At 42.2% G+C, this 144,179-nt stretch overlaps 7 protein-coding genes, 1 long non-coding RNA gene and 1 pseudogene across 12 annotated transcripts in view; 4 read left to right on the top strand and 5 right to left on the bottom strand.

The window, feature by feature from the left end:
- Nucleotides 1–1,549: 1,549 nt before the first annotated feature.
- On the bottom strand, nucleotides 1,550–2,872 carry LOC132888875 (zinc finger BED domain-containing protein 5-like). The gene has a single exon (XM_060924970.1). It carries the CDS (start codon nucleotides 2,870–2,872, stop codon nucleotides 1,550–1,552), a length of 1,323 nt encoding a protein of 440 aa, XP_060780953.1.
- A 27,690-nt stretch (nucleotides 2,873–30,562) lies between these two features.
- On the bottom strand, nucleotides 30,563–33,506 carry LOC132888704 (uncharacterized; annotated as a pseudogene).
- Nucleotides 33,507–47,486: 13,980 nt separating this feature from the next.
- plaua (plasminogen activator, urokinase a) lies at nucleotides 47,487–59,734 on the bottom strand. Of its 2 annotated transcripts, XM_060926110.1 has the most exons (12): nucleotides 59,680–59,734; nucleotides 51,873–52,044; nucleotides 51,220–51,310; nucleotides 51,032–51,101; nucleotides 50,757–50,910; nucleotides 50,366–50,463; nucleotides 50,213–50,233; nucleotides 49,932–50,109; nucleotides 49,687–49,835; nucleotides 49,368–49,508; nucleotides 48,370–48,530; nucleotides 47,487–48,223 (listed from the first exon to the last, which is right to left on the bottom strand). In XM_060926110.1, exons 3-12 carry the CDS (start codon nucleotides 51,271–51,273, stop codon nucleotides 48,026–48,028), a joined length of 1,224 nt encoding a protein of 407 aa, XP_060782093.1. In that variant the 5' UTR covers nucleotides 51,274–51,310; nucleotides 51,873–52,044; nucleotides 59,680–59,734; the 3' UTR covers nucleotides 47,487–48,025. The 2 variants fall into 2 exon arrangements, with proteins under 2 accessions (XP_060782093.1, XP_060782092.1); XM_060926109.1 differs by lacking the exon at nucleotides 59,680–59,734 and having other exon boundaries at nucleotides 49,687–49,838.
- An 81-nt stretch (nucleotides 59,735–59,815) lies between these two features.
- Nucleotides 59,816–90,534, top strand: chuk (component of inhibitor of nuclear factor kappa B kinase complex). Of its 2 annotated transcripts, none has more exons than XM_060926107.1 (22): nucleotides 59,816–60,255; nucleotides 60,544–60,648; nucleotides 61,688–61,782; nucleotides 64,016–64,133; nucleotides 64,255–64,324; nucleotides 64,427–64,515; nucleotides 64,608–64,697; nucleotides 68,991–69,115; nucleotides 74,458–74,565; nucleotides 74,684–74,819; nucleotides 76,425–76,619; nucleotides 76,708–76,810; nucleotides 77,088–77,211; nucleotides 77,329–77,480; nucleotides 77,654–77,715; nucleotides 78,546–78,655; nucleotides 78,734–78,783; nucleotides 80,440–80,548; nucleotides 82,980–83,127; nucleotides 83,257–83,366; nucleotides 84,784–84,883; nucleotides 89,458–90,534. In XM_060926107.1, exons 2-22 carry the CDS (start codon nucleotides 60,544–60,546, stop codon nucleotides 89,515–89,517), a joined length of 2,259 nt encoding a protein of 752 aa, XP_060782090.1. In that variant the 5' UTR covers nucleotides 59,816–60,255; the 3' UTR covers nucleotides 89,518–90,534. The 2 variants fall into 2 exon arrangements, with proteins under 2 accessions (XP_060782090.1, XP_060782091.1); XM_060926108.1 differs by lacking the exon at nucleotides 59,816–60,255 and adding an exon at nucleotides 60,278–60,383.
- A 10,446-nt stretch (nucleotides 90,535–100,980) lies between these two features.
- On the top strand, nucleotides 100,981–107,583 carry LOC132889515 (glutathione S-transferase omega-1-like). 2 transcript variants are annotated; one of them, XM_060926106.1, is made up of 7 exons: nucleotides 100,981–101,136; nucleotides 101,251–101,296; nucleotides 106,017–106,125; nucleotides 106,267–106,489; nucleotides 106,678–106,779; nucleotides 106,969–107,075; nucleotides 107,302–107,583. In XM_060926106.1, exons 2-7 carry the CDS (start codon nucleotides 101,266–101,268, stop codon nucleotides 107,450–107,452), a joined length of 723 nt encoding a protein of 240 aa, XP_060782089.1. In that variant the 5' UTR covers nucleotides 100,981–101,136; nucleotides 101,251–101,265; the 3' UTR covers nucleotides 107,453–107,583. The 2 variants fall into 2 exon arrangements, with proteins under 2 accessions (XP_060782089.1, XP_060782088.1); XM_060926105.1 differs by having other exon boundaries at nucleotides 101,248–101,296.
- LOC132889516 (uncharacterized) lies at nucleotides 106,551–112,409 on the bottom strand. Its single transcript, XR_009655070.1, has 2 exons — nucleotides 112,007–112,409; nucleotides 106,551–109,326 (listed from the first exon to the last, which is right to left on the bottom strand). It is a non-coding gene; the product is annotated as an uncharacterized LOC132889516 (long non-coding RNA).
- Nucleotides 112,329–118,905, top strand: LOC132889514 (glutathione S-transferase omega-1-like). 2 transcript variants are annotated; one of them, XM_060926103.1, is made up of 7 exons: nucleotides 112,329–112,472; nucleotides 112,587–112,632; nucleotides 117,349–117,457; nucleotides 117,599–117,821; nucleotides 118,010–118,111; nucleotides 118,301–118,407; nucleotides 118,635–118,905. In XM_060926103.1, exons 2-7 carry the CDS (start codon nucleotides 112,602–112,604, stop codon nucleotides 118,783–118,785), a joined length of 723 nt encoding a protein of 240 aa, XP_060782086.1. In that variant the 5' UTR covers nucleotides 112,329–112,472; nucleotides 112,587–112,601; the 3' UTR covers nucleotides 118,786–118,905. The 2 variants fall into 2 exon arrangements, with proteins under 2 accessions (XP_060782086.1, XP_060782087.1); XM_060926104.1 differs by having other exon boundaries at nucleotides 112,584–112,632.
- Nucleotides 117,883–128,011, bottom strand: itprip (inositol 1,4,5-trisphosphate receptor interacting protein). The gene is made up of 2 exons (XM_060926102.1): nucleotides 127,716–128,011; nucleotides 117,883–121,729 (listed from the first exon to the last, which is right to left on the bottom strand). The coding sequence occupies exon 2, from the start codon at nucleotides 121,717–121,719 to the stop codon at nucleotides 120,109–120,111; it is 1,611 nt and encodes a 536-aa protein (XP_060782085.1). The 5' UTR covers nucleotides 121,720–121,729; nucleotides 127,716–128,011; the 3' UTR covers nucleotides 117,883–120,108.
- A 14,054-nt stretch (nucleotides 128,012–142,065) lies between these two features.
- Nucleotides 142,066–144,179, top strand: part of calhm3 (calcium homeostasis modulator 3) — a 6,247-nt gene continuing 4,133 nt past the window's right edge. Inside the window, exon 1 of the mRNA XM_060924774.1 lies at nucleotides 142,066–142,352. Within this exon, the coding sequence (XP_060780757.1) occupies nucleotides 142,066–142,352 (287 nt within the window). The remainder of the gene's footprint in view (nucleotides 142,353–144,179) is intronic.

Below are 144,179 nucleotides of genomic sequence, written 5' to 3'. Positions count from 1 at the left end.
GAGAAGTAGGAGGAAAGAGATTTGGTAACGAACTGTTGATGTTTTGCAGAGAATTCTGACCAACCATCCATGAACTTCGCCGCCTACTCATGATCAAGATGGATATAGATTGGAACAAAGTTTCCAAAGAGTGGCCGGAAGCTGACCAGCGAATGACTACACCAGACTGGAGCGCGGCTGGCAATGGTGAGTATAGAGATACCATCACTGCTCTCTGTGCTCGTCTGGACAGTGCTTTTCCCTTGAACATAGACATGACTAAGATCAGTATGTGTAAGCAAGAAGATGGAGAAGGTGTGTCAGCGTTTCTCGCCCGTCTCACTGCCGCGCATGAGAAAAAAACACAGTGGCCTGACTAGGCCCGTGACCCTGGCTGCAGTGGAGGGCACTCCTGAGCCTCACCAAGATCGAGCAGTACACTGTGCATGCAGAAAAGCTGCTGAAAGAGAAGGAGAAGACAAAGTCAACACAAAGAGACCAAGACCTACACGCCGCCACTCTCACTCTTCTCCAGACTGCTCAGCCTGGACCTAGAGGAAGAAGTTGAGGTAGGGGCAGAGACAGGACGACCTGGGGTGGCTCGTCCTGGATAAAAGGCGCAACCTGCTACAACTGCAATCAGAAGGGACACATTGCTCGAAATTGTCTCCACAGTAGCAGCCAGAGGCCCCGTGAGGAGTACAGCAAAGCAGACTGACGGGCGGACTCTGGGAACGGGCCCCACACAGAGAACAGGGGAGGTAACACACACACACACCTGATGATACACATACACATAGGAGCATTCACATAACATTAAACACATTAGTAGCAGCACCTGCATGCAACAGCAAGACTACACAGAAACACCCAATACACCAGTCCAAATAGATACACCTGAAGTTGCATTAAGTTTGTTAAAACACACAACTACTCCCTTCTCTAAACTCCCTTGTATGCCCCTCACTGTATGTGGGCATGTGTTAACCTTTTTAGTAGATTCTGGAGCAGCACACTCAGTGATACAACATGGGGTACTTCCAGTAGACCAGGGGTTTTCAAATTCATTGAATGCGAGCCTCCCCTTGGAGTAGGTCAAGACAACCGAGCCCCCCTAACCCCCCCCGCCCCCCCCAAACCCAAACCTAAATATTCCCCATACAGGTGTGTTTCAATAATAACTGATAGGCCAATACATGTTTTTTCTTCTTTTGTTTAATGTATCAAATTGTTTTTCTTGTAACAAAGTAGGCCTACATCCATTTAAAAAAAACATTCCTAAAATTCATTCATAAAATATGATAATAAAATAATGTGATATAATAAAATATATTAATACATGAATTAAACAGACACCAATGTAAAATTGAACTCACGTCAACAACAGGAAAAAAACATGAAAACCTGAATTTAACAGACGTCAACTTAATAATGTCATCGGAAAGAACATATTCCGAGATTTAGGCTACTTGTGCACATTGAAAACCTCTTATTATTTTAACAACTAGGCATAGCTTATGTGTTGTTGATAGCCTATTTCTGTTTCTCGCCTATGCGTGTAAGAACATTGTCAATGCGAGCAATGAGGGCGCACCTTCGATGCGCACAGATGTTCGATGCGGGGTTGTGCAGAAGACAGAAAAAGTCGCAAGTCATCCTGCACTTGTAGCCTTGAGCGGTATTTGTTTTTGATCAGGGTGAGCGCGGAAAACCCACATTCACATAGGTAAGTGGAGGTGAAGGGGATCAGGACTCTCATGGCTTTGGCGGACACATGGGGAAACTCACTCTCGACACTCAACCAGAAACGCGTAATCGGCATTTCCACCAGTCTCTGCTTTAAGTCCAAGTTTGAGCTCAGCTCGGCAAGAGCCTCCTCCTCTTGAAGGCTCAGTGCATCGCGGGCTGTGGCTGGGAAAGAAAAAGGATTTCTGATCCACTGGTTTCCCAGTGGCTCCTCTCCAAAGTACTCGGCAAACTGATCACGCAGCCCGTTCAGATGTGCGGTGATGACCAGTTGGACAGAGCTAGGCGGCAGCGCTGTCTTCTCCAGCACATCCTCCAAGGTTGGGAACATTTCCATTGAGCCCCTTCCAACACGAGCACACCACGCATCCAGCTTCCTCCTGAATCCAGTCACTTGATCATGTGCAGTGAAGACATGACCCTCTTTGCCCTGGAGAGAGGTATTGAGGGAGTTGATCTTATCAAAAATGTCGGCCAGATAGGCCAACATAGCGAGCCAGTTCATATCTGCCAGGTGTTTAGCGAGAGGAGAGTTTATCTCAGTGAGAAAGAGGAGGACTTCATCTTGCAACTCACAGAGCCTGGTGAGGACTTTGCCCCGAGAGAGCCACCTCACCTCGGAATGCAGGAGCAGCTGCTTGAAGCGAGCGCCCATTTCGTCGCACAAGATGGAAAACAGGCGCGTGTTTAAGGCACGCGATTTAATTGTGTTTACAACTTTCACTGCCTCATCCAGAACGACACACAATTCTTTAGGCATCGTTTTTGCTGCTAATGCCTGGCGATGGATGATGCAGTGATTCCAGACAGCGGCAGGGGCAATGGTCTGCACTTGTTTCACAAGACCGCTGTGACGGCCGGTCATGGCTCTTGCCCCATCCGTGCATATGCCATAACATCGGCTCCACTCAAGTCCCTCGTTCTGGTAAAACTCGTTCAAGGCCTTGAAAATTTCATCTGCTGTTGTGCGGGCAGGGAGGGGAACGCAAAACAAAAAATCCTCGTGCACCCTTTGCTCATTGATAAACCGGACATAAACCATCAATTGAGCGCAGTGTGCGACGTCAGTGGACTCGTCCAGTTGAATGGCGTGGATGGGGCTTTGACGAACACAGTTTACGACTTGCTCTTTGACATCGTAAGCCATGTCGGATATTTGTCGCTGAATGGTGTTGTCAGACATGGGTATGGTGTCGAGTTTAGCGGCAGCTGCTTCTCCCAGCATCACTGAACACATTTCTCTTGCTGCAGGGAGCAAAAATGTCTCTCCATCACTATGAGGCTTGCCTGCCTTCGCTATTCGGAGAGCTGCACGATAAGATGCTTCCGTTGCCTTGATGTTCATGGTGCCAAACGAGCGCATAACTGCTTTTTGCGACCGCAATTCATCAAGTTTCCTCTCAAAAAACTCGAGTGGCTTGTTGACTAAATTTGTGTGTTTTGTTTCCATAGGATGCCGCAGTTTGCATGGGCGCATACTGTCATTTGCTAGCATCTCTTTGCACACCACACATTGTGGCAGAGGTGTGCTCTCAGAACCTGCACATGTAAAACCTAATTTTAAGTAATCAGGATCATATTTCCTACGTTTTTTAGCTCCGGACTCCTCTGCCTCTGCTGATTTCTGTTGTGGTGGAAGAAGAAAACGCATTTTTCATACACACACGAAGAACTAGCCCACTGGAGATGCTTACAGAATGTGATCGTTATACCGTAAGTCCTCCAATAGTAGTCACGGCGACTATTAACAAAAATCGTTTGGACCAGGCTACAAATAGGGGCAGGCTATAATATGAAGGAGTATAAGTTTAAATACAATAACAAATACAATAGGTTTTTATTTGCTGAAAATTGTTTTAGACCAGGCTACTAAAAGAGGCAGGCTACTATTAGGGGCCAGGCTATAAATTTGAGGGATTGCAGTATTTCTGCTAGTGTTTCTCCGCGCCTCCCCAGTGACTCTTTGGCGCCCCCCAGGGGAGGCGCGCCTCACCTTTTGAAAACCACTGCAGTAGACCCACCGCTCAGCTCAAATTCTATTCAGACAATGGGCATCTCAGGACGACCTGTAACCGAAACTTTCTCAGTCAACCTCCCGTGTGAAAGCGAGGGAGGAATAGTTACGTCCCACTCATTTCTCATCTCACATACATGTCCAGTAAATTTGTTAGCATATGATTTAATGTGCAAATTAGGAGTAAATCTCATGTCCACTCCAGATGGAATAACTATTGAAGTAAGTGAAATGTGCGGTGTGCAGTATGGGTTTGGAAGCCCCCTGTATGTGTATGTCTGGTGGCTCTGCTCAGATCAACTCACACAAACTCCTAAACACCTTGTACAGCTCGTACACTTGAACACCTCATCAGTTGACACAGATTATATGAAAGAGGAAGGTTTGCATTGCACAGCACATGTTCACCAAGGGTAAGATGTGGAGTTTGAAAAGACTTGGTTTGCAGACCTCCACGCACGTGAAAGATTGACCTTCAAAACTACATATTGGTCTAAACATTATTGTGCTGTGCAGGTCCATTTTACTCATTGTCCGAACAGCTGCATCAATGTTCATCGCAGTGTTCTCAAACATGTTATACGCGACCTCGTGTCAGAGGACTCTGAGGTCGACTGCTGCCAGGATGATTTCTTTGACATCGTTAATTCTATACCCCATGTCTCATTAGCAAAGCCACGAGCCGCCCATTGGAAAGACGTGGGGGAGTGGGTCAAGAAGTGCGCAGCCAATGGCAATGAATGGTCCCAAACAGAGGACCCTAGTGTGTTGTTTTACCAAAAGCTTGGGGTCTACAAACAAAGTCATGCTATGTGTGTGCATGTTAAGCGCAGCGTAATATTAGCCACTGATGACCGGGATCCTGGGGACCCCGGCCATAGTGGCCTGTTTGTCTCTGTTTCCACAGGCATAACTCCAGCAGAGGTGCACCCCAAATTGGCGGGAGTTCCAAATTCCGTTTGGGCGAAGGGTAAACATGATGTAGGCCTAATAAAGAATGCTGAACCAGTGGTGATCACCCCCAAATCAGATTTCAGGCCTAGACAGACCCAGTACCCACTCAAATCAGAAGCAATTGCAGGTATAAAACCGATCTTTGATTCGTTGCTGAAGGCAGATGTAATTGTCCCTTGCCAGGACTCTCCAGTGCGCACTCCTATTTTTCCAGTTAAGAAGGCAAGAAAACCGTCCCAGCCGGATGAGTGGAGGTTTGTCCAAGATCTGCAAGCAGTCAATGCTGCGGCTGTCCCGCGTGCGCCTGACGTCCCTAAAGAGCGCTCTGCAGACCACACCCACTCTGGGACTGCCTGACCCCAATAAACCATTTTGTTCAAAGTGTAGATGAAAGGAATGGTTTTTATGACCTCTGTTCTTTTGCAGAAACACAGGGATAGATTGAGAACTGTAGCCTACTTCTCCAGCAGGGTGGATCCAGTGGCGGCTGGACTTCCTGTTTGCCTGCGTGCAGTTGCTGCAGCTGAAAAGGTGGTAACTGCCTCCAGAAATATTGTGGGGTATTCTAACCTCACCCTTTTGGTCCCATATGCTGTCTCCCTGCTTCTGTTGGAGAAAAAAGACGTCACATTTGTCAGCACAGAGATGGTTGAAGTATAACACTGTCATACTTGATATTCCTAACATCATTGTGAAATGTTGTACTGTTCTGAATCCTGCCTCTCTTCTCCCTACAGAGGACGATGGAGAGCCACATGACTGTGTTGCTCTCACTAACGATTTTTGTTCCCCCAGGGCAGACTTAAAGAGTGACCCTTTGGAAAGTCCAGACATGATCCTCTATGTGGATGGTTCAGCCTCCAGAGACCCAGAGACGGGAAAGAACAAAGTAGGTTTTGCCGTAGTCTCAGATCATGAGGTCCTCAAGGCGTCATGTCTACCCTCAAACCTGTCGGCGCAGGCCGCAGAGCTCTGTGCCCTTATTGAGGCATGCAAATTGGCTGCAGGGCAATCTGTCAATATTTTTATGGACAGTAGGTACACGTTTGGCGTTGTGCACGATTTTGGCACCATTTGGAAACACAGAAATTTTCTCACTAGCACAGGATCTCCCATTGCACATCATAAACTGGTCTCCGAGTTGTTGGATGCTATTCTACTCCCTAGAGCCATTGCTGTGTGCAAGTGTGCTGCCCATACTAACAATACTGAATCTTGTGTCTCAAGGAAATGCCAAGGCAGACACGGCAGCTAAGTGTGCAGCCTCAACTTCCAGTTCAACCTCTAACCTTGCCTTTCCTCAGGTTTCTACCCCCTGTTTACAGCTAGCGGACCTTCAGAGCACTGCCACCCAGGACAAGAGACGAGTCTGGAAACAGGCAGGCTGTATCTTTGCAAACTTGGTCTGGGTTTGTCCCTCGGGCCATCCCTGTCTACCAAAATACATGTTCCCTTTCTATGCAAAATTGGCACATGGGCTCACCCATGTGTCAAAAGGGGGGATGGTAGCAGAAATAACAAAGAGATGGTTCACAGAGGGGTTTTCAAATTATGCTGCGAAATTTTGCAAGCAATGCTTGATATGTGCACAACATAATGCAGGTCAAGGTATCAAACTAACTCAAGCAGCACACCCAGTACCAGACAAACCATTTGATCATCTCCAAATGGACTTCATTGAACTGACACCTAGTGAAGGGAAAAGGTATTGCCTGGTAATAGTTGACATGTTTTCAAAATGGGTTGAAGTATTTCCCACAGCTAAACAAGACTCAGAGGCAGTAGTCAAAGCACTCCTGAGAGATATAATTCCTAAGTGGGGTATACTTAGCAAAATCTCAAGTGACAATGGAACACCCTTTGTTAATGCAGCCCTAAAGAAAATAGGAGCATTCCTAGGGATAGACCTGAAACAACATTGTGCCTACCATCCTGCCAGTGCGGGAGCAGTAGAGAGGGAAAAGGGGTCCCTTAAAAATAAACTAAGTAAAGCTTGTGTAGAAGCAGGGCTAGGATGGACAAAGGTCCTCCCTATAGTACTCACACAAATGAGGATGCAAACTAGGCCTAAACATGGGTTAAGCCCATTTGAAATTCTGTTTGGATGAGTACCCAACACGGGGATAGGGCCAGCTCAAGGAACACTGCCGGACACCACACTGTGTGATGATGCAATTTTGAATTACTGTGCAACGTTGTCCTCTGCTTTGAAATCTATCCACAAATAAGTAAAAGAAGCACTTCCCAAACCCACTGAGGGACCTCTGCACAATCTACAACCAGGGGATTGGATAGTGGTGAAGGATTTCCGACGAACCAAGTGGAACAGGCCACGGTGGAATGGCCCATTCCAGGTCCTGCTCACGACCCCAATGGCAGTGAAGGTCACAGGCAGAGTGACGTGGATCCACGCTAGCCACTGCAGGAGGGTTCCTGAACCGGCTGAGCAGGAGGAAGAGGAAGGCCTAAGTGACCAGACTGACTAAAGCTTGTGAGGAAGAAAGGCATCACTACATGGAATAGTGCGAATATCACATCAATCACGCACGCACGCACCCTCAATAGGGAAGAGTATTTCAGTGTCTAGCCGATAGACAAGTCTTAGGGTTTCGAGTTTCCTCCAAGTCCCGGTGAGGTGGGACGAGGGCTGATAGGACATGCCCGCCCTCTGAGCACCAATTCACGTCAAGAAGAGCAAGGGTTAACTCGGTAACATCACTGAGGCACTGAACAAGATGCGCAAGGTTGCTGAACAATTACGAGCAGACGAACATGGAGGAGACAAAGACAGCTGGTGGCATTGGTTCAGTGGATGGAAGACTCTGATTCTATCCACCATACTGGTCCTGGGCTTAGTGATTGTGATGCTATGTTTGCTCCCTGTTTTCTGTCAATGTTGTATGTCTGTGTTTCAGAGGCAGTTGACAAATATCGGTTACCAGATGGTGAAAATAGACCCAGACGACTTGCCTGACTGGCCTCCAAAACCCACACGAAGACCACAACTCACCGTTCGATGACATCAGCACAGTTGACATGAAACTAGTCCTGACTTAAAACACATTCATTATGATTGTTTCCTGTTCTATTATTCCTGATCTATGTATATGGCTTGCTAGCATTTATTTAAGACATCTATGTCTTATAAAAAACAGCCTTAGCATTATCCCTGTACACTCAATGACGTGTTAAGTCGAATCTCTCTGAGAACTCTTGTCACTGAAACTGTGTACAGTTCTTTTAGCAATTATTATCCTGTAGGATAAAAAGGGGGGAAATGTGAGGGAAATTTAATGGACGAACATTATTATTCTCTGTGTTTCTATATGTTGAGCTCAAGTGACTTAGTGAACTGAGAAAGATGTTTTTCCCATGTTGTAATCGCCTTTCTTTGGCCTTGGTGATAAGCAGGGTGCCTGAGTTCTCCATAACTACGCATCCGCCTGCACATACCAGAGCACGCCAGGTGCACGCTTTAACAAAGCTTCATAGAAAATCTTGAGCCAATCACGTGAAGATGTAAGCAGTAAGTGAATGCCTTTAGAGTAAAATAGATAACAGCCACTAAAACACAACTCAGAGTGCGCGTACTCTCGGCATCATCAGAAGTGGTGTCTTCTTCTATTCTTCTCTTTCCCTTCCTATTTTATATATCTGTTTTATATGATCTACTATAATAAATAACTGAAAAGACGACTGCTAAGCGTTCTGAAGTGTTTATTAGAAATTTCCATTACAGCTCTTAACAACATGCTCAACAATTAAGCTCTGAATTTCAGGTGGGTTTAGGTGATCAGGTGGGGGTTTGACAGTTGTCAGTGAATCACCTAGGCCTGTGTCTGGTGTGGAAATTCTAGTAGTCCTAACATCTGGGCTATGTTCAGCTAAGTCTGACTCCGCTACAGCAGGGTCTTTCAGGCTTTCAGTCTTGGAGGTAGTCTCTACAGCTGGTTCACTAGGTAAGTCAGTTGGAGCTGTTTCTTGTACTATTTCAGCTGCTGGCTTTGGCTTGCCAATGAGATCAGTAATTCTAGCTAGTTCGTCCCGTAAAACCCTCTCAAATGACTTCTCACTAAGTTTGGCCATGCCTTTTAGCTCAGACAGAAAAGAATGTGTGATACCTGTGCCTTTCTCAGAAGAGTACACATTGGCTAGGGCAGGGGTTTTCAAATTCATTGAATGCGAGCCTCCCCTTGGAGTAGGTCAAGACAACCGAGCCCCCCTAACCCCCCCCCCCAAACCCAAACCTAAATATTCCCCACACAGGTGTGTTTCAATAATAACTGATAGGCCAATACATGTTTTTTCTTCTTTTGTTTAATGTATCAAATTGTTTTTCTTGTAACAAAGTAGGCCTACATCCATTTAAAAAAAACATTCCTAAAATTCATTCATAAAATATGATAATAAAATAATGTGATATAATAAAATATATTAATACATGAATTAAACAGACACCAATGTAAAATTGAACTCACGTCAACAACAGGAAAAAAAACATGAAAACCTGAATTTAACAGACGTCAACTTAATAATGTCATCGGAAAGAACATATTCCGAGATTTAGGCTACTTGTGCACATTGAAAACCTCTTATTATTTTAACAACTAGGCATAGCTTATGTGTTGTTGATAGCCTATTTCTGTTTCTCGCCTATGCGTGTAAGAACATTGTCAATGCGAGCAATGAGGGCGCACCTTCGATGCGCACAGATGTTCGATGCGGGGTTGTGCAGAAGACAGAAAAAGTCGCAAGTCATCCTGCACTTGTAGCCTTGAGCGGTATTTGTTTTTGATCAGGGTGAGCGCGGAAAACCCACATTCACATAGGTAAGTGGAGGTGAAGGGGATCAGGACTCTCATGGCTTTGGCGGACACATGGGGAAACTCACTCTCGACACTCAACCAGAAACGCGTAATCGGCATTTCCACCAGTCTCTGCTTTAAGTCCAAGTTTGAGCTCAGCTCGACAAGAGCCTCCTCCTCTTGAAGGCTCAGTGCATCGCGGGCTGTGGCTGGGAAAGAAAAAGGATTTCTGATCCACTGGTTTCCCAGTGGCTCCTCTCCAAAGTACTCGGCAAACTGATCACGCAGCCCGTTCAGATGTGCGGTGATGACCAGTTGGACAGAGCTAGGCGGCAGCGCTGTCTTCTCCAGCACATCCTCCAAGGTTGGGAACATTTCCATTGAGCCCCTTCCAACACGAGCACACCACGCATCCAGCTTCCTCCTGAATCCAGTCACTTGATCGTGTGCAGTGAAGACATGACCCTCTTTGCCCTGGAGAGAGGTATTGAGGGAGTTGATCTTATCAAAAATGTCGGCCAGATAGGCCAACATAGCGAGCCAGTTCATATCTGCCAGGTGTTTAGCGAGAGGAGAGTTTATCTCAGTGAGAAAGAGGAGGACTTCATCTTGCAACTCACAGAGCCTGGTGAGGACTTTGCCCCGAGAGAGCCACCTCACCTCAGAATGCAGGAGCAGCTGCTTGAAGCGAGCGCCCATTTCGTCGCACAAGATGGAAAACAGGCGCGTGTTTAAGGCACGCAATTTAATTGTGTTTACAACTTTCACTGCCTCATCCAGAACGACACACAATTCTTTAGGCATCGTTTTTGCTGCTAATGCCTGGCGATGGATGATGCAGTGATTCCAGACAGCGGCAGGGGCAATGGTCTGCACTTGTTTCACAAGACCGCTGTGACGGCCGGTCATGGCTCTTGCCCCATCCGTGCATATGCCATAACATCGGCTCCACTCAAGTCCCTCGTTCTGGTAAAACTCATTCAAGGCCTTGAAAATTTCATCTGCTGTTGTGCGGGCAGGGAGGGGAACGCAAAACAAAAAATCCTCGTGCACCCTTTGCTCATTGATAAACCGGACATAAACCATCAATTGAGCGCAGTGTGCGACGTCAGTGGACTCGTCCAGTTGAATGGCGTGGATGGGGCTTTGACGAACACAGTTTACGACTTGCTCTTTGACATCGTAAGCCATGTCGGATATTCGTCGCTGAATGGTGTTGTCAGACATGGGTATGGTGTCGAGTTTAGCGGCAGCTGCTTCTCCCAGCATCACTGAACACATTTCTCTTGCTGCAGGGAGCAAAAATGTCTCTCCATCACTATGAGGCTTGCCTGCCTTCGCTATTCGGAGAGCTGCACGATAAGATGCTTCCGTTGCCTTGATGTTCATGGTGCCAAACGAGCGCATAACTGCTTTTTGCGACCGCAATTCATCAAGTTTCCTCTCAAAAAACTCGAGTGGCTTGTTGACTAAATTTGTGTGTTTTGTTTCCATAGGACGCCGCAGTTTGCATGGGCGCATACTGTCATTTGCTAGCATCTCTTTGCACACCACACATTGTGGCAGAGGTGTGCTCTCAGAACCTGCCCATGTAAAACCTAATTTTAAGTAATCAGGATCATATTTCCTACGTTTTTTAGCTCCGGACTCCTCCGCCTCTGCTGATTTCTGTTGTGGTGGAAGAAGAAAACGATGCATTTTTCATACACACACGAAGAACTAGCCCACTGGAGATGCTTACAGAATGTGATCGTTATACCGTAAGTCCTCCAATAGTAGTCACGGCGACTATTAACAAAAATCGTTTGGACCAGGCTACAAATAGGGGCAGGCTATAATATGAAGGAGTATAAGTTTAAATACAATAACAAATACAATAGGTTTTTATTTGCTGAAAATTGTTTTAGACCAGGCTACTAAAAGAGGCAGGCTACTATTAGGGGCCAGGCTATAAATTTGAGGGATTGCAGTATTTCTGCTAGTGTTTCTCCGCGCCTCCCCAGTGACTCTTTGGCGCCCCCCAGGGGAGGCGCGCCTCACCTTTTGAAAACCACTGGGCTAGGGCATCAACATGATGGACAATGTCAGGGTCAGCATCGCTAACTCTGTCAAAAGGCAAACTTTCTTCAAGTGTCTCAATAGCTGTGCCAGACTCAAACTCTACAATGACCTGGTCACCAGCTTCAGTAACCTTAATTATTCTCGAAATGCGACCATATTGCTTCAAATAGTCAAAAAGCTCTTCATCTACCTTTGTTTGAGATACTCCCGTGACAATGAGGGAGTTTGGAACTTTAACGTTCTCTGCTTCAATAACTTCCATTTCAATCAATGTTAATTCAAAAACTTACAATTCAATGTTCAAAATAAATCTCATCTCATTATCTCATCTCATCTCATCTCATTATCTCTAGCCGCTTTATCCTGTTCTACAGGGTCGCAGGCAAACTGGAGCCTATCCCAGCTGACTACAGGCAAAAGGCGGGGTACACCCTGGACAAGTTGCCAGGTCATCACAGGGCTGACACATAGACACAGACAACCATTCACACTCACACCTACGGTCAATTTAGAGTCATCAGTTAACCTAACCTGCATGTCTTTGGACTGTGGGGGAAACCGGAGCACCCGGAGGAAACCCACGCGGACATGGGGAGAACATGCAAACTCCGCACAGAAAGGCCCTCGCTGGCCACGGGACTCAAACCCGGACCTTCTTGCTATGAGGTGACAGCGCTAACCACTACACCACCGTGCCGCCCTTCAAAATAAATCAAAACGATAAATTTCAAAGTTCTGTTGTAACGAACTCGATACGAGCCGTTAACAAATCTTATAACTTAATGCATGAAACACGCTTACAACATATTTCCAATGTGAATATTTTATTGTATGATGGTGCATAGTGAGAAAGAGTGAGAGAATAGCCTTCAGGGCAGAGTCTTTAGTCAAACCACTGCGTAAGCAGTATAACAAAAACCGCGCACCGCCCGTGCGCTTTCCAAAAACAAAACAATCCTCACCAGCAAAAAAGATAGGAAACAAAAAAGGAGCAATTTCACCTCTTCAGATGTGGGTTTAAGTCCGTCCGTACCTTCCTCAAAAAGGGCGAAGAAGAAAAAAAAATTAAAGCCGCAAGCGGCCTCGACGGGCCCTCGCGCCAGCGGCCAAGGGGGGCAGGGGCATGCGTCCCTGCGAAATACCTTCCACAGCTTCTTTGGCAAGAGACATTACTCCCACAATGGTGACAAAGCACAGAATTGGACACAGAGTACACGGTGCGCTGAGATGTTGTCATGGACAGAACATTTTATGCCATGGCTTCCCAACCAAATTAATGTATTTACCTCATCAGTCACCAAGCTATAGCTACATAGGATTGTCTTCTGTTAGACATCTATTAGTCTGTATGTAACGCTACAACACTTGCTCCCAACTGCCTACCCATTCCCCACAAGTCATGTGTGTTTAAGGCAACCAAAACAACATACTCCTGGTGCCTCATGATTGTAAACACCTCTCCTGCAACTGCTACAGTGCAATGAGCGCCCCCAGTGGTCCACAAGTCATGTGTGTTTAAGGCAACCAAAACAACATACTCCTGGTGCCTCATGATTGTAAACACCTCTCCTGCAACTGCTACAGCGCAATGAGCGCCCCCAGTGGTGAAAGTTCACCAAATTTGGTATACATGTCAAGGGACCTATGAAGAGTTGTTTTGTAAAGTTTGATCAAGTTTGACCAATCAGAAGCCGAGATATAAATTGTTGCCTGAAAACAGCGCCCCCAGTGGCAAAAGTTCACAAAATTTGGCACATATGTCAGGTGACCTGTTATGAGTGTGCGAATCAAGTTTGATCAAGATTGAGAAAATAGAAGATGAGATATTGATTTTTGAAGAATAATTTTTTTGGTTTCTCCCATGTCAGTAGGTGGCGCTATGCTACAACACTTGCTCCCGACTGCCTACCCATTCCCCACAAGTCATGTGTGTTTAAGGCAACCAAAACAACATACTCCTGGTGCCTCATGATTGTAAACACCTCTCCTGCAACTGCTACAGTGCAATGAGCGCCCCCAGTGGTCCCCAAGTCATGTGTGTTTAAGGCAACCAAAACAACATACTCCTGGTGCCTCATGATTGTAAACACCTCTCCTGCAACTGCTACAGCGCAATGAGCGCCCCCAGTGGTGAAAGTTCACCAAATTTGGTATACATGTCAAGGGACCTATGAAGAGTTGTTTTGTAAAGTTTGATCAAGTTTGACCAATCAGAAGCCGAGATATAAATTGTTGCCTGAAAACAGCGCCCCCAGTGGCAAAAGTTCACAAAATTTGGCACATATGTCAGGTGACCTGTTAAGAGTGTGCGTATCAAGTTTGATCAAGAGTGAGAAAATAGAAGATGAGATATTGATTTTTGAAGAATAAATTTTTTGGTTTCTCCCATGTCAGTAGGTGGTGCTATGCTGCACATGAGCGATTATGAGTTGGAAAAATAAGTGTCTACAACAGCAACGTACTATCACAAGGTAGTGGTGTGAAGGAGAAGCATTATGGAATTATTTACCAAAAACCTGTTTTGGAGCAATTGCGTTGGCCAAAAACAGCGCCCCCCATGGACGGAAATTCCCAAAATGAGGTGTACATGACATGGGAGGTAGTAAGAGGGTGGCCGTGAAGTTTGACCAAATTTGAGGAAAGATTGGATTTTTTGCCCAAAAATAGCGGCCCCAGTGGCGAAATATCACAGAAATTGGGTAACATGTCAGATGCCCAATGAGTGATTTGCGTGTGAAGTATGAGCAGTTTTGAGCAATTTGAAGATATGTTATGAATTTTTAAGCATGTAAAATTTTGCATTGAAAATTGATTGACGTATAACTTCTGAACGGTTTATTCTACGTGAAACGTATTTAGGAACTTTTGTCAGCCATGTCTGTAGATGATGTGTATCAATTTTGGTGACATTCCTATGAACGGTCTAGGAGGAGTTGCGCCGTTTTCGTGGCCATGCATTTCGCACAAAAGTGAAATTACCTTACTTCCTGTTGGGCGTGGCTAATGCATTGGCATTACATTTTTGTCTGGCTTAGTGAGATACATATGCGTACCAAATGGCATGCCACTACTACAAACTACATGGCAACCAGGCACCTTAATGCGGGAGGCCAAAATCACAATGAGTTAGGGGGCGCTATAGAGGCCCTGAGGCCCGCCTGGATCTGGGCTTCTGGTTCTCAGTAGCGGTGGGAGTCTAAGAAAAAGGAGCCAAATTTCTTGCGATGTCGACCATGGCAAGCGCCCCAAAAAGGGTCTTGTAAAGAGTTTGCTTGCCAAGTTTGACAAATCAGAAGCTGCAATATCATTTCTGCCATAACCCGCACCCCCAGGGGCGAAAGTGCACAAAATTTGGCGTACATGTCAGGTGAGCTATGAAGAGTTTGCATATGAAGTTTGATGAAAATTGAGTAAACAGAAGATGAGATATAGATTTTTGAAGAATAAATTTTTTGTTTTTTCCCATGTCAGTAGGTGGCGCTATGCTGTACATGAGTGATTATGAGATGGAAAAATAAGTGTCCACAACAGCAACGCACTATCACAAGGTAGTGGTGTAAAGGAAAAGCATTATGGAATAATTTACCAAAAACCCGTTTTGGAGAAATTGCGTCGGCCAAAAACAGCGCCCCCCCATGGACGAAAATTCCCAAAATGTGGTATACATGACATGGGAGGTAGTAAGAGGGTGGCCGTGAAGTTTGACCAAATTTGAGGAAAGATTGGATTTTTTGCCCAAAAATAGCGCCCCCAGTGGCGAAATATCACAGAAATTGGGTAACATGTCAGAAGCCCAATGAGTGATTAGCGTGTGAAGTATGAGCAGTGTTGAGCAATTAGAAGATTTGTTATGAATTTTTTAGCATGTAAAATTTTGAAGTGAAAATTGATTGACGTATAACTTCTGAACGGTTTATCCTACGTGAAACGTATTTAGTAACTTTTGTCAGCCATGTCTCTAGATGATGTTTATCAATTTTGGTGACATTCCTATGAACGGTCTAGGAGGAGTTGCGCCGTCTTCGTGGCCATGCATTTCACACAAAAGTGAAATTACCTCACTTCCTGTTGGGCGTGGCTAATGCATTGGCATTACATTTTTGTCCGGCTTAGTGAGATACATATGCATACCAAATGGCATGCCACTACTACAAACTATATGGCAACCAGGCACCTTAATGCGGGAGGCCAAAATCACAACAACTTAGGGGGCGCTATAGAGGCCCTGAGCCCCGGCCAAGTGTGGGCTTTTGGTTCTGAGTAGCGGTGGCAATTCTCGGAAGTGGCGCCAAATTTCGCGCGTTTTCACCCATGGCAAGCGCCCCGAAAATGGCCCAACAGCGGAGAAAAATAAAGAAGAATAATAATAGTGAACTCTTACAAGAACAATAGGGCCTTCGCCCTATAGGGCTCGGGCCCTAATAATCCTTAAGCGTGTAGCAGTCAATCTATTTCGGAGCATTGAAGAGTACTGAAGGATGTCAGAATGTACCTGCGCCGGCTTCCATCTACCTTCATTCATTCCTCTTTCCGCTTTCCCATTCAAAAAACGAGCACGTGATTTAAAGGGTCTAAGGCCATAGGACAGGGAGCGAGGAGGTGTGTGCGTGTGTCAGTGACAGGGTGAGTGACAGAGAAGAACCCTATAGACTTCCTAGGCTCACGCTCGCCCTGAATTTCTCTTAAAGTGAGGCTTTCTATGTCTTACTTTACATAGACGTTTTAATACGAAATATAAAGTGTCTTAGACATAGATACTATTTTACACTACTGATAAATAAAACTTTATGTGGCTGATGCTACATAGTCCCCCCCCCCCCCACCAGACTGGATATGTCGAGAGAAGGACCAAAGTAGGGTTTAAGATTCACCACGTTCACATTGTCAGTGGACTTGTCAGGGAACTGAACCTTGTAATTTAGGGCTCCCAATTTCTTCTTTACAATGCATGGTCCCGTCCACTTTGGTGCCAGTTTGGCTGAGAATCCTTTTACAGCATCAGATAGTGGATGGGCTTTGACCCACACCATGTCCCCTTCAAAAAGTTCCATGTTTCTCCTTTTTAAGTTGTAATATTTAGCTTGTTTGTCCTGTGCTCTTTTTACATTGGCAGCCACTTGTTTCAACAGTTCCAGCTGTCTTTCCAGGAGAGAGTGTTGCGAGGAGGTTGGAGGCAGAGCCTTTGACAAAAGTTGGTCAAGAGGACCTTTGAGACTACGTCCCAGATGCAGCATGGCTGGTGCAAAACCAGTGGACTCTTGCCATGAAGAGTTGATGGCGAACCGGAACTCATGTACCCACTGGTCCCAGTTGTTATGTTTTTCCCCCACATAGGAGGCTATCATGGTTTTGAGTGTTTGGTTGACCCGCTCAGTCTGGTTCGTTTGTGGATGATAGCTTGTGGTGAACTTATTTATCACTCCCCATGATTTACAGGCAGCTTTCAAGAGGTGACTGGTAAACTGGCTCCCCCTGTCGGATAGAAGATATTTTGGTGTACCCCACCTGGTGAATATCTCTTCTGTGAGAATCCTCACTAGCTTTGGGGTCCGGCTATCATGCACAGGGAACAGCTCTGTCCATTTGGAGTAATAATCCACAAGGACCACCAAGTAGCAGTTACCCTTGCGGCTGCGAGGAAATGGGCCCATGATGTCAATACCCATCATTTCACCAACCTCAAACACTTGGGTCGATTGCAGCAGACCACTGGGTTTAGAATTGGAAGGCTTATGTTGCTGGCAGACAGTGCACTCTCTGATGTGGGCCCAGGTGTCTTTGCGGATATCGGGCCACCAAGCAACCTCTAGGATGTGCCGGAGGGTCTTCAGGCGCCCAAAGTGTCCGCCTAAAGGATTGTCATGGTAATACTGCAAGAAAGTGGACTGCAGCTCCTTTGGGACAACTAGCTGGAATTTGTGCCCATCCCGTGCAATTGGCACTCGCCTGTAAAGCAGCCCCTGCTGGTCAACAAAGGTGATGCGGCTAGGAGAAACAGAGTCAGAGGAAGACATCTGTCCACGGACCCCTGCGATGTAAGTGTCTCTTCCTTGAGCAGCAGAAATTTCATCCAGGGAGTTGGGCAGATCAACAACCACTTTTGTGGAGGCAGCACATATAGCAAGGCGTGGTGTCGTCATGGTGGTATTATCAGCGGACATTGGACTCCGTGACAAGGCATCGGGAACAACATTTAATGTACCCTTTCTGTAACGCACAGTAAAGGTGAAGGGCTGGAGTCTCAGTGCCCAGCGTATGAGGCGTGAAGAAGTTTTGGGGGTGTTAAAGACCCAAGACAGGGCTGCATGGTCTGTCACCACTTCAAATTGGACTCCTTCAAGGAAGTGTTGCCATTTCTCCACAGCCCATACAACAGCCAAACACTCTTTTTCAGATGTAGAGTAGTTTCTCTCAGCCCCATTCAGTAGGCGGGAAGCAAAGGCAATAGCGTGTTCGCCGTCATCATCGTCCTGTGTCAATACTGCACCTAGCCCAATATCACTAGCATCCGTGGCAACCTTAAAGGACTTCGACAGGTCTGGATGAGCAAGCACCGGGGGAGATTGTAGTGCCTCTTTCAGTCTTTCCCAGCTCCTCTCACAGTCCTTCATCCACTTCCATTCAACATCCTTCTTTTTGAGATTGTGAAGAGGGGCGGCCAGATCTGCAAAGTTTTTAATGAATTTATGATACCAGCCGGCAAGACCCAGAAACCTCTGGAGCTCTTTGATGTTTTGAGGCCTAGGATAGTCACTGATGGCCTTGAGCTTCTCAGAGTCAGCTGCAATACCCTGGCTGGACACTTGATGGCCTAAGAACGTCAAGGAGGTCTTGAAGAAATGACATTTCTTCAGGTTGAGGGTCAGTGAGGCTAGATGGAGCTTCTCAAACACCTTCCTCAGATCAGCCAGGTGGGCAGCTTCAGACTTTGAAAAGACAATAATGTCGTCTATGTAAACAAAACAGCATACCCCCTTCAATTCGGCCAGGACTGTCTCCATAAGCCTCTGAAATGTGGCTCCCAAGTTCTTGAGACCGAAAGGCATTGAAAGGAAATGGAAGAGACCATAAGGCGTGATGAATGCTGTTTTTTCAACACTGGCCTTGTCCATTGGGATTTGCCAGTATCCTGAGCGTAGATCTAGAGAGCTAAATACAGATGCACCAGAAAAGGACTCAAGGATGTCATGGATCTTCGGCATTGGATAGGCATCAAACAGAGTCTTTTTATTCAGGCACCTGTAATCGACACAAAATCGCCATTTCCCTTCAGGCTTGGGCACTGGAACAACTGGAGAGGCCCATGGGGAGGAGGAAGGCTCAATAATCCCATCAGCTTCCATCTCCTTCAGTTGCTGCTGGATAATCTCCGTCTTTAGTGGAGACACTCGATAAGATGGACAGCGCAAAGGGACGTCATCGGTCAGCCGGATGGTGTGTTCTACAGCGGTCGTCCTCCCAAGTCTTCCAGAGCAGATGGACGGCCACTTATTCAGCAGCTGTAGCAGCTCAGGCCTAGGCTGCTGGGGTAAGTCAGACAAGATGCTAAGATGAACAGATGTGTTAGGTGCTGGCTTTCTATGAGGCAGAGCATAACAGATGTGAACTCTTGCTGGTTCCACTGTAGACCATTCATTTCCCCACTCGTTCTGGTCAGGGTGCAGATAGTATGTTATTTTCCCTCCATTTTTTACTCCATAGGTTCCCGGCCTAAAATCCAGGTGCATGCCACTCTTTTGTAAGAAGTCTAGGCCTAAGATAAGAGGGAAAGCCAGATCTTCATCAGATAAGACATACATGGAGTGTGTCCAGTACGTGTTATGGAGGTCAAGGGTACAGTTAACTATCCCTAAGGCCTTTTTTTGTTGTCCCATTGGCCAGGGCAAACTCCTGATCACCACAAGGTGACAGGTTTTCCTGTGGCTTCTTAACCTGCTGCCACAGTTTGTCGTGCATCAGAGAGAAAGTACTCCCTGTGTCCAGCAGGGCGGCTCCTTGGAAACCTCTGATAGAGAGATTGACGGCCAGGAGAGACGGTAGATGTTTGGGAGGAGCGTGGGAGTGTGTTTCAGATTTCACAACAATTACTTCAGCTTTTTTTGTCTTTGGTTGCTGTTTAGCTGCTTTCTCATTATTAACTCGTGCCCAATAATTTTTCATTGATGCTAGATCATTCTCGATCATGCTGCCTACTTTCACTAATTCAGCCACTGGGTTCACTGTTCCACGTAGGCCTGAAGCGATTTTCGGATTGGCATTACTGAGAATGCGGCGGACCAATGTAGCCTCATCAATGTCGGGCTTCCATTTCAGACAGAGAGCTCTATAATCGTAAGCAAAGTCCCTAATGGGCTCATTTAGACTCTGGATACAAGTACGCAACCGTTCTTCAATTTCCTGAACAAAATCAGTGGACAAGAATGCTGATAGGAATGCAGTTTTAAATTCCTCCCATGTATGGATGTTCTTCCGCTCTGCTATCCACCAGCTTTTGGCTGGACCTTTCAGCACAGAAGACAGTGTGGCTAATATTTCATTGTCTGGTGTGGGTCTTAAATCCAGAAATTCCTTACATAGCTCTATGTAAGTCATGGGGTCTTTTATTTCACTGTCACCACCAAATTCGGGAAAATTCAATTTAATGGGGAGCTTAGATGTTCTTACACCAGTAAAGCTAGGGGGGCTCTGAGTGTCATATTGAAACCTCACAGGTGATTGTCCTTCTGTCTGATTCACAGGAGACAGTTTGGGCGTGCTGGTGAGTTTTAAGTGCCTCAGCTGAGCTTCCCACTGATGGTCACGTCTTTGTAAGCAGCGCACAACTGCATCCTCCAGTTTCACGACAATATTAACAGCAAAAGTTTTCACTGTCTCAATTTTATTGTCAACCATTTGTCTCATTAAACCTTCTCTGTTAATGATACTGGTGTTTGATTCAGACACTTGCGTTTCTAGATCAGTCAAACGAATTTTCATTTCATCAAGTGCTCTTCTGAGTTCGTGTATTTCCACTTGGTGGACAGACGCATGAGACACGGTAACATTCGTTTCATCTTCACCGTCATCGTTAATCTCTTCCTCCTCATTATAATCATCACCCTCCCCACCTTCAACATTAGAGCTTGTAGTTCTGCTCTCGTCCTCACCAAGATACAGGCTACCAAGGGATTCAGTGAGATGATCTACCCGTTCTCTAAAGGTAATGTGAGGGTGCGCTAGATGTGCCATTTCAGCATCAATGGATATTGACGGCCTGTCTAACCCTCTCTGTTCAGATGACTCACGTAAAGGCTCTAAAGCCACCTCAGCAAGCTGCTCTGCCATATATGATGAAGGACAGAAAAGGAAGACTATTAGTAGGCGAAAGGTGAAAAATTAAAGTTAGAAAGAAAGCGCGTTCAAGTCCTCGCTGGGGCCTCCACTGTAATGAACTCGATACGAGCCGTTAACAAATCTTATAACTTAATGCATGAAACGCGCTTACAACATATTTCCAATGTGAATATTTTATTGTATGATGGTGCATAGTGAGAAAGAGTGAGAGAATAGCCTTCAGGGCAGAGTCTTTAGTCCAACCACTGCGTAAGCAGTATAACAAAAACCGCGCGCCGCCCGTGCGCTTTCCAAAAACAAAACAATCCTCGCCAGCAAAAAAGATAGGAAACAAAAAAGGAGCGATCTCACCTCTTTAGATGTGGGTTTAAGTCCGTCTGTACCTTCCTCAAAAAGGGCGAAGAAGAAAAAAAAATAATCCTTAAGCGTGTAGCAGTCAATCTATTTCGGAGCATTGAAGAGTACTGAAGGATGTCAGAATGTACCTGCGCCGGCTTCCATCTACCTTCATTCATTCCTCTTTCCGCTTTCCCATTCAAAAAACGAGCACGTGATTTAAAGGGTCTAAGGGCATAGGACAGGGAGCGAGGAGGTGTGTGCGTGTGTCAGTGACAGGGTGAGTGACAGAGAAGAACGCTATAGACTTCCTAGGCTCACGCTCGCCCTGAATTTCTCTTAAAGTGAGGCTTTCTATGTCTTACTTTACATAGACGTTTTAATATGAAATATAAAGTGTCTTAGATATAGATACTATTTTACGCTACTGATAAATAAAACTTTATGTGGCTGATGCTACACTGTAGGCTATTGCACTGACTCAATACTCCTCCTGGCTGGCTCGCCAAGCTTTACCATGTAACCCACTCCTGGGTAAGTACACCTTCGCTCTAGGTTCGTGAGGAGGGGAGTTCCAGTGCAATAAGCAGACACACACCAGGGTTAAAGTCACTTGGACTTTAGTAGCTAATGTATGATTGAACAAGTTGTAAATACATTTACACATGGAGAAAAGAAAATGGGCCCTTTGAAAATAAAATAAAAATAAATTGTCCTTTAAGTTGAGTTGTTGTGTTTCCTTGAATTTAAATGAAAGTTCCTTTTTCCAATCCTTGCTCTAAGCGTAAAGTCAAGTTAGTCAAGTCAAATAGTCAGTGTCACACTCCTAGTGTGTAGATATCCGAAGAGTGATGACCAGTGGTGTGACTGGTACAATCCTACCACAAAGCAGATAGGGCATCCGGCTCCTTCAGTGGCCAGATTTCAATGAACAGAAATCAAACTGGGTTGGCTCGCCATCTATTGAGATCGATGAATCTTCTTCCAGGACTTTCAATTCCAACAAAAAACTTGACCGAGACAGATCTGCATGAAAGAAACTCGAATCCGGTACCTGTCTTCATCAAAAAACGTTCAAATGTTCACAATTCTTCTAGCACATGTTCCCAAAATGAAACGTAAGTGTTCTTATCAACTTTTTCATCACTTTACATAAAGTTTAGCTCCTCTGGAAAACAGCTAATATGGCGCTTGCAAAATGGCTGTCTTCCTTCTCTCTTGTCTGTTTCCAACTATGGATTCAGCTAGAGTGCATCGTGAAGTTACAGGGTTTCGAAATAAAAGTACCCAAATCGTAACTTAGACAGTAAAAGTATCTCTCTTTATCAAACGGATGTTTTTAATAATGACAACTAAATTCTTATGGACTTCCTTAACAGAATGTTGATTTTAACTATTTATTACTTCTGTTCTTAGCCTATTTATCAGCTGGGTTACAACCTGTTTATTAAATACATCTGTCACTTGTTTCCTGGTTCATCAGCCCCTGATATATAAACACCTCTCCCACTCTCACTCGATGTGAAGTATCATTCAGTGTTCATTCCTGTCATACCGAGCCTTTATTCTACTGCCTGCTTTATTGTGTTCTCGACCCTTGCTCTCGTATCTTTCTTGTTATTCTCTAGCCCTGTCTGCATTGCCCTGTCTACCGATCTATCGACCCTCACCTGTCCCATGACCTTGATTCTAGTCTCACGTTTTGGCTTTGTTTCCAGTTTGCGCTCTCCCTTGCACATACATCCGTAAATGCCTGCACCCTGACAACATGTGTATTAATAAAGTGCTCAAGAAATGTAAACAATTGAATGTTCATTAAAATGGCTTGAGATGAGGAGTGTGTGCGCATATAAAATCAGGGTTTCCTCTAGAAAAACTGGAAAGAGTAGTGGGCACCCGAGCACAGCGAGGTGCAAAGAGCATGCTGGTGTAGGTGACGTGTAAGCTGGGGGGGGGCATGCTCCCCTGGAAAATTTTATTTTGAAATATAAGGGCTCATTTTGTGGCTTCTGGTGAGATCTAGAGCTGATTTTTACCAGTTCAACATCTCATTATCTCTAGCCGCTTTATCCTGTTCTACAGGGTCGCAGGTAAGCTGGAGCCTATCCCAGCTGACTACAGGCGAAAGGTGGGGTACACCCTGGACAAGTCGCCAGGTCATCACAGGGCTGACACATAGACACAGACAACAATTCACACTCACATTCACACCTACGGTCAATTTAGAGTCACCAGTTAACCTAACCTGCATGTCTTTGGACTGTGGGGAAAACCGGAGCACCCGGAGGAAACCCACGCGGACACGGGGAGAACATGCAAACTCCGCACAGAAAGGCCCTCGCTGGCCACGGGGCTCGAACCTGGACCTTCTTGCTGTGAGGTGACAGCGCTAACCACTACACCACCGTGCCGCCCCCAGTTCAACATGTTGGGGAAAAAGCTATGTTTTACTTATAATTTTACTGAATTCTCACCCTAAAAACAAAAAAACAAAGTCAATACAATACTCACTTGCATCTCACAAGCCATGTACTGTTCCAAAGGAGACTGCAGTTTATTTCACATCAAACAAAGTGAATGGTGAGAAATACTTTCACTGTCAGACCTGAGCTGGTCAGCAACATGCAGCGAACTGGCCATCGCGGTCTCACAGCTATGGTCTGCCACTGTTGCCGAGTTGTTTTCCTCAGTTTTCTTTGTGAAAATCTCCATAATTAAGCTGCAACCCGTCTGTGTTTTGCTCACTCATACCCGGCTTGAAGGCTCCGCCATTTTTGCATAAGTTACCTATGAATATTACTTTTGAAGTTCTTCATACTCATATAATGTATGTAGCCTCGAAAAATAAGTCTACCCAGTTAATTCCATTGCTTATTATTTACAGGCCCCCGGGGCCATATTCTGAGTTTCTTTCTGAATTTGCAGATTTTATCTCAGATCTGGTTATTTCCTTAGACAAAGCTTTAGTTGTCGGAGATTTTAATATTCACTTCGATAACCCAGAAGACCCTTTAAAAACAGCGTTTGTGTCCATCTTAGATTCAGTCGGGATTAAGCAGAATGTCATAGGACCGACCCATAATGGTGGTCACACCCTTGATCTAATACTAACATTCAGATTAAACGTAGACAATATAGTCATACTTCCACAGTCTGAAGTTATCTCAGATCATTGTCTCATCTCATTCAAAATATGTCTGAGTAATAATATATGCACCTCACCACGCTACTGTATTAAACGTACTTTCACATCAACTACTGCACAGAGCTTTATAAATGATCTCCCAGAGCTGTCAACTTTGATTGGGTCACTGTCAGCCCCTGCAGAACTTGATCAGGCAACTGAATGCTTAGAGTCAACATTCCGCCATACTTTAGATAATGTAGCTCCTCTAAAAAGGAAAATGGTCAGAGACAAAAAATTAGCACCCTGGTATAATTATGACACTCGCACATTAAAACAGACCACTCGAAAATTGGAACGTAAATGGCGTCAAACAAAATTGGTAGTGTTCAAATTAGCTTGGAAGGAGAGCTTCCTGAAGTATAGAAAAGCTCTTAGTGCTGCGAGATCAACATATTTCTCCTCCCTAATAGAAGATAACAAAAATAATCCTAGATTCCTATTTAATACTGTAGCAAAATTAACCAGGAATAAGTCCACTATCAACACATGCACACCTGCAGTATGTAGTAGCAACGACTTCATGAATTTTTTAATGACAAAATTGAGAATATCCGACAAAAAATTCAAACTACTAATTTAAGGTCAGACAATGAAAGTGACCTTGTAGTTAACAATATAACTGTATCAGATCATCAGTTAGAATGTTTTACTCCCCTAAAAGAAACTGAATTACTTTCATTAATCTCTACATCAAAAGCCTCAACTTGTGTACTAGATCCCTTACCGACACATCTATTCAAACAGATAATGCCTGGAGTAATTGAACCGCTTCTAAAAATAATAAATTCTTCTCTTATGATTGGCTATGTACCCAAATCCTTTAAACTAGCAGTTATCAAACCCCTGATTAAAAAACCTGACCTTGATCCCTGTCAGCTGTCCAATTATCGGCCAATATCAAACCTCCCCTTTATCTCCAAGATCCTTGAAAAAGCTGTGGCACAGCAGTTATGCTCATATTTACATAGGAATAACATCCATGAAATGTATCAGTCAGGATTTAGACCTCATCATAGCACAGAGACAGCACTGGTTAAAGTAGTAAACGACCTACTGTTGGCGTCTGATCAGGGCTGTGTCTCGCTACTTGTGTTGCTTGACCTTAGTGCAGCATTTGATACCATTGATCATTCCATTCTTCTGGATAGACTAAAAAATGTTGTGGGAGTTAAGGGAATGGCCCTCTCCTGGCTCAGGTCTTATCTAACTGATCGTTATCAGTATGTTGATATAAATGGTGATATTTCTAGACGTACCGAGGTAAAGTTTGGTGTTCCACAAGGTTCTGTCTTGGGTCCACTGCTTTTTTTCTCTATATATGTTACCTCTGGGCGATATTATTCGTAAACATTGTATTAGTTTCCACTGTTATGCTGATGACACACAGTTGTATGTCTCTGCAAAACCTGATGAGAGACACCAGCTTAATAGAATTGAGGAATGTGTTAAGGACATTAGACACTGGATGCTTATTAATTTCCTTCTGCTTAATTCTGACAAGACTGAAGTACTTGTACTAGGACCACATATAGCTAGAAGTAAGTTTTCTGATTACACAGTAACTCTGGATGGCCTTTCTGTTTCTTCACGTGCAGCAGTAAAAGACCTCGGAGTGATTATTGACCCCAGTCTTTCATTTGAAACTCACATTGATAATATCACCCAGATAGCTTTCTTTCATCTCAGAAATATTGCAAAGATAGGAAATTTAATGTCATTGCATGATGCAGAAAAACTAGTCCATGCTTTCGTTACCTCCAGGTTGGATTATTGTAATGCCTTACTGTCTGGATGTTCCAATAAGTGCATAAACAAGCTCCAGTTAGTTCAAAATGCAGCAGCAAGAGTCCTTACTAGAACTAGAAAATATGACCACATCACGCCTGTCTTATCCACACTGCATTGGCTCCCAATCAAATTTCGTATTGATTATAAAATACTACTATTGACCTTTAAAGCACTAAATGGTCTCGCACCACAGTACCTGAGTGAACTTCTGCTCCTCTATGACCCACCACGCCTACTTAGATCAAAAGGTGCAGGCTATCTGCTGGTACCTTGTATAGTGAAGGCTACATCAGGGGGCAGAGCCTTTTCTTACAAGGCCCCACTGTTATGGAACAGCCTTCCAAGTAATGTTCGGGAATCAGACACAGTCTCAGCATTTAAGTCTAGGCTGAAAACATATCTGTTTAGTCAAGCCTTTTGTTAATGGTGTTTATGAGGTAAAGGAGTAGATCTGGAGGGTCCTCAGACATAGAGTGTTTTGGTAAACTGGGATGTATGGATGCTGTCAGTCCCCACTCACTTGCTCACTCGAGTTTGTTGACGGTGTAGTGGCTGGCTGCTTTATGTCCCGGGGCTCCCTCATGCCTGTGTCACCTTCTGGCTCTCTCCTTTTAGTTATGCTGTCATAGTTAGTTGCCGCAGTCCCTGCTTGTACTCGGTGCAATATGTATACTGTTCCTACTTATTCAGGTGACATTGGGCATACCTAACCACCTGTGTTTTCTTTCCCTCCCCCCCACCCCAAATCTGTCCCTCTGAGTTACATGGAGTCAACAGGAAATCTTTTGGTGGAGAGGGTGGAGACCTCGACTGGCTATCGTAGCCTGCAGGGAATCGGCCGTCAGACATTCTGTCGCATGTCCCAGTCCCGGTGAAATGTAACTGAATTGTCTTGGCCAGCCCTAAGGGTCCCATCTGCATCTCATCATTGCTGAGGAGTGTGCTCCCATCACCCAATCAAGCATCCAGCCAGAGCAGGTCATGATATATTTTACCATATTAACATGCCATTGTTGTGTGTTATGCCTGATGTAAAGACTCTCGTCTCTGCGAGCCTACCACACAGATTTAATACTTGTCATTTTTAGGGCATACCTAACAACGTGTTTTCTTTCTCTCTCTCTTCCCCCCCCCCCAATCTGTCCCTCTGAGTTACATGTTGATCCTGGGATTGAGATGCTGGCCTCTTCTGCCCCTCGGACCTGCTTGATCCATCCTGGTGCCCTATGTCTGGTCGGAGTTTTATCGCACCGCTCCTGTGAAGGACGGCCCCATGAGGACAGTTGAGGGTTATACCTGTTAAAACTGTTAATATTATAGTCAGGCTGTCTGTTGTTGCCCAAATGAGGATGGGTTCCCTTTTGAGTCTGGTTCCTCTCGAGGTTTCTTCCTCATGTCGTCTGAGGGAGTTTTTCCTTGCCACCGTCGCCACAGGCTTGCTCATTGGGGATAGATTAGGGATAAAATTAGCTCATGTTTTAAGTCTTTCAAATTCTGTAAAGCTGCTTTGCGTCAATGTTTATTGTTAAAAGCGCTATACAAATAAACTTGATTTGATTTGATGAATATTAATTGTGTATCGCTCATCCAGTCAACGTGGGATACTGCACAGACTCAACCAATCAGTGCAGAATACCCTTCTCTGACATCAGCTGTGAACTTAGTCAAGTTCAGGGCCATGGGCTTGCATGGACTGCACTGATTACCTGCTCAAAGGCTATAAAACACATGCATGTTGATTCAAGCTTTATATTGTACGCAGGGATGGTGTTAGGATTTTCTGCTATGGTTCCCAGGACCCACATGACTGGCCAAATTGGGGTCCCTGGCATTTTTTGTGGGTCATAAATAAATAAATAAATAAATAAACAAACAAACAAATAGAGAGAGAGAAAGACAGAGAGAGAGATACAGTTGCAGTGTGTGGCCACGATCTTGCCATTTTTTCCACTGACAATCCATGGAGTTAAAGGGTTTTTTTTAATCATTCTTTGCGAGTGGTTAACCTGGAATAGAATATGGAGGACTTTCAGTGATGTTGCAGATTTTTGTTTATCATGCAGCGTCCACCATACTGCTGGGTAAACAAAGAAACAGCCGTGACAGTTAATAATGAAAATCGAGACGACTGTAGTCAGTACATTTTCTCTGAAACGATGAAAAATTAATTTTTTACCAGCAGGTTGCATTATGCTCAAAAGCTGAAACATGCAGGCATCACAGATCTATATAATTTTCCCACAAATCCATCCATTATCTGTAGCTGCTTATCCTGTGCAGGTTCATGGGCAAGCTGGAGCCTATCCCAGCTGACTATGGGTGAGAGGCAGGGCACACCCTGGACAAGTTGCTAGATCATCACAGGGCTGACACACAGACAACCATTCACACTCACATCTATGGTCAATTTAGAGTCACCAATTAGCCTAAGGCCCCGGTCACACCGCCCGAACTTTGCTGGAGCGTTCCTTGAACGGTAGGGAGGGGGGGCCAAATTTCGACAACGCTCGTCACCGCGCACAAAATGGGAAAAAAATTGAAAACACGGGCGTTGGCTTAGCAGTGCACCGCTGAAGCCGGCGTTGCTTTAGCGTTGGTTTAGCGGTAGCGAGCGTTGGTATAGCGGCGTTCTGCGCATGCAGGCTTTGGCTCGGCGGGGGTATAAAGTTGGTTTAGCACCAATTATAGCAAGTCTCTCAGCATCCATGGTGATACAGTTTTACTGTAACTTTGAGCAAATTCGATATAGATGAGGTCTGAACTCAACGGCAGCTCGATTCCAAATGAGCTCCTGGTCCATTTCTCCCCGTATTTATAGCCAAATTCTGGTCCCGCTCCGACACCTCTATACCAACGCTAAACCAAAGTTCATCGCCGCCATGGATAGCTGCTTCAATGCCCGACACCGTTCCAGCAACCCCGTGTCCGCTCGTAAAACGCTTACAACCGCTCCACTGAAGTTTGTGCAACGTTTAATCGCCGCCCGGGCAACGCTGGCAAAGCAGCGGTGGTCCAGCGTTCAAGATTTCTGCGTTGGCCTAGCGGACCCAAGCGTCCACGAACTTGCGTCTAGCGGTGCCAAACTTTGACTGGGCGTTGGTGGAGCGGGGGTGAACTTTGCCGGGGCTGAAAATTACCCCCTCCTCACCGCTCGCAATATTTTGTGCAGCTCAAAACTTTCGGAGCGGTAGGAGGGCCCCTCGAGAAACATCAGCGGTGGCCGAGCGTATACGGCGTTGCTTTCACGGGGGCCAACTTTTGTTAAACTGTGGTGAACGGTTACGAGCGGTGATGAAATTTTTTCACCGCTCCAGGAACGCTCCAGCAAAGTTCGGGCGGTGTGACCGGGGCCTAACCTGCATGTCTTTGGACTGTGGGGGAAACCAAAGCACCCAAAGGAAACCCACGCAGATATGGGGAGAACATGCAAACTCCACACAGAAAGGTCCCCATCAGCCACTGGGATCAAACCCAGAACCTTCTTGCTGTGAGGTGACAGCGCTAACCACTACACCACCTTACCAGAGCATTTTTTAACATAGTTACTGGGAGACCAAATGGTCTCCCAGTAACTATGTTAAAAAATGCTCTGGAGACTAGGTCTCCCAGTGGCCAGATTTGGTCTCCTAGTCAATGCCAAACCAGCTTCACTGGGAGACCAAATTTTAAACCAAGTTATGTCTTATCATTTGGTTCAATCAGTTGCAATTAATTAACCAAGTACCATGTAAGTATACATTTAACAAGGAAAATGAAGATCTATGTTATAAGATATACACACAAGATCATGTTGGTTAAGAAAAACAAAACTAAAATTTGGTTACTGAGATGATGTCAGAATCCGATGTCATTACTGTGTAACTTTGAGTGTCTTTGACATAACATTTGTGCTTGGTAATTGCTCTTGATAGCTGTGTAGTCACTGTAGTGTGTTTGTCTGTATGGTGATTGGTGAACCACTTTGCATCACAGAATATGCCGCAGCAGTGCAGCCGCATGGACTCTGGGGCCTGTGATTGTATTGCCCAGATCAGTTGGTCTCCTAGTGGAAAATCCTTAAAAAATGCTCTGCACCTTACCCACAAATGTATTTATTAATTCTGCACCCTGCTCTCTCTCTCTCTCTTTCTCTCTTTCTCTCTGTGCATGCGCTTTTGTGTGCGCGCGCGCGCGTGCGTGTTCACCGCTTCAGATGGGGTAAATGCAGAGGAGGAATTTCACTGTGCTTGAGTTTACATTCGACAAAAAAAGGCTTGTTCTTCTTTATTTATGCACAGTCCTATGCATACACCTCGTGGTGCAACCTGGACACATCGTCAGTGATGAACCCGGGGTCATCGGATGTTTTGGGTCTTATCATCATACACCCTCTCCTGGGCGACCCAGCCGGGGGTGATCAGGCCCCGACTTGTGTCCAGGTAGCTGAGTTCACCGCACTTCACCCCTCTTAATCCAGAGCCATCGTGAAGCCTTCTCCGTGGCTTCCAAGATGTTTTTGATGGCTCTCTGTCGCTGCTGTCTGCCTATTCCCAAGAGTCTCAGGACCTTGTGCAGGGACCGCCCTGCGAAACCCCTGCAGCCCACTTTGATAGGCTCGCATCTGGCCTTCCACCCTGTCTTCAGCTCTCTGCCATCAGGGATGCGTACTTAGCTCTTTTCTTCTCCTGGGCCTCCTCCATTCTGTCTTCCCAGGGGACTGTGAGTTCCAGCATCACCACTTGCTTAGTAGTCTCCGACACCAGAACTATGTCGGGCCTGAGAGTGGTGGCTGTGATCATGTCTGGGAACTTCAACTGTCTTCCTAGGTCGACCAGAATGTTCCAATCCCTCGCCGTCGAGAGCAGCCCACCCTGGGACTTTGGTTGGGGTTGTGGCTTCTCTCCAGCCTGCACAAAAGAGATGGGGCGCTTGGTTGGGTGCTGCTGCTTGCTGGAGCTGACGCCAGTGTAAATGGCATCTGCTACTGCCCGCAGGACATGGTCGTGGCGCCACCTGTACCGCCCTTCTCCCAAGGCCTTTGAGCAGCAGCTGAGTATGTGCTCCAGTGACCCCCTCTTCTGGCACAACTGGCAAGCAGGTGAGTCTACCAAGCCCCAGGTGAACAGATTTGTTGGACTTGGGAGGACGTCATACACTGACCGGACTAGGAACCTGAACTGTTGAGGCTCTGCTCTCCACAGTTCGGTCCATGTGATTTTCCGGCCTGCGGTATGGTCCCACTTTGTCCACGCCCCCTGCTTGCCCATGCCCACCATTCTGCTGAGATGAACTTCCTCCACTTCTGCCCGCACCACTTCCTGGATAAACTTATGCCTCTCCTTTCCCTTAGCTTTGCTGTAGCAGGGTGATGGGATGTACCCAAACCCAGCACGCCCGGTCACCACAGCGCCCAACAGGATGTTGTGCTGTAGTCTTGCCTCAGCTTGGTTAACTGCCTCCTTGGCGCACCACTTCCTTCCAGTCCTGACCTCTATGCCTGCAGACGTGACCTTGGTGTCAGCAGAGTCTTGGTAGAGCAGGACTTCTCTGGCTCTGGAGACCTGGAACTCCTCCACCACATTGCTGAATGGAAGCTGCAGCTTGGTGTCACGCCCATAAAGGGCTATGCTGTGGAGACTCCGTGGCAGGCCCAGCCACCTGCGCAGGAAGTGGTTTATCTTCCTTTCGAAGCTCTCCACAGTGGTAATAGGGACTTCATAGATTAGCAGTGGCCAAAGGAGTCAGGGCAGGATTCCATGTTGGTATATCCAGGCCTTGAATTTACCTGGGAGTCCTGACCTGTCCATGGTGGAAAGCCATGAGCTGAGGTCATCGCTGGCTGCCTGGCATGCTGCTATGTCCTTCAGGTTGCTGGTAAAGAGCTTACCTAAGCTCTTAACTGGTTTCTCTGACACAGATGTAATTCTGGTGTCTCCCAGACAGAAGCGAAACTGTTCAGTTATCTTGCCTTTCCTAAGGACCAGTGACCTGGATTTTGCCAGCTTGAAACTCATTCTTGCCCACGTAATGAGCCTTTCAAGACCTTATAGGCTCCACCTACAACCGGGCACTGATGCTGCGGTGACTGTCAGGTCATCCATGTATACTCTGATTGGTGGTTGTCTGGTGCCTGATCTAGACAAGGGGCCTCTGCACTCCACTTCCACAGACTTTACAAGCTTCGTCATGCCTAGTACAAACAGGGACACTGAGATGGTGCAGCCCGTAATGATGCCCTTCTCCAGATGATGCCATGCTGATGTCTGTGACCCAGAGGACACCCTCAGTTTTATAAGTTGTTATAATAGTCAAGGATGAGGTTCTGAATTTTCTCTGGGACATGGTACTTTGTCAGGGACAGTTGCATTAGCTTGTGTGGGATGGAACCATATGCATTAGCAAGGTCCAGCCAAAGCACAGCCAGGTCACCCTTGTTCTCCTGGGCTTCTCTGATGAGTTGGGTTACCACACCAGTGTGCTCAATGCATCCAGGAATGCCAGGGACACCTCCCTTCTGAACTGAGGTGTCTAGGTAGTTGTTCTTCAGGAGGTACTCAGTGAGATGATTGGAAACAATCTTAAAAAAGATCTTGCATTCCACTCTGAGGAGTGAGATTGACCTGAATTGCTCGAGGTTACTTGCATTCTCCTCTTTAGGAATCCACACGCCCTCTGCGTACTTACACTGATGTGGCACCTTCTCCTTCCTCCAGATCGCCTTAAGGATCTTCCAGAGATGCTTCCGTAGCCTTGGGCACTGTTTGAAGACCTTATACGGGACTCCGCTTGGACCTGGGGCTGAGGATGCTCCGGCTTACTTGATGACTTCCTCCAGCTCTTTCAGTGTGGGCTCCTTGATGTTGAATGGGGAGCTGGGCTAGGGAGGGGAAATCAGGGTGTCACAGTGGCCGAGATCTTGCGCCCTCATCCTGTTGCTGTAGTTGTTACTCAGAAAGAGGTTGATCTCCTCCAGACAGGAAAGGTGACCACTGCTCTTCTGCCCCAGCAACTTCTTGCTGAATCCAAATGAATTCGAAATGAAGGCACCACGCTTGCGGGCTTTCTCTCTGCCTCTCCTCTGGTGCCACTCTGCGCACCAAAGGGTGATTACTCTCCCTCTGACTACACCTCTGAGCTCTGCTAGGGCAGCCCTGTTTTCCTCATTTGACTTCCTGTACTGGCTCCTCAGCTTCCACAACTCTTGTCTGAGTTGGGTGAGCTTCTGTTCCCGACGGTTTGGATTGGGTCTTGCAGTTATTTCTATTTTCCACTGTTCCTTGACACCAAACCTCTCTGCTGCGAAGCTTACTATAAAGGTGCTCATCGTCTGGAGCCTCTGGTTCACATCGCCCTTCAATGTTGCTTCCAGGGCTGCATCCACATCTCCATCGAACTGGCTCCATTCTGACTCTCGGTTGACAGCAGGCCACAAAACCTGATGATGTTCCGATGGACTGCTGTGTGGTGGCACTTGTGATGCTTGGCATTTGGGGCACTGTGGGGTAACTCCGGGCCCTGCTCCTCCTCCATCTCACCAGGTGCTGTAACTCGTACAGACACTGTGCGTTGCATCACTTGCTCCCTCAAGCAACCCATCCTGGTTTAGTGGATCTTGAGACCTCTCTGGTTTTTGCAAACCTTGCCGCATCTGCAGACTGCACTCATAGTCGTTTGTCCGTTAGCCTGGGTTGTTTCCTGGGTATCCGTCTGTATGGGGTGCTCATTCTCCCCCCCTCTCGGGCACCTCTGGGGGTATTTCTCCACAGGGTTCTTTGTAGTAAACTGTGGGTGCTCCCTCTCAAGAGCTGCAGATTGGGCTGGTAACCCTCCTTGCCCCGGTTGCCGTCTTTCCGAGCTGTCAACTGTCTCTCCGGTCGTCACTGCACTATTCACAGTTGTCATCCAGCCTTTCCTGGAAGTCAATGGGATTGCCATACAGGGATAGTCCTATGCATACACCTCGTGGTGCAGCCTGGACCCATTGTCAGTAATGAACTCAGGGTCATCGGATGTTTTGGGTCTTATCTGTCTTATGCAGGGGTCACGTGATCCCTGTCAAAACCCGTCTGGCTGCCACTACTCTCCGGTGTTTTTTGCAACTGTTTTTTGTTTTAGGACAGCCTAAAAAACTGCTTTTTTCATTTCTGCTTCTAAAGCACAGTCCTGGGACCGCAGTTTTTCTTGGAGAGGATTCAGGACACAGCAGTGTGGAAAAATCAGATGTTACTGTGAGAGTAATAAAGTAGCCTGCGGTTCCTCTCACTCCTGATTACTTTCACCGGGAAATGTGGTCTCCACTTCCTCACTGTTGTACGCTCTTTGTAGCATTTAGCCAGAATTGGTAGCTTCCCCTGCCTTTTCTGATAAGTGCTGGTGTCTGGTATCTGGTAGTTGGCTTATCGGGGTTGTCAATCTAGCTGTGAGTTTCTGCTGGCTCTCACGGTGTTCTCTGGGGAGTTAGAATGTGTCCCATTGTCTCAGAACTGGTTTTTTATCTCCTCGTCGTTTTGTCGACACTGTGGATTATTTACAGCTTCTGCAGCCTTTCCAGCACATCGCATTTGGCTATAGATCTGTGCTATTCTCTGGCGGACTTGTTAAAAATGAACTTGTCGTCACTTCATCTGTCCCCTGGAGTTTACAAATTTTGCACCAGCATTGGGATTGCTCGTCAGCCCCGGTACCTGCACCGAGGCTGTCGCCATCAATTCCAAATTCAGCCTGCACTCGATGGCGCTATCCCCACTATGGTGTTGACATTCCCCACTCGATTGTCAGCTTGCAATCGCAGGGTTGGGGGCATAGACTCACGAAATCTTCGGCGCCTGGCTCCTCCACCACTATGCATGGATCTTATCCTGGTGCGCTGGACTCCTCCCTCCCTCCTCAAAACCACACGCACTGGCAGAGTAAATGCAGTGAATCTTCGTTCACTACCAGCCCATATGAACTTAACATTATCCCCGGCACCAGCGGCTCAGCCATCACTGATCAGCGTCGCCCTAATAAATGTCCGATCCCTGACAAATAAGACTTTTATTTTAAATGACATTATAACATCTCGTCAACTGGATTTTCTATTTGTAACCGAGACTTGGCTTACTGTTGGTGATCACCTTTCACTTGGCGAACTCTGTCCCCCTCATTTTCGTTTTTTAAGCTCACCAAGGTCTTCTGGTCATGGAGGTGGTTTAGTCACCATTTTCAACAACTCATTTAAATGCAGATTTCTTCCCACCAGCGCTTATTCCACTTTTGAGGTGCAACTCTTATCGATTAATGGCCCTACCCCTGTCCTATGTGCTCTGGTGTACAGGCCTCCCAAAGCCTCCAACACTTTCATTCAAGAGTTTTCTGACCTTTTGTCTGTCATGGTCTCTCGTTCTGATAAGTTGTTAATTTTAGTTGACTTTAACGTTCATGTGTGTTGTCCAAATAAGCCCATGGTGAGCGAATTTTTAAACCTGGTTGACTCTTTTAATTTAACCCAATTAGTATCTGGCCCTACACATCAGAAAGGCCACACACTTGATCTTGTCCTGTCATCTGGTTTTCCTGTCTCACACGTCGTCATTTCTGACATTACTGTGTCAGATCACTTCATGATAGTTTAAATCTCTCTGGTCCTCCTCCTATCCCTCCTCCCCCATCATCCCCTGCTCTTTTACCCAATCTATAAACTCAACCACTCCACAGCTTTTCTCCAATTCATTTTCTGACCGCCACCTACTCCGAATCACTGAAGCCCTAGCCACCTGCAGCGACACCTCCGAGCTTGTCAATCTTTTTAACTCTATTTGCGCCAGCATTTTAAATGATGTGTCCCCTCTCAAGTCTCGAAAAGTTAGGTCCAATACTACACCCTGGCTTAATGATTCCACCCGCGCTGCACGACATGCCTGTAGATGGGCTGAACGTAAATGGAAAAAAGACAAACTACAAGTATCATATGAAATCTTGCAAGACCACCTAAAACGCTACCAACTCTCTGTACAGATGGCACGAAAGGACTATTTTAGTAACCTCATAAACAAAGACGCAAATAGACACAGAGTGCTGTTCAAGACAATCAACTCTCTTTTAAACCCAGCTGCTCCAGTTACCTCTGCTTCCAATAATGAAACGTGAGGAATTTTTAAAATTCTTTACTGAAAAAATTGACACCATAAGGGCAAAAATTCCACAGTCAGTTTGATTTCACAGATAGCCCCCATCCTGTTAATGTTTTCCAGTATCTTACACCAGTGACATCCTCCCAACTGTCTGAGGTGATCTCACAGATGAAGCCCACTGTCTGTCCCTCAGACATCATTCCTTCATGCCTTTTTAAAGACGTTTTCTCTTCCATTTGCCCCCTGGTTTTAGCCATAGTTAACAGCTCGCTAAATAATGGTGTTGTCCCTTCTTGTTTTAAACATGCTACTGTACAACCACTTTTAAAAAAGCCAAGCTTAGATCCTTGTATCCTAAAGAATTACCGGCTCATATCCAAGCTACCTTTTTTGTCTAAGATCTTGGAAAAGGTGGTTGCTTCTCAGCTTTTATCCTATTTGAACACGTTTGATATCTTTGACAAATTTCAATCTGGTTTTAGAGCTCTACACAGCACCGAGTCTGCCTTGCTGAAGGTACTCAATGATATCTTGCTGTGTACTGACTCTGGGTCCAGTGCTGTTTTAGTCTTACTTGACCTTAGTGCCGCTTTTGATACAATTGATCATGACATCCTTTTAACTCGTCTGAAGAACTCTATTGGTCTACAGGGCCCAGTTTTAAATTGGTTTACCTCATACCTGAAGGATCAAACTTTTTCTGTTCAATTGGGAAACTGCACATCATCCTCCACCCCCATCAAATGTGGTGTCCCCCAAGGTTCAATTCTAGGCCCTCTTCTCTTCTCACTGTACATGCTACCACTTGGCTCAATTCTACAAAAACACAACATTCAATACCATTGCTATGCAGATGACACACAGTTGTACCTGCTTGTGACAACAGACAACACCTCACTAACCAATCTGTTCAACTGCCTGGATGATATTAAAATCTGGATGCTACTAATTTTCTTCAATTAAATTACAATAAAACTGAAGTAATGGTATTTGGATCCCCCTGTTCTATAGCCAGCCTGACAATTGCACTTGGCCCTCTATCTGCGAATGTTCACAGTACAGTGAGAAATCTTGGCATTTCAATGGACAGTTCACTGAGTTTTAACAGTCAAATCAGCACTGTGGTGAAGGGAAGCTTTTATCAGCTCTGAGCCATAGTCAAACTAAAGCCACTTTTATCTTCTACTGATCTTGAAACTCTCATTCATGCTTTTATTTCATCCCGTTTGGACTATTGCAACTCTTTGTACACAGTTTTAACACAGTCTAACATCAATAGGCTACAAATGGTCCAAAATGCAGCAGCTAGGCTTTTAACTGGTACTAAAAAGAGAGAACATATCTCACCTGTCTTGGCTCATCTCCACTGGCTACCACTTAAATATAGAATCGACTTTAAAATTTAACTTTTTGTTTTTAAAGCTCTCAATGGTCTTGCTCCATCTTGTATAACAGAGCTTTTAACCCCCTACTCTCCCCTAAGGTCACTCAGGTCATCCTCCCAGCAACTCCTCACAGTCCCCCACTCACGCCTCAAAAGCAGAGGTGACCGGGCCTTTTCTGTTTTTGCCCCAAAGCTTTGGAATAGTCTCCCACCCCACATTAAATCCTGCCTAACCATTGCCAGTTTTAAATCTAATTTGAAAACCTATATTTTTACCCTTGCTTTTACTTCAGTCTGACACAGTTTTTCTTTTTCTTTTTTATCCTGTTCTTATTTTAATCTTATTGTTTCTATTTATTCAAGTCATATTTGTTGTTTTGATTTCTATTTATTTACTTATTTTAATTTGTGTATTTATTGATCATCTTTATCCTTGACTCTTAATATCTTTTTTTAACTTGTCTTATATTCCTTGCCCTTCTGATGCTGTAGCCTGTGTCCTGCTCTGATTTCTAAATGTCTTTTTACTGCCTTTATCTGTGAAGCACTTTGAGTCAACTGCTGTTGTTTTTAATTGTGTTATATAAATAAACTGACTTGACTTGACTTATCATCATACACCCTCTCCCGGGCAACCCAGCCGGGGGTGATCAGGCCCCAACTTGTGTCCAGGTAGCTGAGTTTGCCACACTTCACCCCTCTTAATCCAGAGCCATCATGAAGCCTTCTCTGCGGCTTCCAAGATGTTTTTGATGGCTCTCTGTCGCTGCTGTCCGTATTTATTCCACTTGAAAAGTGTTTGGCAAACCAGCTACTGGATTTGAGACACTACGACATCCTAAACTATTTAGTATTTGGGATTTCTAAATACACTGAAAATGCTAAAGGCAGGCAAAAGTACAGATGCCTATCAATATTTTGAGGCAGGTTTCGTACCAGAATGTTATGTGAAATTCCCGATTAAAAAATATCTAATTATGACAAAGATAGGCTCAAACATGGATTTATGACAGTAATAAACAAGTTGGAGCCTAGAGCTCGTATATTTGATGGCGTTTGCCGAGTCTACATTATCAGTACGTAACAAACATACTTATTAGTCTCATCAAGCATTAGGTATAATAAAATATATCACATCCAGATAGCCATAGTTTCCATGATGTCACATAAAAGCGACCACGACGCTGTGACCTTTTTGTTCTGTTCACTTTTGCTTTGTTTGTTAAACAACATAATCTAACAGATTTGCCAAGGCAATTGGGAAAAATTCAAGTAGAAGCCCTGCGTCCTGGAACGCATTAAATTCTGAACATGCATTTTTTGGCATTTTTTCATGATTTCTGTGTTAATGTGATCCCTGGTGGGCCTAAATTGTCAGCGTCATGGTGGCGGTTTAATGGGTAACGGCATGTCACCAAGTGTCTCATCTCATTATCTATAGCTGCTTTATCCTGTTCTATAGGGTCACAGGCAAGCTGGAGCCTATTCCACCTGACTATGGGCGAAAGGCGGGGTACACCCTGGACAAGTCGCCAGGTCATCACAGGGCTGACACATAGACACAGACAACCATTCACACTCACATTCACACCTACGGTCAATTTAGAGTCACCAGTTAACCTAACCTGCATGTCTTTGCACTATGGGGGAAACCGGAGCACCCGGAGGAAACCCACGCGGACACGGGGAGAACATGCAAACTCCGCACAGAAAGGCCCTTGCCGGCCATGGGGCTCGAACCTGGACCTTCTTGCTGTGAGGCAACAGCACTGTCACCAAGTGTATTGGTCAATAAATTAAGCGTAGCAGCCCTATGACGCTTTAGGGAAACCATGTATGTATAATTTTGACCCTGTGTTGATTTCAGAAAACCCAAAGAAAATTAAAACTTGTGCACCAAATTCTAGTGGTTTTTTTAATAAAAAATAATGCTTTACAATGCTGTACAATCATTCTGCCACAGAAAAAGAACAGTTCAAAGAAAAGGCCCTCGTCGGCCACGGGGCTCAAACCTGGACCTTCTTGCTGTGAGGCGACAGTACTACCCACTATACCACCGTGTGTGTGTGTGTATATATATATATATATATATATATATATATATATATATATATATATATATATATATAATATGTATGTATGTATGTATGTTTTATTTAAAAAATTTTAAAGCAATTGAGGAGTCTGGTGGCCTGTGGGGAATGAAGCTCCTGCATCCTGCATAGCCTAGCAGTCTTACACCTCATGCTATAGTACTATTTGCCAGAGGGCAGAAGGGTACACAGCCCCTCTTGATGAGGGAAGTGGTGTTGGTCATTAATAGACCAGGCAACAAGTTGGTTCACTTCCTCTCTGTAGGCTGAGTCTTTGTCATTGCTGATAATGCCTACCCCTGTTGTGTCATCCACAGACTTAATGATGTAGTTTGAGTTATATTGGGCACAATAGTCATGAGTCACCAGGGTGAATAGCAGAGGACTCAGAACACAGCCCTGGGGAACCCCAGTGTTAAAGATGATGGTTTCTGAAGTTTTTTTTTCCCCCCAATTCATACTGTCTGGGGTCTGTATGTGAGGAAGTCTAATATCCAGATAGAGTGTGAGGTGTTGAGACCCAGTGGGCCAAGTTTCCTAACCAAGTGTTGGGGCATAACTGTATTGAAGGTGGAACTGAAGTCAGTGAAGAGCATCCATCCATACTGTAACTGTTTTTATTCTTCAGATGTGTCAGGCTCAGGTGCAATGCTTCCGATATGGCGTCATCAGTGGAGTGGATAGGATGGTCTGCAAATTGGAGTGGATTGAGTATTGCGAGGAGACTAGATGTTATCTGGTCCTTGACCAGCCTCTCGAAGCACTTCATCATTGAGGGTTGATGCTGATGTCTTCTTCGACAATGGTATGATGGTAGTGGCCTTGAAGCACTAAAACTAATGAAAGTAGTCAGAAAGAAAAAAAACCATTTAAACAATTAACAAAATCCATAAAATCTAAAGTATTCTTTTAAACATATAGGAAAAGAGCATTATAAAAGTTAATGTTGTTACTAAAATACTCATCTAAGTAAATATAGTTGTAGCAATTTTAAAAAATATTAGAGGTACATGCCTGCTGAATATTAAGGACTAAAGTGTCCCATCTATGGTGTATTGTGGCAGACATTAATAAAATTGTGTGTAGCTGATCAGGTTACTGTTACCATTCCTGCTTCCACATTTTCACCCATAATTTTTCCCTTAAAGATCATTGTATGACCAAGACACTTAGGATTGTATGATAGACAGTTAACTTTCCCACAAAATTAGTCTCATAATTTGTTAAGCAAAACATCTGCAGCTGCCACTGTATCAGTCTTGGTCATTGCACAGTTTACAGTAATATATAATCTATTATAGGAAACTATTTTCACTTGGCCTTACAGCTGAGAAATCCCTTTCCCAACAGTATCTATCCATGACTGCCACATGCAGCTGTCTGAGTCCTGAGAGTGTGTCAGAATGCTGGATTGATTCAGAGAAGGGCACAGTGTCATTCTGGTCCGTCTGAAAAGACAATTATGGCACATTCATGACAACAATAATGATAATGATTATAATAATTAAATGACCAAGGTCACTTAGATAGTCAGTGAAGAACACTGAAGAACATAGAACATGGTGGAACAGGGGTATCAGTGGCTATTAAGATAACAATAGTAAGCAAGCATACTGACATAATACAGAAGACAAGAAAAAAATAGAATAAAAGCTACAGAGCACAGGGAGTACAGAGATATGTGGGGTGATATGGTAAAACATGACATAATGAAAGGTACACAAGGAAATTAGCATAATTATGGTAAACAACAGCTTGCAGAGAGGATGGAGTAGTCCAGCCAGATATTAAGGGGCGGCCCAGGCGGGTGTTTCATTAATTTATATTCAGCAACCAGTGTATTTATTATTTGGAACATATGTTTGTCTTTATCAAAATGAGGTATGAGAAACTTCAAGAGCATCCAGTGATTTGTGTTACAGATACAAGCTCTTTCAGAGGATAGTGAAGGAGCTGTCGCAGAGCATGTTTTACATTACATTACATTAATGGCATTTAGCAGACACTCTTATCCAGAGTGACAGACAATAGACCCAGAGCATTAGGTGCCTTACTCAAGGACACTTCAGCCATTCCTGCAGGTCCAGGGACTCAAACCAGCCACCTTTTGGTCCCAAAGCTGCTTCTCTAACCATTAGGCTATGGCTTCCCATCATAGCTGTACCAAAAGGTGTCTCAATAAAATGTGCATCATCTCTGTAGTGTTCCTCTCTCTCTCATCTCCTCTCATTATCTGTAGCCACTTTATCCTGTTCTACAGGGTCGCAGGCAAGCTGGAGCCTATCCCAGCTGACTACAGGCGAAAGGCAGGGTACACCCTGGACAAGTCGCCAGGTCATCACAGGGCTGACACATAGACACAGACAACCATTCACACTCACATTCACACCTACGGTCAATTTAGAGTCACCAGTTAACCTAACCTGCATGTCTTTGGACTGTGGGGGAAACCGGAGCACCCGGAGGAAACCCACGCGGACACGGGGAGAACATGCAAACTCCACACAGAAAGGCCCTCGCCGGCCACGGGACTCGAACCCGGACCTTCTTACTGTGGGGCAACAGCGCTAACCACTACACCACCGTGCCGCCCCTCTGTAGTGTTGAAAATTAGAACAAAGAAATCACACAATTTGACCAACTGGAAGTATGGAAATTATGAAAAGACAGGAGTAAAAAAAAAAAACAGATCCCTGGGGGATACATTGCACTCTAAAATGGCTGGGTTAAAATAAACCCAAGTTCATTTGTTTTTAACCACACAATTGGATAACTACTGGACAAAACACATGCTGAGTTAATCTAACTTACCATCATACTTGCCAACCCTCCCAATTTCGGCAAGAGGCTCCCGATTTTAGCCTCTGTCTCCCGCCTCCCGATCATATTTGTTAAAAGCTGGATAATCTCCCAGTTTGGGGAAATCCCTACCGCCAAGTTAAAAATACTCCTGATTCTGTCCAATCAGAATCGTATGAAAAACACTGCTGACGTCAACTGATTTTTAACCAATCAACGACCAGAACGGCAGTCACTTCCGTAATGTAGGATTCACCCAGGCTGTCCGACATTTTTTACAAGCATTCATTCATCATGGCCACTAAACCCAATACCAAACACCAAAAATATGAATGCAAACACCAGGTTGCATGGGAGAATGAATTTCCATGGATAAGCAAATGTTCGACCAGCCAGTTACACATTTTAAAGTAAAGATACTTTAAATCAGAATATAATGGACATTTGAGTGTGAAAATAAACTAGTCTTCCATACCATTTCAGAAACAAACTGTACAACTTCCAAAGTGTTTAGTGAAATTTTGCATGACAGAGAATTTGTTTGATGAGTGTATTTGAATAGTGTGGTCGTGTCTCATCTCATTATCTGTAGCCACTTTATCCTGTTCTACAGGGTCGCAGGCAAGCTGGAGCCTATCCCAGCTGACTACGGGCGAAAGGCGGGGTACACCCTGGACAAGTCGCCAGGTCATCACAGGGCTGACACATAGACACAGACAACCATTCACACTCACATTCACACCTACGGTCAATTTAGAGTCACCAGTTAACCTAACCTGCATGTCTTTGGACTGTGGGGGAAACCGGAGCACCCGGAGGAAACCCACGCGGACACGGGGAGAACATGCAAACTCCGCACAGAAAGACCCTCGCCAGCCACGGGGCTCGAACCCGGACCTTCTTGCTGTGAGGCGACAGCGCCAACCACTACACCACCGTGCCGCCCGTCGTGTCTTAGTGCTATTTTGAATTTATGTTTGAAAGTTTTAAGTGAAAGTTTACAAGTGAATTATCTGGAAAGTGATTGATTTTGATAGAGTTTTGAGGTTTTAAGTGAAAGATTACTAGTGAGTGTATTTTGGTCATACTAAAATTTTGCATTCGAATGAATTTCTTTGTGGAGTATATTTTGATAGTATGGTAGTATTTCTCATCTCATTATCTCTAGCCGCTTTATCCTGTTCTACAGGGTTGCAGGCAAGCTGGAGCCTATTCCAGCTGACTACGGGCGAAAGGCGGGGTACACCCTGGACAAGTCGCCAGGTCATCACAGGATGGTAGTATTTATAGTGCCATTTTTAAATTTTGTTTGAAAACTTTCAAAGTAGGCGGCACGGTGGTGTAGTGGTTAGCGCTGTCGCCTCACAGCAAGAAGGTCCGGGTTCGAGCCCCGTGGCCGGCGAGGGCCTTTCTGTGTGGAGTTTGCATGTTCTCCCCGTGTCCGCGTGGGTTTCCTCCGGGTGCTCCGGTTTCCCCCACAGTCCAAAGACATGCAGGTTAGGTTAACTGGTGACTCTAAATTGACTGTAGGTGTGAATGTGAGTGTGAATGGTTGTCTGTGTCTATGTGTCAGCCCTGTGATGACCTGGCGACTTGTCCAGGGTGTACCCCGCCTTTCGCCTGTAGTCAGCTGGGATAGGCTCCAGCTTGCCTGCGACCCTGTAGAACAGGATAAAGCGGCTAGAGATAATGAGATGAGATGAGAACTTTCAAAGTTTGCAAATGAGCAAATTCCTTTGATGCATTCCGATAGGATTTTGTGGGTCTCTGTATGTATACAATATTCAGGCATGAGATTTTTCAGCTAAAAATTTAAGACTTCCCTTTCATTGTTATTATATTAAAATTCAAGACGTGTATTATTTCAGATTTTTCAGCTCTCTCATGCCTGATACATGAATCCCATAACCTATAGTAATTGATAGAACAAGATCAACAATTCAAAAACTCTTTAATTGTATAAATTTCAAATGGTTTGCAATTAATTGGGATCCACTGTTTTTATTGTTTCAACCGTGCATCATACCCTCATCCAATTGAAAATGTCATTCACGCACTTTTCTCCCCCATGAGAATTTTGAAAAGTTGGCAAGGATGTACCATAAATGCATGATAAGGTTAATATGTAAATCAGTAACTCTTATCTAAATCTTCACCTCAGTGCAGTACAAATCATACATGCAATAAATATGATTTAAACATAGACCATAGTCCTTGGAGGCTTCCAATGAAGTAAAATAATAATAATAATAATAATAATAATAGCGGTGGCACGGTGGTGTAGTGGTTAGTGCTGTCACCTCACAGCAAGAAGGTTCTGGGTTCGAGCCCCGTGGCCGGCAAGGGCCTTTCTGTGCAGAGTTTGCATGTTTTCCCCGTGTCCGTGTGGGTTTCCTCCGGGTGCTCGGGTTTCCCCCAAAGACATGCAGGTTAGGTTAACTGGTGACTCTAAATTGACCGTAGGTGTGAATGTGAGTGTGAATGGTTGTCTGTGTCTATGTGTCAGCCCTGTGATGACCTGGCGACTTGTCCAGGGTGTACCCCGCCTTTCGCCCGTAGTCAGCTGGGATAGGCTCCAGCTTGCCTGTGACCCTGTAGAACAGGATAAAGCGGCTAGAGATAATGAGATGAGATAATAATAGATTATAAATTAGCTTTCAGGGCTACTTTCAAGACACAGAGAGCTCTATTTTCTTGATGACACAAAAGCAATTTGCTGGTCAATGTCGGATTGCTTACAACCCTATTTGTGAATGTTTACTCTCCATATACCATTTGCAATAAAAAGGATTTTCTGGTGTGATAAGACATTTAGCAGAAACCCAACACTACATATCATCCTGAGACCGCCATCTCCACAGTGAAGCATCTTAGAAGAAAATCTGCTGATGAAAAGCAGTCCACCTTCAAGATACAACCACCGCCATGCTTCAGTGTGGGGATAGTGTTCTTAGGGTGATATGCCATGTTTCTTAGATCTTCGCTCTTCAGAATAGATATTAGAAGAACACCTGTTCCAAACTGTAAGGTGGTTCAACTTCCAACACTACAACAACCCTGCCAAAGCTACTCTGGAGTCTTTCAAACCAAGAATGTTAGATCTCAGTCAAATCCCAGACCAGATCAGACCTGTGGTAAAACATGAAAAGTACTGAATACTTATACAACCCCGATTCCAAAAAAGTTGGGACAAAGTACAAATTGTAAATAAAAATGGAATGCAATGATGTGGAAGTTTCAAAATTCCTTATTTTATTCAGAATAGAACATAGATGACATATCAAATGTTTAAACTGAGAAAATGTATCATTTAAAGAGAAAAATTAGGTGATTTTAAATTTCATGACAACACCACATCTCAAAAAAGTTGGGACAAGGCCATGTTTACCACTGTGAGACATCCCCTTTTCTCTTTACAACAGTCTGTAAACGTCTGGGGACTGAGGAGACAAGTTGCTCAAGTTTAGGAATAGGAATGTTAACCCATTCTTGTCTAATGTAGGATTCTAGTTGTTCAACTGTCTTGGGTCTTTTTTTGTCGTATCTTCAGTTTTATGATACGCCAAATGTTTTCTATGGGTGAAAGATCTGGACTGCAGGCTGGCCAGTTCAGTACCCGGACCCTTCTTCTACGCAGCCATGATGCTGTAATTGATGCAGTATGTGGTTTGGCATTGTCATGTTGGAAAATGCAAGGTCTTCCCTGAAAGAGACGTTGTCTGGATGGGAGCATATGTTGCTCTAGAACCTGGATATACCTTTCAGCATTGATGGTGTCTTTCCAGATGTGTAAGCTGCCCATGCCACACGCACTAATGCAACCCTATACCATCAGAGATGCAGGCTTCTGAACTAAGTGCTGATAACAACTTGGGTCGTCCTTCTCCTCTTTAGTCCGAATGACACGGCGTCCCTGATTTCCATAAAGAACTTCAAATTTTGATTCATCTGACCAAAGAACAGTTTTCCACTTTGCCACAGTCCATTTTAAATGAGCCTTGGCCCAGAGAAGACGTCTGCACTTCTGGATCATGTTTAGATATGGCTTCTTCTTTGAACTATAGAGTTTTAGCTGGCAACGGCGGATGGCACGGTGAATTGTGTTCACAGATAATGTTCTCTGGAAATATTCCTGAGCCCATTTTGTGATTTCCAATACAGAAGCATGCCTGTATGTGATGCAGTGCCGTCTAAGGGCCCGAAGATCACGGGCACCCAGTATGGTTTTCCGGCCTTGACCCTTACGCACAGAGATTCTTCCAGATTCTCTGAATCTTTTGATGATATTATGCACTGTAGATGATGATATGTTCAAACTCTTTGCAATTTTACACTGTCAAACTCCTTTCTGATATTGCTCCACTATTTGTCGGTGCAGAATTAGGGGGATTGGTGATCCTCTTCCCATCTTTACTTCTGAGAGCCGCTGCTACTCCAAGATGCTCTTTTTATACCCAGTCATGTTAATGACCTATCGCCAATTGACCTAATGAGTTGCAATTTGGTCCTCTAGCTGTTCCTTTTTTGTACTTTTAACTTTTCCAGCCTCTTATTGCCCCTGCCCCAACTTTTTTGAGATGTGTTGCTGTCATGAAATTTCAAATGAGCCAATATTTGGCATGAAATTTCAAAATGTCTCACTTTCAACATTTGATATGTTGTCTATGTTCTATTGTGAATACAATAGCAGTTTTTGAGATTTGTAAATTATTGCATTCCGTTTTTATTTACAATTTGTACTTTGTCCCAACTTTTTTTGGAATCAGGGTTGTTTAGACACTGTACAAATAGCAAATGACTAGGTATCTTATTGCTTAAAAAGGTCATCAAACCTTGAAACAAAAATGTAAAGAAAGAACCCGCACACCTTTTATAAAAAATATATATTTTTAATTCAGAAATATAATATAAGCACAATATAAATATTTTAAAAAAAGCATACATTTTTGAAGCTCAGTATGCAACTAAAATGGAAAAAAACAAGAACTGGCATTTCTTCACTGGATTATACTGCATTCTATCCTTCATTTGAGATTCTGAAACCTATATAGGCCTACACACACAACACATATTCATTAAAACATTAATTGTTACTTAAAAATTATCCAAAGGGCAATTGCTTCCTATGATCTTTGGCACCACATGCAGCAATGCTGCTTGGGCATTAATTTGATTAAGATTATATTAAATAAATTAGATTATAAATAACTATAAATACTGTATATATTATGGAATCATATCATGTCACAAATGGTTCAGTCAGTGACATACTTTTTTTGTCAAAGGTCAAAATGCTACGTCATTGTTCCTGCAGGTCACTGTGTAAGGGCAACAACAGATGATATCTAGACAGTGCGATCACAGATTGGCATGTTTTCTCTAGAGGCTGGAGTCAAACCCTGAGTTAAAAAGCATTAAATGTGTAGCTTCACAGTGCTTACATTGTGTAACACAGTTAATTTTTCTTTGGGTACATGATGCCTTCAGTGAAGGGGTACAGGCCTGGTTGTTTTGCAATCCATTTGTTGTAGTTGGTGACTTTTGTGTAGACACCTGGTTTAAATCGTTTGGCACAACCATCTCCCCAGCTGATGATTCCAAAGAGAAACATTCGGCCATTCACTTCACACACCAGAGGACCTCCTGAGTCTCCCTATCATAAGTGAAAAGAGAAGTAATACAGTGAGAAGAGTAACATTACAATAAGTAGAAGTATTTTACACAGTATTTTATAATAGCATTTTTAATATAATCTTTTTTTTTTTAAATAATCAGATGTAGTAGTAATTGATATCATACATGACAAGCATCCTCTGTCCATTTGGGACTGGCTGCACAGAACTGGTTTTCCGTGACCATGGTTCCATAGTAGGTCTCCGTTTTGCAAATACTTCGGGAGAGAATCTGAACCTGAGCCTCCTTCATGAAGCCGGAATATGTGTAGTTACTCAAAGAATAATCTTGAACAAAGAAAGAAAAAAAAAGTGATTATAGTGCAATTTCATACAATTTGGCTGTAGATTCATTATTCATCAAATTATGTACGTATCTAACATCAAATGTACAGAAAGAAATTCCAGACATTAAAATTATATCTCTGCAAATCAAACCTGCATAACACTGAAAGAATTTGTATTTGTCTTTACAGCACTGGCATGTTGGCCAAATTATAACAGCTGTATGCTTAGGCCATTCACATCATGGCTTCCCACAGATTACACAGAGCAGGTGCCAAAACCCACAGTGTAAACATGCCCAAATATAATTTCTGAAGATACTTGGGGAGTAGGGCGGCACGGTGGTGTAGTGATTAGCACTGTTGCCTCACAGCAAGGAGGTCCGGGTTCGAGCCCCGTGGCCGGCGAGGGCCTTTCTGTGTGGAGTTTGCATGTTCTCCCCGTGTCCGCGTGGGTTTCCTCCGGGTGCTCCGGTTTCCCCCACAGTCCAAAGACATGCAGGTTAGGTTAACTGGTGACTCTAAATTGACCGTAGGTGTGAATGTGAGTGTGAATGGTTGTCTGTGTCTATGTGTCAGCCCTGTGATGACCTGGCGACTTGTCCAGTGTGTACCCCGCCTTTCGCCCGTAGTCAGCTGGGATAGGCTCCAGCTTGCCTGCGACCCTGTAGAACAGGATAAAGCGGCTACAGATAATGAGATGAGATGAGACTTGGGGAGTAATTCATTGTTCATTAGGTGTCATGTCATTAAGAATCCTCACATGCTTAGAAAAAGGGTTTTGTATATATGAATATTTAAAATAATACAGTATAATTAAATAATAAATAATCTGACTCACAATTCCTCTCTAGGCCATAGCCTGCAATTTTGCAGAAGGTTCCAGAAGGCATCATGATGTGAGCTGGGGGAAGACATGCTGTCCTCACTGAGTCTGTCTTCTGTGCACACTGTCCATCGCAGTTCTCAATCTGCAACAGAGCTGAACACACAAATAGCATAACATCATTAACACAAAGTGGACTCACATACGCTGTGGAGTCAGATCAGAACTATAAGCTGATAAAAAAAAGTCATGGATAAAGAAAGGAAATTGTATTCAATATGTGTGTATGTGTGTGTGTTTTGTCTGAACCTTTGTTAATTGGTTAAATGCGTACCAATATCATTGTTATAATTCTCTTCTGTACTGTCAAAGTCCTCATGAAGCACAAGTTTGGTTACTTTAAACTTTTGCTCTTTTTTCAGATCAGTTTGATTGGTGGCATCCTTTCCCAAGTAGACAGTATACTGGTCCTTGCTTGTTCTTCTGCTGTTTGAATCAAGTAAGCAATGCAACATTAATGCATTTCATACTGTTGAACATCAAATAAATATTATATTTAATCTGAGACACGTGACATACCTAAGACGGAAGCAGTGGGCTGCGGTGAGGACCCAGCAGGGTGCGATGAGTGTGCCTCCACAGATAAACGTGCCACGTTCAAAGATGGATGCCAGCCAAGGCTGAGACTCTACTGGAGTCTTGGATCCACCTATAATCTTAAAATTCTCATTTGGCCTTCGTTCACCACATGACGTTTCTGAAAGTTTAAAACATAGCTCTTACAAGAAGAACAGTGAAGATGTACAGTTTGAAATGTTACTTGAGTATTTGAAAAACTAGATTTGTTTAGGATGTCTTACCAGTGTCCTGAATTAGGGGATCTGGGTGGGACAAAATTCATACAGAAAAACATAGGAAGTAATAGTTAATCAGTTATTCTGTATATCCTGTATTAGTTCCATTATTTATACAAATATTAAAATAAAAATAATGGCACTTTTTTAAAAACTCACTTGTCTTTTCTTCACATTGTTGAATATCACAAAATTTGGGAAATTTCCGGATACCTTTCCTAACCCAGCACCATGGCCCAGGTTTGTTATTTGGATTTCTGCAAAAATGCCACAGATGAGTCACAATCACCACTAAGTGCAAATCTAGGAACTTGTTCTAATGCAAAACATGACTCACAGACTGATAGAGCAATCTTATGATTATTTTAGGGAAGAAGGATTTCTCACGTCTAGTTCCCACGCACAGTAACCATAATAGCTTAACTAATATATTCATTTTATTACCCAATTTTTCCCCCAATTTATTTATTTTTATTTTCAGAATACACATTTAAATGAAGGCAAAGGTACTTTATGGCACTTTACTTTTATAAATGATCTTGAGCACTACCTGCAGTAATTATGTGATCCAAGTCCTTTGGAAACAGCTTTCGGTCCTATCTTATAAATCTGATCCCAGTAGAGACATTTGTATCCTCCGACTGCTACAGAGGTAGTACCTCTGTATTCATTCCCATTACTGCCTTCAGCAAGGCATTCAACATCTGACAGAGAAGACAATGAGAATACCATTCAGGATGGTGAACATACCTAATTCAATCTAATTCAATTTGTTTTAAGGGGAGATGAGTTTATGACAGTGAGTTTAAAAAATTATAGACTTACCATGCTGTTTAACCTTTTTTACTGGTTCAATGGCATTCATTATCCATGGCCAATATTTTTGGTTAGATGGCTTAAAGAGGAAGGAAGGAAGGAAACCAGACAGAAAAAAGTCAATGACACAAAGTCTGATAAAATTAGTTCCTTAATTTTGGAAACAAAAATTAATAGTTCTGCTTTTTATTCCCCACCTCAGCAACATCATAAAGTGAACATGTCAGTAATAATGAAATCACCAGCCACATTTTGACCACAAACTGTTGTTTGACTTATATGGAGATTCTGAAACACACACACACACACACACACACGAAAACAACTGCAACTTTAATATTGTACACTGGAAACATCAGAAGAATGTTTTACAGAAGTATATTCGATAGATAGATAGATTAGATAGATAGATAGATAGATAGATAGATAGATAGATAGATAGATAGATAGATAGAATAAATAAAATATAAATTTGTGCACTTATTAATTTAGGTTATGCAACCAAGTTTAGTAAAAACAACTCAAAGAACAAAGGCAAACTTTCCGTTAAAATGTGTTGAATAAACTGCAGTTTAGCTTTGAAACTATTTGTCTTTTTCATCATGTTAAACATTGCAAATGAGATGGATATTCAAGACATTCATGAGCATTGCAGCAATATACTATTTCACAGTAGATATTTAAGGAATTTCAGTGCTGCTCTTTGCTGTAAGTTTGTACAATAGGTAAACATTTGCAGGAAAAAAAAACAAAGAAAAAAATTATTTTGTGCTCTTATACAAAATATAACAGTATATTTTTGAATGTCATATGTTTGAATGTGAAATAAAATATAAAAGCATATGCTTACCGTTCAGAAATCAGTTTTAGAGATTTTCCTCACAGTTGGTCCCTGGGGCTGTTTTTGCTCTTTGACTCGTCACTGGAAACTGGATGTTCCCTTTGATGCGACTGGTTTCTAGATTGCTGGTTGCAGACTTTATATTGTACTAAGAGCTTGTGGTTGGCTGTGAGAGGCGGGACTATAGGAGACAGTTTTTTTTAATAATAGGAGGCATGTGTATAGGATATACTGAAGATGGTAAGTGATGATTCATGAGATGTGAGTCAAGACACTTCCTACTTTCAATATTCTAAATATGTGTAGGAAGAAATGTTCCTAGTATTGATCTCTTCACTAATATTGACACCTTTTTTTGGCTAGTTCCTCATCTCATACAACATAATTTTTAATTATACATAAAGACAACGAAACAAATACTTGCCACAACATGCTTTACATTAAACACACACACACACACACACACACACACACACACACACACACACACACACACAGAGTTGTGGTCAGAAGTTTACATACAGTGACATGAATGTCATGGCAATATTTGGGCTTTCAGTAATTTCTTTTAACTGTTCTTTTTCTGTGGCAGAATGTACAGCATACATCTTTAATAAAAAAAAAACCACTAGAATGTAAAAAGTTTTAATTTTCTTTGAGTTTTCTGAAATCAACATAGGGTCAAAAATATACATACAGCACACCTAATATTTGGGTAAAATGTCTCTTCGCAAGATTCACCTTGACCAAACATTTTTGTTTACCGTGGACAAGTTTCTGGCAGAATTCTGGTTGGATATTTCATGATTCTTCATGGTAGAATTGGTAGAGTTCAATAAATTTTTTTTTCTTGACATGGACTTGACTTATAAGCACGGTCCATATATTTTCAATAGGACTGAAGTCAGGACTTGTTTTAAGCTTAATGTTAGCCTGCTTTATTCTCCACAACCAGCTCTGATGCGTGTTTGGGTTCATTGTCCTGTTGCAACTCCCAAGTCCCAAGTTGTGTTCAAGTTTCTGATGGTTTATGCTGAAGAATTCTGAGGTAGTCCTCCTTCTTCATTATTCCATCCACTTTGTGCAATGAACCAGTTCCACTGGCAGCAAAACAGCCCCAGAGCAGTTCAAAGAAATTACTGAAAACCCAAAAATTCCAATGACATTCATATCCAAGATGACATTGATGTCACTGTATGTAAACTCCTGACCACAACTGTGTGTGTCATATATATATATATATATATATATATATATATATATATATATATATATATATATATATATCCTGTGTAGTGATATTGGGTACAGCAAAAAATAGAACTGAGCCTTTTGCACAAATAGATTATAAGTCATGCAATACACAATATGCTTAGGAACGCACGTTTGTATATATTTATTTTGACCTTGTTTGTAAACTATCAGTGACTCAGCTGTTCGGGACAACCTAGGTGCCAGAACAGAGAAGAGCCTTGATGCATGCCTTCCGTGTACCCTGAGAAATGGTAGGACCAGTCCAATAGTGCTAGATGATCAGAAGGAACATGGTGCAGTGCAGGGTGTGATAAGTGCTTTGAGGTAAGTGGGTATTGCTCTGGTTTTTTTGCTTTGTTGGCAAGCATCAGTGTTTTAAACCTGATGTGGCAAGCTACAGGAAACCTGTGGTCAGCGGTTTCTGAAATACTCAAACCAGCCCATCTGACACCAATAACTACCCCATGGTTAAAGTCTCAGAGATCACACATTTTACCTATTCTGATGTTTGATGAGAACATTAACTGAAGTCCTTGACCTGTATCTGAATGAATGCATGCACTATGCTGCGGCCGCATGAGTAGCTGATTAAATGACTACATGAATGAACTACTTGAGTTAATCTGGACTTATATAAACAGCATTAAGTATTCATTCTTTCCTGCTGTGCTGTTGTTTATGGTAATATGGGATAGAGATACGGGGATTTTCAGGACTGAGTGATCATGAAGCCAAATGACATCATTGTGTCCTCACTGGAGACGTGTAGGTGCTTGCATGTATTTCCTGTTCAGCATATCATAAAAGTTCCAGGGTTGCATTTAAAGATTGAACTTTTTGTTTTGTTTTTAATTTACTGTATGCCGTTTGTTAATTAAAATTTTAACAATAATCAGTTTAATGTATATAGTGTCTTTCTGAAACCCAAAGTCACTTTACAGTTACAAAAACAAACAGGAAGAAAAAAAAAATCAATAAACACACAAAAGTGTAACACAATAAAAAAGAAGGAATTTAATATCTAAAATATAATACCAAACTTTGTTTAGAAGAATTAGCTCAAATGCATTAATTTTCAAGTAAAAAGCATTGTGATTTGTGAAACTTCTGCTTTCTATTGATATGTCACAAAACGTAGTGACAAAAGCCTTCAATGTATTAGTTATTATATGATATAGCGAGGGAGCAATTTTATATTTTAAATTCCTTCTTTTTTATTGTGTTAGGATTTTGTGTGTTCATTGTAAGCAGACAAATAGCTTGTAGGTGTGAAATCCTTATCATAGAGTTTCTATTAATTTTGTCTTTAGTCATTGTTAGTTGGTAACTATATTTGGTATACATAAAACATTTTATAATACCCATGCCTTTTCATATTAGCAGTGTATTCTTTATCATAAGGAAACATCTTGAATGTTCAGTGAACCAATCTGTCATCATCCTGTCAAAACAGACTCCCTGTGAAGCTAATAAATCTATATGTGAAGATAAATGAAAACTGAACAAAACACATGGGTAGATTAAGGCTGCAGAACTGTACCACCTTTTTTTTTAAACATATTTTGAAATCTGTCTGTGGTATTTTTGAGAAGGGGCGGCATGGTGGGTTCTAGCCCAGCGGCCGACGAGGGCCTTTCTGTGTGGAGTTTGCATGTTGTCTCCGTGGGTTTCCTCTGGGTGCTCCGGTTTCCCCCACAGTCCAAAGACATGCAGGTTAGGCTAATTGGTGGCTCTAAATTGACCGTAGGTGTGAATGTGAGTGTGAATGGTTGTCTGTGTCTATGTGTCAGCCCTGTGATGACCTGACGACTTGTCCAGGGTGTACCCCACCTCTCGCCCATAGTCAGCTGGGATAGGCTCCAGCTTGCCTGCGACCCTGTAGGACAGGATAAGCGGCTGCAGATAATGGATGGGTGGTATTTTTGAGAAGAACAATCTTCTTGAGTAAAGATGCAACTTCTTAAGACAAATGTATTATAATTAAACAGGAAGTCTGGTTATACAGTATATAATTGCTAGAATGATATCCCTATGAAACATTGCGATAGAAAAGTAATTTAAAACAGATTTTAAAATGAGTTTTAAGTCGTAATTCTCCCTTGTAGTCCTATCAAAATAACTGCTGTGTGATCTGTACCTCACATGCAGTCTTGATTGACCCCTTTGTTATTTTGTTTATTGTTTAGTGCCTCTGCCCAGACTCCCTTTATAATCCACTATCTACTATTCCCCCACGTAGACTCTTGAGCCTATACACATTTTAATCCAAACATATACTAAAGGATAACCAACATCCTGCTATACACTATACAGGAAGGAGGATTAGATGGGTTAGGCCTACTGTATGGTGCCTTTCATTCAGGCTTAGGCCTTTCGATATGAACATGGATTGAGTAAACATGTAATATACTTAACATTTTAAATAGACAGACAGACAGACAGACAGACAGACTGACTAACTGACTGACTAGTTGATTGATTGATGATTTGAACCCTCAGTGGAAACTTTTACAACAGTTCCAAACACTTTGTAGCTGGTTAACAAAACATGCATACAATGCACGTGATTATAGCATTATTTTTGCACAGGGATTGTACTATTAAGGATGTTCAGGACGTCATCGGTTCACTCAAATTCGACTAAGGAGTCATTTCCTTCCTCAATTGGAGAATCACTATTTACATGAAATCGGAAAAGGGTGCCACTTCCGATTCCTAGTCTTGGGCCGGTATCTTGTTTATCCGTGGCACAATTATCTGTCATGACATGGCACAAAGACCTCATTTCCTTTAGACTACTTTGTAAAGTGTAATTTTAGTGGAAGTGTCTCAGGTTGGGCGGAGGATATAGAAACCAGCAAACAATTGTTCTTATGCAAAACATGACTCACAGACTGATAGAACAATCTTATGATTATTTTACAAAGTTTGGGTGGGGAACTTTACAAAGTTATGTCCGTCCATCCGTGTTTTTGTTTCCGGGCCATATCTTTAAAACTACTGAAGATATCTTCAGGGGCGGCACGGTGGTGTAGTGGTTAGCGCTGTCGCCTCACAGCAAGAAGGTCCAGGTTCGAGCCCCGTGGCTGGCGAGGGCCTTTCTGTGTGGAGTTTGCATGTTCTCCCTGCGTCCGCGTGGGTTTCCTCCGGGTGCTCCGGTTTCCCCCACAGTCCAAAGACATGCAGGTTAGGTTAACTGGTGACTCTAAATTGACCGTAGGTGTGAATGTGAGTGTGAATGGTTGTCTGTGTCTATGTGTCAGCCCTGTGATGACCTGGTGACTTGTCCAGGGTGTACCCCGCCTTTGGCCCGTAGTCAGCTGGGATAGGCTCCAGCTTGCCTGCGACCCTGTAGAACAGGATAAAGCGGCTAGAGATAATGAGAAGATATCTTCATGACACTTTGTATACATATCAAGCAACATGTGAACTTGTGCCTTTTGCCATTTTGGATTTTTGAAAAAAAGTATTTTTCAAATTTTTACATAAAAAATAGATTTTGACTTGGTTTCTAAGAGCAGTGTTTGTTTCCGGAGCATATATCCAAAACTATTCATGATACAGATTTAAAACTTGGTAAACATGTTAACAAGGTGATGTAGATGTACCTTTTCATACTAAGAAATTTGAGAAATTTTAATTTTTCATGTTTCCATGGAAACAATTTCAGACTTAGTCTTTCAGGTTAGTCTTAGGGGTAGGTTTTGTTTCCGGAGCAGAACTTGAAAACTATGAGTGGTATGGTCTTGAAAGTTGGTATATGTGTTGATTAAGTAATATACATGTGCCTTTTGACACTAAGATGTGAGAAATTTTAATTTTTAGCTCATCTGGACCAAAGGTCCGGTGGGTTTATGCCATGGGCTGCTGAGGTCAGTGTAAAGAGGTAGGGTTGGCTTCCTGCAGCAGAACTTGAAAAATGTGACAAATAATATCTTGAAACTTGATATATAGTTGGTATATAGGGTGGGGGATATAGAGGACTCTGTCTTCTTGTTTCAGTTTCCTATGCCTATTAGTGTTATTAATTTGGTAAGATTGGTTGACTGGGGAATTGTGTAACAGAGTGAACAAGAGAATGTGAAATTAATTTCATAATTTTACATAAAAAAGTGCAACATTTATTTCCAACTAAAGATGAGTGAACTTCAGAAGTACATGCCAAATATAGCTACAGTACTGACATGGTGTTGTGGGAATGACTCAGATTCTAAGGTACTCTGTAACGTATATTCCTGCTTATACAGTACCTTGAAAAATATTCATACCCCTTGAACTTTTCACATTTTTCCACCTTACAACCACGAACTTAAAAGTTTTTTATTGAGATTTTATGTGATAGACCAACACAGAGTAGCACATAATTGTGAAGTGAAACGAAAATGATAAATGGTCTTCAAAATTTTAAACAAATAAAAATCTGAAAAATGTGGTGTGCATTAGTATTCAGCCCCCCTGCGTCAATACTTTGTAGAGCCACCTTTTGCTGCAATTACAGCTGCAAGTCTTTTGTGGTATGTCTCTACCAGCTTTGCACATCTAGACACTGAAATTTTTGCCCATTCTTCTTTGCAAAATAGCTCAAGCTCAGCCAGATTGGATGGAGAGCGTCTGTGAACAGCAATCTTCAAGTCTTGCCACAGATGCTCAATGGGATTTAGGTCTGGACTTTGACTGGGCCATTCTAACACATGAATATTCTTTGATCTAAACCATTCCATTGTAGCTCTGGCTGTATGTTTAGGGTCATTGTCTGGCTGGAAGGTGAATCTCCTTCCCAGTCTCAAGTCTTTTGCAGCCTCCAACAGGTTTTCTTCCAGGATTGCCCTGCATTTAGCTCCATCCATCTTCCCATCAACTCTGACCAGCTTCCCTGTCCCTGCTGAAGAAAAGCATCCCCATAGCATGATGCTGCCACCACCATGTTTCACAGTGGGGATGGTGTGTGCAGGGTGATGAGCAGTGTTAGTTTTCCGTCACACATAGCGCTTTGCATTTAGGCCAAAAAGTTCAACTTTGGTCTCATCTGACCAAAGCACCTTCTTCCACATGTTTGCTGTGTCCCCTACATGGCTTCTGGCAAACGGGACTTCTTATGCCTGTCTTTCAACAATGGCTTTCTTCTTGCCACTCTTCCAAAAAGGCCAGATTTGTGGAGTGTACGACTTATAGTTGTCCTGTGCACAGATTCTCCCACCTGAGCTGTGGATTTCTGCAGCTCCTCCAGAGTGATCATGGGCCTCTTGGCTGCTTCTCTGACCAGTGCTCTCCTTGCTCGCTCTGTCAGTTTAGGTGGACGGCCATGTCTTGGTAGGTTTGCAGTTGTGCCATACTTTTTCCATTTTTGAATGGTAGATTGAACAGTGTGGAACGGCACGGTGGTGTAGTGGTTAGCGCTGTCGCCTCACAGCAAGAAGGTCCGGGTTCAAGCCCCGTGGCCGGCGAGGGCCTTTCTGTGCGGCGTTTGCATGTTCTCCCCGTGTCCGCGTGGGTTTCCTCCGGGTGCTCCGGTTTCCCCCACAGTCCAAAGACATGCAGGTTAGGTTAACTGGTGACTCTAAATTGACCGTAGGTGTGAGTGTGAGTGTGAATGGTTGTCTGTGTCAGCCCTGTGATGACCTGGCGACTTGTCCAGGGTGTACCCCGCCTTTCGCCCGTAGTCAGCTGGGATAGGCTCCAGCTTGCCTGCGACCCTGTAGAACAGGATAAAGCGGCTAGAGATAATGAGATGAGATGAGATGAGATTGAACAGTGCTTCTTGAGATGTTCAGAGCTTGGGATATTTTTTTATAACCTAACCCTGCTTTAAACTTCTCCAGAACTTTATCCCTGACCTGTCTGCTGAGTTCTTTGGTCTTCATGATGCTGTTAGTTCTTCAGTGTTCTTTAACAAACCACTGAGGCCTTCACAGAACAAGTGTATTTATGCTGAGAGTAAATTACACACAGTAGGACTCTATTAACTAATTAGATGACTTCTGAAGGCAATTGATTGCACTGGATTGTATTTAGAGGTATCAGAGTACAGGGGGCTGAATACTAATGCACACCACATTTTTCAGATTTTTATTTGTTTGAAATTTTGAAGACCATTTATCATTTTCGTTTCACTTCACAATTATGTGCTACTCTGTGTTGGTCTATCACATAAAATCTCAATAAGAAACTTTTAAGTTCGTGGTTGTAAGGTGGAAAAATGTGAAAAAGTTCAAGGGGTATGAATACTTTTGCAAGGCACTGTAGTTCAGTGTTTATTGTCATGTGCACAGTAAGGACATGTTCTCTTGCACTATGAAATTCTTAGTTTGCTGTCCACCATGAATGCCAATTACAAATAAATAAATTGGCGGAAGAAATAATACAAAGTAAAGGCAACGTAGTGCAAAATAAAAGCAAACAAACAGTATAGTACAAAATAAAGGTAAATGTAGTGCAAAATAGGCAGTATAATACAAGAATAAGGCAATGACCGGACATATAGCAGCGAAAAAGGGCAGTAATGTGCAAATAAATGTAAACGGTTAGGAATGCACACGTCAAACAAGCACAGTACATTATTTACCTGCGACGATGATCTGATCTGGCATCAGTTTAGCTTCTTCTACGGTGGTTCATAAAGACGTTATTTTGTGTCGGGAAACTGGTCCCAAATCAGTTACAAATGTAACTAAAGCCTACATTTACACTACGCATGCGCACTACACTTGTTTCGATTTCGACTCGGGTACTAACGTTAGCTAGGTAGCTTGTCTGTCTTGTTGTTGTCGTCAACAGCGTATAATAGAGAATTCTTTGTTTTCCGTATTAATTTATACCTAGTTTGTGACTAATCTTCATTTTAAAGGGCTTTTCTTTTACAAATGGTGTCATGGGAAGCTGACCTCGCTAGCTAGGTCGCTAGTTGTAGTTAGCATCATTGCTAATTGACTGGCTGCGGGGCGTAACATCAAGTTGTTTACGTTTAGCTATCGAAGTCAGCTAGCTGTTTCTCAAGTTGTCCTTCAAAGGTCTCCTTTCAAAATGAAATGGATATCGTAGTTATTTTCTATGAAACAACACATTCAATTATTAAGTTCTTCAAATTTCGGCTGGTTCCATCAAGCTAGCAATACAGACTGGTAACTCAAGCTTAGCAAGGGTAAGATCATGGAAGCTAACGTTGGCTAGCTAGCATTGACATTAAGCCTAAAACACTGAAAGGATAACGTGTGCTGTGAGCTAACTTGTGATTAATGAAGTTCTTGTTGGTAATATGTTAATAAACAGGTAATTAAAATGAGCTAGCTGCAATGTTTTACCTTAAAATCCTTCTGTATAGAGCATCTGATATATGCAGCTTTTGCGATAAAGGTTGTCAGAAACAAGCTTGTGGCAGAAATGTCAATTCTCAAATGAGTAACAGATAATTTATTTGTGCTATGAACAGATGGAGAAACCACCTTTCAAACAGACTCAAGTCTGTGGAGCCTGGGCTATGAAAGAGAGATTGGGAACTGGTGGCTTTGGGCATGTCTATCTGTATCAGCATCAGGTGTGTAATTTAGATTTGATTTATTTACTTGTCTTAACTGTTCCTTTCTCTTCAACATTCAACTAAACTGTCTAATTCTACTGCTGTATTGCTTTCAGTTTTTCTGTGCTTGATATGATATTGATCTGATACTGATCTGAGATCCTCTTAGTAACCAACTGTGTTCCAGCTTCTGTTGTATTTTATGAGAAATATCAGTGGCAGATGTTCTTTAATACATTTTGTGTCTTGGATACAAAATCTGTGTTGTGTCTGTCAACAGCATACCTAATCACATTATAAAACGTGTCGGTGGATGGGATCAGAAAATTTCTAATCAGACCTGAGCTAATGTTTCGGGACAGCACCAGCCCCAATACCAGTATTAGATCAGATTAGATTAGATAAGATAAAACTTTGTTGGTCCCTTTGGGAGGGTTCCCTCAGGGAAATTAAGATTCCAGCAGCATCATTACAGATAAACAGAGAAAAGAAATAGAGAAAGCTTTTAGATAAATTAAAATAAATTAAGTATTTACATATACAAATATAAAAGAATAAGATATGGGGAAGAGAGGAAGGGGGGCGCAGCAGGAAGGATATTGCACATTGTCCGGTATTGCTTATTGTTAGGCTAGGCTACTGCTCCTCCCCGTTCTCTGTCCTCCTGTTACCCCTCCTCCCCCCAGAGAGGAGTTGTACAGTCTGATGGCGTGAGGGACAAAGGAGTTTTTGAGTCTGTTCATCCTGCACTTGGGAAGGAGCATTCTGTCACTGAACAGGCTCCTGTGGTTGCTGATGACGGTGTGCAGAGGGTGACTGGCATCGTCCATGATGTTCAATAGTTTGTCCATAGACCTCTTCTCTGCCACCGTCACCAGAGAGTCCAGCTTCATGCTGACCACAGATCATGTATTGGATCTGTAATTAATTTCTTAAGCATTCATGGTGCAGTTGTGGTCTGCTGGGTTACAAAACAGAATCTTTTGTATTTGTTTTGTATAAAAATCTAATCAAAGCCATTAAAATAAGTGATAATTTTTTCCCCCATTTTATACAGGAAACAGCTGAGAAAATTGCTGTGAAACTTTGTCGGCTTGAACTCAATGCAAGGAACAAAGACAGATGGAGTCGAGAGATCCAGATAATGAAAAAGTATGTGTGAATGTGTGTGTGTGTGTGTGAGATCAGCCATAACATGAAAACCACTGACAGACGAAGTGAATAACATTTATTATCTCATTACAATGGCACCTGTCAAGGAGTGGGATGTGTTAGGCAGCAAGAGAACAGTCAGTTCTTGAAGTTGATGTGTTGGAAGCAGGAAAAATGGGCAAACGTAAGGATCTGAGTGATTTTGACGAGGGCCAATTTGTGATGGCATAGCACAGACTGCTGAGAAATTTAATGCTGGCTAAAACAGAAAGGTGTCAGCATTAAGTTTTTCAGCAGTTTGTGCTACAGTAGCTCTTCTGTGGGACCGGACCATATGGACTAGCCTTAGTGCCCCATGTGAATCAGTGAGCCTTCGACACCCATGACCCTGTCCCCGGTTGTCCTTCCTTGGACCACTTTTGGTAGGTACTAACCACTGCATACCGGGAACACCCCACAAGATGTGCCATTTTAGAGATGCTCAGACCCAGTCATCGAGCCATCACAATTTGGCCCTTGCCAAAGTCGCTCAGATCCTTACGTTTGCCCATTTTTCCTGCTTCCAACACTTCAAGAACTGGCTGTTCTCTTGCTGTATAATATATCCCATCCCTTGCCAGGTGCCTTTGTAATGAGAGAATCAATGTTATTCACTTCACCTGTCAGTGTTTTTAATTTTATGGCTGATTTGGTGTGTCTGTTTGTCATGTTATGTGGACACGAGTGTTTTACTGGGAAATACACCACTCGTATTCTTCATGTGAGCTACATCTGGGACATGCAGAACCAAAACCATGATCTAAATCTCTATATGTCATTTGTGAGGAAATCGATTAATTTTGATAAACTTGGGTACTTTTTGTTTGTGAATGTGTCTATATAATTGACAGATTCGCAAGCAAAATATATTCACTCTGATGTTTCACTCCGATGATCTCAGTCATCGGAGCAAAATATCAGAAGTTATTATACATACAGGACACTTTTTGATGGAATAAAAACATGTTCTATTCCCTTCTAGCGGCTTTCATTCATTTGGTTTGATATCATGCAGTATTGTTAGCATATCGCTTATTCTACATGTATTATGTCACTCAACCTAACGGAGAATGAGCACTGAATATGGTTTACGATATTACATGGTTGTCGAGACAACATGATGTCACATGTCGGAGCTGATGCGGATATTCAATGAGAGTTTTCTGCTGTGCATGCTGACGGTGCCCGCAATAAACTGTTGCAGTGAATTGAAAATGCCATAAGATACGTATTACACACACAACTTCTGCACTAGTGAGCGACTGACAATTTGTAAACAAACATGGCTGCCAGGTTTGCTTCGTTAAATGCAGAAGATTTTGAGAGAATTTAGAACTTTGATTTTTTTACATGTACATTGGATTGACCCCCTGTTCTTAACTTTTTGTAAAATCTATAATTGTTCCGTTGAATGTGTATGTATTATAATAATATTGGCTGCCTTTTTTCGTGGTATATCAGATTTATTCCATTCAGCTAGCATGATCTTGAACTCGTCTTCAACTTGTTCAATATCATGCTAGCTGAATGGGCGGCATGGTGGTGTAGTGGTTAGCGCTGTCGCTTCACAGCAAGAAGGTCCTGGGTTCCAGCCCAGTGGCTGACGGGGGCCTTTCTGTGTGGGGTTTGCATGTTCTCCCCATATCTGTGTGGGTTTCCTCCGGGTGTTCCGGTTTCCCCCACAGTCCAAAGACATGCAGTTAGGTTAACATGGGATGGCCTTGGGCTGAAATGCCCAAGAGTGGCAGTGCGAACATATGCAGCAGCTAAGCTCTCCTATGATGATGAACAAAATTTCATTCTACATTTGTGCTGTGACAGTAAAGGCATTCTATTCTATTTCACAAAAAAAAGCCAGCCAATATTATTTAAATATGTCACTCAGATCCGCAATGTATGTCATATGAAAAATGAGTTTTTACACAAGAGAAGATAAACTTCATATCTTCAGGTCAACATATCCTCACGCCAACGTGTGAGGATATGAAGTTTATCTTCTCATGTTGAAAAGATAACACACACCACAAACAATTTTAGACCTGGATGATAAAACAATAGTGATATGTGCCGCTGATAGATGCTTCATCAATAGCAGTAATAAAATTGTTCAATGGAATGTCTGATATTCACTTAAATGCATAAAAGGCAAACCACCAGTTTTTACTACTGAATAGTACTGAATTTCTCTTGGTAGGTTGAACCACTTGAACGTGGTGACAGCAAGGGATGTACCTGAAGAGATGAAACACATTGCCTTGAATGACTTGCCTCTTTTAGCCATGGAGTACTGTTCCAGGGGAGACCTTCGTAAGGTGCCCTGATACATACTTTTATTTTGTTTATCTTATCTGCAGTGCTTCAGATTATTATAATCGGGCTTGGAAAAGGTGGCCTTTTTTAATGCTGTTATATCATCACTTTTTTTTATTGTAGTTATTAAGCAAACCTGAGAATTGCTGTGGTCTAAAAGAAAGTGAGGTGCTCAGTTTACTCAATGATGTCGGTAATGTATTACGTTTGAGTCAACACCTTCCAGGTTTTGCAGTATTTTCATAGTTTATTATATAAATTTGTGTGGAGCTAAAGCCATTATTGGTATTAACAGGTTCAGGAATTCAGTATCTTCATGCAAACAAAATCATTCACAGAGACTTGAAACCAGAGAATATTGTACTTCAGGAAATCAACGGAAAGGTATCTGTTTGTTCGTTTGTGTATATATATATATATATATATATATATAAACATCTGTAAAATGTTCTTACTCTGGGTACTTGTGTTTTTAGCTGGTCCACAAGATAATAGACCTGGGCTATGCAAAAGATCTGGATCAAGGGAGCCTTTGCACATCGTTTGTGGGCACTCTGCAGTATCTGGTGAGTCTTTCATAGTATCAGTATCACGTCTTGAGATGTGCCTGAAACCTGGTTCTGATCTGAAATGAGTTACATATTTTAAAATATGGTGTACTGATAAAGACTGATGTGCATGGTTCTGCTGCTGGCTCTGCAGAATTAGTTTTTTTCCCCCTTGTCCGGGTCACTTAGATTTACGCTTACCGTTACAGTATTTAGCAGATGCCCTTATCCATAGCAACTTATCCAGATTAGTTGAATAGAATACCAATAAGTTAAAATATTGTTTGCTTTCATTATTAGGTTAATAAATCTTGGAGCAAATGTGTTAATAAAATAATGCTAATAATACTGTACTAATATCAAGTTGTTACATGTAGCTAGCTAATTTGTGACCGCAGGAACAGGTGTGAAATATGTGAAGGCATTTTTCCTTATGTACAGTAAACAAAGCCATGCTGATTCTGTTCCTTATAAATTATGTTTTGTTTTCTTACACAATAATGAGTAAAGTACTAAACCAATCTGCAGTATTAAAGTGCATATTCTGGACCAATTTCGTTTTTTTTTTAATATGAAAGTATGTCCCTTTACACACTCATCCAGAAGGGTAATTTTGCACAAGGCCATCTGTCTACAGCAGAAAAAAAATGCGTCAATGTTTGCCGGAAAATTCAAATACAAAGTTTTTTCAGAGGCGGACCAATTCGCCTCAAATGGCTTGATTTCAACTGAATTTTTCTGGTATTACACAAGGTAAAAACATTCCAGAGAATGCAGAATGTTACAGATATTTGACCAAAGTTTAATATAAAATGGGAGAATTACATTGATCTACCCAACCACGCCCCTCCAGGTGTCACTGCCGTCACCCACGTGAGCATTGAAGTCCTCCAGTAGAACAATGGAGTCCCCAGTCTGAGCACCTCTCAGTACCTCTCCCAGGGACTCCAAGAAGGCCGGATACTCTATACTGCTGTTTGTGCCTACGGGCCGAATAACAGCAAGAGCCCCCTCCCCAATCCGATGGCTCAGAGAGGCGACCCTCTCGTTCACTGGGGTAAACTCCGAGACATGGCGGCTGAGCTGGGGAGCTATAAGCAAGCCCACACCAGCCCGCCGCCACTCACCATGGGTGACTCCAGAGAAGTGGAGAGTCCAGCCCCTCTCGAGGAGCTGGGTTCCAGAGCCCGAGCTGGGTTCCAGAGCCCAAGCTGTGCATGGAGGTGAGCCCGACTATCTCTAGCTGGTACCTCTCAACCTCCTGCACAAGCTCAGGCTCTTTCCCCCCCAGTGAAGTGACATTCCATGTCCCAACAGCTAGCCGCTGTGTCCGGGGATCAGGTCGTCGAGGCCCCTGCCTTGGACTGCCGCCTAATCCACACTGCACCGGCCCCCTACGGCTACCTCTGTGGGTGGTGAACCCACAGGAGGTCGGGCCCACGTCACCACTTCGGGCTGAGCCCGGCTGGGCCCCATGGGCAAAGGCCCGGCCACCAAGCGCTCGCATACGAGCCTCAACCCTGGGCCTGGCTCCAGGGTGGGGCCCCGGCTGTGCCATACCGGGCGACGTCATGGTCCTTGATTGATTCTCCATAAGGGTTTTGGTGAACTGCTCTTGGTCTGGCTTGTCACCTAGGACCTGTCTGCCTTGGGAGACCCTGACAGGGGTGTAATGCCCCCGACAACATAGCTCCTAGGATCATTCAAGCACACAAACCCCTCCACCACAATAAAGTGGCAGTTCTAGGACCCGAGTGGTGTTTTGTTATTGGACTTCTGTGCTAGTCACGGTTTGTCCATAATGAACACCATGTTCGAGCATAGGGGTGTCCATAAGTGCATGTGGCACCAGGACACCTTAGGTCGGAGGTTGATGATCGACTTTGTTGTTGTTTCATCTGATCTCCGGTCCGATGTCCTGGACACTCGGGTGAAGAGAGGGGCTGAGCTGTCAACTGATCACCACCTGGTGGTGAGTTGGATCTGCTGGCGGAGAAGGAAGCTGGACAGACCTGGCAGGCCCAAATGTATGGTGAGGGTCTGCTGGGAACGTCTGGCCGAGCACTCTGTCAGGGGGGTCTTTAACTCCCACCTCTGGGAGAGCTTTTCCCAGCTTCCGAGGGAGGCGGGGGACATTGAGTCTGAGTGGACCATGTTCTCTACCTCCATTGTAGACGCAGCTGTTCGGAGCTGTGGCCGCAAGGTCTCCGGTGCCTGTCGTGGCGGCAATCCCCGAACCCTGTGGTGGACACCAGAAGTAAGGGATGCCGTCAAGCTGAAGGAGTCCTATTGGGCCATGTTGACCTCCGGGACTCCTGAGGCAGCTGATGGGTATCGGCAGGCCAGGCGTGCCGCAGATCGGGCAGTTGCGGAGGCAAAAACTCGGAACTGGGAGGAGTTCGGGGAGGCCATGGAGAAGGACTATCGGTCGGCCTCAAAGAAATTCTGGCAAACCGTCCGGCGCCTCAGGAGGGGGAAGCAGTACTCTGCCAACACTGTTTACAGTGCGGGTGGGGAGCTGTTGACCTCGACTGGGGACATTGTCGGGCGGTGGAAGGAATACTTTGAGGATCTCCTCAATCCCACCGTCATGTCTTCCATTGAGGAGACTGAGGCTGATAACTCGGAGGTGGACTCGTCCATTACCCAAGCTGAAGTCACTGAGGTGGTTTGCAAGCTCCTCAGTGGCAAGGCACCAGGGGTGGATGAGATCTGCCTTGAGTATCTCAAGTCTCTGGATGTTGTGGGGCTGTCTTGGTTGACACGCCTCTGCAACATCGCGTGCCGGTCGGGGACAGTGCCTCTGGAGTGGCAGACTGGGGTGGTGGTCCCTCTTTTTAAGAAAGGGGACCGGAGAGTGTGCTCCAATTATAGGGGAATCGCACTTCTCAGCCTCCCAGGGAAGGTTTACTCCAGGGTACTGGAGAGGAGAATTCAACCAATAGTCGAACCTCGGATCCAGGAGGAACAATGCGGTTTTCGTCCTGGTCGCGGAACACTGGACCAGCTCTATACCCTTCATAGGGTGCTCAAGGGTTCGTGGGAGTTTGCCCAACCAGTCCACATGTGCTTTGTGGATCTGGAGAAGGCATTCGACCGTGTCCCTCGTGGTATTCTGTGCGGGGTGCTTCGGGAGTATGGGGTTCGGGGCTCTTTGCTAAGGGCTGTCCGGTCCTTGTATGAACGGAGCAGGAGTCTAGTTCACATTGCCGGCAGTAAGTCAGACGTGTTCCCAGTGCATGTTGGACTCCGGCAGGGCTGCCCTTTGTCACCGGTTCTGTTCATGATTTTTATGGACAGAATTTCTAGGCGCAGTCAGGGGCCGGAAGGAATCCTGTTTGGGAACCACAGGATTTCATCTCTGCTTTTTGTGGATGATGATGTCCTGTTGGCTTCTTCAAACCAGGACCTTCAGCATGCACTGGGGCAGTTTACAGCCGAGTGTGAAGCGGCTGGGATGAGAATCAGCACCTCCAAGTCTGAGGCCATGGTTCTCGACCGGAAAAGGGTGGCTTGCCCTCTCCAGGTTGGTGGAGAGGTCCTGCCTCAAGTGGAGGATTTTAAGTATCTCGGGATCTTGTTCACGAGTGAGGGAAGGATAGAGCATGAGGTCGACAGGCGGATCGGTGCAGCCTCCGCAGTGATGCGGTCGCTTTACCGGTCCATCATGGTGAACAAGGAGCTGAGCCAAAAGGCGAAGCTCTCGATTTACCGGTCGATCTACGTTCCGGCTCTCACCTACGGTCATGAGCTTTGGGTAATGACCGAAAGAACAAGATTGCAAATACAAGTGGCCGAAATGAGTTTCCTTCGCAGGGTGGCTGGGCGCTCCCTTAGAGATAGGGTGAGAAGCACAGTCACTCGGGAGGAGCTCGGAGTAGAGCCGTTGCTCCTCCACATCGAGAGGAATCAGCTGAGGTGGCTCGGGCATCTCTTTCAGATGCCTCCTGGACGCCTCCCTGGGGAGGTGTTTCAGGCATGTCCCCCCGGGAGGAGGCCCCGGGGAAGACCCAGGACACGCTGGAGGGACTATGTCTCTCCGCTGGCCTGGGAACGCCTCGGTGTTCTTCCCGAGGAGCTGGCCGAGGTGTCTGGGGAAAGGGAAGTTTGGGCTTCCATGCTCAGACTGCTGCCTCCGCGACCCGGCCCCGGATAAGCGGATGAAGATGAGACGAGACATTGATCTTGTTCCTGAATTTACCCGTGATATGCACTTTAAACTGAGCAATTGTTTCAGCACAGTTCTTTGTAAAAGCAGTGGCATTCTAGAGAACTGCTGGTTTAACATGTAAACATGTGATTTTGTTTCAGGCCCCAGAGTTATTTGAGAGCAAACCCTACACAGTAACTGTGGACTACTGGAGCTTTGGTACGATGATTTTCGAGTGTATTTGCGGTTTTCGTCCATTTCTACATAACTTGCAACCTGTGCAATGGTATGTGGCAACTTCACACCATGACTGTTAGATGATTAAGCATGTGAAAATTTAAGACTCTTAAACATTCCTCTTTTCTGCAATGTAGTTATGTCACTTAGCTGTGCTGTGTCTGGGATGCTGATATTGCTCAAATTGCCAGGATGTTATGTAAGGCATAAAACAGGACACTTATTCTCGTCACACTGTCGCATCAGACTGTCCCGTTGTTGGATATTTCCACATAGGGCTGTGCGATATATCGAATATACTCGATATATCGCCGAAAATTCTGTGTGAGATACATAAAATTATTATATCGTAACTATCGAGTATTTTATGGTCATCTTCCGACTTGCGTTTGTTTAAAACCTTTTCCGGTAGTTTTCTCCCTGTCCCTCAGGCAGTAACGTGAGAGGCTGCCTAAGGGTAAAAAAAAACAATAACGTCACGCACTCGCCAACCAATCCCAGGTGACATCTCAGTGCTGAAAGGAACTTCCGGGAAGATTTTCTAGTTTCGGTTGTGTTGCCAGATTGGGCGGTTTTAAATGCATTTTGGCGGGTTTTGAACATATTTTGGGCTGGAAAACGTCAGCAGTATCTGGCAACACTGCCGGCGGGAAGATTTCCTAGTTTCGGTTTACAGCGCTGACTCAGTTCGTGCAATCGCTGGTGTTGCATAGGCTACCGTGTAAACTCTGTCAATTTCAGCCACAAATTAAAAATGGAAGCAGACAAATTGGTTCCTAAAAGAACTAGTAAGGGGTCAGTCATCTGGCATTTTTTGGATATCGCGAGGACGACGTGGAACAGCAAATGCCAATTTGTAAAGTGTGCAAAAAAACCTGTCATCACGAAAGGCAGCAGCACTACAAATATGTTCCATCACCTGAAAACTCACCCGGTACAGTATGCAGAGTCTCTTAAACTCCGAACTACTTGCCCACGAGCTAAACCCCACCCCACACACACACACACACACACACACAAGCTAAACAAATGACTATAGCGGCCTCGTTCTCCAAAGCCACCCATATGAGAAAACGAGTCAGAGATGGAAAGCTATAACGGATGCAATCACTAACTTCATTGCCGAAGATATGATCCCAATTAGTATAGTGGAAAAACCAGGCTTCCAAAAATTACTAAACACACTCGATCCCAAATATGAGTTGCCTGGTCGCAGACATTTTACAGAGAAGGCAATACCGGAATTCTACACATCTGAGAGGCAGAGCCAGAAAACATTCAGTTCAAAAGTGTGCAAAAAGAGAAATTATGTTTTGCAGATCTCTCTCTTCTCTCCCTCAATCTCTCTCTCTATTGTGAATGTTCCAGTGGTTCTCAGTAGTCAGGTTAATAGCTTGGAGATCTATTTTTTAAAATAATTTAATGAAAGAGCGCTTTTCTTATTTAGGCTAAATGTTTTTCTCAGTGTTGAGCTTGCACTTTATTGATTTGAGCTCTGAGCAGCTCTGTATTGTATTGCCCCTTTGTTGCAATTTTCAAGATTGTTTTTGCAGTTTGTGCCACATCTTTGTTGAATAAAAATAGTCTTATTTCAATTCAATTGTGATTAATCACTAACACATCACACATCATCACATTATCTCTAGCCGCTTTATCCTTCTGCAGGGTCGCAGGCAAGCTGGAGCCTATCCCAGCTGACTATGGGCGAAAGGCAGGGTACACCCCGGACAAGTCGCCAGGTCATCACAGGGCTGACACATAGACACAGACAACCATTCACACTCACATTCACACCTACGGTCAATTTAGAGTCACCAGTTAACCTAACCTGCATGTCTTTGGACTGTGGGGGAAACCGGAGCACCCGGAGGAAACCCACGCGGACACGGGGAGAACATGCAAACTCCGCACAGAAAGGCCCTCGCCGGCCCCGGGGCTCGAACCCAGGACCTTCTTGCTGTGAGGCGACAGCGCTAACCACTACACCACCGTGCCGCCCTAATCACTAACATGAAAATTTAAAATTTGTTGTTGAAAACCACCTGTAAAATTAACCAAGAATGTTATTTAATCTGCAGGGATTGTAGTGAAAACAGTAAAGAGTAAAAGTTAGATTTCATGGGGTCCTTTAGAGGAGATTTAAATATATCGAGATACAGGTATATATCGTATATCGTGAAATGGAGAAAATGTATCGGGATATTCATTTTTTCCCATATTGCACAGCCCTATTTCCACACGTTTGAAAGTGTCTCATACTACAGGAATTTGCCAATGATTGATTATGCAGTTTTATTAACAAATGATGCTAATTTTTAATCAGTTTATAATTTACTGCTGTGGAAGTCTGTGAAATAAGTTAGTCTCATCTATCACTTACCTTACAGCAGCTATAAACAGCTGGTCACTCACCATTATTGTATTATTACAGGTTTGTGTAGACTTTTTATATCCACTGTATGCTGTACCACTTTTCTAGTATTTAATGCATTCCTAAACCCATATTGACCATATGACCCCGAATTGACATTCTGAATTTTCTGCAACCCCTAGCCTTGACCATCCTACTTTATTATTTTTTTTTTATTCCAGATTTAATATAGGACTGCTGTACCATTTTTACATTGTATTATGCCAGTAACATACATATGTGTAACATAAATTATGAAAAATCAAAGGAATATCCCTTGCACAGAGTTACCAGTCTAGTGAAGAGTGTTGTGGTGTTATAGGAAAAGCCACACTGGGGTGGTGCATTATGGGCCGGGCTGAAGCAGCTTGTTTTTTACCTGAAGCATGATTCTGCATGCATGTACAGAAGCAGCAGAAAAGCCAGCATCATTATCATTCACACATTCGCTGCTTATCTTATGTACCGAAAGACCTAATCACACTGGAGCTACATCCTCATTTTTCTAATGTTACAAATTTAAATGCACTCCTTCAGTACAGATTTTAGGAACATCTTCTATACAACTGCGAATATAGCTGCAAAATTGTACACAAATAAGTGATTTAAAGATTTAATGTATGAAAGATATGTTATGATTTAGAAATGTTTCTGTGTAACTTGTATGTTGAGTACAATATGATTCAGTATTGTACAAATAGTTAAAGTGTACGCCTGGAGGAACGTGAGGACATTCAATTGATTTAATATTTCATAAAAAGTGGTATAACTGATAAAAAGGAGTTATGTATTTAGTATTACACTTTGCTGATCCAGAGGCACCCATATCAATTCAGTCTTAATTTGCTTCTCAGTTAGTTTGACACACACCATTCTACAGTGGTGCTTGAAAGTTTGTGAACCCTTTAGAATTTTCTTTATTTCTGCATAAATATGACCTAAAACATCATCAGGTTTTCACACAAATCCTAAAAGTAGATAAAGAGAACCCAGGTAAACAAATGAGACAAAAATATTATACTTGGTAATTTATTTATTGAGGAAAATGATCCAATATTACATATCTGTGAGTGGCAAAAGTATGTGAACCTCTAGGATTAGCAGTTAATTTGAAGGTGAAATTAGAGTCAGGTCTTTTCAATCAATGAGATGGCAGTCAGGCGTGAGTGGGAACCCTGTTTTATTTAAAGAACAGGGATCTATCAAAGTCTGATCTTCACAACACGTTTGTGGAAGTGTATCATGGCACGAACAAAGGAGATTTCTGGGGACCTCAGAAAAAGCGTTGTTGATGCTCATCAGGCTGGAAAAGGTTAAAAAACCATCTCTAAAGAGTTTGGACTCCACCAATCCACAGTCAGATTGTGTACAAATGGAGGAAATTCAAGACCATTGTTACCCTTCCCAGGAGTGGTCGATCAACAAAGATCACTCCAAGAGCAAGGCGTGTAATAGTCGGCAAGGTCACAAAGGACCCCAGGGTAACTTCTAAACAACTGAAGGCCTCTCTCAGATTGGCTAATGTTCATGAGTCCACCATCAGGAGAACACTGAACAACAATGGTGTGCATGGCAGGGTTGCAAGCAGAAAGCCACTGCTCTCCAAAAAGAACATTGCTGCTCGTCTGCAGTTTGCTCAAGATCATGTGGACAAGCCAGAAGGCTGTTGGAAAAATGTTTTGTGGCTGGATGAGACCAAAATAGAACTTTTTTGGTTTCAATGAGAAGCGTTATGTTTGGAGAAAGGAAAATGCTGCATTCCAGCATAAGAACCTTATCCCATCTGTGAAACATGGTGGTGGTGGTAGTATCATGGTTTGGGCCTGTTTTGCTGCATCTGGGCCAGGACAGCTTGCCATCACTGATGGAGCAATGAATTCTGAATTATACCAGCGAATTCTAAAGGAAAATGTCAGGACATCTGTCCATGAACTGAATCTCAAGTGAAGGTGGGTCATGCAGCAAGACAGCGACCCTAAGCACACAAGTCATTCTACCAAAGAATGGTTAAAGAAGAATAAACTTAATGTTTTGGAATGGCCAAATCAAAGTCCTGACCTTAATCCAATCGAAATGTTGTGGAAGGACCTGAAGCGAGCAGTTCATGTGAGGAAACCCACGAACATCCCAGAGTTGACGCTGTTCTGTATGGAGGAATGGGCTAAAATTCCTCCAAGTCGGTGTGCAGGACTGATCAACAGTTACCGGAAATGTTTAGTTGCAGTTATTGCTGCACAAGGGGGTCACACCAGATACTGAAAGCAAAGGTTCACATACTTTTGCCACTCACAGATATGTAATATTGGATCATTTTCCTCAATAAATAAATGACCAAGTATAATATACTAAGTAACTTTAAAAACGCACAATGGAATTCAACATGATATCACTTTAGATCCATGCATATATTTGAAATTTATGATATTGTATGTAATGCACACACATCTTGAAACATCGATAAAGGACATTTATTGTCAAACTCAAGAATTAATTCACAATAAAAAAATTCAAAGTGACAGTTGGTCCATGTTCACGAAATTACAGGTTCAGTATCGTGTATGACCTCCGTTTGCTTGCAACAAGGCGTTCACTCTTCGTGGCATAGACCTTATCAGACCATTGATCTGCCTCTGTGGGATCGCCTGCCATGCTTCCTGAAGTGCTGTTTTATCAATGTGCGTTTTTAAAGCTACTTAGTGTATTTTTGTCTGGTTTGCTTAACTGGGTTCTCTTTATCTACTTTTAGGACTTTTGTGAAAATCTGACGATGTTTTAGGTCATATTTATGCAGAAATATAGAAAATTCTAAAGGACCCACAAACTTTCAAGCATCACTGTAAATTAGTGCAACCGTTGTATTTTAAAGGGACCTGGTTTAGTGAAAGTATACACGAGTAACACTTTTTTGTGCATCTGGTCTTTGTAGTCACTTTTATTTTTTTATTATTATTATTATTATTATTATTATTATTGTGCTCTAGGACAAGCAAAGTACGTAACAAAGGCCCAAAAGACATCATGGCTGTAGAGGATATGAATGGAGAAGTGAGGTTTTCAACTCACCTTCCTTATCCAAATAATCTCAGCAGGTGACAATATGCCAGACCTTCTGTTTGAAATTTGTACAAAGTGCTAAACATCTTTTAAGCTGGGTGTTTGTGATCCTAAGCGTGAAAGTGAGTGATGTTTAATGTTCTGTACAATTAGTACACTGTTGGAGCCTTTGGAGTGTTTGCTGCAGTTGATGCTGAAGTGGGATCCGGTTCAGAGGGGAGGAGTACAACAACCTGATACTAAACAGCCGCAGTGCTTCTCACAACTTGATCAAATACTGAACCTGAAGGTCGGTTGTTCAGATTCCAGTAACTACACAAAACTCCTACATGTGTACTGTGTTGTATATTTAGTGAGTGCTGCCAGCAAATGTTGACATTTTATTTATATAAAATTCCAAAAAAGTTGGGACAAAGTACAAATTGTAAATAAAAATGGAATGCAATAATTTACAAATCTCAAAAACTGATATTGTATTCACAATAGAACATAGACAACATATCAAATGTCGAAAGTGAGACATTTTGAAATTTCATGCCAAATATTGGCTCATTTGAAATTTCATGACAGCAACACATCTTAAAGTTGGGACGGGGCAATAAGAGGCTGGAAAAGTTAAAGGTACAAAAAAGGAACAGCTGGAAGACCAAATTGCAACTCATTAGGTCAATTGGCAATAGGTCATTAACATGACTGGGTATAAAAAGAGCATCTTGGAGTGGCAGCGGCTCTCTGAAGTAAAGATGGGAAGAGGATCACCAATCCCCCTAATTCTGCGCCGACAAATAGTGGAGCAATATCAGAAAGGAGTTCGACAGTGTAAAATTTCAAAGAGCTTGAACATATCATCATCTACAGTGCATAATATCATCAAAAGATTCAGAGAATCTGGAAGAATCTCTGTGCGTAAGGGTCAAGGCCGGAAAACCATACTGGGTGCCCGTGATCTTCGGGCCTTTAGACGGCACTGCATCACATACAGGCATGCTTCTGTATTGGAAATCACAAAATGGGCTCAGGAATATTTCCAGAGAACATTATCTGTGAACACAATTCACCGTGCCATCCTCCGTGTCATTCGGACTAAAGAGGAGAAGGATGACCCAAGTTGTTATCAGCGCTCAGTTCAGAAGCCTGCATCTCTGATGGTATGGGGTTGCATTAGTGCGTGTGGCATGGGCAGCTTACACATCTGGAAAGACACCATCAATGCTGAAAGGTATATCCAGGTTCTAGAGCAACATATGCTCCCATCCAGACGAAGTCTCTTTCAGGGAAGACCTTGCATTTTCCAACATGACAATGCCAAACCACATACTGCATCAATTCCAGCATCATGGCTGCGTAGAAGAAGGGTCCGGGTACTGAACTGGCCAGCCTGCAGTCCAGATCTTTCACCCATAGAAAACATTTGGCGCATCATAAAACGGAAGATACGACAAAAAAGACCTAAGACAGTTGAGCAACTAGAATCCTACATTAGACAAGAATGGGTTAACATTCCTATCCCTAAACTTGAGCAACTTGTCTCCTCAGTCCCCAGACGTTTACAGACTGTTGTAAAGAGAAAAGGGGATGTCTCACAGTGGTAAACATGGCCTTGTCCCAACTTTTTTGAGATGTGTTGTTGTCATGAAATTTAAAATCACCTAATTTTTCTCTTTAAATGATACGTTTTCTCAGTTTAAACATTTGATATATCTATGTTCTATTCTGAATAAAATATGGAATTTTGAAACTTGTACATCATTGCATTCCATTTTCATTTACAATTTGTAGTTTGTCCCAACTTTTTTGGAATCGGGGTTGTGTGTGTGTGTGTGTGTGTGTGTGTGTGTGTGTGTGTGTGTGTGTGTGTGTGTGTGTGTGTGTAAAAAATATATGTTTGTTGTAGGTCGTACACATCTTGAACATGACCACAACCGGGCTTCATTCTTTCCGTCTGAGCCCTGAGGAGACCCTTCATTCCCTGCAGCAGGGCATCGAGGATGTGACAAAAATTGAACAAGGGAATCAAGAGCTTCTGCAAGAGACAGGAGTCATGCTGGATCCGAGAAAGCCTGCAGCACAATGTGTTCTGGATGGAGTCGTAAGAGGGTTCTAGGTTTTCTATTTTGTCTTTCTCTTTGGTTTGAATCTCTCATCTGATTCCTTGCTTTTTCACCTTTGGGTAACAGAGAGGATGGGACAGCTACATCGTGTATCTGTTTGATAAGAGCTTAACCAAGTACACTGGACCATTTACTGCCAGGCCTCTTCCAGAGAGTGTGAACTTCATCGGTGGGTATATACAGAAAGATTGATATTTGCCATTTTGCATTATGTGAAACTAATGATTCCTTTTCCTCTCAGAGTGGTTTGCTCTAGCTTTAACATAATTCAAATCAAAATGCTTTGGGAAAAGTAAACTACAGTATTACAAGGGCAAAAATGGCAAACTGTTTTTTCGCCTTTATTGTAATGTCTCTCTTTAACATGGTTTTTATGTTTGAGCTTTTGTCAACATATCTTAAGACCCGTGTTTTATCTTGTTGTTTCTATATTTATCAATTTTTAGTACGTGAAACCAAAACCCAGCTTCCCTTGAATGCCCTTAAGAAAGTCTGGGGTGAGGCAGTGAGCTACATCTGTGGCCTCAGGGAAGACTACAGCCGCCTTTTCCAGGGCCAAAGAGCTGCCATGTATGTCAAGTATATGAAGTATATGATGATGTTCCATAACTGGTTAATTAAGGGTTATGCTTCCTTCTCAGGCTTGATCATCTTTGGTCTGTTCATGTTATGTGTACATTTCTATAGGTTGAGCCTTCTTCGGTACAACACCAACCTCACTAGATACAAGAATCTGATGTTTTCATGTTCACAGCAGTTAAAAGCCAAGCTTGATTTCTTTAAGAGTAGTATCCAGTATGACCTGGAGAAGTACAGTGATCAGATGCAGTATGGAATATGTAAGTCCTGGAATTATTTCTTTTTGATTTCCCTTGAAAAGCCACATTTAATCATTTTACTTGTTTGTTTTTAATCGGATATGTTTGTTTGCAGTTAAACTCAGGTGCCAATGTATTGTCCAGTAAATATGGTAATTAAAGCTTGACCGAAAAGTTTTATTTATTCTGTGTAGCTTCTGAAAAGATGCTAAAGGCCTGGCAGGACAATGAAGGGAAAGCTGCTGCGTTTGGACAGGTATGTTTATAAATTAGATCTAAATAATTATTTCTTTCGCAGTCCAAATCCTGCGCTCTGGTTGGCTGGCGAGTGGGTCTGCATCCTACGGTACGGACCCCAGTTACAGACCTCTGGCGACTCGCTCGTTCACAACAACAACAAACATAGTAGCAATTTTTGTCAACATTTATTTTAGCATTTCTCAGGAGAATAGCATTAATTTTACAGCATGGATAGCGATAACGACAGTGTTCACAGCGAAAGCGAGTTTTACTACCCTGAGGAAGAAGAAATAAAATAAAACATTTCAGGAGAAAGCTAAAAACCTGTAACTTGCTAATGCCGAGCAAAAACATGGCTGAATCCTGAATGACTTCCTATTTGTATAAATAGGGGACTACATAGGCAGCAAAATGTAGGGTTTTTTTGTTTTGTTTTTTTTCCTGCCATGGAAGTGCACTTGTTTACTGAGGAGGAAGCAATCTGCATTACAGCCGTGAATGAGGAGTCAAAATGGCGGCTCGGCTCGATTTTCCCTTTCGGGCGCTCTCGTTTTCTGTTAGAATTTGGTAAAGAAAAAAAAATTATTTACCAGCTTAAGGTCGGTCCGTATGGTGAAATACCGTGACCTCGGCCTTGAATACTGACCTCGGCCCAGAGGGCCTCGCTCAGTACTTTCAAGACCTCGGTCACAGTATTTCACGATACGGACCTCCCAGCTGGTAAATAACATATGTATGTTTCCTTTAGCCTTCAGTTTAAACATGATCAGAAAAGTTGTGCAATGACATTTTCTGTAGTTCAGTGGTAATGACAGATTTATGCTTTTTTTAAAAAATTTTTTTAAGGTTGCAGAGATTGGCCATCTAGATGAAGAAATTATGGCTTTGCACTCTGAGATTGTGGAGCTTCAGAGAAGTCCTTATGCCCGGCGCCAGGGAGATGTCATGGAGCAACTGTAAATATTCTTTTGCACTTGTCCTGTTATAAACTTGTCTAGATATTTTTTCTTAATATTGCATTAATTTATTTTTAGTGAGGAGAAAGCCATTGAACTCTACAAACAACTGAAAGCAAAATGCAAAAGTAAGTAGTTTTACGAGAACCTTGAAAATAATCTGTCTATTGACAAACCACAGATTAAAAAACATGATATGATTAAGCACTAATCTTGATGGAAGAGGAGTAGAGTTCCTCCGGGTGCCCACAAACTTCTGATGCTGTTAGATAACTTCTTTTCCACATGAACACTCAACCACAGACGTAAGCAAATGGTGAAATTCTTCTGCATTTAATCCATCTGAAGCAGTGAATACACACGCGCACACCACAAATGAGCAGTGAGTGCGCGCGCACACATACCCAGAGCAGTGGGCAGCTATGCAGGGAGTGGGGAGCAGTTGAGGGTTAGGTACCTTGCTCAAGGGCACTTCAGCCCAACTTTCAGGCCATGGCTGCCCTATGTTAACCTAACCTAACTGGGAGCACCCGGAGGAACCCCACATGCAAACTTCACACAGAAAGACCCCCCATTGGCCACTGGGCTTGAACCCAGAACCACCTTGCTGTGAGGCAACAGTGCTAACCACTACACCACCGTATAGGCTGATGATGATGGGTGCCCATGAAGGCATGTTGATTCCCTTTTGAATGGAAATCAGGAAGGGAGCATTTTAAAAGGCTTGACAGATTTTCACAACAGCCAGTAGCTGGTATCCATCATGCCAGTTTTTTTTTTTTTTAACAACTGTAACTAAGCTGCCTAGGGCCTGTTCACACCTGGAATTTTTCATGGATCCTGAGTGATCAGGTCACAAGTGATCAGCTCTAAGTAGAGGTGTGAGCAGGGTCAAATGTGTCCCCAAGATGTGTTGGGATCCAGTCACTCGGACCATATTCTGATGTGCTCTGGGCTCCATCTGGCCACAACAACAGGCAAAATAGATTCTCATGGATGGAGTACACATGTAACATGCTGTCCGATTTCCATTTGGAAAAAAATTGAAAAGCCCAAAGAGAGATTACGAGTGCATCAAACAGCTTGTGTGATTTGTTTGCCTGCAACACGCCAAGTAACAGACCCAATCTGAATTGTACTGCATTCTGTATTTCTTCTTTCCATTTCCTGCAGACTAGGCACAGGAAGTGTGTTGCTGCTTTCTGCTGGTTAAAAACAACAGTGCATTTGGTCTTTGCAAATAGACATGATGTACATGTTTATTTGCATATAGAGCAGGGAAGCGAGATCCGATCACAAGTGGTCACTTGAAACGCGTGTGGAGATGCGTTCTAATGCCAGGTGTAAACTGACATACTGAGAACGGTCCACTTTTGATTGGATCAGCCAAGACACATGTTAATGCAAGGTGTGAACAGGGCCTAAATAATGCCACCATCTTTCAACACACACGGAATAGTTTGTAAAGGGAATAACTTTGGGGAAGCTGCCTCAAAACTACACAAATGATTCATGTTTGTTGCTAACTAGCTACTACTGTAAAGTGATACCCACCTTAAGTTTATAGATGGTGGGACATAAGCCTTCCAGGTAGCATTTAATTGTATGAATACAGGATTAATAATTAAAATGATTTCCTATTTCTCAGTAAAATATGAATATCTGCAAAAGACATTTTACTGGCAAACTGGAATTCACAATGCCAAGAGACTTGTACAAGAAGCTGTAAAATGCCTGTTTTAATTTCATGGTCATGTTAACTCTTGTATTTTTGTTCTCCACAGTGAATGACTCTCAGCATGGCTACAGTGACAGTTCTGAGATGGTGAAAGTAATTGTTCAGACTGTACAGAATCAAGACAAAGTACTGAAGGATCTTTATGCACATCTCGGGTAAATAATTAAAGCCATTCATAACCTGAAACAGAAACAACATGACCTTTACCTTGTTGCTTTTGCTCAGCTTTCACGTCAGTGTAAAGGTTTCCTGTCATCCAGGTTGTGTTGAATAATTTGGTGAAATGTTGTGGTGTCTAGACTAAATTACTCAAACTGCAGATGTTCCATCATTCATCCTCCAAGCAGCAGCAGCAGCTCTACTGAAAAGCAAGCATTTCCCACTGTTTAAACACTGTGTGACTCACACCTGTAAGGGGAATACCAATTCTGCATTCAGTTTTATTATGAATCTCATCCTGTTCTCATTATTTTTATGTTCTGGTTGCATCTGATGTCTTAGGACACCAAGGTCCCATACATTTCCAGCTTTAAAGGTGGAGTATGAGATTTTTTTCAGGAGTATTTTTTTTTACCATATTGCTTGAAAAGCTCCTCACACCCATGTTGCAAGCAGTACAATAGAAGGTTTGACCCAAAAACGAAATATTTTAATCCAGTCTACAGTGTAAAATAAAGGAAAAACGCCATCCAATCATATCGAGGTACCACCTCAAAATGATTGGATACTGACACGTCAATCAGACTGAAGCCCGCGAGCAGCCCGGCCCTTCTGTGTGTGTGTGTGTGTGTGTGTGTGAGAGAGAGAGAGAGAGAGAGAGAGAGAGAGAGCAGCCCCTCCCCCAACCCGCACGCTGCGAGCAGAGTGTCACAGGATTTTCTCAGTGCGCTCCCTCCAAACAACGGGGATTTACACGAAAACAGAAGGAGATATTCACAAAATTCTTTGACAGTGAGTGCCACAAGGCTCTCCTGAACACACTGATGTAATTATTTTGTCTATAGTGTAAAAAATGAGGTCACTAGAGCGAGTTAAAAATGAGTGACTTTTCTGCCAAGTTTATAATGGGAGTCTATGGGGCTGCGCGCCTGTGCTCTCCTCACTTTCAGGCTTCTCATTCAAAAACTGTAAATCCTATCGTGTAGGTAGACACATTGTGTGAATCAGGACAAGTGTGGCTGCTACTTTTGAGAAAAGTGTGTGTGTGTGGAGTGAAAATTGGGGCTGAAAACACAGTTTAAATGAGAAAGTTTGAGCTATTTTTCTAAGCTCTCTACACTCTAACTTAACGAGCTCCACTGGTGTGTAACGCAATAGACACCCATTATAAAGCCGGAATTTCTCAGGCTTTATAAGGGGGAGGGGGGGTGGAGACGCGGGGGGTGGGAGCATGGCGAGGGTGGGCGTGTTTCTTTTCAAAATATGGCTTGCGGGAACCGTTATTCCAAAATCTCATACCCCACCTTTAATCCACAAACTTATTCACAACACTAAGTTGCCTTATCAGTGTTTACCTGGATGCCAACTTCAGTGGAAATCAAAACTGAAAGGAAAAGATTAGATCAACAGAGAAAAACTAAAAAAAAAATCTCCTTTTCTTATTGGAGCTATGTCTGAAGTAATTGTGGTTAATTGCTTTTCCCACATGGAAGAACACCTTCAAGGGAGCAGGATTGCGCCAGGGTTTAAAAAGAATTTTTGGTGGTAGAAGCTGAATATGTGAATGATGAATGAACCCTTTATTATCACCGGTCACAAGTACCAGCGAAATTGACCATCAGCCTGTCCTTACATACACACAATTGACAGAGGGGAAGTAACAGGACAGGAAGACAGGGATGAAAAGAAAAATACAGAGTAACATGAGGAGAGGGGAGGAAAAAAAGCAACCCCCACACTATGCTCCTGTGAGGAGTACAGTGTGGGAACATTAAAAAAAAGCCTCAGCACATAAGCACAAAATAACACAAGTACACTTTACAACATGAAAACTCGGGACTTGAGAGGGGGAAGGGGGGGTAAAAAAAAAAACTTTTTGCCATGGACTATACAAGAAGTCAAAAAAGAAACTTTTTTTTTTTTTTTTGATTGTTTTGACATTTACCCAGAAACCAATGCAGGTGGATGGCTATGTTCTACATGAATTACATGATCTGTGATTAGAGCACTAAGCTCTGAGTCCATGGACAAGAATTGTAAAAAATTGAGGAAAAGCTTGTGCTTATTCAAACTGAACCTTTCGCCAAAAGAGCAAGCAGATTCAACTGGAACACCAGACTCTCAATCTGAGGAAGGCAGCGTGTGCAAAACACTCTGATAGTGACCTAAAGTCCAAAGGATCAGACACCAAAGCATTCGAACATTTCTAGGAAGAGAAGACAACTGATACATTCTGACAAAGTTTCTCAGAAGTGTAAGATAACATCTTTATAGCTGAATAAATAATTATGCGCTCACAGCTTTGTAGTAACAGTTTGGGGAAGGCCCGAATATGGGTGTTATGGTCAAGTGTCGTCAAACGTTTGGTGATGTAGCATGTTAACAACTTGTAACTAATTTGTAAAGACGCTGCTTCTTTTTTGCCAGTAAAATTTTGCAGAGCAAACAGAAGATTATTGAATTATTCCCGAAGATTGAAAAAACTCTGGAGAATATTAAGGAAGCAGATGGCACGGTTATGCAGATGCAGATGAAGAGACAGAGGGAGTTCTGGCACCTACTAAAGATTGCATGTGTGAGTATTGCACTTTAACTGATTTCATATAAATTGAGCCACTGACAGTTGATGCAAACAGCTCGTAGTGTTTGGCTGCTTCATAATAGTGCTGTGTTAAGTAAGTAGGGAACGTGTGTATGTTTACAGGCACAGAACACCACCCGAAGCCACAGTGCAGATGTATCTCCTTCACTCTCTGTCTGGCATCCTCAGCCACCCTCACGCTTGCCCATGTTCCTGTCAGCTTCACAAGACACGTAACTCCTCACTGCACATGTTAACACAGAAGGGCAGGGCTCGAAATTAACTTTTTTTCTTTGTGTCCCCCAGTGGTCCCGAATTCTGTGTTGTATTGTTCCGAATGGAAGCAATAGTGTCCCCATTTTTTTCCTCTCTAAAATAACCAGTGGTTAATATTATCATATGTAGTTACTATTATATTTGTAACTATGCAATTTTGAACCCTTTATATCATTTTTACAATAAGTCACAAGACACAAGCGACACATGTCCAATACATCATCTACTTCAAAATTACAGTTATTGCATTTTCAGTTTATTAAACTTTGGCGATCTCACTGTATGAATAGATACCCGTTTATTTAAAGGGGCCAACTAGCTCATTCAGAAAATGTTTCAACTCACTACATCTGCAGTACACTTTAGTTGAAAATAAGACCCCTTTTATGTTCATTTCATCTACTTATACCTTGAATATCTGTTGGCACTTATAAGGCCAACTTATAATTTTCACCATTACCGTTATCCATTTTTATGAACTTTCCGTTATCCATTACCGTTATCCATTTTTATGAACTTTCCGTTATCCATTTTTATGAACTTTCCGTTATCCATTTTTATGAACTTTCGCTGCCGGGTGCAAACGTTAGCAACATCAGCATAGTGCCAGGGTCCGTGTATCATCCGATCATTCAAGTATTCCATTTAATCTGGAAAACGATGATACACGGACCTGCCAGGTCCGAGCCTAGTTGTGCTGCTGACTGACTAAACTTTCTGAACTAGAAAGACACCAAGAAAACTCACTTATTCTGTTGAACGGTATCTTCCGTCAATATCATCCACATCATTCCTGTTGTATTTTATAACGTGTCTAACAGTGTTCATTCAGTTCATTCAGTTGCTAGCGTTGCCTGCAGACCAGGCGATGACACTTTGGATCCTGAAGGTCCCGGAGACGTTATGTCTGGGCTTTCAGTTTCTTCCCCGCGGTCGGTCCGCTTCAACCACTTAAGCATTTTTGTTCTGGCAAGAGTCGGCGCAGCGTGTGCGGTAGCAATTCCATTCCAAGTCCATATAATGCGGACTCCGGCCGAAGATTCTAGAACAGAATGCGCTGCTCTGTAGCCTACGGATGCAGGTGCATCGAAAGTGTAGCTACTATGTATTTTTCGCTGTTAACGTTTTAAAATTAAAATTGACAAATTAGGTGAATGTCTACGTATGTGTTACGGCTTTGTAAATAATATTAATGTAGAACTTTTTTTCTAGATCTATTTTTTTCCATTGTCCCGGGATTGTCCCAGATATGATAATTTTGTGTCCCGATGACATTTTTTATGGTCCCCGGGACATCGGGACACCGTTAGTTTCGAGCGCTGCAGAAGGGCTGTGTTTTTTATTCCATAACTGACTTTATATCATGTTTTCCAGTGAAACAGTCAACCATCTGCTGGAGGAGAATCAGAAGTACTTAAGCCAGCTCACAAGTTTGCTACAGGAGACAAATGAGGAGAAATCGGAGAGTATAATGGTAAGTTCAAAATCTTTAGTATGCTTTGTCATCTAAGCCAGTGTTTCTCAACCACTGAAGTGCCATCTAGTGGGCTGCAAATTTTTCTTCAAGTGGAGGCTAATTTTTATTCATAGTAGGGTACAGTTGCTGGGTTGCATCCGACATCACATTAAGCTACAGTCACGTTACAGCTTGCGATGGGTTATCGATGAAAATGAGACATTTTGATGACGATATACACGTGAGCTAAAAGTTGTGGTCACACAGCAGGTGAACACTTGACTGTCACGCCTTTGCGCGCTCGAGTCTGGCGCAGCTTGAGCGGCCGTGCACGCACTTGGGACCCAGTCGTTATAGGAAACACCTGACGCTGATTTGAGCGCAAATCGGCACACAGATGCGGAAGCTGTTTTCACAGAGGCTTTGCGAAGCATCATTATCAGTCACATTTGTTTCTAGTAATGTTTATAACGCTGTTTATATACTCTGCTTTTGGTTTTGCTTTTGTTTAAAAAAACACTTGGAAGATTGGCTTTGGACATTTACAGTAATACATTTATGTCTGAGAACTACAGTTGACTTGCTAACTTTAGGACTGCAGCTGTCATGAACAGTTTTGCACTCAAGTTTCCATCAATGAACAGTTTATAACTTCAGCAAAACAGACTTCATGTTAAAACTACAATGAATTTCCTGTTTTCACAGTTATACTTTGACTATATAGGACACAGTTATAGAAACAACAGGGTTCCCGCGGGTCCTTAAAAAGTCTTAAATACAACTTTCGGTTTTCAAGGCCTAAAAATGTCTTAAATTGTTTGGAATGACTGGAATTTTTGAAAGGGAGGTATTAAATTTAATATTGGACCGAACGAGTGAAATGTCTCCATCCGGTTTGGGGTATTTTTTTTTAACCGTAATTTTAAAAGTGACCAGCGTACCTTTTGGGAGCAGCATTGGTTCTGTGCATTCTGTAGATCAAGAACTAACGTTAGGAGGCTACTGGAGGAGGTGTGGTGGTTGTGAAGAGTGAGAGATGCGCAGGTAGCTTACGTGGGTGCTAGAAAGCGTTGATAATTATTGGAAGATGTCTGTTTAACGACAAGTGGTTGGGGGATGACAAATACCCCCAAAATAAGGAGAAGAATTGTTTGCGATAAAAAGCGCTGGCTCGCACAAATGTGTTTAAAGACGGTAACGCAGCGCTGGGGACACGGCGGACTGGGAAACTGGTTTTTCACGGACACGAGGCACGTGCGCGTGTTAGAGGTCAAGCGCTCCGGAGTGAAACGGAGGGGGGTTCGCGCATGTGCACAAGAGTCAGGTAGAAAATGGGACTTACAGGAAATACTACTACTACTACTACTACTACTACTAATAATAATAATAATTAGCATCATTTTTTTACATAATTAACATTGTTTATTGTACTAAGTTTAATATAAATATATAAACAACCTTTATTTCAAAACTCAATTAAAAAGACCTCCAGAAAATACAATAATTCTAAATATAGTACAATATAAATAATTTGCACAAAAAGTTTAGTTTTATTACTTATCGTCTACAACAGTGTTTTTAATATAATAATAAGAATAATATTAACAACCACTAATAATAATTAGTAGTAATTGTAATTATTGATTATTAATCATTACTACTTATGAATTAGTGATTAATAAGTACTAGGGATTATTAAATGTTATAAAATTAAGTTATTAAAAATTATTACAAATAATTATTAAAAAGTAGTAATTGGTAGAATACAAACAAATACTCATGGATTATAGATAATTTTTTTTTTTTAATAGTGAACATTGATATAAAATAACTGTACTACTACTAATAATAATAAACAATAATACTACTAGTAATACTTGTTGTTAATGTTGTTATTATTATCAGTTCAGTTGTTATCAATGTTCACTATTAAAAACAAATTATCTATAATCCATGAATAGTTTGTATCACTACTACTAATAATAATAATAATAATAATAACTACTTTTTTTAATAATAATTTTAACTAATCTTATAACTCAATTTTATAGCATTTTAATAATCACTACTTATTAGTATAATTTAGTTTCACTACTTCCTCAGCCAGCTGTGTACTGTACGACACTCGGGCTGATTTTGCTGTCAGACACAAAATCACACATCAAAGATAATCTTTGGGGATTGAAATAATGCCGGCTAAGGTTGTTCAGCTGGTTCTACTACTTCAGATGGTAATTACTACTCATTATTAAATTACATTTTGATAATCACTGCTTATTAATTAAGTAGTAATAATACTGAATTATAATAATTGCTACACTATTCATTATTAATTAATATAGCTAATAAGTAGTGATTATTAAAATGTTATAAAATTGAGTTAATTTTTTTAATTATTATTATTAGTAGTAGTAGTAGCAATACAAACAATTATTCATGGATTATAGATAATTATTTTTTTTGAATAATGAACATTGATATAACAATTGCACTGATGATAATTAGATTACAGTTATGAAAGGTGACAGTTGTTTTTCTGTGTTTAATGTAACGCTCTGATGATGGTATGACTACATAAACAGGTTTATGCTGTTACCTGCTATAATGCAGAAGATACTCGAGAACTTCCTCAGCCAGCTGTATACTGTACGACACTCGGGCTGATTTTGCTGTCGGACACAAAATCACACATCAAAGATAATCTTTGGGGATTGAAATAATGCCGGCTAAGGTTGTTCAGCTGGTTCTACTTGCCGTTTATTGTTTTCGTTTTTGAAATGATTCATGGTGTTTTCTCCAGTAAACACCAGTCTTCTCCTTGCTGCTACAGTAGTTCTGCAGGCCCAAAACACACGACTTTGCTTCAGCTGTTTGCATGTCTAACAGTTGCCATTGATGCACCCTGTTGTTCACCAATTGTGTGCATTCTTCTTAAGGTTCGTAAAGAACTATTGCAGAAAAGTTTTAAGTTGTCGTATTTATCATTTTCTTTGTCATGGTACAGTCTTAATTTTTCCATTTAGAGGTCTTGAAAAGGTCTTAAAAGTCTTTAAATTTGTACTTGAAAAATGTGCAGATACCCTGAACAAGTTATTTATGATCACATTATCTGTTGTCACCCAGATGAGGATGGGTTCCCTTTTGAGTCTGGTTCCTCTCAAAGGTTTCATGTCATCTAAGGGAGTTTTTCCTTGACACTGTCACCACAGGCTTTCTCATAGGGGATAAATTAGGGATAAAATTACCTCATGTTTAAAGTCTTTTTAATTCTCTGTAAAGCCGCTCTGCGACAACGTCTATTGTTAAAAAGCGCCATAAAAATAAACTTGACTTAAATTATCACACCTGCTAATAAACACTCTTGCTGCACTTAGACCGTCTACTGCCATCTATCTTATAATGCCCAGATCCCCAGATCTTTAACCCAGCCTCGTATAAAAAGTTGTACTCCTCCATGCTTTTCCAGGTTTTCATCTGTGTCTGTGTAGACTATCTGCAGCACCAGGTAGTTTGAGATATCTGAACTCAACAGATGGATAATTTTCCAACTCGTAGGAAAAATCCTTTCTTTGTTAGCATGTAAGGATCTAATCCCATTGACTGGTTTCTATATCCACTTCTTTTGAGTGTACTTCTTGGTTTTAATAACTTTCTTGTTTGCTGAACACAAACGTGGCAATAAGTTCTTGTGTTAATTGACCAGACTCCACTTTTGGATCATTAATCCCTTTTGACTGAGAATGCCCTGCATGGCTTCTGGCACATCCATACAGTTTTAAATACAATACCTACAATTAAAAACAGTTTGTTTTTATTGTACTTATTTAATTCCTGGGCTCCCATCTATAACAGGGAGTGACGTTGCATTCTGTTAGCACATTTTCAGTAGATTATTAGATTCTAATAGAATAGATGAGCCAAAATAATTGGGGATCTTTTTTTAATGGGCCCCGACTCATTACAAGTATGGATAGGTGGGCCTCAAAGCAGAAAAGGTTGAGAACTCCTCCTGATCTAAGCTATTTATTTCAGTAGTACTCAGTGTTTTGTCAAATTGTGAGCTAATGTGACCGCCCATTGAAGAAAGCATTTTGCAGTGGAATATGTAATGAAAGATTGGTGAAGCTAAAAGTGCACCTCTGTAATGCAAGCAGCAATATATTCCATTAACTGATTGAGAGCCATGTGCTAAAAATTGTTTGAACTACACCAACACGCAGCAATATCACACATTTCTTTTTTTAGTGAAGGAAATTTAGTAACTCACTGAATGAGTTGCATGAAAGTTTGAAAAACAAGATCCAGTCTGATCACACAGAGTGAAAACTCAAGTTTGCTACCCAGCAAGGTTCATTTAAAGGTTAGATAGTCTACAATACTGTGATAGCTTCATAAACCATAATAAAACATTAGGCGTGTATTATGCTATAAAACTTGAATGTTAGAATGTATATACACTGGGATATTGACAAGTGCTTTAGCAGTGATCATATTTATTAATGATCATTAATTAGATTATTTATCATGTTGACGTGGCTCTGGAAGACATGATCTCTGATTTAAGTCCATGTTTGTGTTTCTGTTCCATACAGGATCAAGACTGGAGCTGGACTAAATATGAATCCCTGTTTGGAAAATTACAGCGTTTATAAATTTTCTTCATGTTATGCTAATCTTCACCTGAATTTGATTTCTGTTGTTTCTGTTGGCACATACAGTATGGGTTTTAATCATAGTAATCTGCCAATCACGTTTTATAGTGCCGTAGCAACATGACATGCATATATACATACGGTGTATTTTAATCGGCATAATGCCACCTCATACAAGCAAAGCTTATACATACACTTTTTTAAAAAGTTGTTCTCAACCCAGGCCTCAGGATATATCAGACAGTCCTGTGTTTTTTCCTCTGTCAGAGCAAAAAAAAAAGTTGACTGTCCTGGGAGTCATGAGTAATGGTTTGAGAACCACTGCTTTAAATACACACACTTATTTATTATAAAGCAACATAATCTTCTCTGTACAGGCCGATTGTATGTGGGTTTGGTGTCTTTCTATTGCTCAGCATCTGCACTTTAGAGGCTCACTGTGAATGTTGGATTTTTACTGCCGTGAAAGAGCAACGGACAATAAAATTTAGTCAGTCAGTGTCTATAGGAGTGATATTCTTGAAAGACAAAATTATTGAATGAAACGAGTTGCAGAATCTAAGCAACAAAACTGGCTGAATCTAGCCCTGGAAAGCTGTTTTTAATATAACTCTTCCTCCTATCCATGAATTTACCAGTTGTCCATTACAACAAGCCCATGACCGGCAAGTTATGTGGCTGTGGAGTAGGAAACTGAAGGTGCTGAAGTTATTTTAGTTTTTCTTTTTTGGTAAATGAAAGAAGTGTCATAGTGTCATCAGTGCAATGCCTGTAGGAAGGCCTGTTAAGTGTCAGTTTGGGGATATAAGAACGTCGCTGTATTAATCTGTTGTTTTTGAGAATGTAGGATCTTTTTTTGGATGATCAGCTCTGCACTGAAGGTTGACCGTAACAGTTTGTTGTTATTTCATCATATAATGTTTGACACATCCTGATAAGTTGTTAAATTTTCTTAACTGAAATGTTTGAGTTCACTGGTTTATTGTACATTACAAATAAAAGTAATTAAAAATGTTATTGGTGTCTATTAGTGGCTGTGTTTTGAGAACAGACAACATTATTAACATTACAGTAGATATGACAGGAATAGCTTAGATTGTGATTACATGCTTCAATAGCTTTTCTAAAAAACGTAAGAATGCTAAAGTAGATAATGGTTCTTTTATTCTCTTTGTCTTTTAGAATGTTGTGAAACCTACAATCAGTATTGAGCACTCAAGTCTGGCAGAAATTTGAGAGGAAGTACTTTTCTACCAAATACTTTAATGAATTTTTAACTTTTGGCTAATAACAATGAAATGATAAACTATTTTTGTAAGATGTTTTATTATAAAAAGCAAAATTCATGAATTGTAAACTAGGGGTGGGCGATATGTATCGTCTGCGATGTCATCGTGAATGTTGTTTTGACGATGTGTAATTTTGCATTATCGAGTTTTTTTAATTAAGCCGCCAAAAATCAACACAGAGCGGAGCAGACCCGGCGCCAGACACGGACTGACGGACGGGCCTTGAATTGCTTTGGGGGGGGGGCACACATTTTATACGCCAAGCCAGGGCAACACAACTGTTTCTAGCAACCCAGGAGAGCAGCACAGACGTGACGAGTTAAATATTCTAAGAAACCTATAAAGCAACCAAAACAACTTTCCAAAATGTATCAAACATTGCGCAGCATATTAAAAGTTTTTTTTTTTTTTTTTTTTTGCTCCGCTGGCCTCACAACGCACAAAGCTGATTTCGGGTATCGACCGGAAGATGTCGTGATATGATCCCGTCCAGCAATAAAATGTGATTGGCTGAGACAGCTGCTGATTTACCCAGATACCATCTGAAGAAAAAATGCGATTGGTCGGTTGGTTCATTCCATGACATTAACCCATTGGTTCCCAAGAAATATTAGTCCACGTTTATAGCAGTGATCCAGAAATTATTACTAGTGTTTCTGTACTCACGGATAATAATGAATGAACCGATCAGCCGATTTCGAATAGTTTCAATACATTTTAAATTGAGCACATTTTTCTTTATTATTGTTATACTGAAAAACTTTGACTTGTAGTTTACGGTTTTTTTTTTGAGGGGAAAAAAAAAACAAAGAAGAAGCAGCTGTGACGGGCTCCTATCAGGCCAAGTGCGGTCACTCGCCGGCCACTTTCAGGCATCTTTTTCGGATGAGTGAGACCAGACCCTCTGAACATGAATGGGGAGACATCAATACTGGACTCTGTGAAAACTAACGGTCGCGAAGAGCATATGATTGAAATCGCCATGAAAAGTTGATTATACCTGAGTGTTAGGTTGGTTCTCATGACTCAGAAAAAGCTTTAAAATCCACTTTTCTCGTGGATTATTTAGACACTGCGCAGGCGCAGTACTTCTATAACGGCAGGAGAGGGACAGCGGAGCACGAAGCTGCAAGATGATTGGAAAGCTGTTGGTTCAGATCGACATATGATTGGTTGTTGGCAGCGGAACAGGCGGGATATTTGCAGACCCGTACTGCCGTCAGAGACGGTTGATTAGAATGTTTGCTGCCGTTACGAACTGTCAATTGAATTATTCATTCTTATTAATTTAAAGTTGTTTAAGAAAATAAATATGGCTTTTCCTTAAATACTTGTCACTGCAATGATTCTTTTAGTCATTGTAATTATTGTAATCTTTAAGCAAGTGGGTTTTTTTTAAATATCGTCAAAATATCGTTATCGTTAAAATCCTAAAAAATATCGAGATATTATTTTTTGCCCATATCGCCCACCTCTATTGTAAACTACTCCTGTCTGTTCAACCAAATGCTTATCATAAATAAAACTTATTTTATGTTACAGAGATCTGCTATTACACTATGGTTAAATATTTTTAGTATAAATATACAAGTGATTAGAGAAAATCGCGCATGCTGATTGGTCGAGAAATTCAGACTATTTCTCGATAGTCACCTCAAGTGACTCGGCAAAACAGCGGCCAATCGCTTTGTCACTGTAAGTGAGGAGGAATTGCAAATTATGAAAGAAAATGCTGTTCCTAAAAGCACTAAAGATGCTACAAAGTTTGGTCTAAACTATTCAAAGGTAAGATTGTGATTTATCCATTTCAAAACAGTATTTTATGTGAGTCGGCATAGATAAGTAACAAGTTTATTACATTTGTATGCCGCTTTTAAAGTTTGAAATAAATTTTTTAAAATGAATCTCCTGTATATTTATACTAAAACAATTATCTGACTTGGGCTCAGTGTAGGGTGACCAGACGTCCCGGTTTCACCGGGACAGTCCCAATTTGGGGTTGTGTGTCCCGAGTCCCGACAAAAGTCTGTCGGGACACGGATATGTCCCGGTTTTCGCCACTCGCAACGTTTGTGACTGAGCAGCGTGGGAATCATTAGCGGAGAAATGTCTGCATTTACTATTTTGATGAATTGACAGGAATCACAAACTTTCCTGGTTACTGCCCCCTGGCCCTGTGGCATGGGTGTTTATTTAGCCACATTATTCCAGACAACAGAATGTGTTGCCATGCAAAAATAAAATAAACATTAACTGGCGCGAATGTTCTTTGTCTAGCAGCTAGCAGCAGTAATGCCGCAACAATTATGCCGAAAAGAAAATGTACCTTTTCCAAAGTTTTACAGGGCACCTACCCCTTCCTCCGAGAGGTGCAGAACAATGCGCATGAAGCCTACTGCACTCACTGTAAGCGTTCCTTCTCCGTAGCCCACGGTGGTAACGCCGATATACAGGATCACATTAAAACGGATCACTCTTCTTGTAAATATACGTAGGCTAATGCATTTTGTTTAGGGTGGGTGGATTGACAGTCGCCTTAGCTTTGTTCCTGTGCTTTGTTCTTGTACTGAGTTGGGTAGCCTATGTTGCAAATGCTGTGTGCTCCTGTGGGGGCTTTCCTCGGGCTGTCGCCCCTCTCCTCCTTTATTGCTGTTTTGTTTGAGTATATATTCTCAAATCACTTGTCTCTCTTTTTGTTTCTGTTTAACATACCATTCTGACAGTTTGGCCATATTGCTGTGTTGAACAGCTTGTTGCACCTTCCATTAAAGTGTTCACTTTTGTACACATCATCTTGCTTTATTCATTCAGTTGTGGGGAATGGTTAGTAAGGTTGATTCTGACCTAGACTATGTTGAGGTCAGATATCTACTTTTTAAGTTCATGTTATAGTGCATACAGTTTTAGAGATATAGCCTACATGTATATATGCATTCTTCTTGGTGTTCTCACAAACAGGTGAAATAAATCAGTTTAAATTTGGCCTATGGACATAGCCTGGCCTATTCTCAGCCATTACAAAATCTGTTGTCTGACCATAATTTAACTGATCTGTATACCACTATACTACTAGATAACAAAATGCCCGTTTTATTTCATGTGAGATGTTGATAAATGTGACGGCACAGTGGTGTAGTGGTTAGCGCTGTCGCCTCACAGCAAGAAGGTCTGGGTTCGAGCCCCGTGGCCGGCGAGGGCCTTTCTGTGTGGAGTTTGCATGTTCTCCCCGTGTCCGCGTGGGTTTCCTCCGGGTGCTCCAGTTTCCCCCACAGTCCAAAGACATGCAGGTTAGGTTAACTGGTGACTCTAAATTGACCGTAAGTGTGAATGGTTGTCTGTGTCAGCCCTGTGATGACCTGGCGACTTGTCCAGGGTGTACCCTGCCTGTCGCCCATAGTCAGCTGGGATAGGCTCCAGCTTGCCTGCGACCCTGTAGAACAGGATAAAGCGGCTAGAGATAATGAGATGAGATGTTGATAAATGTGAGCTTCAACAAAATGATAAGAGCACCTCTCTGAGTGTCACATTTACGTAAAAAAAGGTGTGTGCACAAGCATGGTCGCGCGCAAAAGTGTCCCGGTTTCAGACTAGGGAAATCTGGTCACCCTAGCTCAGTGAATAATAACCTTAACTTCGTCTCAGTTATCATTCACTGATATTCACGTCGCCTTTGGCGAAAAATTAAGTAAACACCTGACAATCACTCCCATAATTGGTTTTTCCCCAAACTGGTGCCAAAATGTTGGAAGCACACGATTGTCTAGAATATCTTTGTATACTGTAGGATTACAATTTCCCTTCATTAGAACTGAGCAGCCAAGACCTGTTTCATCATGACAAGGCCCCTGTGCACAAAGTGAGGTCTATGAAGACATGGTCTGCCAAGGTTAGAGTGGAAGAACTTGAGTGGCCTGAGGGCCTTGACCTCAACCCTACTGAACACATTTGGAATGAACTGGAACGCTGACTGTGCCATCAGTGCCTAACCTCGCTTCTAATGCTCTTGTTGCTGAATGAGCAAATCCCCACAGCCACGCTCTGAAATCTAGTAGAAAGTCTCCCAGGTTATTTATTCTAAAAGCAAAGGGGGACTAAATCTGGAATGGGATGTTCAGAAACATGAGTGTTATGGTTAGGTGTCCACAAACTTTTGGTCATATAGTGTAGTAGGATATACAGTGGTGCTTGAAAGTTTGTGAACCCTTCAGAATTTTCTATATTTCTGCATAAATATGACCTAAAACAACATCAGATTTTCACACAAGTCCTAAAAGTAGATAAAGAGAACCCAGCTAAACAAATGAGACAAAAATATTATACTTGGTCATTTATTTATTGAGGAAAATGATCCAATATTACATATCTGTGAGCAGCAAAAGTATGTGAACCTTTGCTTTTGATATCTGGTGTGACCCCCTTGTGCAGCAATAACTGCAACTAAACGTTTCCGGTAACTGTTGATCAGTCCTGCACACCGGCTTGGAGGAATTTTAGCCCATTCCTCCGTACAGAATAGTTTCAACTCTGGGATGTTGTTGGGTTTCCTCACATGAACTGCTCGCTTCAGGTCTTTCCACAACATTTTGATTGGATTAAGGCCAGGACTTTGACTTGGCCATTCCAAAACATTAACTTTATTATTCTTTAACCATTCTTTGGTAGAACGACTTGTGTGCTTAGGGTCGTTGTCTTGCTGCATGACCCACCTTCACTTGAGATTCAGTTCATGGACAGATGTCCTCACAGTTTCCTTTAGAATTTGCTGGTATAATTCAGAATTCATTGTTCCATCAGTGATGGCAAGCCATCCTGGCCCAGATGCAGCAAAATGGGCCCAAACCATGATACTACCACCACCATGTTTCACAGATGGGATAAGGTTCTTATGCTGGAATGCAGTGTTTTCCTTTCTCCAAACATAACACTTCTCATTTAAACCAAAAAGTTCTATTTTGGTCTCATCCATCCACAAAACATTTTTCCAATAGCCTTCTGGCTTGTCCATGTGATCTTGAGCAAACTGCAGACGAGCAGCAATGTTCTTTTTGGAGAGCAGTGGCTTTCTCCTTGCAACCCTGCCATGCACACCATTGTTGTTCAGTGTTCTCCTGATGGTGGACTCATGAACATTGGTGAATGTTAATGTGAGAAAGGCCTTCAGTTGCTTAGAAGTTACCCTGGGGTCTTTTGTGACCTCGCCGACTATTATACACCTTGCTCTTGGAGTGATTTTTGTTGTTCGACCACTCCTGGGGAGGGTAACAATGGTCTTGAATTTCCTCCATTTGTACACAATCTGTCTGACTGTGGACTGGTGGAGTCCAAACTCTTTAGAGATGGTTTTGTAACCTTTTCCAGCCTGATGAGCATCAACAACACTTTTTCTGAGGTCCCCAGAAATCTCCTTTGTTCGTGCCATGATACACTTCCACAAACATGTGTTGTGAAGATCAGACTTTGATAGATCCCTGTTCTTTAAATAAAACAGGGTGCCCACTCACACCTGATTGTCATCCCATTGATTGAAAACACCTGACTCTAATTTCACCTTCAAATTAACTGCTAATCCTAGAGGCAAGGGAAGTTTATTTATGTAGCGCATTTCATACACAGTGGCAGTTCAATGTGCTTTACAGAGGTAAAGGCAAAACAGTAAACAATAGAAAATAAAATTACATAATTGAAAGGGTGAAGAAGAGAGAAAAATAAAAATAATATAAGAATTAAACAATAGTAGAAATAAAGTAGTAAAATGAAGTAAAAGTTCAGTAAAAAACAGCAGAATAAAATGGAATAAAAGTTAAGTAAAGTTTAAAACATGCAAAGATGATATTTCAGTTAGCAGAAAGCATCTGAAAACAGTTTGGACTCCACCAATCCACAGTCAGACAGATTGTGTACAAATGGAGGAAATTCAAGACCATTGTTACCCTGCCCAGGAGTGATCGATCAACAAAGATCACTCCAAGAGCAAGGAGTGTAATAGTCGGCAAGGTCACAAAGGACCCCAGGGTAACTTCTAAGCAACTGAAGGTCTCTCTCACATTGGCTAATGTTAATGTTCATGAGTCCACCATCAGGAGAACACTGAACAACAATGGTGTGCATGGCAGGGTTGCAAGGAGAAAGCCACTGCTCTCCAAAAAGAACGTTGCTGCTCGTCTGCAGTTTGCTAAAAATCACACAGACAAGCCAGAAGGCTATTGGAAAAACGTTGTGTGGACGGATGAGACCGAAATGGAACTTTTTGGTTTAAATGAGAAGCGTTATGTTTGGAGAAAGGAAACCACTGTATTCCAGCATAAGAACCTTATCCCATTTGTGAAACATGGTGGTGGTAGTATCATGGTTTGGGCCTGTTTTGCTGCATCTGGGCCAGGACGGCTTTCCATCATTGATGGAACAATTAATTCTGAATTATACCAGCAAATTCTAAAGGAAACTGTCAGGACATCTGTCCATGAACTGAATCTCAAGTGAAGGTGGGTCATGCAGCAAGACAATGACCCTAAGCACACAAGTCGTTCTACCAAAGAATGGTTAAAGAAGAATAAACTTAATGTTTTGGAATGGCCAAGTCAAAGTCCTGACATTAATCCAATCGAAATGTTGTGGAAGGACCTGAAGTGAGCAGTTCATGTGAGGAAACCCACCAACGTCCCAGAGTTGAAACTGTTCTGTACGGAGGAATGGGCTGAAATTCCTCCAAGCCGGTGTGCAGGACTGATCAACAGTTACCGGAAACATTTAGTTGCAGTTATTGCTGCACAAGCGGGTCACACCAGATACTGAAAACAAAGGTTCACATACTTTTGCCACTCACAGATATGTAATATTGGATCATTTTCCTCAATAAATAAATGACCGAGTATAATATTTTTGTCTCATTTGTTTAACTGGGTTCTCTTTATCTACTTTTAGGACTTGTGTGAAAACCTGATGTTGTTTTGGGTCATATTTATGCAGAAATATAGAAAATTCTAAAGGGTTAACAAACTTTGAAGCACCACTGTACAGGAGGAAAAAGTCCAACAAATAAATCAGTGCATGGTTTTCCATGGGCTAACAGCACTGCTTTAGAACGTTGAGGAAATCAGCCAGTGCAGGGAATGAGGATTTCCTTTAGGGGAAAAGGATTCTGATCGGGCGGGTAGGGAATAAAGGGAAAGTCAGAAATTGAGCGATTATGTTTATGTTGCTAATTTATTAAAATGTCAAAGAGCAGCAGCGCACAAGCTGTTTCTCCCTGGGGCTACTTACATCCTCCATCTTTAATAACTTATTCAATATATAAATGTATTATTATTATCATATGCCATAACCCCCACTGCTGGGATTTCTGGGACTGAGGGGTTGTCTGCTCACGGCAGAACTTTGTTTTGATTGGCAGCATGGCGGCCTTGTGGCCAATCACATGTGAGGATATAGGATCATACCATTATGTGAAAACAGAGAGGGGACAGACGCGAAGAGAAACCGCATCAGCCCATCTAAGCTGAGGCCTTTGATTTTTTTTTTAAATGCCAACCTGCACTGAGGACATACCCCTTTTCCACCAAATCAGTTCCAGGGCTGGTTCGGGGCCAGTGCTGGTGTTGGTTCACAACTCGTTCAACTTGCGAGCCAGCTGAGAACCAGTTTGCTTTTCCATAGCTCGCGGTGCTAAGCGGAGCTACGTCATTACGTCGCTGTATACGTCAGTTACGTCGCTACGTTTACATAAACCTTGGCGTGAATATCAAAGCAAAAACAACACGGAAGAAGTAGCAGCAGCAGCAACAACAACAATAATAATAATAATAATGGATAACTTCGCGTTTGTACAGCTGCTGCTTCTCGGCGCTTAAAAATGGCGACCTTTCGCGGTCTTGTTATTGTTGTTGGTCTTAACAACTCCGCCCCCGCTGACGTAAGCGGTTCTTTCCTCTGGCCCAGCAGAGAGTTGGTGCTAGCCTGGAACCGGGTTTTCTGGCCCCAGAGCCAGTTCTTTGTCAGTGGAAACAGAAAACCCGGTTCCAAACTAAGCACTGGCCCCGAACCAGCCCTGGAACTGCTTTGGTGGAAAAGGGGCAACTGTTTGGTTCTGTGGATTTGTTTCTGTGTTAAATTAAAAGCTTGATTAAAATAAACAAAAAGTAAGTGCCTGCTTTTGTAACAGAACAAATACACAAAATTAGGCAATTATAAGGCTTCTCATAAAAACACTAAATGCAAAAGGGTTTATCAACACACAAAGCATTCATATTTGCCAAGTTAGGCTAAAATATGAGGCTACAGATGATAATAAATTAAGAGCTGTTTGGGAGCCGCGCCACAAGAGCCGAACTTCCCTTCACTAATCCAGAAGTCAATCCGACACTATATCCGGATAATATTCACCTACTATTTGAGGAGCGCTATAGTTACGGAATCGGACAGACTTTTCTAAAGTACCAGTTAAAAAACAGACACACACAAAAAATATATACGTAAAATACCAAATAATAGCCGAGTTCCAATTAACCGCCGAGTTCCCTTTAACGGCCGGGTGTACGCGTGTGTTGTGACAAATAAAGGCCGGTTCCGAATACTCGCCGGGGTCTAAAAAAAAAAAAAAGCGTCCGAACGTTCTATCTAGAATCTTGAGGCCCAGCACTTTTCTGGTTTTCTGGTGTTTAAACGATTTTGCATTGCATAGTTTTCTACCGAAACAATATGAATGAATGAATGAATGAATGCAAAATGAAATTATTTCTATAATACTGTTTACAACATTTTGTTACGCAGGGGTGATAGCGTTCCGGCGCGCCGTGGCTGGGGGAAAAAAAAAAAATCTAGTTCGCCCATTGTCCTGTGTCATTCTGAGATGCGCAGATAGACAGTAAAGGGAATTCCGAATTCCCTTTACTGTCTATCTGCGCATCTCAGAATGACACGTAACTTACACGTAACTTACGTGATAATAAACATGCCATTTCAATGTTATAATCTTGGTCTACCGTAATATTTCTTGAGGAATGCAACTCCGTAACTTTTGACAGATGTCTTAGCCAATTACGTTTGACATGGGTGTGTGGGATATCACTTACGTCATCGAATGAGGAATACCCCTTTGGGTATACCCAACGAAAGCCAGCGTGTGTGGTGACATTGAGGACTGCGGGTTTCCAAGGTTGGACTGCTGCTTCTGTTAAACGACCTAAATTGCCGAATGCATGCGTCAAAGCACACACTGAGTTTTATTAAAGACCTTATACCATTTCACTTGCCCTTACCCATTCGGATCTGGAAGACGCTTTACAAAAAAGGTGAGAGCGTTCTAACATGCATTTCAGTCTGCTCGCGGCCAATCTAATCCAAGGGGCCTTTTCAACAAGTAATCTGTCGTGCAAGTTGGGCAGAAGCACGCGTCAGGCAGGCAACATGTAGGCCTACAAGTCAGTAACCTATTCAACTAACTTTCATCCGAACTTTAAGTTTTCTACGGGGTCGAGCCACCGTACCAACTCACTCGGGGAATAGGCTCATATCCGCCAAATAGGGAGACGTCTTGGAGAGAAACGTGAGAATGCAAGATGACAGTATGTAGCCACTGCAGGTCACTTATTTTTCAGCATAAGAAAAAACCCTTTGGTTTGACACTTCGCACCCTAATTATGTTGCTTCAACGTCGCGCCCTCCATGCAATTTCAGATTGACAGACATCGCGAAGCGCAAAGGGTGGAGGCTGCATGGGTGAGGGTGATAGCAAGTGACCATAACTTTGCAGAGTAATTAAATCACAGTGCTGCGCACAGACAATGGTGTGGTTTCTTGATTATTTTGTAAAGCATGCGCTTAACTAGTCATTAACAGGAAAAGGTGTGTGATTTATCCTTTATCCACCCCGACTGTGCCATGCGAAGATGCATTCTGCGTCTTCAAAATTCCCCGAAGTCGGCACCGTGCTATCTGTAATCTAACTCTAAACAAACTGTAAGTTATACTGGTTAAAAGTAGGCCTATCTGAGAATGATTTTTCCCCGTTTTGAGGTAGATTTTGGGGAAGGTGTTTGTGAAGAAGGAATTAATCGCCTGTTCCAAATAGCCGCCTAGTCTCTAATACGCGCCGGGTCTTTTACGTGATTGAGACAAATAATAGCCCGGGCTATTATTTGGTATTTTACGGTAGCTGTAGTATCAACCTCTACTCCTGACGTCAGACTTCCGCTTTCTTCTGTCAAACAGTCAAGAGCGCGTGCGCATCCCATCCACTCGTACAAGTGAATCGAATAATTTGTTATTAGCGTTATCTAGCTTTAGTTTACGTAAACGCGTTTAATATCACCTACGTCACAAATTAAAAAAAAAGGTTGAGCTTGTTTTTGTTACACTAATAATGTGTATATCTTGCAGACTTGAACGTTGCCTCACGGTTTTTAAATAATACAGCTGTTCTTAACTATTTTACGCTTTACTTTAGCAGATTCGCACCGTGACCATGGCTTCGACTCAGAAATGCCTTGGAAAAGGTAAGAAACACACACACTGACCTCTGTACAGTACTGACAACTTACTAATTAATTATCTAGTTACTTCACCTGGTTCTGTTTGCCAGCTAACTCTGCCATGGATAACGCCAATAAGAGGTATTGTGCACAGATAGCACATAATAACCATAAAATATAAACAAATCTGTAAATTTTTCAGTGTTTAAGATGTGAAACGTGCCTGAAGAAATTTTACCTTTTCATAATGACTTGGCAAAAATAGACCTGGGTGGAGTTAGGGTGTGTGTGTGTGTGTCACCACTGGATTGTGATGCAAATATGAAGCATGTTCTATAATATGCAGAGGTGTGTTAAAGGAACAGAAAAGTGTCTTACCCTGTGTCTGAAATCACTCACTAGTATAGTGGATTATATAATGAGTTCACCCTTTAGTAGTGCTGTCCGGATGTGTGGACTCCTAGTATCCCACAGTGCACCGTGAAAAGTAGTGTACAACTGATGGTCACCAACCAAGTGGTGTGAAAGTGTTTGCCCCCTTCCTGATTTTTTTTTTTTGCATGTTTGTCACACTTAAATGTTCCAGACCATCAAACAAATTTAAATATTAGACAAAGATAAAACAAGTAACCACAAAATGCAGTTTTTAAATGAAAAGGTTTTTATTTATTAAGGGGGAAAAAATCCAAACCTACATGACCCTGTGTGAAAAAGTGATCGCCCCCTAAATCTAATAACTGGTTGGGCCATACTGCGTTTGCGATAACTGGCAAGGAGTCTTTCCAGTCCCCCAGGATTCTGCGGGCCTTTTTTGTGATTGTTGCGGGCTAAAATGTCTGATGTTGCGGGGGGGGGTTCCAAAAAAATTGCGATGAAAGTTGCGGTGTTTTTTAGGTTTTTGTTGCGATTACATTGCGGGAGGAAGTGAAAGTTGCGAGAAATTGTTGCGATTTTCTCTTTTTGTGATTAAAATTGAGTGATATGTTAAATATTAAGTTATTACTGAAAAACTTTTTTTTTTTAACAAAGACACTGAGAAATGCAGAAAAATAGGCTTTACTTATCCAAATGCACCTGTTGGTTCAAAAGTTAAAGTGCATAGAACCTCACAGCACAACATGAAGTTACCTTAAAATATAATATAAATGCCTCAGCTTTCATGTAAGAAAAAAAACTATTAATACTAGTCCTGTGTGCAGGCAGTCTCTCCTGAAGACTAAATTAAACAATAATTATAAACATAAAATAAATGACTCAGGCTTCATAGAAGGAAAAAAAAACAATTTGAACAGAATCTCACAGTATGATGCTGAAGCTGCCTAAACAATGGAAAATAAAATACCATTTTGGCAAAAATGTTGGCATCCATTAATTTCTTGTATTAAGTAAAAAAAAAAAGTGCACACAGTCCTTCACTGTAAACATGACACACTTTCAGTAACAGAATTTAAGCCTATATAAACACTGACTCGCACATGCAGTGTTGCCAGATACTGCTGACGTTTTCCAGCCCAAAATATGTTCAAAACCCGCCAAAATGCACTTGAACCCGCCCAATCTGGCAACACTGGAAGTAAGGCGGAAGGTAGTTTGTCGACATCACCTCAAGACGACGCCAACGATTGGTCAAATTTGCGGGAAAGTTGCAGTGATTGGATATAATTGCAACACCGCCCTGAATTCGCGGGGATTGGTTGAATTTGCATTGAAGTTGCAAATCGCGAAGTCCTGGAGGGTCTGAATAACTGCAATCAAGCGTTTGCGATAACTGGCAGTGAGTCTTTTACACTGCTGTGGAGGAATTTTGGCCCACTCATCTTTGCAGAATTGTTGTAATTCAGCCACATTGGAGGGTTTTCGAGCATGAACCACCTTTTTAAGGTCATGCCACAGCATCTCAATCGGATTCAGGTCAGGACTTTGACTAGGCCACTCCAAAGTCTTCACTTTGTTTTTCATAAGCCATTCAGAGGTGGACTTGCTGGTGTGTTTTGGATCATTGTCCTGCTGCAGAACCCAAGTGCGCTTCAGCTTGAGGTTACGAACAGATGGCTGGACATTCTCCTTCAGGACTTTTTGGTAGACAGCAGAAATCATGGTTCCATTTACTACAGCAAGTCTTCTAGGTCCTGAAGCAGCAAAACAGCCCCAGACCATCACACTAGCACCACCATATTTTACTGTTGGTATGATGTTCCTTTTCTGAAATGCTGTGTTACTTTTACTCCAGATGTAATGGGACATACCCCTTCCGAAAAAGTTCAACTTTTGTCTCGTCAGTCCACAGAATGGGCGGCACGGTGGTGTAGTGGTTAGCACTGTTGCCTCACAGCAAGAAGGTCTGGGTTCGAGCCCCGTGGCCGGCGAGGGCCTTTCTGTGTGGAGTTTGCATGTTCTCCCCGTGTCCGTGTGGGTTTCCTCCGGGTGCTCCGGTTTCCCCCACAGTCCAAAGACATGCAGGTTAGGTTAACTGGCGACCGTAGGTGTGAGTGTGAATGGTTGTCTGTGTCAGCCCTGTGATGACCTGGTGACTTGTCCAGGGTGTACCCCGCCTTTCGCCCGTAGTCAGCTGGGATAGGCTCCAGCTTGCCTGCGACCCTGTAGAACAGGATAAAGCGGCTAGAGATAATGAGATGAGATGAGTCCACGGAATATTTTCCCAAAAGTCTTGGGGATCATCAAGATGTTTTCTGGCAAAACTGAGACAAGCCTTTTATGTTCTTTTTGCTCAGCTGTGGATTTCACCTTGGAACTCTGCCACGCAGGCCATTTTTGCCCAGTCTCTTTCTTATGGTGGAGTCATGAACACTGACCTTAACTGAGGCAAGTGAGGCCTGCAGTTTTTTGGATGTTGTTGTGGGGTCTTTTGTGACCTCTTGGATGAGTCGTCGCTGCACTCTTGGGGTAATTTTGGTCGGCCGGCCACTCCTGGGAAGGTTCACTACTGTTCCATGTTGTCGCCATTTGTGGATAATGGCTCTCACTGTGGTTCGCTGGAGTCCCAAAGCTTTAGAAATGGCTTTATAACCTTTTCCAGACTGATAGATCTCAATTACTTTGCTTCTCATTTGTTCCTGAATTTCTTTGGATTGCAACATGACATCTAGCTTTTGAGGATCTTTTGGTCTACTTCACTTTGTCAGGCAGGTCCTATTTAAGTGATTGATTGAGAACAGGTGTGGCAGTAATCAGGCCTGGGTGTGGCGAGAGAAATTGAACTCAGCTTTCCAAAGATGTGATAAACCACAGTTAACTGGGGGCGGCAATCACTTTTTCACACAGGGTCATGTAGGTTTGGATTTTTTTCCCTTAATAATAAAAACCTTCATTTAAAAACTGCATTGTGTTTACTTGTTATCTTTGTCTAATATAAGTGTGTTGGGGTGAATGGATGGAGGAAGAAACACATTTATAAATGGACATTCAAGTACAATTAAAAATAGTAAGACAATAGAAAATAAGCTAAAATAGAATAAGACATAAAATACAAGAATAAAAGTTAGTGTAGAGTGAGGAATTAATCAAAAGCCTCAAATTTGATTTAATAAAAGGTAGTAGCAAAGAAGAAAGTATTCAACCTTGATTTAAAAGAACTGAAAGATGCAGCAGACACAAAGTATTTATTTATTAATGTGGGAAATGCGCACAGTGTAATAAATGTATATCCATCCGTTATCTGTAGCCGCTTATCCTGTTCTACAGGGTCGCAGGCAAGCTGGAGCCTATCCCAGCTGACTACGGGCGAGAGGCGGGGTACACCCTGGACAAGTCGCCAGGTCATTGCAGGGCTGACACATGGAGACAAACAACCATTCACACTCACATTCACACCTACGGTCAATTTAGAGCCACCAATTAACCTAACCTGCATGCCTTTGGACTGTGGGGGAAACCGGAGCACCCGGAGGAAACCCACGCGGACACGGGGAGAACATGCAAACTCCACACAGAAAGGCCCTTGCTGGCCAGATTTCAGATTTTTATTTGTTTAAAATTTTGAAGACCATTTATCATTTCCGTTTCACTTCACAATTATGTGCTACTATGTGTTGGTCTATCACATAAAATCTCAATAAAAAACTTTAAGTTCGTGGTTGTAAGGTGGAAAAATGTGAAAAAGTTCAAGGGGTATGAATACTTTTGCAAGGCACTGTATATAGAATTCCCTTGATAGGGAGTAGTGAATGAGGGTGACTTCGGACACAGCCTTAGCATTGGGCCAGCAAGAGCCACCAAAACAGCTTCAATGCTGTAGCATAGAATCTAAAATTCCTAGTCTCTGGAACTGTGATGGAGAGATGGACATATGTCTTCCAAAATGTATTCCACCAATTTGTGTATTGGTAGTGATCGAACACTATAATTTCATATGCATTCAACTGGGATAAGAGCTGTTGACTGTGAAAGTCATAGTTTATCATTTTCATAATTTTCATACTCCTCAAACCATTCACTGAACCACTGTGCCCTGTAGAGGTGTGTGGCCATTCTGGAAGTGAAGGCCCATCAGGGTTGAAACGTTTCATCATAAGATAAAGGTGATCAGTTGGATAACTTTGAATTGATTTGCAGTGAATCTTACCTTTTTAATAGGATAAGTGGACACAAACCATGCCAGCAGTAAAATGTCTCCTACAGCACCAGCAGTTTTTTTTTTCCCTTCCATTTATTTATTACCCATCTACAGGTATTTTAGATTTATTTAAACTTTGGTTGTTCATTTGGAATCTGATGTATTTTGCAGGAAGCTCTGCTCCTGGGGCTGTACCCAAAGGCCAGATGCGACTTTATAGTATGAGATTCTGCCCGTTTGCCCAGAGAGCCAGACTTGTGCTCTGTGCTAAGGGTATAGAGTAAGTCCAAATGTTGGCACAAGTATGAATTTCTTGAGTGTGCATAGTACTTTAGTTTCTATTTGCTATTGTTAAACAATAAAACAGGACTTATGTTATCATTATAATAAGTTATTATTACCACCCACATTCTCACCATAGACCAGAAACTATCAACATCCATTTGAAAGAGAAACCTGAGTGGTTTCTGGAGAAGAATCCACTTGGCCAAGTGCCTACACTGGAAACCTCCAATGGCCAGGTGGTCTATGAGTCAGCAATTGTATGTGAATACCTGGATGAGATTTACCCTGAGAAAAAACTGTTTCCTTCTGACCCCTTTGCAAAAGCCCAGCAGAAGATGGTGCTGGAGGAATACTCAAAGGTATATCCTTTCTGCTCACAATAAGTCACATTGTATTTCAAATGTCCAGGTGGAGACAAAATATGTGGAATATAATTTTATTTCAAAAAGATGTCAAGGTCTGTTTTGTTTCAGTACCAGTTCTTGTGTTTGGGGTTTTAAAGGAGCCTTCAGGAATACCAAATTCACAACAGAATCTTTACTTTCAGATCATTCCTCTGTTCTACAAAATTCCTATGACCAGAGTAAAAGGTGAGGATGTGTCAGCACTAGAAGAAGAGTTGAAGGAAAAGTTCTCCAAACTGAACAAGGTATAATGCAACATTTAAATGGTAAATATATCACTATCCTGTTTGAGTGGAATTACAGTTTTAATCCAAAACAATAAATGGAGGCTTTAAACTGTTTACACTGACTATACAGATATTTGGATGTGGTTCAGGTCTCAACATTGCATATAAAGCTGCATTTATTTTAACTTTTATTTTATACTTTTGCAGGTTCTTGTTAACAAGAAAACCAAATTCTTTGGAGGTGATTCAGTCACTATGATTGACTACCTGATCTGGCCGTGGTTTGAGAGGTTGGAGGCCTGGCAGCTCAAACAGTATGATTTCTTATTTATACAAGAGCACAATAAAAGAAAAAAAAGTGTATTTGAACCAAAGCAGATTCATGTTGTATTCACCTGATGGTGGGAATTTTAAGGCTTTTTTTTTTTTTTTTAATTAATAAGTGCGCAATAACGGTCATGTATGCTATCTCTGCATTTGGAGATTTTGTTTATAGTTTCAGAACGTTTTGTATATAGACATGCTCTCATTCTTTTTCAGCTGTCTGGATGGCACTCCAGAGCTGAACAACTGGATTTTGTGCATGAAAGAGGATCCACCAGTGAAGGCAGTCATGTTCAGCACGGATGTCTACAAAGCCTTTATGGACTCATTCTTGGAGGGAAACCCCAATTTTGACTATGGCTTATAAACATGTGCCTATACTAAAATAATTCTAACTCTAAAATGAATACTGTTTTTCAGTACAGACCTTTTGTACAAGTATAACGCATTGTCACAGACTTCATCATAAAATGGTATTAAAGTGCCTTTAAATTCCAAGTTTGTACATTTTGTCTATGATTTTAATTCCGCTTGTGTCCCAGAGGAAAACTGGTGTCTTTTATCTGAAGAGTGGATATGCTTATAGGGAATACACCCTGGGGGAAGTATGGTAGTGCAGTGGTTAGCACTGTTGCCTCACAGTAATAAGGTTCTGGGTTTAAACCTCATAGCTGACTGCTGCCTTTCTGTGTGGAGTTTGCATGTTCTTGGCATGGGTTTGACTCCAGCTTCCCTTGCAACCCTGATGGATAAGTGGAATAGATAATGGATGGATGGATGGGACACCAGTCCATTGCAGGGTGCCAGGCACACACACATTCACAGCTAAGGGCAAGTAGCCAGTCCACCTCCTGGCATGAACATGCACAGAAACTCCACACAGACAGGAACTCAAAGATCAACCCAGAAGCTTTAGAGCTATGACTGAGCAACACTACCCACTGTGCCACTCTGCCATTGGTTGTATCAAGATGCTTTGTGAAAATGTCAACTGCACTAAAGCAATTGCTCTAAAATGATTTTACCATGCTCACGGGGTATGTCAGACCTGAATCTTTGTAAACTGTCTTAAGTGTATAGGATGCTATTCAAATCACTTTACAAACAAAAATAACAATTTTATATAATACTGCTGAGGCCCAGTAATATGATTAATTGGCTCAGCCTTTGGCTGAAGCCTATAGAGGCACCTGTCTGTATGTGCATGTTTAACCGAGTTCGAGTGTGTTTAAGAATGTAATTGGTATGCCAGCTTCAGGTAGTGATTTCCACAGTGAGTGTGGTGCCACTGCGTACTCACTATGTAAGCACCACATTACATAACCTCCATTTGTGATGTAATCTTCCATAACCAAGTGGTCTAGAGCACTGCCCAGGAAAAGAACAGATTTTGCAACGTCAGTTTGAATCATGGCGTTGATGTAAAAGGCTGAGCTCAGACCTGCACACGTCTCTATTTTAAAAAAAAAATGTTTAAAGTAACACTAAACTTAAATAAGCATTTGCATAATATAAACCATGCATATTAGCACATAATAGCTGCCTACATGGAATCACAATGCTTTTTATCAATGTACAATCTTAGTAATTTCAGTGCTAAAAGAAAAAAAATTACATAGAACATTATGCAGTTATGGTCTGAAAGTCTTTAGAACTGATGAGCAAGCTATTGAGTCCCAAAGTTCCACTGGTGCAGTCAGTCATTCTAAGACACGGTTGTTGAATTAAGTCCACCATTAGTGAAGTGGGGCGTGTACTCTTGAATAAGCACTGGGGCATTTCTGAGCATCTCTTCAAAATCTTCCACCATCTTTGCATATACTTGCCTCTGTAACACCAAAGGCCTGAAAAGGTTTATTGGTTCTGCAGCCTGAAATATTGGTGGAACTCCAATTTCAAGTGGAACAAGTGGGTTCCCAATGATAATATGAGTAAGTCTCTTTTCCTGCAAGCTTTTCTGTAGAAAAGACAAGTCCCGCAACCTCTGGTCCAGATTCAGTGGTTTCCATGCTGAAGGAGGTTTACTCAACAGAAGATGCAAGAATGCAGTCTTCAGATGGTAATTTGTAAGGGCACTTCCCCCTCTTAGACCTGACTGTTTTTTGTGCAAGAAAGAAACAAGCTGTAGACATCGGAGGTGACAAGATTTTTCTGGAAGTTTCTTTGCCATGTGTTTGAGCAGGTTTCTTTCATAAACTGTGAATGAGAGGTGCCAGTGGATATCTGCGATGCTACCATTGTCTGAAGGAAAATGGGAGATGAAGTATGCATGAGAGTCTACAACCGCCAAACATTTGCCAAACAATGTGATGAAAAATAATCAGCTTCTTTTTCAATACAGTAAACTGATACACTTTACTGACTGTACAGTGTGAGCAGCAAAGGATAAACGATCTAAAATTTATGAACAAGTTTGCAGTGAATGTAAAGGAAGGAAATAAATATAAAACAGGAAACTGTGTAATCTGCAGAACTCAATCCTTAAGAAACATTTACACAATAAAACGCATGACTTAAACTCAGTTAGTTGTACAAAACATACCATTTTCTTAAACAAACCAAAACCCACCCACACACACACACACAAAAAAACCCAGAATAATCACCTATGAACAGCTAATATAAACTCTTGGCAACACTGGCAGAGCTAATAAAATGTCTCAAAAAGCTAATGCCTCTTAATGCCACCCATCTATGCACTGTTACTAAGTTTAATGTTATGACACTGGCCAAAGGATAATAATTAACATACAGTACCAGTCAAAAGTTTGGACACCTACTGATCCATAGTTTCTTCAGTATTTTCTACATTGTGGAACAATACTGAAACCTCAAAACTATAAAATAACATGAAACATATGGAATTACATGGTAAAAAAAAGTGTTTAATGAAAACAAAATATGTTTCATATTTTAGATTCTTCAAAGTAGCCACCATTTCCATCAGGGGAAGCCATAGTGTAAAGGTTAGAGATGCAGCTTTGGACCCAAAAGGTCGCTGGTTTGATTCCCTGGACCAGCAAGAATAGCTGATGTGACCTTGAGCGAGGCACCTAACCCCTAGCTAGGGTCCTGTTGTATGTTTCTCTGGGTGAGAATGTCTGCTAAATGCCTGTAATGTTTACTTTGATCACGCTTTGCACACTATTGGCATTATCTTAACCAGCTTCATGAGGTAGTCACCTGGAATGCTTTTCAATTAACAGCTATGCCTCGTCAAAAGTTAATTAGTGCAATTTCATGCTTTCTTAATGTATCTGAGATCAGTAAATAATAAAAATACAGTAAATAGCCCTATTCCACAACTGTATTAATCCATATTATGTCAAGAACCGCTCAACTAAGTAAAGAGAAACGACATCCATCATTACTTTAAGACAGGAAGTGTCTTAATTAATAAAAATAAAGAAAAAAAAAACCTTTGAATTAGGTGTCCAAACTTTTGACTGGTACTGTAAGTAATATTTGCCACCCAATCAACAAACACACTAGAGGCTTTAAACCATACTTCCTGTCTTCACAAGTCAGCAACTTGTTATATCTTGTGGAGAGGATTGTGATTATTAAACCAAACAATGTAATGTAAAAAACATATTTGGAGACTAATATTATATTGATTTATAAGTACTAATATGTAACTTGCCTGAACCCTGGACAATACATTTAAGAAGGACACCATCTTAAATGGAAACTGCTGTAATTTTAATATTCAATATTGCCTGCACATATTGTTAGTCTTTTTTCTTTTCGATTTTTCTGCACCTGACTTATGCACCATTTAAAAAAAACAAAAAAACAAAACTAAGACAGCCTTCATATAAGAAAATGTCTGTAATTAACCATGTTTTCCTGGGTGTGGAAGGTGTTACCGTTAAAAACGCAGCAGACCAAACTTATCTGAGAAGTTTCAAACACTTGCATTGGCTTAGTTTTTTTCCAACTAGACATAAATCAGACATTCCTCATTTGCATGTCCAGGGACTACTAAACCCTCCTGACCCAGGCCCGGGATAGCTTCCCTGATTGTCCTCAAGTGTCACAGGTGCTGCATACTTGTATATGTAAATATTTAAGAAATTGCATGGCATTGTGAACCTTGTCCATAATGCATGACGCAAATGCAGGACATGTGTCATGGATCCCCAAATCATCTTCTTCTTTTGGCTGCTCCTGATTAGGGGTCGCCACAGCAGATCTTCGTCTCCATTGCTCCCTGTCTTCCGCATCCTTCCCTACCACACCTGCCACTCTCATGTCCTCTCTCACCACATCCATGTATCTCCTCTTGGGCCTTCCTCGTTTTCGTGTTCCTGGCAGCTCCATCCTCAACATTTTACAAAAAAGGTGAGAGCGTTCTAACATGCATTTCAGTCTGCTCGCGGCCAATCTAATCCAAGGGGCCTTTTCAACAAGTAATCTGTCGTGCAAGTTGGGCAGAAGCACGCGTCAGGCAGGCAACATGTAGGCCTACAAGTCAGTAACCTATTCAACTAACTTTCATCCGAACTTTAAGTTTTCTACGGGGTCGAGCCACCGTACCAACTCACTCGGGGAATAGGCTCATATCGGCCAAATAGGGAGACGTCTTGGAGAGAAACGTGAGAATGCAAGATGACAGTATGTAGCCACTGCAGGTCACTTATTTTTCAGCATAAGAAAAAACCCTTTGGTTTGACACTTCGCACCCTAATTATGTTGCTTCAGCGTCGCGCCCTCCATGCAATTTCAGATTGACAGACATCGCGAAGCGCAAAGGGTGGAGGCTGCATGGGTGAGGGTGATAGCAAGTGACCATAACTTTGCAGAGTAATTAAATCACAGTGCTGCGCACAAACAATGGTGTGGTTTCTTGATTATTTTGTAAAGCATGCGCTTAACTAGTCATTAACAGGAAAAGGTGTGTGATTTATCCTTTACCCACCCCGACTGTGCCATGCGAAGATGCATTCTGCGTCTTCAAAATTCCCCGAAGTCGGCACCGTGCTATCTGTAATCTAACTCTAAACAAACTGTAAGTTATACTGGTTAAAAGTAGGCCTATCTGAGAATGATTTTTCCCCGTTTTGAGGTAGATTTTGGGGAAGGTGTTTGTGAAGAAGGAATTAATCGCCTGTTCCAAATAGCCGCCTAGTCTCTAATACGCGCCGGGTCTTTTACGTGATTGAGACAAATAATAGCCCGGGCTATTATTTGGTATTTTACGGTAGCTGTAGTATCAACCTCTACTCCTGACGTCACACTTCCGCTTCCTTCTGTCAAACAGTCAAGAGCGCGTGCGCATCCCATCCACTCGTACAAGTGAATCGAATAATTTGTTATTAGCGTCATCTAGCTTTAGTTTACGTAAACGCGTTTAATATCACCTACGTCACAAATTAAAAAAAAAGGTTGAGCTTGTTTTTGTTACACTAATAATGTGTATATCTTGCAGACTTGAACGTTGCCTCACGGTTTTTAAATAATACAGCTGTTCTTAACTATTTTACGCTTTACTTTAGCAGATTCGCGCCGTGACCATGGCTTCGACTCAGAAATGCCTTGGAAAAGGTAAGAAACACACACACTGACCTCTGTACAGTACTGACAACTTACTAATTAATTATCTAGTTACTTCACCTGGTTCTGTTTGCCAGCTAACTCTGCCATGGATAACGCCAATAAGAGGTATTGTGCACAGATAGCACATAATAACCATAAAATATAAACAAATCTGTAAATTTTTCAGTGTTTAAGATGTGAAACGTGCCTGAAGAAATTTTACCTTTTCATAATGACTTGGCAAAAATAGACCTGGGTGGAGTTAGGGTGTGTGTGTGTGTCAGTCACCACTGGATTGTGATGCAAATATGAAGCATGTTCTATAATATGCAGAGGTGTGTTAAAGGAACAGAAAAGTGTCTTACCCTGTGTCTGAAATCACTCACTAGTATAGTGGATTATATAATGAGTTCACCCTTTAGTAGTGCTGTCCGGATGTGTGGACTCCTAGTATCCCACAGTGCACCGTGAAAAGTAGTGTACAACTGATGGTCACCAACCAAGTGGTGTGAAAGTGTTTGCCCCCTTCCTGATTTTTTTTTTTTTGCATGTTTGTCACACTTAAATGTTCCAGACCATCAAACAAATTTAAATATTAGACAAAGATAAAACAAGTAACCACAAAATGCAGTTTTTAAATGAAAAGGTTTTTATTTATTAAGGGGGAAAAAAATCCAAACCTACATGACCCTGTGTGAAAAAGTGATTGCCCCCTAAATCTAATAACTGGTTGGGCCATACTGCATTTGCGATAACTGGCAAGGAGTCTTTCCAGTCCCCCCAGGATTCTGCGGGCTTTTTTTGTGATTGTTGCGGGCTAAAATGTCTGATGTTGCGGGGGTTTCCAAAAAAATTGCGATGAAAGTTGCGGTGTTTTTTAGGTTTTTGTTGCGATTACATTGCGGGAGGAAGTGAAAGTTGCGAGAAATTGTTGCGATTTTCTCTTTTTGTGATTAAAAATTGAATGATATGTTAAATATTAAGTTATTACTGAATTTTTTTTTAACAAAGACACTGAGAAATGCAGAAAAATAGGCTTTACTTATCCAAATGCACCTGTTGGTTCAAAAGTTAAAGTGCATAGAGCCTCACAGCACAACATGAAGTTACCTTATAATATAAATGCCTCAGCTTTCATGTAAGAAAAAAAAACTATTAATACTAGTACTGTGTGCAGGCAGTCTCTCCTGAAGACTAAATTAAACAATAATTATAAACATAAATGACTCAGGCTTCATAGAAGGAAAAAAAAAACAATTTGAACAGAATCTCACAGTATGATGCTGAAGCTGCCTAAACAATGGAAAATAAAATACCATTTTGGCAAAAATGTTGGCATCCATTAATTTCTTGTATTAAGTAAAAAAAAAAAAAAGTGCACACAGTCCTTCACTGTAAACATAACACTTTCAGTAACAGAATTTAAGCCTATATAAACACTGACTCGCACATGCAGTGTTGCCAGATACTGCTGACGTTTTCCAGCCCAAAATATGTTCAAAACCCGCCAAAATGCACTTGAACCCGCCCAATCTGGCAACACTGGAAGTAAGGCGGAAGGTAGTTTGTCGACGTCACCTCAAGACGATGCCAACGATTGGTCAAATTTGCGGGAAAGTTGCAGTGATTGGATATAATTGCAACACCGCCCTGAATTCGCGGGGATTGGTTGAATTTGTGTTGAAGTTGCAAATCGCGAAGTCCTGGAGGGTCTGAATAACTGCAATCAAGCATTTGCGATAACTGGCAGTGAGTCTTTTACAGTGCTGTGGAAGAATTTTGGCCCACTCATCTTTGCAGAATTCTTGTAATTCAGCCACATTGGAGGGTTTTCGAGCATGAACCGCTTTTTTAAGGTCATGCCACAGCATCTCAATCGGATTCAGGTCAGGACTTTGACTAGGCCACTCCAAAGTCTTCACTTTGTTTTTCATAAGCCATTCAGAGGTGGACTTGCTGGTGTGTTTTGGATCATTGTCCTGCTGCAGAACCCAAGTGCGCTTCAGCTTGAGGTTACGAACAGATGGCTGGGCATTCTCCTTCAGGACTTTTTGGTAGACAGCAGAAATCATGGTTCCATTTACTACAGCAAGTCTTCTAGGTCCTGAAGCAGCAAAACAGCCCCAGACCATCACACTAGCACCACCATATTTTACTGTTGGTATGATGTTCCTTTTCTGAAATGCTGTGTTACTTTTACTCCAGATGTAATGGGACATACACCTTCCGAAAAAGTTCAACTTTTGTCTCGTCAGTCCACAGAATGGGCGGCACGGTGGTGTAGTGGTTAGCGCTGTCGCCTCACAGCAAGAAGGTCCGGGTTCGAGCCCCGTGGCCGGCGAGGGCCTTTCTGTGTGGAGTTTGCATGTTCTCCCCGTGTCCGTGTGGGTTTCCTCCGGGTGCTCCGGTTTCCCCCACAGTCCAAAGACATGCAGGTTAGGTTAACTGGCGACCGTAGGTGTGAATGTGAGTGTGAATTGTTGTCTGTGTCTATGTGTCAGCCCTGTGATGACCTGGCGACTTGTTCAGGGTGTACCCCGCCTTTCGCCCGTAGTCAGCTGGGATAGGCTCCAGCTTGCCTGCGACCCTGTAGAACAGGATAAAGCGGCTAGAGATGATGATATGAGTCCACAGAATATTTTCCCAAAAGTCTTGGGGATCATCAAGATGTTTTCTGGCAAAACTGAGACAAGCCTTTTATGTTCTTTTTGCTCAGCTATGGATTTCATCTTGGAACTCTGCCACGCAGGCCATTTTTGCCCAGTCTCTTTCTTATGGTGGAGTCATGAACACTGACCTTAACTGAGGCAAGTGAGGCCTGCAGTTTTTTGGATGTTGTGGGGTCTTTTGTGACCTCTTGGATGAGTCGTCGCTGCACTCTTGGGGTAATTTTGGTCGGCCGGCCACTCCTGGGAAGGTTCACCACTGTTCCATGTTGTCGCCATTTGTGGATAATGGCTCTCACTGTGGTTCGCTGGAGTCCCAAAGCTTTAGAAATGGCTTTATAACCTTTTCCAGACTGATAGATCTCAATTACTTTGCTTCTCATTTGTTCCTGAATTTCTTTGGATCGCAACATGACATCTAGCTTTTGAGGATCTTTTGGTCTACTTCACTTTGTCAGGCAGGTCCTATTTAAGTGATTGATTGAGAACAGGTGTGGCAGTAATCAGGCCTGGGTGTGGCGAGAGAAATTGAACTCAGCTTTCCAAAGATGTGATAAACCACAGTTAATTGGGGGCGGCAATCACTTTTTCACACGGTCATGTAGGTTTGGATTTTTTTCCCTTAATAATAAAAACCTTAATTTAAAAACTGCATTTTGTGTTTACTTGTTATCTTTGTCTAATATAAGTGTGTTGGGGTGAATGGATGGAGGAAGAAACACATTATAAATGGACATTCAAGTACAATTAAAAATAGTAAGACAATAGAAAATAAGCTAAAATAGAATAAGACATAAAATGCAAGAATAAAAGTTACAGTGTAGAGTGAGGAATTAATCAAAAGCCTCAAATTTGATTTAATAAAAGGTAGTAGCAAAGAAGAAAGTATTCAACCTTGATTTAAAAGAACTGAAAGATGCAGCAGACACAAAGTATTTATTAATGTGGGAAATACGCACAGTGTAATAAATGTATATCCATCCGTTATCTGTAGCCGCTTATCCTGTTCTACAGGGTCGCAGGCAAGCTGGAGCCTATCCCAGCTGACTACGGGCGAGAGGCGGGGTACACCCTGGACAAGTCGCCAGGTCATTGCAGGGCTGACACATGGAGACAAACAACCATTCACATTCACACCTATGGTCAATTTAGAGTTACCAGTTAACCTAACCTGCATGCCTTTGGACTGTGGGGGAAACCGGAGCACCCGGAGGAAACCCACGCGGACACGGGGAGAACATGCAAACTCCACACAGAAAGGCCCTTGCTGGCCAGATTTCAGATTTTTATTTGTTTAAAATTTTGAAGACCATTTATCATTTCTGTTTCACTTCACAATTATGTGCTACTCTGTGTTGGTCTATCACATAAAATCTCAATAAAAAATTTTAAGTTCGTGGTTGTAAGGTGGAAAAATGTGAAAAAGTTCAAGGGGTATGAATACTTTTGCAAGGCACTGTATATAGAATTCCCTTGATAGTGAGTAGGGAGTAGTGAATGAGGGTGACTTCGGACACAGCCTTAGCATTGGGCCAGCAAGAGCCACCAAAACAGCTTCAATGCTGTAGCATAGAATCTAAAATTCCTAGTCTCTGGAACTGTGATGGAGAGATGGACATATGTCTTCCAAAATGTATTCCACCTATTTGTGTATTGGTAGTGATCTAACACTATAATTTCATATGCATTCAACTGGGATAAGAGCTGTTGACTGTGAAAGTCATAGTTTATCATTTTCATAATTTTCATACTCCAAACCATTCACTGAACCACTGTGCCCTGTAGAGGTGTGTGGCCATTCTGGAAGTGAAGGCCCATCAGGGTTGAAACGTTTCATCATAAGATAAAGGTGATCAGTTGGATAACTTTGAATTGATTTGCAGTGAATCTTACCTTTTTAATAGGATAAGTGGACACAAACCATGCCAGCAGTAAAATGTCTCCTACAGCACCAGCAGTTTTTTTTTTTTTCCCCTTCCATTTATTTATTACCCATCTACAGGTATTTTAGATTTATTTAAACTTTGGTTGTTCATTTGGAATCTGATGTATTTTGCAGGAAGCTCTGCTCCTGGGGCTGTACCCAAAGGCCAGATACGACTTTATAGTATGAGATTCTGCCCGTTTGCCCAGAGAGCCAGACTTGTGCTCTGTGCTAAGGGTATAGAGTAAGTCCAAATGTTGGCACAAGTATGAATTTCTTGAGTGTGCATAGTACTTTAGTTTCTATTTGCTATTGTTAAACAATAAAACAGGACTTATGTTATCATTATAATAAGTTATTATTACCACCCACATTCTCACCATAGGCCGGAAACTATCAACATCCATTTGAAAGAGAAACCTGAGTGGTTTCTGGAGAAGAATCCACTTGGCCAAGTGCCTACACTGGAAACCTCCAATGGCCAGGTGGTCTATGAGTCAGCAATTGTATGTGAATACCTGGATGAGATTTACCCTGAGAAAAAACTGTTTCCTTCTGACCCCTTTGCAAAAGCCCAGCAGAAGATGGTGCTGGAGGAATACTCAAAGGTATATCCTTTCTGCTCACAATAAGTCACATTGTATTTCAAATGTCCAGGTGGAGACAAAATATGTGGAATATAATTTTATTTCAAAAAGATGTCAAGGTCTGTTTTGTTTCAGTACCAGTTCTTGTGTTTGGGGTTTTAAAGGAGCCTTCAGGAATACCAAATTCACAACAGAATCTTTACTTTCAGATCATTCCTCTGTTCTACAAAATTCCTATGACCAGAGTAAAAGGTGAGGATGTGTCAGCACTAGAAGAAGAGTTGAAGGAAAAGTTCTCCAAACTGAACAAGGTATAATGCAACATTTAAATGGTAAATATATCACTATCCTGTTTGAGTGGAATTACAGTTTTAATCCAAAACAATAAATGGAGGCTTTAAACTGTTTACACTGACTATACAGATATTTGGATGTGGTTCAGGTCTCAACATTGCATATAAAGCTGCATTTATTTTAACTTTTATTTTATACTTTTGCAGGTTCTTGTTAACAAGAAAACCAAATTCTTTGGAGGTGATTCAGTCACTATGATTGACTACCTGATCTGGCCGTGGTTTGAGAGGTTGGAGGCCTGGCAGCTCAAACAGTATGATTTCTTATTTATACAAGAGCACAATAAAAGAAAAAAAAGTGTATTTGAACCAAAGCAGATTCATGTTGTATTCACCTGATGGTGGGAATTTTAAGGCTTTTTTTTTTTTTTTTAAATTAATAAGTGCGCAATAACGGTCATGTATGCTATCTCTGCATTTGGAGATTTTGTTTATAGTTTCAGAACGTTTTGTATATAGACATGCTCTCATTCTTTTTCAGCTGTCTGGATGGCACTCCAGAGCTGAACAACTGGATTTTGTGCATGAAAGAGGATCCACCAGTGAAGGCAGTCATGTTCAGCACGGATGTCTACAAAGCCTTTATGGACTCATTCTTGGAGGGAAACCCCAATTTTGACTATGGCTTATAAACATGTGCCTATACTAACTCTAAAATGAATACTGTTTTTCAGTACAGACCTTTTGTACAAGTATAACGCATTGTCGCAGACTTCATCATAAAATGGTATTAAAGTGCCTTTAAATTCCAAGTTTGTACATTTTGTCTATGATTTTAATTCCGCTTGTGTCCCAGAGGAAAACTGGTGTCTTTTATCTGAAGAGTGGATATGCTTATAGGGAATACACCCTGGGGGAAGTATGGTAGTGCAGTGGTTAGCACTGTTGCCTCACAGTAATAAGGTTCTGGGTTTAAACCTCATAGCTGACTGCTGCCTTTCTGTGTGGAGTTTGCATGTTCTTGGCATGGGTTTGACTCCAGCTTCCCTTGCAACCCTGATGGATAAGTGGAATAGATAATGGATGGATGGGACACCAGTCCATTGCAGGGTGCCAGGCACACACACATTCACAGCTAAGGGCAAGTAGCCAGTCCACCTCCTGGCATGAACATGCACAGAAACTCCACACAGACAGGAACTCAAAGATCAACCCAGAAGCTTTAGAGCTATGACTGAGCAACACTACCCACTGTGCCACTTTGCCATTGGTTGTATCAAGATGCTTTGTGAAAATGTCAACTGCACTAAAGCAATTGCTCTAAAATGATTTTACCATGCTCACGGGGTGTGTCAGACCTGAATCTTTGTAAACTGTCTTAAGTGTATAGGATGCTATTCAAATCACTTTACAAACAAAAATAACAATTTTATATAATACTGCTGAGGCCCAGTAATATGATTAATTGGCTCAGCCTTTGGCTGAAGCCTATAGAGGCACCTGTCTGTATGTGCATGTTTAACCGAGTTCGAGTGTGTTTAAGAATGTAATTGGTATGCCAGCTTCAGGTAGTGATTTCCACAGTGAGTGTGGTGCCACTGCGTACTCACTATGTAAGCACCACATTACATAACCTCCATTTGTGATGTAATCTTCCATAACCAAGTGGTCTAGAGCACTGCCCAGGAAAAGAACAGATTTTGCAACGTCAGTTTGAATCATGGCGTTGATGTAAAAGGCTGAGCTCAGACCTGCACACGTCTCTATTTAAAAAAAAAAATGTTTAAAGTAACACTAAACTTAAATAAGCGTTTACATAATATAAGCCATGCATATTAGCACATAATAGCTGCCTACATGGAATCACAATGCTTTTTATCAATGTACAATCTTAGTAATTTCAGTGCTAAAAGAAAAAAAATTACATAGAACATTATGCAGTTATGGTCTGAAAGTCTTTAGAACTGATGAGCAAGCTATTGAGTCCCAAAGTTCCACTGGTGCAGTCAGTCATTCTAAGACACGGTTGTTGAATTAAGTCCACCATTAGTGAAGTGGGGCGTGTACTCTTGAATAAGCACTGGGGCATTTCTGAGCATTTCTTCAAAATCTTCCACCATCTTTGTATATACTTGCCTCTGTAACACCAAAGGCCTGAAAAGGTTTATTGGTTCTGCAGCCTGAAATATTGGTGGAACTCCAATTTCAAGTGGAACAAGTGGGTTCCCAATGATAATATGAGTAAGTCTCTTTTCCTGCAAGCTTTTCTGTAGAAAAGACAACAAGTCCCGCAACCTCTGGTCCAGATTCAGTGGTTTCCATGCTGAAGGAGGTTTACTCAACAGAAGATGCAAGAATGCAGTCTTCAGATGGTAATTTGTAAGGGCACTTCCCCCTCTTAGACCTGACTGTTTTTTGTGCAAGAAAGAAACAAGCTGTAGACATCGGAGGTGACAAGATTTTTCTGGAAGTTTCTTTGCCATGTGTTTGAGCAGGTTTCTTTCATAAACTGTGAATGAGAGGTGCCAGTGGATATCTGCGATGCTACCATTGTCTGAAGGAAAATGGGAGATGAAGTATGCATGAGAGTCTTCAAGCTGGATAGCAGGTGTAATGTTTAGAACAATAACCTTTCCTGACCTGAATCTGACCTTCAAGGAACCAGGGAAATCCAGGTTGCGGAAAGTGAGCTCAAACTCATATTTGTGAGAGATCTGCCCCCATGCACTGGTCACAGAGATCTGGAACCATTTCATGACCTGATCTTTAGACAGATAAGCAGTGTTTCTTGAGCACAGTAGTTCTTCCAAAGCATGGTCATCAGCTTTGCTATTGTGGCTTCTGTTGTGAAGCAGACAGAGCATATCCTCATCGACTGTTGCTTTGCCAGAGAGGCAGTCTGGGCAATTCTCACTAATCTTTGCCAACTTAATTGTCCCACATCCTTGCAGGTCCAGTGGGATGTCAGAGGATGCATCACACCATAGCTCAAACTGAAAATGGTAAGGTTCTGGGGTTGTAAATGGCACAACGAGGTCACACATGACAGGCTTACACACTCTCCAGGACTCAAACGTACTTCCCACTCCAATAAAGTCCTCAAGCTCCATGTCAACCTCACGGTCACAAATACTCCTCAAAGCTTCCAGAAGGTCATCTGCAAAGCCTTCAACAAACTCCTGCACTCTCCCACTCTCATGGACAAAAGGCTGGAAGCTGCTCTCACAGAGGTTGCTTAAGACACCTTTGTCTAAGGTCAGATCCTTAGGATTGACAGACCCACTGTTTGTGTACCCTTCTTCATCTTCAGCATGGTCAGGTGTTTCACCAGGGTTCAGATCCTGCCTACAAACTTCAACAGTGAAGAAAATGACAAGAGAAAGTGTGCTCCAGAAGTACCAACCATAGTAATCAATGCCAGAGTTTGTGGCTTCTTGATCTGTCTTTGAGATCTCTTTTTCAAGGCGTTCTTGTTCAGCTTGCAGTCTCTCCTCATGGTCCTTCATTCGGGCTAAAATGTCTTCTTCCTCTTCTGGGATGGTAGTGTTCTCCTTTGGGAAAAGCAGTGGATGGTTGAGAATGGCAGCTGCCACAACCATGCAAACCCGTGCAATAGACCCCTGCATCTCTGCGTATCTATGGAAAATTTAAAATGTTACAGCTTAATATAAAGAATGGAAGACAATTACTAGTTACAACATTGTACAATACTGGAGTATAAATGTGCATTTTTAAAAATTATGTTAATGAGTAAAATATATAGTTTGTTTGCAAACAGCTATTAATATGGAATTAAGTGGGTAAATCTAAAGCTTATTTGACTAGCTTGTTTTTATTTGACCAAACAGATTTGTAACAATTCAGCCATCTCATCTCGTTACCTCTAGCCACTTTATCCTGTTCTACAGGGTCGCAGGCAAGCTGGAGCCTATCCCAGCTGACTACGGGCAAAAGGCGGGGTACACCCTGGACAAGTCGCCAGGTCATCACAGGGCTGACACATAGACACAGACAACCATTCACACCTATGGTCAATTTAGAGTCACCAGTTAACCTAACCTGCATGTCTTTGGACTGTGGGGGAAACCGGAGCACCCAGAGGAAACCCATGCGGAGAACATGCAAACTCCGCACAGAAAGGCCCTCGCCGGCCACGGGGCTCAAACTCGGACCATCTTGCTGTGAGGCGACAGCGCTAACCACTACACCACCGTGCCGCCACAATTCAGCCAGTTAATACTAATATTAATACTGGAGATTGGAATCAGAAATTCATCCTTCTCAAGCCCATCCATGACATGGTTTGCCAAATTGCCACAGCAAAAAAAGATGATATAATAATACAGGAGAGTTTGTAATACTGGAAGCCATTTTCATTCTCAAGCCACTCTCGTGTAATCTTATTGGTTATGAATGGCAAATATGATATTATTTTGTGATAACATACAAACATAAACTTTTCTAAGAGTATTATGGGTATTTCTAATGGTTCTATTGCCCACTCTGCTAAAATATAGACTGCTGTGAAAAGCGTGATGCACAGGGCGGTCTACTGCTGCACTGTGTGGAAGGAGTCACACAGGCCTGCTGAACATCCTGTGACACACAGCAATCTAAATTAATATTCACTGATAACACTGTTTCTATTTTCAGTGTCTTAAAATGTTTGGCATCACAAGAATGTCAACATTTTAACTTCATTTGCCAAACAATGTGATGAAAAATAATCAGCTTCTTTTTCAATACAGTAAACTGATACACTTTACTGACTGTACAGTGTGAGCAGCAAAGGATAAACGATCTAAAATTTATGAACAAGTTTGCAGTGAATGTAAAGGAAGGAAATAAATATAAAACAGGAAACTGTGTAATCTGCAGAACTCAATCCTTAAGAAACATTTACACAATAAAACGCATGACTTAAACTCAGTTAGTTGTACAAAACATACCATTTTCTTAAACAAACCAAAACCCACCCACCCACCCACCCACCCACACACACACAAAAATAAATAAATAAATAAATAAATAAAAACCCCAGAATAATCACCTATGAACAGCTAATATAAACTCTTGGCAACACTGGCAGAGCTAGTAAAATGTCTCAAAAAGCTAATGCCTCTTAATGCCACCCATCTATGCACTGTTACTAAGTTTAATGTTATGACACTGGCCAAAGGATAATAATTAACATATAGTACCAGTCAAAAGTTTGGACACCTACTGATCCATAGTTTCTTCAGTATTTTCTACATTGTGGAACAATACTGAAACCTCAAAACTATAAAATAACATGAAACATATGGAATTACATGGTAAAAAAAAGTGTTTAATGAAAACAAAATATGTTTCATATTTTAGATTCTTCAAAGTAGCCACCATTTCCATCAGGGGAAGCCATAGTGTAAAGGTTAGAGATGCAGCTTTGGACCCAAAAGGTTGCTGGTTTGATTCCCTGGACCAGCAAGAATAGCTGATGTGACCTTGAGCGAGGCACCTAACCCCCAGCTAGGGTCCTGTTGTATGTTTCTCTGGGTGAGAATGTCTGCTAAATGCCTGTAATGTTTACTTTGATCACGCTTTGCACACTATTGGCATTATCTTAACCAGCTTCATGAGGTAGTCACCTGGAATGCTTTTCAATTAACAGCTATGCCTCGTCAAAAGTTAATTAGTGCAATTTCATGCCTTCTTAATGTATCTGAGATCAGTAAATAATAAAAATACAGTAAATAGCCCTATTCCACAACTGTATTAATCCATATTATGTCAAGAACCGCTCAACTAAGTAAAGAGAAACGACATCCATCATTACTTTAAGACAGGAAGTGTCTTAATTAATAAAAATAAAGAAAAAAAAACCCCTTTGAATTAGGTGTGTCCAAACTTTTGACTGGTACTGTAAGTAATATTTGCCACCCAATCAACAAACACACTAGAGGCTTTAAACCATACTTCCTGTCTTCACAAGTCAGCAACTTGTTATATCTCGTGGAGAGGATTGTGATTATTAAACCAAACAATGTAATGTAAAAAAACATATTTGGAGACTAATATTATATTGATTTATAAGTACTATTTTATATGTAACTTGCCTGAACCCTGGACAATACATTTAAGAAGGACACCATCTTAAATGGAAACTGCTGTAATTTTAATATTCAATATTGCCTGCACATATTGTTAGTCTTTTTTCTTTTCGATTTTTCTGCACCTGACTTATGCACCATTTAAAAAAAAAACAAAAAAACAAAACTAAGACAGTCTTCATATAAGAAAATGTCTGTAATTAACCATGTTTTCCTGGGTGTGGAAGGTGTTACCGTTAAAAACGCAGCAGACCAAACTTATCTGAGAAGTTTCAAACACTTGCATTGGCTTAGTTTTTTTCCAACTAGACATAAATCAGACATTCCTCATTTGCATGTCCAGGGACTACTAAACCCTCCTGACCCAGGCCCGGGATAGCTTCCCTGATTGTCCTCAAGTGTCACAGGTGCTGCATACTTGTATATGTAAATATTTAAGAAATTGCATGGCATTGTGAACCTTGTCCATAATGCATGACACAAATGCAGGACATGCGTCATGGATCCCCAAATCATCTTCTTCTTTTGGCTGCTCCTGATTAGGGGTCGCCACAGCAGATCTTCGTCTCCATTGCTCCCTGTCTTCCGCATCCTTCTCTACCACACCTGCCACTCTCATGTCCTCTCTCACCACATCCATGTATCTCCTCTTGGGCCTTCCTCGTTTTCGTGTTCCTGGCAGCTCCATCCTCAACATTCTCCTTCCCACATGCTCTGCATCTCTTCTCAGGATGTGCCCATACCATTTCAGTCTCATCTCTCTTAGCTTAATTCCCAAGCTCTCCACATGTGCTGTCCCTCTGATGTGCTCGTTCCTTATCCTGTCCAACCTTGTCACTCCCATAGCAAACCTTAACATCCTTAACTCCGCCACCTCCAACTTTGCCTCCTGTCTCTTCGTTAAGGATACTGTCTCCAAGCCATACATCATAGTTGGTCTCACTACTGTCTTATACATCTTACCTTTCACTTTTGCTGGGACTTTCCTATCACAAATGACTCCTGAAATCCTTCTCCAACTGCTCCACCCTGCCTGCACTCTCTTTCTCATCTCACTATCGCAGCCCTCATTTTCCTGCACAGTTGACCCCAGGTACTTGAATTCACCAACTTTCTTTACGTCTACTCCTTGCATCTTCACTACACTCTCATCCCCATTCTCATTGATGCACATGTATTCTTTTTTGATACTGCTCACCTTCATTCCTCTTCATTCCAATACATACCTCCATCTCTCCAAACCCAGCTCAACCTCCTTTCTACTTTCACCACATATCACAATATCATCCGCAAACATCATGTTCCATGGTGACTCTTGCTTCACTTCGTCCATCAAGCTATCCATTGCTAAGGCAAACAAGAGAGGACTCAAAGCAGATCCTTGATGAAGTCCCACCTTCACCTTGAACCATTCAGTCATTCCAACTGCACACCTCACTGCTGTTTCACTGTTCTCATACATGTCTTGCACCACTCTAATATACTTCTCATTCACTCCACACTTTCTCATACAATACCATAACTCATCTCTCGGCACTCTATTGTATGCCTTCTCCAGGTCTATAAACACACAATGTAGCTTTCTCTGGCCTTCTCTGTACTTCTCCATTAACATTCTTAAAGAAAAAATTGCATCCAACATGCTCTTCCTTGGCATAAACCCATACTGCTGTTCACAGAATGCTACCTCTCTTCTCAATCTCGCCTCCAATATCCTTTCCCATAGCTTCATGGTGTGGCTCATGCCTTCAGCGCATCACACATCGCCCCCGATCCAAAACTTCCTGCCGCCACCTCTGTGGCACCTCTGTGGAGTTCCAAACGAAATTGTTTAATAAGATCTTAGAGAATGAGAAAATGCCAAATGAATGGAGAGTGTGCTAGTCCCAATATACAAGAGTAAGGGAGATGTACAGAGCTGCAGTAATTACAGAGGGATAAAATTGATGAGTATCATTGGTTCTGTTTCATATAGAAAAAAATACATGGACGAAATGTACTCTAATAGAGACATTAAACTTAGCTTTACTCCACCAAAATTTGCCTCTCAAAATGCAGGAAATAGCGTTTTAGAGGGTTAAAAATTCCAAAATTTCCCGGGGGTGCATGCCCCCAGACTCCCCTAGATTTGATATACTATAACGTAATTATGTCTACTTAGTATCGTTGAGAGGATAACACCCTCTTACCATGGGTTTGGTACTTTCTACTGTGTTTACATGTGAGTAAATACACATACAACGTTCAAATGTACCTTGCTTAATTGAAGGAACCAAAGTAGCGCATTCTCTTGTCATTGAAAGACGAGAAGGCGGCAGCAGCAATGGGGTCAAATCCATGGTGTCCACGATATCTTTATGTACATGTATAACGAGGTAAGTTTTTTGAAAACTTACCTCGTTATCATCAAGCAACTTGGGTGCCTTTGTCGAGCCCAAAAAGTTTGCAATGGATATTTGTCTGAAACTCCTCTTCATACTGATTTTCAGTGAGTGGTCAGGGCAGCAAGCGAATTCATGTAGATCTAGAGCAGTGTCAAGTTTTTGGGCGCCTAAAACTGCTTGTACACCTCGTGAACGCTATCTTGCCATCTGGACAGGACACGAGTTATCAGTCAGATACAAATGTAGCGACACTGTCATAGCCTTGCTGTCACAGGGTCCCCGCTTTGGCGCAAGTACCCAAGGAGACCAGACATGTCTAGACAGTTGCCACAGCAACTGGTTAATTAGTCCACAGAATATTCATAAATCAGCTCGTCTACTAAAAGTGATGGGTTTGCAGTTCTGCGTAAGCCAAATAAGGAAAATCCCGGAAAGCGGAGGCAATCGGTGACATCAGGGCCAGGCTAACTTGCATTGGTTTTGGTGCGAATGGGTGCTACCAACCTACAGTATATGCCACTGGGATGAAGGGACGCAGCAGGATTCAATAAGGGAAAACAAAGGCGCACAGTTTATTTACACTACTCTCTCTTTTTCTTCCTTGTAAATAGTCAAAGGACTCCCATCGTAACTTGGGGAGGTGTAGCCCCCCCCCATCATAATTTTAGGGGGGGTTGCCAGGGGCCCCCACCACTGTAGTGTGAATGATAATTGAGTCACTAAGAGAGGCCTCAGTGATGACGCTGCCTGTGTAAGACTTGTACATATACAGTTTGGATTTTTCTAGTCCCGTAAATGTCAGCATATATTTATAAATACACCTACTTATGTGTACATGTGGCTTGCCTGTTTCCTTTATGGAGCATACAAATACATGAGCCAGTGCTACACATTACAAATAAACTTCTGAATACATCCTAGATCAGCGTATATGTGTTTTCCAGAAACATCAATAAACTTAAACTGTGTTAAGCAAAATTAAAAAGAAAGCGTATGCTACATGCAGCTTTTTTCCACAGTGACGTCAAAGTAACGGTTCTCTAACTTCCGCATGTTTCTGTTACACTGTTGCATTCGTCTGTAACCTAATATTTAAACATAACGTCTTAACATCGGCTACATCAAACACTACAAATCGAACAAACAAACCTTGTAGCGTTTTACTTCCAGAGTTTAATCCTCATGTAGTCCATGGTCTCAGGATAAAAATAGGAAAGTGTTGTGAAGTAGTAAACGTGACTTGTCTGTTTCCCTCCGACTCTGTGGCTTTAAGGCGGAGAACATTACTGGTCATTTCCTGGAACAAAGCCTACTCCTGAGGCCATTCTCCAGTCTATCTATCTATCTATCTATCTATCTATCTATCTATCTATCTATCACCACAAAAAAGGATGTACTTGAGTAGAATTTCGCACTACATGTAACAACTGTGTCCTCACACTCAGTTTGCTGTGTGAGTATAGCACAGTTTCTACAGAACAGCCCACAAAGTGAGTCGAACAGAAAGCAGGCTAGACGCCAGAGTTGCCAGGTGCACGATTTTTTATTTTATTTTATTTAACCTTTATTTAACCAGGTAAAGCTTACTGAGACATAAAATCTCTTTTTCAAAAGCGACCTGGCCAAGAGGCAGCAGATTTTATAGTCCAAACAATAATACAAATGACAATATCAGAGATAGATGAACATCTGGAACACATCTGAATTAAAAACAGTGACAAAGCCCAATGCTTTCGAGTTCCTTAGTTTTAAGAATTCTAACAAAGCTATCAAGAGGAATCAAAACTGACCATTTTAATTCATCTTGCAGAAAGTTCTGTGCAGAAGGAGCAGCAAAGCAAAATGCCTTTTCCCCCCAGTTCTGTGAAGACACGAGGGACAGTCAGAATAAAAAAAGCCAGTGGATCGTAGGCTATAATGTCCATGATTCTAACAAGGTAATTTCCCTTAACGAAGAGACAGGAGGCAAAGTTGGAGGTGGCGGAGTTGAGGATGTTAAGGTTTGCGATGGGAGGTTGGACAGGATAAGGAACGAGCACATCAGAGGGACAGCACATGTGGAGAAGTTGGGAATTAAGCTAAGAGAGATGAGACTGAGATGGTACGGGCACATCCTGAGAAGAGATGCAGAGCATGTTGGAAGGAGAATGTTGAGGATGGAGCTGCCAGGCACATGAAAACGAGGAAGGCCAAAGAGGAGATACATGGATGTGGTGAGAGAGGACATGAAAGTGGCAGGTGTGGTAGAGAAGGATGCGGAAGAAAGGGAGCAATGGAGACGAAAGATCCGCTGTGGCGACCCCTAATCGGGAGCAGCCAAAAGAAGAAGAAGAAGAAGATTCCTAATAAGGTAATTTACGAGATAGGATGGGACCATACCAAGTAGAGCCTTATAAATAAAAGTCAACCAGTAAGTGAATATTCTAACAGACAGGGATGACCATTCAGCTTTTTTATACAAAGTGCAATGATGGGTCAGATTATTGCATCCAGTGACAAACCTCAGAGCACAATGATACACAGTATCCAGAGGACGTAAACATGTAACTGGTGCATGCATGTACAGTACATCACCATAATCAAGCAGTGGAAGAAAGGTTGCTGACACAAGGCGTTTCCTGACTCCAAGAGAGAAGCAAGATCTATAAATATAAATGGCTTGTCCATGTGATCTTTAGCAAACTGTGGATGAGCAGCAATGTTCTTTTTGGAGAGCGGCTTTCTCCTTGCAACCCTGCCATGCACACCATTGTTGTTCAGTGTTCTCCTGATGGTGGACTCATGAACATTAACATTAGCCAATGTGAGAGAGGCCTTCAGTTGCTTAGAAGTTACCCTGGGGTCCTTTGTGACCTCGCCAACTATTACACGCCTTGCTCTTGGAGTGATCTTTGTTGGTCAACCACTCCTGGGGAGGGTAACAATGGTCTTGAATTTCCTCCATTTGTACACAATCTGTCTGACTGTGGATTGGTGGAGTCCAAACCCTTTAGAGATGGTTTTGTACCCTTTTCCAGCCTGAGGAGCATCAACACTTTTCTGAGGTCCTCAGAAATCTCCTGTGTTTGTGCCATGATACACTTCCATAAACATGTGTTGTGAAGATCAGACTTTGATAGATCCCTGTTCTTTAAATCAAACAGGGTGCCCACTCACACCTGATTGTCATCCCATTGATTGAAAACACCTGACTGTAATTTCACCTTCAAATTAACTGCTAATCCCAGAGGTTCACATACTTTTGCCACTCACACATATGTAATATTGGATCATTTTCCTCAATAAATAAATGACCAAGTATAATATTTTTGTCTCATTTGTTTAACTGAGTTCTCTTTATCTACTTTTAGGACTTGTGTGAAAATCTGATGATGTTTTGGGTCATATTTATGCAGACATACAGAAAATTCTAAAGGGTTCACAAACTTTCAAGCACCACTGTAGACAAAGATCACTTCTTTTTCAACGTTCTCTTATGCTATGTAGCTGTATGGAAACAAACAAAAACCACCACCACCACCAACAACAACAACAAATATAATAATAATAATAATAATAATAATAATAATAATGAGATAATAAAGTTATTCTTGGGGCACTTGGGATGATCAGGAAAGGTTTGGAAAAGAACATTAAGAATGGAAACAACATCATCCATATAATACAGAAGATCATACTAATTGGCAGCGCTCAGATACTAAGGTCCTCACCATACCATCTTGATACTTTTCACAAAATAACTTCAGTCCTTCTACTCTTGGACTCCGGAGAAGACCTGGTGAAGGACTTTTATATTGAACCTGCTAAGGACAGTAATAATAATAATAATAATAATCTCATCTCATTCATCTCATTATCTCTAGCCGCTTTATCCTTCTACAGGGTCGCAGGCAAGCTGGAGCCTATCCCAGCTGACTACGGGCGAAAGGCGGGGTACACCCTGGACAAGTCGCCAGGTCATCACAGGGCTGACACATAGACACAGACAACCATTCACACTCACATTCACACCTACGGTCAATTTAGAGTCACCAGTTAACCTAAGCTGCAGGTGTTTGGACTGTGGGGGAAACCAGAGCACCCGGAGGAAACCCACGCGGACACGGGGAGAACATGCAAACTCTGCACAGAAAGGCCCTCGCCGGCCACGGGGCTCGAACCCGGACCTTTTTGCTGTGAGGCAACAGCGCTAACCACTACACCACCGTGCCACCCTACATAGAAGTTATACCAAGATAATAATAATAACAGGTTCCTTGCTACAGTGGTGCTGAATGAGTCTTTGACTGAAGGTGCACTGCTGTTTGACCAGTAGGACATGAAGGTGTCCAGGATGGACCATAGTTTGCTTATTGTCCTTTTTACAACCACTTCAGAACTATCCAGGAGGCATCCTAGGACAGAGCCAGCCTTATTTATCAGTTTGTTGAGTTCCCTTGCTTCTCTGACCCTAATGCTACCCCCACACACGCACACACCATATTGCATGAAAAAACAACAGCACTTTGATCTACCTTTATTTCTTAATTTCCCTGAGGGAACCCGCCCAAAGGGATCAATAAAGTTTTATCTAATCTAATCTGTGAAAGATACATACTAAAGATTTAAATAGTAATAGCACTACCTTAAAAAGGAAAGGTACAGTTTTGCATCATTTTCCCTAATAGTGGATATCTGCAAGCATATACACGGTGTGATACGGTGTGTAGTGGTTAGCACTGTTGCCTCACTGTTAGGGTTTTGCTGGGATTCGAACCTGGTTCGTTGGTGTGATAATCCAGCAAACCCCCACTAGGCCACCAGGGGGATGACTCAAATGCAGAGGCGTGAGGCGGAAGTAGAAAAAGAATCAAAAGGTTTATTTAAACTATATACACTATATACAGGGCAAAACAAAAGACAAAAAAAAACCAAAGAGTATAATCCAAAAGAAAAGCAAAGTGCAAAAATACAAAAGCTAAGAAGATCAAAAAACACAGTACAAAGGAAACTGGAGATAAACATAACAGCACAAAGACTCCGTGACAAGAGGACTGAACTCAGGGGTATAAATAGACAAACTAATTAAGGACACAGGTGAAGATAATTAGGCAATTAACACAAACACAAAACACAGGAACAGTGGCGGCCTCTAGAGGCCAAAATAAACACGACATGAAAAGGAAATAACAGCGGCCTCTAGAGGCCAAAACAGTCCTAGTCCTAACACTCACAGCAAGAAGGTTCTGGGTTCGAGCCCAGCGGCCGATGGGGGCCTTTCTGTGTGGAGTTTGCATGTTCTCCCCATGTCTGTGTGGGTTTCTTCCAGGTGCTCTGGTTCCCCCCACAGCGTAGGTTAACATGGGGCAGCCATGGCCTGAGGTTGGGCTGAAGTGCACTTGAGCAAGGCACCGAACCCCCAACTGCTCCCCGGACGCTGTAGCATAGCTGCCCACTGCTCTGGGTATGTGTGTGTGCTCATTGCTTGTGTGTACATGTGTGTATTCACTGCTTCAGATGGGTTAAATGCAGAGGAGGAATTTCACTGTGTGCTTGAGTATATGTGTGACAAATAAAGGCCTCCTCTTCTTCTATAACACAGAGCACAAGGCTACAGCAATCCAGTACTGCTGACAGACCAATATCAGAGAATTACTTTTGAACAGGTGTAAGTATAATCCATAGTATGTATGGTAGTGGTGGTGGATGGTTGATGTTAAAAACCCTACACATTTCCAGAGAAATGAAAGATGAGGATCTGTTTTACATAACACTGCTCAGCTATAACACTGTATCGCCACCAGATGGCGCTCATAAAGCTCTGTCTCTTTCAAACGTAGTTATTTTATTTCCATGTTTAAATGCAGTTCAGGCTGCTTCCCAAACAACATGTCTGCTGTGCACATCTTCTTTTGTGTCGATTTGAACGAAATAAGAGGACTGTTACCAATTATTTCTGACTATAATAGTTTACTCACTCCCAAAACAAATTTATCTGGTCTATATATACACAACCCTGATTCCAAAAAAGTTGGGACAAAGTACAAATTGTAAATAAAAACGGAATGCAATGATGTGGAAGTTTCAAAATTCCATATTTTATTCAGAATAGAACATAGATGACATATCAAATGTTTAAACTGAGAAAATGTATCATTTAAAGAGAAAAATTAGGTGATTTTAAATTTCATGACAACAACACATCTCAAAAAAGTTGGGACAAGGCCATGTTTACCACTGTGAGACATCCCCTTTTCTCTTTACAACAGTCTGTAAACGTCTGGGGACTGAGGAGACAAGTTGCTCAAGTTTAGGGATAGGAATGTTAACCCATTCTTGTCTAATGTAGGATTCTAGTTAGGTCTTTTTTGTCGTATCTTCCATTTTATGATGCGCCAAATGTTTTCTATGGGTGAAAGATCTGGACTGCAGGCTGGCCAGTTCAGTACCCGGACCCTTCTTCTACGCAGCCATGATGCTGTAATTGATGCAGTATGTGGTTTGGCATTGTCATGTTGGAAAATGCAAGGTCTTCCCTGAAAGAGACGTCGTCTGGATGGGAGCATATGTTGCTCTAGAACCTGGATATACCTTTCAGCATTGATGGTGTCTTTCCAGATGTGTAAGCTGCCCATGCCACACGCACTAATGCAACCCCATACCATCAGAGATGCAGGCTTCTGAACTGAGCGCTGATAACAACTTGGGTCGTCCTTCTCCTCTTTAGTCCGAATGACACGGCATCCCTGATTTCCATAAAGAACTTCAAATTTTGATTCGTCTGACCACAGAACAGTTTTCCACTTTGCCACAGTCCATTTTAAATGAGCCTTGGCCCAGAGAAGACGTCTGCGCTTCTGGATCATGTTTAGATACGGCTTCTTCTTTGAACTATAGAGTTTTAGCTGGCAACGGCGGATGGCACGGTGAATTGTGTTCACAGATAATGTTCTCTGGAAATATTCCTGAGCCCATTTTGTGATTTCCAATACAGAAGCATGCCTGTATGTGATGCAGTGCCGTCTAAGGGCCCGAAGATCACGGGCACCCAGTATGGTTTTCCGGCCTTGACCCTTACGCACAGAGATTCTTCCAGATTCTCTGAATCTTTTGATGATATTATGCACTGTAGATGATGATATGTTCAAAATCTTTGCAATTTTACACTGTCGAACTCCTTTCTGATATTGCTCCACTATTTGTCGGCGCAGAATTAGGGGGATTGGTGATCCTCTTCCCATCTTTACTTCTGAGAGCTGCTGCCACTCCAAGATGCTCTTTTTATACCCAGTCATGTTAATGACCTATTGCCAATTGACCTAATGAGTTGCAGTTTGGTCCTCCAGCTGTTCCTTTTTTGTACCTTTAACTTTTCCAGCCTCTTATTGCCCCTGTCCCAACTTTTTTGAGATGTGTTGCTGTCACGAAATTCAAATGAGCCAATATTTGGCATGAAATTTCAAAATGTCTCACTTTTGACATTTGATATGTTGTCTATGTTCTATTGTGAATACAATAGCAGTTTTTGAGATTTGTAAATTATTGCATTCCGTTTTTATTTACAATTTCTACTTTGTCCCAACTTTTTTGGAATCAGGGTTGTATATGTGTGTATATATATATATATATATATATATATATATATATATATATATATATACAGTGGTGCTTGAAAGTCTGATCTTCACAACACGTTTGTGGAAGTGTATCATGGCACGAACAAAGGAGATTTCTGAGGACCTCAGAAAAAGTGTTGTTGATGCTCATCAGGCTGGAAAAGGTTACACAACCATCTCTAAAGAGTTTGGACTCCACCAATCCACAGTCAGACATATTGTGTACAAATGGAGGAAATTCAAGACCATTGTTACCCTCCCCAGGAGTGGTCGACCAACAAAGATCACTCCAAGAGCAAGGCGTGTAATAGTCGGCGAGGTCACAAAGGACCCCAGGGTAACTTCTAAGCAACTGAAGGCCTCTCTCACATTGGCTAATATTAATGTTCATGAGTCCACCATCAGGAGAACACTGAACAACAATGGTGTGCATGGCAGGGTTGCAAGGAGAAAGCCACTGCTCTCCAAAAAGAACATTGCTGCTCATCTGCAGTTTGCTAAAAATCACGTGGACAAGCCAGAAGGCTATTGGAATGTTTTGTGGATGGATGAGACCAAAATAGAACTTTTTGGTTTAAATGAGAAGCGTTATGTTTGGAGAAAGGAAAACATTGCATTCCAGCATAAGAACCTTATCCCATCTGTGAACCATGGTGGTGGTAGTATCATGGTTTGGGCCTGTTTTGCTGCATCTGGGCCAGGACGGCTTGCCCTCATTGATGGAACAATGGATTCTGAATTATACCAGCGAATTCTAAAGGAAACTGGCAGGACATCTGTCCATGAACTGAATCTCAAGAGAAGGTGGGTCATGCAGCAAGACAACGACCCTAAGCACGCAAGTCGTTCTACCAAAGAATGGTTAAAGAAGAATAAAGTTAATGTTTTGGAATGGCCAAGTCAAAATCCTGACCTTAATCCAATTGAAATGTTGTGGAAGGACCTGAAGCGAGCAGTTCATGTGAGGAAACCCACCAACATCCCAGAGTTGAAGTTGTTCTGTATGGAGGAACGGGCTAAAATTCCTCCAAGCCGGTGTGCAGGACTGATCAACAGTTACCGGAAACATTTAGTTGCAGTTATTGCTGCACAAGGGGGTCACACCAGATACTGAAAGCAACCCAGATAGCAAAAGGGTGTTGATTCGACGGGGAATCATCGGCATGTTCTTCGACCATACGCCGTCGAATCATCGTGGATCACCGGCGTTGATTCAACACCGCTTTGCTCATACGAGTTTGCGTTGAAACGACGTTGAAAAGTGGATGGTGGCCGACAGAGAATAGACCCCCTTTCACCCTTTATTCAACTACGGATTTCGGTCGATTTATAGTTTAATTTTCGGCGATGATTCATCCAACTTTACTTCCTGTTTTATGTACAACAGGAAGGCTACAAATTAAGCAAAACAGGCTAAATTAAACTAGCTAACAATAAAGCATCGGGGCTCTTGCCTAGGATGAACACACACATGCATACTTCAACCATGAAAGTGAAACTTTATATCAATGTGCGTAGGCTACATCCTGTTTTATGTACAACAGGATATAAAAATGCATGCAACAATGCACCTCTCCTAATGTTTGTCAAGCTATCTAATGAGGCATAACTTTTAACATTTATAAGGAACAGAACACACTTGAACAAGTTCTTAGAAACGTTTTATGATTTATAATTGTGGCCTATTCCTCCTGCGGCGCAGACACCTGTACATGGAAACAGAAAAACATAACCAAAATTAATTTGATGCAGCATTGATAAAGAAAGTCAGCAGTAGGCTATGTGTTTCTAAATGCCACCCTACCTCACGTCTCCTCATCCCTCCCTCTCTCTCTGGCGCATACTTAAGCCACTTCTTGATTGCGTCACTAAAAGTAGCGTGTGTGCTCCCTGGCAGCTGCTTTTGTAGAGCATCTGAAAGAAAAAGAACAAAACAACATTGAGACTTTGCATGGTGATAATTGTTAAAGTTTGAGTTGTTAAGACTATGCACGTCACACTCTAGTGGTAGGTGGCAAGTAATGGTACTAGTACAGAAAATATATGTAAAAATCAGAAACCATAGATGTGAATCTTGTGACAATTTAAACGGGATAAAAAAAAAATTAATTTCCCCATTGACACAAAGCGGAAATAGAAATGCCACTACCGGACCGTTCGTCACTTAGTCAGCCTCCCTGGACTTGCCTGCACACCTGCTTTTTCTGAGTAAGGCGCCTGGTGAGTTTCTTAATCCTTTTTAATCCTTTACATCTTTCACAATATGTTTGTCGTTGTTGTTATAATCGTAATGTTACAGTTAGTGAAGGAGTTATCAAAGAACGTTTAGAAGTAGTGTGCAAGTACTTGCGACAGCTTACTATTTTACCCTCTTTTACAGCTTTGTGCACATGCATAACCTACCAAACAGGACATCATGGATCTTGGTGTCCTTAAACGCAGTTTTTCCCCCCTTTCCAGCCCAGTTAAATTAGCTGGCCAAGCTGTTGACCAGGAGGCTACGCAGCATCCGCCTCACTGTGACCCCTACGTCGGTTCCTCCACAAAGGGCTAAGGTAGACACCTGATAGAATAAAATGTAGCATGAAGACAATAATGAGACAATAATGAGGCTACACAAAAGAACAGGTCAGCTCAAAACGACATGCGACCTAGGCCTACATGCTCGATTTAAACGCTAAGTTTTCACACCAACGCTAAGTTTTCACTCCAACAAGACAAGTACTTCGACTCGTTTTTCGATTGAATAATGCATCTGCATTGTTGTTGTTTCAAATGGATACTAGTTGAGGGAAATTTCTCCAACGCGTGATATGACTGAAGTTCATCATAACTTCTTAAACTGCTTGAAATTGTATTCGAAATTCCCTTTATTAATAGTGACTGAATAATGGTACGTACCAGATGTCCAGGGATGAATGAAAATGTAGCGTGGTCCAGTGTTTTTCTCAATGTTGTTTCAATGGTCCAAGCATAACAGCAGGCCGATCCACAAGAGAGTCGCGATCCAACCGAGTGGTGTGGGAGTTTCACGTGCACCCAGGTATATAACGAAAATGACGTCATCCAGTAAACAGCAGTGGTAATCGCACTGCATTATGGGACAGCGTGGGACATCCAACGACATATCGCTACGTATACGTACTGGCCCTTTTTTATATCATGCCTTGAAATGAAAGTCAATACAACAGAGATGAGACACCGGGTATGAAAGTAACACCAGGATAAGTTGTAACACCACCATTCCCACCAGTTAGGTATAAGATGCAGGTTTTGTAAAGCTTTCAATCTTCTTAGAATTAATTTATGATCATCTTGGAAATGTTAAGTTATTTGCAAAAAAACTTTCAAAGATAGAAGGTCAAATCCATTGCTGAGTTAAGAAAGTAAACTGGTTTTTTTTTTATCATTTACTTATCATTATCACTTATACTTATATCATTTACTCGTATCTATGTGTAAGCAGGATAAGACAAACAGTGGCAATTTCAGGCCCGTAGCCAGCATTGGGGGGGGGATCTTTTTTCCCCAAAGGTGGACTTCATCTGGCCCCCTACTCCCGTACCCCCCAAATACACGAGCACACTTCAAATCTTCTAATTTAGACATTTTAAAAAATGTTCTACAACACTCTAGCCTAGTGACTTACCAGTAACAAAATAGACTTGAAATATTCAGATCCGCTCTGCATAAAGCAGCTAAATCCTCTCTCTGTCTCCTGGCAGAAAGCTCCTTGGTTTGCTTGTGTCTCAATCACAGCTGGTATTCTGTAGAAAGACTTCTTTTCACCTTTCCCATCAGCTTTGTTAGAACACCCTAACACAGCACAAAAGTTTACCATTGTAGGTTTTTGATGAACCAAGTGCCTCGTGGGGGCGGCACGGTGGTGTAGTGGTTAGTGCTGTCGCCTCACAGCAAGAAGGTCCTGGGTTCGAGCCCCGGGGCCAGCGAGGGCCTTTCTGTGTGGAGTTTGCATGTTCTCCCCGTGTTCGCGTGGGTTTCCTCCGGGTGCTCCGGTTTCCCCCACAGTCCAAAGACATGCAGGTTAGGTTAACTGGTGACTCTAAATTGACCGTAGGTGTGAGTGTGAATGGGTGTCTGTGTGTCAGCCCTGTGATGACCTGGCGACTTGTCCAGGGTGTACCCCGCCTTTCGCCCGTAGTCAGCTGGGATAGGCTCCAGCTTGCCCGCGACCCTGTAGAAGGATAAAGCGGCTAGAGATAATGAGATGAGATGAAGTGCCTCGTGGGTTCACATACCGCGCGCTGCCGTTATTTCCCCCTAATCACGAGTTTGTTGATCTTCCAATATGGCGCAGGGTTTGTTTACTTCCGGTTTCGGGTGACGTCAGTGAAAGGGGTCTAATGGGGGCATTACCGCCACCCACTGGATTGGGGTGTAAAGCAGTCTGAACAAAACGTGTAAACATAAACATAGGAGAAATGAACCCGTTTTTCTAACTCGTCCTCACTTAGTCTACTTTTCTTTTTTGATTAGTCTGGATTTGATATTGTAAATTTAAATGTGAATCAATGTATATTCATCGGACATGAACAAATGAATAAATCTTGAGTAATCTTGAGGAGCGTGTGTGTCCGGGGGGGATCGAACGAACCCTCCGATCCCCCCTGGCTACGGGCCAGAATTTATATTCTGAACAATTAGTTGCTCATCCTACCAATGTTGAAAACTGGCCGGCAAAAGTGACGATGGTTCAACATCGTATATTCGACCTTCTCTGACGGTCGACAGATCAACCTTTACCCACGGTGATTCAACAGTGATAAATCGACCTTCTCCGACGGCGGAGAAATCGACGTTTCACGGCGCCGTTTCAGCGTTGATTTTCTGACTTACGACGGAAACCGACCATTCTGACCAAGAATCGGCGCCGTTTCAACGTCCCTCTGCTATCTGGGAAAGGTTCACATACTTTTGCCACTCACAGATGTGTAATATTGGATCATTTTCCTCAATAAATAAATGACCAAGTATAATATTTTTGTCTCATTTGTTTAACTGGGTTCTCTTTATCTACTTTTAGGACTTGTGTGAAAATCTGATGACGTTTTAGGTCATATTTATGCAGAAATATAGAAAATTCTAAAGGGTGCACAAACTTTCAAGCACCATATATATATATATATATATATATATATATATATATATATATATATATATATATATATTAGGGCTGGGAATATTAACGCGTTACGCGATTAGATTAATGTAAATTGTGATCGCGAATATTTTTTTTAATCGCGATCAGAGTTTACCAGCATTTTCCGCACTTCTACCATCCACATGCAGCTCCTCTGGTTGTATTAATTAAACTCATTTTCGGTTAAACGCGCTATTTCGAGTTTGCTAGTCTTTTGTTCCTTCTACGCATCCGTAGGCAGCTCGAGCGGAAGCGTGTGGTTTCCATCGAGTCGTTGGCATTGGCATGGAAGGACACGCTGTTGTCTTCAGTTTAGTCCTCTTTTGTGATGGATAAGTATCGGTTTTCTGGACCTCTGAATGGTTTGTTTGAATTTAAAAAACATCCAGGACGGACAAGACGAGAGTAAAATGCACCCTGTGTCAAGCAGTAGCCAGTCATTCATTCTTAATACTTGTTTTCCTTTCTCTACACTCTTTTTGAAATAAAAAAGGCCAAAAGATAAATTCTGCTTTTGTCTCTGTCTTCATTTTATTCCAATTTAAGACACAATGGTCAGAAATACTTTGCATTGTGGGTTTAACTTTAGATTCGAACGGTCTTACTGCAAAATATCAATTTTACACATGCAAAGTAAATCAAGATTAATCGCGATTAACTATGAAATTTCTGAGATTACCGTAAAATACCAAATAATAGCCGAGTTCCAATTAACCGCCGAGTTCCCTTTAACGGCCGGGTGTACGCGTGTGTTGTGACAAATAAAGGCCGGTTCCGAATACTCGCCGGGGTCTTAAAAAAAAAAAAAAAAGCGTCCGAACGTTCTATCTAGAATCTTGAGGCCCAGCACTTTTCTGGTTTTCTGGTGTTTAAACGATTTTGCATTGCATAGTTTTCTACGGAAACAATATGAATGAATGAATGAAATTATTTCTATAATACTGTTTACAACATTTTGTTACGTGATAATAAACATGCCATTTCAATGTTATAATCTTGGTCTACCGTAATATTTCTTGAGGAATGCAACTCCGTAACTTTTGACAGATGTCTTAGCCAATTACGTTTGACATGGGTGTGTGGGATATCACTTACGTCATCGAATGAGGAATACCCCTTTGGGTATACCCAACGAAAGCCAGCGTGTGTGGTGACATTGAGGACTGCGGGTTTCCAAGGTTGGACTGCTGCTTCTGTTAAACGACCTAAATTGCCGAATGCATGCGTCAAAGCACACACTGAGTTTTATTAAAGACCTTATACCATTTCACTTGCCCTTACCCATTCGGATCTGGAAGACGCTTTACAAAAAAGGTGAGAGCGTTCTAACATGCATTTCAGTCTGCTCGCGGCCAATCTAATCCAAGGGGCCTTTTCAACAAGTAATCTGTCGTGCAAGTTGGGCAGAAGCACGCGTCAGGCAGGCAACATGTAGGCCTACAAGTCAGTAACCTATTCAACTAACTTTCATCCGAACTTTAAGTTTTCTACGGGGTCGAGCCACCGTACCAACTCACTCGGGGAATAGGCTCATATCCGCCAAATAGGGAGACGTCTTGGAGAGAAACGTGAGAATGCAAGATGACAGTATGTAGCCACTGCAGGTCACTTATTTTTCAGCATAAGAAAAAACCCTTTGGTTTGACACTTCGCACCCTAATTATGTTGCTTCAACGTCGCGCCCTCCATGCAATTTCAGATTGACAGACATCGCGAAGCGCAAAGGGTGGAGGCTGCATGGGTGAGGGTGATAGCAAGTGACCATAACTTTGCAGAGTAATTAAATCACAGTGCTGCGCACAGACAATGGTGTGGTTTCTTGATTATTTTGTAAAGCATGCGCTTAACTAGTCATTAACAGGAAAAGGTGTGTGATTTATCCTTTATCCACCCCGACTGTGCCATGCGAAGATGCATTCTGCGTCTTCAAAATTCCCCGAAGTCGGCACCGTGCTATCTGTAATCTAACTCTAAACAAACTGCAAGTTATACTGGTTAAAAGTAGGCCTATCTGAGAATGATTTTTTCCCCGTTTTGAGGTAGATTTTGGGGAAGGTGTTTGTGAAGAAGGAATTAATCGCCTGTTCCAAATAGCCGCCTAGTCTCTAATACGCGCCGGGTCTCTTACGTGATTGAGACAAATAATCGCCCGGGCTATTATTTGGTATTTTACGGTAGTTGCGATCAAGAAAATTAATCTTTTGACAGCCCTAATATATATATATATATATATATATATATATATATATATATATATATATATATATATATATATATATATATATGAGATATTGTCATGAAGGGATAAAGGAAACGGTATTCATCTTTACAACTTCCACACAACATTCCTGGCTGCACACTATGCAACTTTCCTCTGGTGTTATTTTCCAGTGTGTTTGCCTTTCATGCTGTGTGGTTATGCACCTGTAGGGTGGAGCAGGGGAAGAGCTTCAGCTCATGCACTCAGATGTGGTGTCCCAAATCAGCGTCTCAACATTTACCTACACAGGGCTGAGTGAACCTGATGGACTTTTGTATTCAGCTAATGGAGTCATGGGCTCTGAATGCAGCATTATGCCGGAAGCGTAGTCTATTTATATTCTTCAAAAAGCAGGAATTAAAGCGGATTTGTAGTTTTGAGTAGCTGGAATACTGCTGGGCTGCTTAATAAACCTCCACAGCCGACACACACACACTTCCACTGCGACGCTCTTTTCAGGTTGTCGGCTCCTACCTTTTTCTGATGGATCGCTTAAAGGTAGTTCTGCAATATTTCCAGTCGAATTCCGAGTCCATTTCCAATGGTATATGCATTTTGCTTTCTCTGATCGGCGTAAAACTCTACACCAGCTTTGATTTTAACTGCCCTTGTCTGCCGCAGTACAATAAAATGTACGCACTCGGTGTGATGTTTGTTCCACCGCTTATTCTCTTCTTACTGGGGATTTTGGTTAATCGGCACACTGGAGTGATGATGGAGGAATGGGCCAGACCCATAAGCAGGAGGGCCAAAAATCCAGCTGTTGTGAAGTAAGTCCTCTTTTTGTTATTAAATTAGACCTACCTGAATAAAATGATGCATCTTTAATGTAGGCAATGCTGCTTCTCATCTCATCTCATCTCATTATCTCTAGCCGCTTTATCCTTCTACAGGGTCGCAGGCAAGCTGGAGCCTATCCCAGCTGACTACGGGCGAAAGGCGGGGTACACCCTGGACAAGTCGCCAGGTCATCACAGGGCTGACACATAGACACAGACAACCATTCACACTCACATTCACACCTACGGTCAATTTAGAGTCACCAGTTAACCTAACCTGCATGTCTTTGGACTGTGGGGGAAACCGGAGCACCCGGAGGAAACCCACGCGGACACGGGGAGAACATGCAAACTCCTGCTGCTTCTCATGCAAGTTTATTCTTGTAGCCTATAGTCAGGGGCGCCGCCAGAAATTTTGGGCCCCATGAAAGATTAGAATTTTGGGCCCCTCAACTTTGCCCACCCTCGTCACAATTGCACTGTATATAGCAAACTGTATATGGCGCTTGCTCATTAAAAACTTCAATCCTAAAGCATTTATGGGTTGTATTGCTGCTTACCTCCTTTTCCAAAGGGGGGGTTCAGTGGTTTGGTAGGGCGGAGGTCGCCCTGAGGCTGAATCTGTGCATATTTAGGGCACCTCATTAGTTATGAAACCGGTTATTAGCACTAGTTATTAGCACCAGCATAACGTAATATTTCATCTTGTTTATCACACAAGTCAGTTCAGTTATTAAAATGGAAAAAATGTCACTGTACAAACTGTAAAAGTGTTCTCTTGATAGGCTAATCCAACCACGTTCATACTGTTCATTTACCATTCGCTAATATTTTGAACACACATGTGAGCGATGGCTACCTTTCTTTGGGAAAAACTGAGTGACCAGTTGCCTGCCTCTCCGGTCCCTCTCAGCTTTCAGCTGCCTTTCTTTAAGTTTTTGACAGCCACTCTTCATATTTAGCGATCATAGACTGTACGCACTCCACTGCTGGCTGGCTGGCTGCTGCACCGCGACACAGCAGCAAGTAGCGTTGCACTGATCAGCACACAGATTTAACGCATCGCGCTTCTACCAGAACTGGACCGTACCATTTCGCAAAAGGGGGAGGGTTAAATGACAATATGTTGAAGAACTCAAGAAATAGACAACCTTGTTCAATTAGCTCATTTTACCAGATGGAATATTGCATTGTTGTTATTTCAAAAGGCTTATTAAAATAATTAAAAGTATATTATCAGCCCTTAAAGGGCCCCATGGCAGTGCTGGGCCCCTAGAATTGTTCTAACCTTTCCCCCCCTGGCGGCGCCCATGCCTATAGTACTGTGCAAAAGTCTTAGGCACCCTATTTTTTTCTTTTATACAAACCTTCTTCATCTCATCTCATTATCTCTAGCCGCTTTATCCTTCTACAGGGTCGCAGGCAAGCTGGAGCCCATCCCAGCTGACCACGGGCGAAAGGCGGGGTACACCCTGGACAAGTCGCCAGGTCATCACAGGGCTGACACATAGACACAGACAACCATTCACACCTACGGTCAATTTAGAGTCACCAGTTAACCTAACCTGCATGTCTTTGGACTGTGGGGGAAACCGGAGCACCCGGAGGAAACCCACGCGGACACGGGGAGAACATGCAAACTCCGCACAGAAAGGCCCTCGCCGGCCACGGGGCTCGAACCCGGACCTTCTTGCTGTGAGGCGACAGCGCTAACCACTACACCACCGTGCCGCCTACAAACCTTCTTATAGATTTCTATTTTATGACTTCTACATTAGGCGGCACGGTGGTGTAGTGGTTAGCACTGTCGCCTCACAG

This window comes from Neoarius graeffei, chromosome 7 (assembly GCF_027579695.1).
Source record: "Neoarius graeffei isolate fNeoGra1 chromosome 7, fNeoGra1.pri, whole genome shotgun sequence".
NCBI lineage: Eukaryota > Metazoa > Chordata > Actinopteri > Siluriformes > Ariidae > Neoarius > Neoarius graeffei.
Note: the sequence above shows the minus strand (reverse complement) of the source record. Positions and strands in the feature narration are given on the sequence as shown.

Bases quoted from the DNA above. Each gene is read 5' to 3' on its own strand.
- LOC132888875 (XM_060924970.1), bottom strand. From the start codon at position 2,872: ATGGCTTACGATGTCAAAGAGCAAGTCGTAAACTGTGTTCGTCAAAGC.
- plaua (XM_060926109.1), bottom strand. From the start codon at position 51,273: ATGTGGCTGGTGATTTCATTATTACTGACATGTTCACTTTATGATGTT. The intron at 50,234-50,365 runs GTGAGTTTTTAA...TGTCCCACCCAG, and splicing joins ACAATGTGAAGAAAAGACAA to ATCCCCTAATTCAGGACACT. The intron at 49,509-49,686 runs GTACGCATTTAA...TTGTGTGTTCAG, and splicing joins GAATTATAACAATGATATTG to CTCTGTTGCAGATTGAGAAC.
- chuk (XM_060926107.1), top strand. From the start codon at position 60,544: ATGGAGAAACCACCTTTCAAACAGACTCAAGTCTGTGGAGCCTGGGCT. The intron at 77,212-77,328 runs GTATGTCAAGTA...ACATTTCTATAG, and splicing joins CAGGGCCAAAGAGCTGCCAT to GTTGAGCCTTCTTCGGTACA. The intron at 83,128-83,256 runs GTGAGTATTGCA...GTATGTTTACAG, and splicing joins ACCTACTAAAGATTGCATGT to GCACAGAACACCACCCGAAG.
- LOC132889515 (XM_060926106.1), top strand. From the start codon at position 101,266: ATGGCTTCGACTCAGAAATGCCTTGGAAAAG. The intron at 101,297-106,016 runs GTAAGAAACACA...TGTATTTTGCAG, and splicing joins TCAGAAATGCCTTGGAAAAG to GAAGCTCTGCTCCTGGGGCT. The intron at 106,490-106,677 runs GTATATCCTTTC...CTTTACTTTCAG, and splicing joins TGCTGGAGGAATACTCAAAG to ATCATTCCTCTGTTCTACAA.
- LOC132889514 (XM_060926103.1), top strand. From the start codon at position 112,602: ATGGCTTCGACTCAGAAATGCCTTGGAAAAG. The intron at 112,633-117,348 runs GTAAGAAACACA...TGTATTTTGCAG, and splicing joins TCAGAAATGCCTTGGAAAAG to GAAGCTCTGCTCCTGGGGCT. The intron at 118,112-118,300 runs GTATAATGCAAC...ATACTTTTGCAG, and splicing joins AGTTCTCCAAACTGAACAAG to GTTCTTGTTAACAAGAAAAC.
- itprip (XM_060926102.1), bottom strand. From the start codon at position 121,719: ATGCAGGGGTCTATTGCACGGGTTTGCATGGTTGTGGCAGCTGCCATT.